This window comes from Ornithorhynchus anatinus, chromosome 9 (assembly GCF_004115215.2).
Source record: "Ornithorhynchus anatinus isolate Pmale09 chromosome 9, mOrnAna1.pri.v4, whole genome shotgun sequence".
Classification (NCBI taxonomy): Eukaryota; Metazoa; Chordata; class Mammalia; order Monotremata; family Ornithorhynchidae; genus Ornithorhynchus; species Ornithorhynchus anatinus.
In genome coordinates this window covers 19,021,472-19,165,650 of record NC_041736.1, presented here as the reverse complement: position 1 = coordinate 19,165,650, position 144,179 = coordinate 19,021,472, and positions in this window count along the sequence as shown.

The window sequence follows — 144,179 nt, the reverse complement described above, 5'->3', positions numbered from 1 at the left end:
TTTCAGATAAGCATTGTAGTAGTAATAGTATTAAGCTCTTTCTGTGTGCCAAGCACTGGACTGAGCATTGGGAGAAAATACACAGGTGGGAATTAAATATGGTCCTTCCCTCACGGGGTTACCCGCTTTCCGTCATTTCATATATCTTCTAAATGTATATATGTCCTGGAATGTTTCAGGAGGAGAATTTAAGGACATATTTGAGTCTGAAAAATACTTAGAAAATGATAAGCAAGAAAATGCAGTAGAAAAATAATCAGTTAATCAGTGGTATTTATCGGGTGCTTACCGTACTACGCGCTTGGTAGAGTACAGTACAGTACTTTTGTTAGACATGATCCTGGCCCTCAAGCTTACAATTCTCATTTTTTCACATCGCTGTGTAAATGAGAAGCAGCGTGCTGAGTGGAAAGCACACGGGGTTTCAGAGTCAGAGGAGTCAGAGTGCCTGAGTTCTCACCCCAGCTCTGCCACTTCTCCACTGCATGACCTTGGGTAAGGCTCTTAACTTCTCTGTGTCTCAGTTATCTCATCTGTAAAAGGGATTATGACTGTGAGCCCCATGTAGGACATGGACTGTGTCCAACCTGATTAACTTATGTTTTCCCCAGAGCTTAGTACAGTGCCTGCCATATCATATGTGCTCAACAAATAACCTGAAGGAAATTTCTTAACAAGTCTCGTTACTAAAGTGGATGGTTTAAGACTCCTAACCCTGCAGCAGTCACTGAATACTTATAAGGCACCCTCAAGGTGCTGGACACTGTATACCTAATACAATAGGCCCTGTTCATGTCCTCTGACAGCGAATGCTTCCCTGGATGGATTTCTTACTGTGGATTTATTAGCCTGGGTAATGAGCATTTACAAAATGCTGGCTTTATAGTCACTAATTACAACGTATATTCTTCATAATCCACCATGTTAGGAGGAAGGTCATATCTACATTTTAAGGCAAGAAAATTTAAGGGCAGAGAGGTTGTGACTGTCTCAGGATTCCAGAATTAGAGGCAAAGCTGGCATTAGAGCTAGGTTTCCTTGACTTTAATGATGAAGGCCATGATACTTCTGGCAGAACACGTTATGGAGATAATACCCCAAGACTGGGCACAATCTGGAAAAGTCAGATATCAGAGCATCCCTAGGGCTTTAGGGGGTGAGTTTATGGGAGAGAGAAAGGAAGGGTGGTTATCACCTCCAGTACTAAACGCAGGTGTGGGGAGGGTTATTTTCATTCCACTGATCAGTCCATTCCTTAATATGACCCTATCTGTCTCAAATAGTTCTCAATTTTTGAGTGTTCAAAAGAAGATGGAAGGGCAATTGAGTGCAATATGGATGTACTAATACTGGATTAATGCTACATGCAATCTTTGTTTTTAACAGGTTTATTGAACTGGTGTATTAGATTTCCTACTGTATGAGAAGGAAGATTATGGTGGCTTAGGTCTAAGTATACTTTTGGGAGACACTTTGTATTTTCTCTATAAATAGTCCTAAAATCACATGATTGCATGACTGTATTGCATTTTACATCTCTCAAAGTTTACTTGCAGGGCGTGGCGTGTGTTAAGCAGACGAACTGTCTTTATCAGTAGAAAATTTGAAGAATTACCATTTGTAATGTGCTTCTAAAATCTATTTTATTTATATTTTTTAAGAATAGGTTTTTCAATACCTTATAATTGTGTTTCTGCCCTGTCACCAAAACCCTGAATATATTTGTGTGTTCTGGCCTAAAAATGGCAATAGGATTGAAGCATTGATTCATTCATATATCAGTGATTCTGAAATGTATGGAAAATTGAAGTATTTTCCTCATATACCTTTTCCAGATGAGAGGGCTGATTAAGAGGACTTTTGTCCAGAATTCATCAAAGCTTATTTTTTTAAGCCAAATGATTCCTTAGCATTAATGGATCCAAATAAAATGAAATGAATCTTTTTAAATCTATATTTTTCAAGGAATCCTGCACGATCACTTGGCTGCTCAAGGCAGATGTAAGGCTTAAGGTTCTAAATGTGCCCAGGTTCCAAAAAGGGCTTCCACGCCACTCTTTCCCAAACGGAGCCTATGTAGAAATTGTGTTTCTTTGTGGGAGTAATTTAATGAGCAATTTCTTTACAATGTATAAGAAAAAGCCACAGGCCTATAGCACTATGAGACCCGCAGGGCCACTTAGTCTTCCATCCATGAATAGCCAGTTTCATTATGTTCAAAAATGTAACATGAGTGAAACGAATGGTGAACGCTGCTCCATCCAGTGAAATGAAAGATTATCATCTCCAAAGAGCAGAAATTAGATATATTGGGTCTACCCGTGACTCATTCCCAGCTTCAGATAGAACATGACGTATGGGTAATCTGCAATTTGCTCCGGGCATTGTTAGCATGCTCTGCCTCCAGGGTAGGATTTTAACCAGGCCTCCAGCAGATGCGTGCTCCACTATACAGGCACATTAGGTATACAGAACACCCCTGCTATTACCCTGGTGGAACTGGTGCCAAAGCCCCTGGTGACACAGAGGAGGTATTAGGTCAGATGAGTTACATTAAGTGGCAAGTGATAAATTCAAGATGACAATTCAAAACAGCAGTGTTTCTTCTAGTAATTAATTCCAGTGGTGCCTGAGGCAGTGCTTTCTGGCTGCCACCAGTGTGGCCAAAGCTGAGCGGCTAATGAGAAAACATTACAGCAAGGATTAGGAGCCTGTACATTCTGGCAGGCTGAGGTCACTATGATTAGGAAATATTAACACAGACTTACTGTGATAAACTCAGTACGCCCAGGAAACTTTATTTTTATTTTATTAATGTGAAAAACGGGATCCAGAGGGGGATTCTGGGAGTGGAGAAAGAGAGGCCCTCCTGAAAACGTTTCTCATTGGGTCTGGAGCGATGGCACTGAGGATGGCAGCTGCAGTTCATTGTGCCAACCCAGGTCCCGGCCAGGGAAACAGAGGTTGACGTCTGTAGGGATGTCATGGTCTGATGGTTCAGAGCCCTATCTCTCAGCAGGTGGGGCTTACTAAGAGTCAAAGAAAAGAAGCAGCAGCATGGCCTAGTGGGCAGAGTGTGGGCCTGGGAGCCAGAAGAACCTGGGTTCCAATCTCACTTGTCTGCTGTGTGACCTTGGACAAGTCACTTCACTTCTCTGTATCTGTTACCTCATTTGTAAAATGGGAATTAAGACTGTGAGCCCCATGTGGGACGTGGACTGTGTCCAACCCGATTACTTTGTATCTACCCCAGTGCTTAGAACTGTGCCTGGCACACAGTAAGTGCTTGACAAATACCATTAAAAAAAAAAGTTATTGTTATCCAGACAGTCTGCTCTTTGTAAAATTCTAATGAATAAGTACCAGGGTAAGGCTAACAAATGATGAAAGGCAATGTTGCTGTCATAGGAGAAGCAGGATAGCTTATTGGATAGACCGTGGGCCTGGGAGTCAGAAGGACCTGAGTTCTAATCCTGGCTCTGCCACTTGTCGGCTACGCGTGACCTTGGACAAGTCACTTCACTTCTCTGGGCTTCATTTACCTCATCTGTAAAATGGGGATTAAGAATCTGAGCCCCATGTGGATCAGGGACTGTGTCCAACCTGATTAGCTTGTATCTACCCCGGCACTTAGTAAAGTGCCCGGCACATAGTAAGTGCTTAACAAATACCATCCAAAAAATTCTGACTCCCCTTTCTCTCCTTCCCACTCTCAACCCTAAAATTTTCCCACTGCAGTAGACTCTTCACATATACAGCTCCCAAGAACATTACTACAGCAGAAGGCTTTTTCCTTTGGACAACTATAGCTGTTTCGTAGTGTAATGAATAACTATATTTGGGCCTGTAAATGCCCACCAAACATCTGTAGCCTTGGCACTGAAAAATGAACTTCTTTAGGTAAGACTTCCTAATCACTGCAGTAAATTGGCTTCTTGGTCTGATACCCAAATTCAGTACAAGAGGGGGTGGCGGGGAAATATGTGCATGAGACTAGGAAGATCCGATAAGGGCCGTTACCACAACTACCGCTGAAATTGTCTGTATACCCAAATGCTCATTACATTTATACCTTTATTTTCCCAGCTTATTAGTCTGTTTAGGAAGTTAGTCACTCTTCAGGAGAGAATAGAAAAACTATAAGTACACTGTTGTTGCTGGAGATTTTTTTGGCTTAAACACTTATGTGGAACAGACAATATTGATCTTACATTAGTAACAATGAGATTCAACTAGTTTCAATGTTTGGAGTAGTAAAATAATGAGAGGGCTTGTTTTTCAGCACAGGATAATGAAAGGCAGTAGATATGGTACTCTGTTTTTGGAGATCTCTATTAAGGTAATAATTAAAAACCACTTGTAATCAAGTCTGAATATTTCTCATGTGTGACATCTAGTCTTATTGCAACTGGTAGAGGTATGTAGAAATAGAGCAGAGAACCCACTATGAAGCAAATAAGCATCTACTTACTCTGTTCTATCTACACACTGTTGAGTTTGTAGAGAAAAAGCACACAGCTCTGACACAGAACTTTATTGCAACCCTGAAGCGAACTGAAATTTAGATGAAAAATACCTAATTGGCTATGAATAGGATAGATGTTTAAATGGCACGAACATTATCTCTGTTGAATAATAGGCAACAGCAAGGATAAATTTTAACTTGATAAATGATGTTTGTTTCCTTTTATTCCATGTTTTCATCTCACTCTGCTTTCTTTAAAAAAAGGAAAAAGAGACCTGCCATTTCACTTATTCATCTTTTACCACTTGGAAAGAACATAATTAGGATTTTTTTTAATCTGAAGGGCAAATATTACTTAGTTCAGTCTAAGGACAAAATGGAGGGAATTTTAAATGTGAATCGGAAGTCAGAATTTTGACTCTAATGGCATTTGTTAACGACTGAACTGTCCTCCATTTTAAACATACCCTTAAAATCTGTGCTTCCTTTTTAAGCACTTGGAATTACAACGTGTTCGACTCCCATCACACCGGTTAACATGACAAATTTCAACCTTGCAGGTTTATATTTAAAGCGTATAGATCTCCCCTCAGCTAAAAGAGTCCCTCTATTCAGTTAAGGAAGAAAGCAGTAGATCTGATTCCCAGCTTGGGTGCACTTTTTCTCCAGCACAGCCAAGAAGCAGACAGTGACATGTGTCTGATTCTATTCAGCTAGAGAATGTCTAAATCATTAAGCACAACACAGCATCTTAAATAGTTTATGATCTGGAGCAGTATCCACAATACCCTTGGCTCCTAAGGGGTCCATTATCTCCTTTCTTACATGTGTATAATTCTCATTAAGGTCAATGAAAGTGTCGTGGGCCCTATGGAGGTGAGAAAAGATCCCCAAAATGCCCAATTTAGGAAACATTTATAAACTTAAAATGGTGAGATGCTTTCATCTCATTTGATGGGAACATTTTCCCCTTTCATTTCAACCGTTGCTCGGCTTTGATGTCTGACCTACTTAAGAGGAGGATTATGGTACATAAGTGTCAAAATGGAACAATTACAGAAAATGATCACCCATTCTTTAGTTAGTTTCTTAGGGGTCTGTTCTCTTGTCACTATGCACATGTAACTCTCATTAACAATAATGGGAGTTGTGCATTCCCCATGAATGGTGCACCGACCCCTTTATTACTCACTATGGAAAGATGAAAAAAGGGCTTGCATGTCTGATGTTTGCCACTCTAATGCAGTCAGTACTATCCCTGTCACTCAGCAGGGATTTCTGACTTCTGACTGTATAAGTACCTCAGAAGTTACCTCAGAAAATCTGTCCCTTTACTACTGCTGTATTTTTTCCCTCTCATCACCCTTTCCTTTCTCCAGACTGACCTAAATGCAATTTCATGCCCACAAATCCCATTCCATAATCATGCAGAAGAGTAACCATTTAAGTGAGCCTTTTCCAAGAGCTTAACCTATTACTCCACCCACATACATGAGGGTGGAGAAACATATGTGCACTATAAAGTAACTGGGTGTGTGTTTATATGTAATATCTTTCCATTTGAATAGTGATTTTTCTTTTAAGAAGCCTGAGATTTTCTGAAGACAGTTCATTCCTTATTTATTTTACTCCATTGGTGCAACCATGGCTATAGGGTACAGGATATTTTTCCCCTTTTTTTCTAGAATGGAGACTTTATGTTAAGGACTGCCTGGTTCACCTTGGCTCATTCCTCTGGGAGAGAACAAACTGATAAGGTGAAGTTTAAGGTCAGTTAGGGATGGGTGTGTCACAGAAAATCACTCTTTCTGGAGAGAGGTTTATTTTTATTCCTAATTTTGAACTTGGCCTTGAAAACATGTTAAAAAAGGTAAAATATTATCTTTTTTTCGATTCATTTTTAGCCTTTTTACCATGTCTGGTTTGGATTTCTCAGGACCTGAAAGCATTAATAGCTGGGAATGGAAAGTGGCGAACATATAAACACTGAGAGATGACAGGTTTTTCTCTGCAGAAGGAAACTGGGGAATATATAATTACATCATTGTCTCTCATTCTGCTCCCACGTGGAGCTTGCTTAAATGTCATTTCGAAGTGCAGGTTCTCACTCCTTCTTTACTTGTAAGCCTTATTCAACCTGCACTCAGACATCATGATAGTAGTGCCTCGGCCCAGAATTTGAGGGCACCGCGGGGGAATTCATATTCAGGCATCACCGATCGTTGACCTGGCTATTGTTGTTTGTGATACTTACTGGTAAACTTTCCCAATCAATACCACATCAGCCTGCGTCGCTCCTGGGAATGGAAACCTGAAGCTATGCACTTAATCTTGAAGCCAGCTTGTGCTCCCTGCTCTGTTGCTAAACTGGGTAGTTGGCCTACCTGATGCGGCATTATTGTCGCAGAGGTCAGATGTGAGCTGGCTTGGCGTGTGCTGATGAATGGCTCTTAGTGATGAAGTACCTCTTCCGCCCAACAAGAGACATTTAATAATGATGGACCATAACTGCACACTCAAAAAACCTTGTAGCTTGTTTGTGAGGCTTTTTAGTTGGTGCCGGGGTAGGCAAAAAGTGACAAGGAAGAAATCTTTGAAGGGTGTTGCTTTTTGTGGCTTGAAAAAGACTGATAGAGAAGCCAAAGGAGATGCAGATGCATTGATATGTTTGAAATTAGTAGAAGAAAGTTTGAGTGTTTCACCCCCAGCAATCCCAATTCTCAGCCCACTTTCCTGCACGTTTTAATTTCTTTCTTCTCCCTTCAGCATGATTCGTCATCTATGTAGTGAGATGGGAAATCATTTTAATTTTTTTGAAATGGACTATTAATGTCATCATCATTCTGGGGATAATTATTCATTGTGCTAAGCATCACTTTGAAACTCTAATCTGAAGGCAGGAGAACTACTAAATAAACGGGGTGGGTGGCACTGAGAATTTTCTCCTTATTGTTTAGAATATCTATGGAAACAGCATTGTTCTAAAAATGGAAGCCTTGCAAAGAGACTCTGATGCATCATTTATCTAGCTATTTCCTGCTCAATCCAGTATCTACCTTAGTGATCAAAGCAAAAAATGAAAATGTTTGACATGACCTAAATATTCTGTCATAAATGAAGGCACACCTCTCTGTAAAATGTACAGGACTTCATTGTGTATGTTGTCAAAAATCAGTCAAATATTCCCAAACTGTGCTTTCGGTTGGGTTATAGTGGAGGGAATCCAACTAGCCATGATGTGAATTTATACCTAGTTGGAGAGGAAAAGTGAGAATTTGGTGTGAGTTTAGTTATTTTGCAGACTTCCAGGAAAGGGACATACTTGAGATTTGTCATGCCCTGTCACTTTAGCTACATATTTCAAAATTTTTGCATCTTCCTGATTTTCGAGATTTTGCTACACAAGAAGCTTCAAATCATCTTGATAGTCCCAGAAGAATTTCTCCAATCATTCAAGCTTTCTTTCAAAATTATATGTATGTGTCATCTTGCTCCAATTCCCCTCCATTTCTGATGCTCTCTAGAAGCTCAGGGAAGTTGTGAACCGTCCAAACGCTACAAGGAAGTAGGTTGAAAGTGGTGGAAGGAAATTCCTGAGGTCTGGTTATCCAATCTAATAGAAGACCACACTCAGTGAATCCAGAGACCAGCATAGTTGGTTAATTAAGTAAAGCATTATCTATTTATTTCTGCTGTCAATATGAGATGTATGCTGGAATTCACGCAAAACAGAAACTAGATAGAAGGTTTTCAGGTAGTTCATATCTGTATTCATTCATTTTAAAGGAAACTGCCATGAGTTAGTGCTTTTTTTTTTTCTTTGCATAAGTGGCAAATCCCAAAATATCACCACAAATCAATCTATGAGGTTCCAGAAACCTGGATCTAAGGATTATGTTGAAATGAGCATTGTGCCGTCATGCAAATGACTTGCAGTTAATAGCAGTAAAAGTTTTTATAAAGAATTAGAAGATAAATGTTTCAGGACTTTTCTTTAGTTGTTGGCTGTTAGGAAGCCAGACTTGGGAAAACAGCTCATTTAAAGACAACTCATTGTTTAAGTTTTCATTTGGTTGTATTTTGGGCTATGTGTCAGGTTCATCTGAGGAATGCATATGATTAATGGGGAGTAATATATTGGAGAATTCATAATGTTTTGCATTTATATTTCCTCTTCCATGCGGAGAACAGAAAGTTCTTTTAAAACTGAATTATTAGCAAGGTCATGATACAAGCCAACAAGGTTGACCATTTCTGTGTATTTTATTTGTGAGTCTACAGTGTCCTACAGGGTGGGGTTCCTTTATTTATTGAGTGCTTGTAGTGGGTTTGGATTTATGGTAGCTGCTTTGAGGATGTGTGAAACTAGACTGTAACCTCCTTATGTGTAGGGTTTATGTAGACAGACTCAGTTGTTCTCTCCCAAGTGCTTAGTACAACGCTCTGCACACAAGTGCAAAACAAATACCCTTGATTGATTGATTTTTTGTTGTACGGAAAAGACAGTGGTCTCACCCTGAAGGAGCATACCATCCATAATATATGAAACTCGTAAAAAGGAAAACGCACAGCCAAGATAAAATAAACAGGTGATGTGCAGAATATTTATGTCATGCCGGGGAGAACTGCATTGGTCAAACAGGATTTTGATGGACCTGAACCTTCTTTCTATCTGACTGCCTTTTGGTACAGGGGAAATAGGGTATTTATACTTGATTCTATACCCTCTCTTTGAATGAAAAGTTATTTGAACGAGATAATATTCAATTGTGAACCAAGTTAGTCTCATTAGCAATGGGAAATGAGTAGACAGAGTATGTAATCAATATATAATTGATTATGGTTAAATATAAAAAAGGCTTCTTATCTATGGTCTTGTAAATTGCTTGATGGAATTAAGGTTGGAGAAGACCTGCCCCCCACCCCCAATCACTCTGCTACTTAACTCAGCCCCACAATACTGATGTAAAAATTCTTCTACTGTACAATTTCCCTTGATCCCTAATCTCTCACAGTGTCTCCCCTTACTGATTGTAAGCTCCAAGTGGGCAGCGATCGTATCTACCAGCTCTGTTGTATGGTACTTTCCTCAGCATCTAGTATAGTGCTTTGCACACAGTAAGTGCTCAATAAATATGATTGAATGCTGTAGTGTTCTACAGTTGCCTTAACAGTTAGAGACAAGAAGAATGATGAGGCTCCCGGATATGATGCTGAATTATCCGAGATCTACAGAGAAGGGATATTTTGCAGCCATGCCTGCACAAGATTTTCTTCTAAATATGGGATATTAAGAAAATGCCTCAATTTCAAAAGTTGCCATCTTCGAAAAGAAAGGTGAAAAAGCTCTCTGGGGAAACTGTCATGGAAACTCACTTTTCAGTGCTGGCAAGATCCCAAAAATACTCCTGAAATGATTAGAGAAAAGCATTATTAACCTTGTACTTTCAGAATAGTAATGTAGCTTTAGTTAATAGATGGCCTAGTGGATGCTATTTTTGATGTAAATCAGGTGTAGAGAACAATATCAAGAGCTCCTTAAAGTTTTGAAGACAGTAGATTTGTGCTCCGTCCATTGGGAAACGTGTGGATGCTGAGATGCTTATCAACATTTGTTCGGTGTGCCAAAATTGAATGGGTCTTATCTGACCTCCTCCCCCTCACCAATTAACTCTAAAAATTATGAATCTTGTCCCATTATGTTCAACCTGTTCTACATAGTAATGCTTAAGGAAACAATAAAGAATCTGGTTTTAGAATCTTTCCTAGCCTCTGAGAAACGTAACTGAAAGTCCCTCAGTCATTCCAGTGGAGGTTGCTATGTCCTGATGACTGTGCCTTGTAAGTGCTAACACAAGAAGACATGCTATGCTTTGATCCCGAAGAAAACTAAAACCAGAATGTTGGGAGATTGTCATACAGATCCACCAGGTGAACAGAAGAAGCAGCTTGGCCAAGTGAGAGTCACAGGACCTGAGTTCTAATTCCGGTCATGCTTTTCTGCTGTGTGACCTTGGATAAATCACTTAAGTTCTCTGTGCCTGAGTTACCTCATTAGTGAAATGGGGATTAGGAGTGTGAGCCCTATGAAGGACATGGATTGTGTCCTGCCTGATTAGCTTGTGTCTATCTCAGTGTTCAATACAGTGCCTGGAACATAGTGTTTAACAAATAGAATTTTAAAAAAACACCCCAAAACCTTTATGACTGTAAGGCGTCAAATTACTTCTATGTGTTTCTGTCACCATTATCCAAGCACCATGCTTGAATCAAGTGGTAAGATCGGATCATAACACTGAGGTCTTGGCTAATTACTACCAAAATACTGCTTGCTACAATGTATCTTCTTTGGGTAAGATATGTGTAAGGCAGTTAGCAAATATCGTAAATATAGTTGTCCTTCTTTAGACGACATCACTAGCAGTGACCTTTATGTGTTGCCTCAAAGACCAAACTGGACTGAAAATCCTGACTAGACCCAGGACACACAAACATCTTCTTTATCATATTGTCTTCTGTTTTCAATAGCGCGCTGTTTCCATTTTGGCCTCTTAATCTGTCGATGCCATCCGATCAGTTGAAGTGAGTAGAGAAGTAGTAGTTTTCAAAACATAATGAAGCAAGATCTCAAATAATGTGGCAGAGTCGTGGAGATGTGGGCAGAGTTGTGGGGTTCTTGTTTTAGGACAATGTAGGACAGGTCATTGTGAAGAGCAGCAATTAAAATTGAGATGACTCTTCTAAAACAGAAGCTTTGAAGAAATGGTTCTATCAAGAGGCAAAATCAAAAATGATACCAGCCATTGTCAAGAGCAATTGCAACACCACAGGAAGGGATGATCTCTATGTAAACACGATGTGGAAGGGATTGTATTGTGTGAAGATTTTTTCAACAGCCATTGCTCACACGGTTAAAATCTCAATGGCTAGACTGTCATCTCCAGGTGTCTAAGAACAGCTGTAGCGACAATTTGTGTTTCAGGTTGCATGGTTCTTTCTACTTTTGGGGGGGGGGGGGTCCTCGAGTTTTTTATGTAAGTAACTTTTTTACCTTTTCCTGAACTTTCTGTAATACTACTGCATGTTTTTCCTTGGCTTTAAGTGTATCTGGCATCCACCCTAGCTGCAAATGTGATCAGTGATTTGATCAATGATCAAATGCTTGGGTTTTGTTTTTTTTCCTTTTCAGATTTTGTCAATCCAATAGAGAGTTGAATAGCGAAACTCATCTCTTTTGTGTTTCTCCCAAGGAATTTTATTGTTAATTTATTAACATGGTGTGTTTCCTGTAAAGTGCTACCTTAGTGCAGCTGACTCTTTATGTAAGTGCACTTTTTATTACAGTGTCTTCCATCTGGCTCATCATCTCAGCACAGGGTCTGTATACTCTAGTGGACAGTCATTAAAGTCTGCAGTAAAGAGAATCCCTGATTGTGACAGCAAGGGGGGAGGCAGTCTCCAACTCAGCTATTTCAACTGAGTAGTCTGTGGTATGAGCCGTCATATTTATTTTAATTGAACTGGAAAAATATGTAGCCGGGGATTTCACCAAAGAGGACAACTGACCCCTTCCAATGAGCAGGCATGTCTGAAGGGGTTAAAAATAAACAGAAGCCCTCTAAAGGAAGGAGAAACAGTAATGACAGTTTTGAAGTATCCAGTACCTGTTGTGACAGGAATAACAAATTAATTGGGACTATAACGGATTCTTTGTAAAGGTGAAGTAAACACACTTGACTGTATATTTTTCACCATCAGTTAAGTCTCAATTGGTTCTAAAAATAAGCAGAAGACATTGAACAGTTTTAATGGATTTTGACACCTAGGTATTATGCTGTCACTCCAATATAAATGAATCATAACTTTGGACTGCGCCAAGGAATTACTACACATTTGGAGAAAATTTATGGTGCACCAAGCTTTGAATCATGATGTGCTATCAAAACTCAAGTCGAAAAGGAAAAAATCCAGGCATAAATTATTTTTCTCAATCCCACATGTTCTCACTAGTGCAACAGGTGAAAGTTAAAGGATTTAGCTATATTGCTGGTAATTATTAGCAATAGGGAAATAAGTTTACCCTTTGAAATTGATCTGCAAATGGAAGTTAGGACAGCCTATATAGAGAGACAGGTTCTTAATTTTCTTTCTGCATAAATATATGCTTAACTCTGCCTTGCCTGCATCTTCTCATTGTACATTCTACTTTAAAAGTGGGTGCCCCCCCCCCCCCCCGATTTCTACTGTATTCATCACTTATATGGGAATGGATGGTAACATCTTCCGATATCCTTAGTGGGGGGTTTGTACAAATTTATTTTTAAATAGGTAGGCCCTGTTCCTTTGTCCTAGGATTCAGCATAAACAGTAGACACATCCATTTCTCATATAAAGACACTATCAGGTTCTTGCTAAACCCTGCACTGAGGAAAACTTGCATTATAGCACCAACTTTGTTCAGGGATGAATGCTCTCCAGTTTGCTAGCAATATTCTGGTCAAAATGCTTAGTGAAAAAATGCACTCCGCCGGGATTGAAGGAAAATGTATTTGTGGGGTTTAGGATCATATGCTTAATTGGAGTAGCATCCACCCTCTCTTCGAAAGTGACAGCGGCAACTGAGGCTTCAACCACTACTATGAATGTGTTTGAGAGAGAGATTTCTTCCCCACCTGTCCAATGAAAATACAGTTGTGTGCAGTTTCTGTCCTTTGGTCATTCAGGTAATGTTTAATTTTATACAGGATTTATTCTAAATGTCCCCCAAGGACTAATCATCCAAACTACAGAAGGATCTACAATGCTACTTAAAGTGACTCTTTTAGGACAAGCCCTCAACCTAGGGAGCTGGGGCAGTAACTCCTAAATGAATAGTAATGTTGGTATTTGTTAAGCGCTTACTATGTACAGAGCACCGTTCTAAGCGCTGGGGGGTGATACAGGGTCATCAGGTCGTCCCAGGTGAGGCTCAGGCTTCCACCAGAGAAACACGTGAACCTACCGACTCTAACCAAATTTCCTTAGCTTCTTCCAGCAAACTGAAAACTCCCATGATTCATGGAGGCACGTCAGTGGTATTTATTGAATGCTTACTATGTGCTGAACACTTTACTGAGCGCTTGGGAGAGTACAATGCGATGGTCTTCTAGACTGTAAGCCCGGGACGGGCAGGGATTGTCTCTCTCTCTTGCTGAGTTGTCCTTTCCAAGCGCTTAGTACAGTGCCCTGCACCCAGTAAGTGCTCAATAAATCCGAATTAATGAATTAGCTAGCACAGTTAGAAAAGCGGCATGACCTTGTGGATAAAGCATGGGCCTGGGAGTCAGAAGGGCCTGGGTTCGAATTCCAGCTCAGCCACTTGTCTGCCATATGACTTTGGGTGCTTAACTTCTTTGTGCCATAGTTCTTTCATCTGTAAAATGGGGACTAAGATTGTGAGCCCCATATGGGACATGGACTGTGTCCAACCTGATTAGCTCAGATCCACCCAAGTGCTTAGAGCAGTGCTTGATATGTAGTAAGTGTTTATCAAATACCATTTTTATTATTATTATTACCACCACCCCAGTGCTTAGTGTGCTTGGCACATAGTAAGTGCCTAACAAACACCAGGTTGAAGTTAGAATCAACAAGGCTAGGTAGTTCCAGAACCCTGGCTAATGGACAGAACATAGACAAACCAAATTGAGTTTGGGTCTGTCAGGTGAACCCCTCACTGCAAGAGCTGGAGTAGCATTTTTGTACATATTTCAGATCCCAAATCCATTTTTCTATCCCTCCACTTGGCCAAAAAGAGGTTTGAGGTTTAGCAGAGAGGAGAGGTTTCCCCACTCCGTCGGTGGAAATTTGGTTGGTTGGCTAATATGATCACCAGCAATCAACTTCTGTTAATGCCCAGGATGATGGGACAGTGAATTACTTCTGAGAAGGTGGTAATATAAAAATTTTACAAATGATATCTTTTGTTACTTTTATTGTTTTATTGATCAGCTACCTGGCTACTCTGAAACTTCTTCAGGCGCAAACAAGTTGTTGTCTGTTTCTGTCTCACACCCACACATACACATATGCATATATTATATACATATCTATGGAGATATATATACATATGGAGAAGCAGCATGGCTCAGTGGAAAGAGCATGGGCTTTGGAGTCAGGGCTCATGAGTTCGAATCCCAGCTCTGCCACTTGTCGGCTGTGTGACTGTGGGCGAGTCACTTCACTTCTCTGTGCCTCAGTTCCCTCATCTGTAAAATGGGGATTAAGACTGTGAGCCCCACTTGGGACAACCTGATTCCCCTATGTCTACCCCAGCGCTTAGAACAGTGCTCGGCACATAATAAGCGCTTAACAAATACCAACATTATTATTATTATTCAAATATGGTACTGATAGGAATTTTCTGTGTGCGCGAGACTGATAAGGCCAATGTCTGACCTACAATCTAAGCCAATTCAGGCACATGTAAAGATTGTCCCTTGATTTGACCTTGCTGTTCTGTCACCCTTGCTACACATAGTGCCTGACATTGTTCTGTTTCTCCCTTTTGGTGTCTTGATCATCTCAAAGTATCTGTCCCCAAAGAGTCACTCATTTCTATTGTTGTTTAACCAAGTTTTCTTCCGCATATGTCAAAGCTTATACCAAAATATAGCTTCTGGTTTACTATCTCTTACTTCAATTTGTTCTTCTGACATCCATTCTCACATGTCTCACCCAGGGAAGGTGTGATGTAACAAGTAGAATCAATCATCAATCCATGGTATTTATTGAGCGCTCATTGTGTGCAGAGCACTGTACACCAAGTGCTTGGGAGAGTACAATGTTTCAGAGTTGGTAGACACATTCCCTGCCCATAATGAGCTTATAGTCTCAAAGGGAGGCAGACATTAATATAAATAATGTATAGGTATGTATGTAGGTGTTACGGGGCTGAGAGTGGGTGATGAATACCAAATGCAGAACTCCGATGCCAGTGTTCCAGGAATTTGTGTGTGATCTTGTCTTGCCACTTGCTGTTAATCTTGTCTGATGACTTTATAATACTCTCCCAAGGGCTTAGTACAATGCTTTATACACATTTGATGTTCGATAACCACTTATGATTGAAGATAAGCAGGATTAATTGGAACTGTTCTATAATAATAATTAATATTGGTATTTAAGTGGTTTTTATGTGCTTAGCATTGTTCTAAGGGCAGTGTTAGAATCCAGGTTATGTGGTTGGACACAGTGTCAGATGGGATACAGGACTTTGGCTGGGTCTCATTTAGGTATTACAGTTACTCTAAAGACCAGTTTGAAACTTAATGTCCCACCAGCACTGTGTTCTTTTAGTATCCTGAAGGACATGCTTTATTTCTTAATTTTACAAGCCCTTTGTACATCCTTGCATTGCTGAATAGTACTGCCTAGGAAGCAGAATTCAGGGATACTATTTGACTCTCGATCACTGATACAGATCCATAGTTGGTCCTAGGGCTTACTGTTGGCAGGCCAATATCCAATCTTAATATTATCATTGTTATTATTATTACTATTACTGTGTTATAATAGTAATACTAGTAATACAATAAGTAATAATAATAGTATTTTGGCTTAAGTGCCTAGGGAAAAAGCAATCAGGTTGACCCAAAGTCTAAGTAGGAGGGAGAAGAGGTATCAAATCCCAGTTTTGCACATGAAGCGACTTTCCAAGGTCACACAGCCAGCACTTGGTGGAGTGGGGATTAGAACCCAGGTCTTCTAATTCCCAGACCCATTCTTTTTCCGCCAGGCCATGCTGTCTTTATCGAACTAAAAGTCCATAATACTTTGCTGATTCAAACGCTGTCCATGTCTTTTGTGTGTGTGTGTGTGTGTGTGTGTGCTTCTAGAACCGGTCATTGGCCTAAAAGAGCTCTAGAATTATTGATTTAAGGTCTTTCAACAATACTCTTAGCCCACTTGTCTTCCACCAGCCTTATCCTGTAATGGGCCAGATTCTGTGTGTTTCAACCTTTCCTCCTGGCTGCCACTTTGACACAAGCGGCTTGATGCTGTGAAGCCTCAGCCACTGTCATGATGTTCATTTTAGCTACTCCCGGGCTTACTTAATCCATCCCTGGTGTCTACTTGTGCAGTTTCCACCCTGATGCAAGCTTTCTGCATTGACCTTGCACAGTTATAAATGTTTTAATATCCATAAAAACAAAATGTGCGCTCACATAAAAGGGGCAACCGGCAGAAAACCTCAGAAACAATAAGTCGTACTGAGATCTAATTTCATCCGAACTGCCGTTTGTCTATATATCCTGGAGTTACTGTTGTTCTACTTGTTCTACTCTGTGTCCTTTTATTTAATCACTGGGGGGTACAGTCACTGCAGATTTTTTTATAGTACAGTACATTATTGTGACCGTTAATAAGTTTCAGCATAATATATCATTTCTGCTGGGAATGAGGCCATTACCTATCCTCCTTCAGAGGAGAAAAGCAGATTTGGGGACTCTTTAAATTCCATAAATACAATTGCTCACACTGGACCTGGAAAGAAGACTTCCCCACAAGGCTTGCCTTCACTAGTGAAAGTCAGGATTTTTGCAAGATTTTCTGCCACTGTGTTGTTTTTAAAATAAAAACTGTGGAGTGAAATCAAAGCTTTAAAGCGTCATCAAGTGTTGTGAGTTGTCTCTGCTTCTCAATATCGTAAGCACAGCTTCTGAAAAGCTTTGAGTGGAAGGGAAAGATCAATCAGATATGTAAAGGGCTTGAGAAACAGCGTGCCCTAGTGGAAAGACCACGGGCCTGGGAGTCAGAGGACCTGGCTTCAATCTGCCACTTGCCTGCTGAGTGACCTTGGGCAATCAATCAATCAGTCTTAGTTATTGAGCACTTACTGTGTGCAGAGCATTGTACTAAGTGTGGGAGAATGCAGTATAACAATATATCACGTTGGAGGTGGTGAACTTTCAGGAGAATGAACTTTCGGTATGTGCTCGACTCCCCCTGGGGATCCCTCGCAGGACCAGTGGTGGTGGTGGTCAAGCCCTTACTGGGTACCAATGATGATGGTGGTTCGTGGTTGTGGTGTTTGAGTGCTTACCAAACGCCAAACACTAGGCTATCTGTAAATTTGTTATATATATTAATGTCTGTCTCCCCATCTAGCCTTTAAGCTCACTGTGGGCAGGGAATATGCCTTTGTTATATTGTACTCTCCCAAGTGCTTAGTACAGTGCTTTGCGCACAGTAAATGCTCAATAAATACGAACCAAAAAGAAGTCTGTAAATACGGAGATGGCTGTTGTGAGTCAAATTTGGGAGAACATTCCATGCTGGAAGAATGGCATGAATGAAGGGATGGAGTTGAGAGCGATGTAGAGAGCACATTTGGGAATTGCCTTGACATTGAGTGGTATCATTCCATCAGTGGTATTTATTGTGTGCTTACTGTGTGCAACACACTGTACTAAGTGCCTGGGGGAGTCCAGTGTAACTGAGTTGGTAGACACGTTCGGCATCTGAGAAGCTAAGGGTTACAGGCCAGAAGAGAGTAATAGACTGATTCTCATGGTAACAGTGGTCTGTACTGAGTGCCCTCTGGGTGCAGTACACTGTTCTAAACATTTGGGAAAGCACAGCATAAGCATGAGACTCATTCCCTGGCCATAAGGATCTTCCACTCTAAAAAAAGGCAGTTCCACTTTCACATTAGCTGTTGCAACTCATTTTGAGTTGATTCTGGTGCTCATATCTGTTCAGTGTGCATTTCATAAGTGCTTACTATGTGTCAAATACTGTTCTAAACTCTGGGGTGGATACAGGTTTATTCAGCTCGGACAGCATCCGTGTCCCACGTGGGGCTTCCAGTCTTAAGTAGGAGGGAGATCGGGTATCGAATCCCCATTTTATAGATGAGAAAACTGAGGCACAGTTATTTGTCGAAGGTCACAGAGCAGGCAAGTGATGAAACTGGGATTAGAACCCAGGTCCTCTGACTCCCAGGCCCATGCCCTTTCCACTAGACTCTGTGCTCCTCCATGCTGCTCCTGGGTGTTCCATTTCACCAAATGGGGTACCTGCTTGTAGTTTCTATGAGATCCTGTTAGGTTTTGTCAACCTGCGAGCAAAATTCAGTGGCCATCAGGTATTATTGGACTTTAAAAGCATTCCTCTTTATCCAAAGTTTCCAATATATCCACTCTTTAAAGAAAACTCATGTTGAAGATTGCTTTTGTTCCAGGACTGAGCACTCACTTGCATACAAGTTACTTCTTCCAGTTCTCGCTAACTGAACGGGCTCTCGTTCGATGATCGTCCTCTAACGTCCTTACACTGATCCAGCCAAACATAGAGTTTTAAAAAAAATGTTTTATGGCAGAGCCTAGTGTAGTTTATATTATGTGCACGAAAACTCTGTAATGTTGTTAGATTTAATAATAGCATGGTCATTTGCTATTAGAATAAAAAATATTTTCTATCTACACTTAGTCATAAAAGATGCCGCTATTGGCTCAGTGAACTCTGGTATGACAATTGGCTGAGAGTTTGTCTATTTCACAGTAAGCATATTGTTTGCAGTTTTAATAATATTGGATTTTCTAGCAACCCAATAATAACCTTGTTCACAAAACATGGTTTGTTGAATCAGCAGAATTAAATTTCATTTTGATGGCCTTTGTATTTAATTTTCCATAAAATGAATGCAGTATCCTGTGTTTGTGTGCATATTCATATATCATATGCAGTGTAAATTTGGAAAATTATGTGAAGACAGAAGTTATTGAGATTATCTAATAGCTTAGTGTTGTGAGGTGATATATATATCATCTCTGCTTCTGAATCTTTAAAACAATGGCTGCACAGATTAAAAATTTTATTTGCAGTTGATGCTGCTAAAACCCACAAAATCTCAAACAGGTTTCTCATTTTTAAATCTATATTGCTGATCCTCCTAGAGAGTCCTAAAATTACTCGTCTGGTGTCCTACACCCTTCAAGATCTTTTGTTTTCATAAATTATGAAAGAAAAATGTCACAGGCTATCATCGTTTTTGTGCTCGGGCTTTGCTGACAGCTGTATGATGTTCATTCAGCGCAGCAGATTGGGAGCTGAGAGTTTCATCAATAAATATGACTCTGATGGCTTCATGTCAATGGTCAAGGTAATGGCATTTTATTATCCTGGAAACATGCGTGCTCCCACCAGCCACATGTGTTCTTTTGGTTGAAGTCTCGGTGTCTCTTCTATTATTCCTTCTGGTTGACAGAAAATCTACTTTTTTTTCTTTCCAACAATTCCCAATGATCTGTTTTTAATACACTCATTTTTTTTCCCTTTAACTGCAGCAAAATGCATTATATGGGCTATGGCAATAATAGGGAGATGAAGCTAGTATATGAAATCAAACCAAACTTTAAAATTATGAAATGGTTATGCTTGGGATAACTTGGTCCCAAAGACACTTGAATGTAGAGCTGAGAAAGAAGAAAAAACAGGGTCAGAGATTAGCAGATGAATTCAGAAGATGAAAACAAAGAAAATAACATATTCCAGGACCATTATTTGGGCTAAATATATTTGTGTATTTCACTATTAGAATGGATTGCAAAAATCACTGGGGTTAAGCTTGTCCATTTTTACCTATTTTTTTTTTCTAGCTACCTAGCTATCTTCTTCTTACCTATCTGTACTTCCAAGAAATCAGACTGAAGGACTGTATTCCTCCACAAACTGTTAGTTCTTGTTATGCTTCATTGTGATTTTCTTGCTTATTTTATTTTAGCGTCTCCGATTATTTGGTACTATTGACTATGTAACATGAAGAGTTAGAAAATACATTTTGTAAAGCATATAGTGTGAAAGTTCAGTGTAGTGGACATTTGCATTTACTAATATTTAATGTTGTTTTGAGGTTTTGATTTGCCTAGTTAAAAAAGCAATTTTCTCTCAAGTACAGCATAGTTTTCAATCTGCTCTCAAATTTGAAATAGAAACACAGCTATCAGCAGTTACCGAATTCCAGTATTTGCTACTGAACAAAATAACCCAAATAAAGTTAAGTGACTGCAAATAGATGATTATTTTATTAACAGTTTCTGCCATCTACTCACAGCGTTTTCAGGCATCCACCTTGACAATATTTTTTCATCAGAAAAAATAATGCTTTAATTTCCATTCATTTCTTTAAAATAGATAAGCCACAAAACACTGAGAGGCAGTAAATTCAGCATCTGGGAAACAAATAGCTCTAAGTAGGTTTACATGTTAGCGAAACTAATTGGAGATACAGTTTTTGACACATTAATATTAAGAACAAGACCTTTGCAGCTGTTATTTTCTCTTTTAAGTCATTTTAACCCTGACCACAGCCAAACTAGTATTAAGACATATCAAAAAGAATTTTCAGTAAAAAAAAAAAATTAACAAGGCCTATTTATGTATATGAAGATCAAGGAAGACAAACTAGTATTTTAAAAGCCCTTTACTCATAACAAGTTCTTGATCTCAATAAGACTCATTTTATGTCTGTTGTCCTTACTTCTCCTAATAAAAAGACTTTTTAAAACTCTAGTGCTCAGGATGAGTGGAGAAAATAAGGAATGTAATGCAAATTAATCACTGCTATATTTCTTCTGAAGATCAGGGAATGAATTTGGTCTAATTAATGCCAAGACTAAGCTTTGTTTGTGCAAAAATCTAACATGATTAGCAAAATCTTAGATCTGAATAAAAAGTAACTTTAGAGAAGTGCACATTTTGGGGCTGTTTATATTGCAGCAGTGTATTAGCAGCCTTGATTTCCTCAGTGGAGACAGTGCCTGAAATACTATCAATAAAATTAAATTACCTCAAATGTATTCTTGAGGCTTTAAAAGTGCACAACTTTACATTCCAATGCTTGCACACAAACTGACTTTTAAAAGCACAGATTTGAAGGAGATAAAGCAACATTTTGCCTAAAGTTCATTCATCAAATGGCTGCATATTTTGAAAAGGGTAAAAGTACTACTAAACCCATCAGGGATAAGTAAAGGCTATATACTATAGATTATTTTAATCCCCCAGCTAGATATAAAAGGGATAATTACATATTTGTGGTTGAAGCCATGTGGTGGAAAAATCAATACAACTTTTTTGTATGACACTTCATTAGTGTGAAAAATTTTAAAAGCTGAGGAGAAGTGTCTTGCAATTAAATGCCTCTGCTCCTTCAGCTCCAGTAATGGGTTTGTATTATTATCTAGTTTATTTGAAATAGTGGTTGCACTATAGCAGTAATTGGAAAACATTGATTATGCACTTGTATATGGAAAGCCTGGCAAATCATTACAGGGCACAGCAACAGTTAGTTAGCCTTACTAATGAAGCACTAATTGCTGTAAGTAGGTTAACATGTTAGTGAAACTATTGGGAGATAATACTTGGAGAATTTTGTAGGTGCTTGGCAAGGCATAGATTATCATTTTTACCATCCCAGAGAAGTTATTTTGAAATGTACTAGAAATGAGGTGCCCCTAAACATCTTATTAGGAGTGATTCTAGTCACATTTAGACTGTTCTTATTAACCCATCCACTTTTAGCAAGGGTAAATAAACTCCTAATGGCATGACCTTCTTCATGATATTTTTGTCCAGTCCAAGGCCCTCTCTCTCTGGTGACCTTTCCAGAGGGAAGGCAGAATCAGGGCTTCTAGGCAAGCTTACCATTTGGAGAGGGTAGCAAAAGAGGGTGACTGGAAAGCCTGCAGATACTTTGGTGTTTTTCCCCCCTCTCGATTAGTATGATAATGCAGTTTAACAGTGGGATGCAAGGAGGAAGAAAGTCTCTCTCCACCCCCTCAATCCCTTGCCCTTTTAAGAAATCTCAAAGGAATTATTGCTTTTCTTGGGAGAGGGGAAAAGCGTATTTTAAGTTGAATAAGCAGTTCTGCTTTATTTTACCGGAACTGTGTGTTAGAGGGCAAATATTGTCCTTTGTTATCCAAATGCAATTCTTCCCGCCATCCAGTTGTGAAATTCAGGCAAGAGTTTCCAGGACTGGAGATCAGTTCCTTTCCAGATATTTTTTGGGGGAAATGAAACATTTCACTGCACCTGAGATTTTCATGACTAAACCATAACCGCAAAAGTATCTTTCTTTTATGAAATAAGATGGGACAGTCCCTGTTAGTGAATAGGCAGTTTGCAAATAGCTTACCTTTGGGTAGCACATTGACCTTTTCAGGCTGTGTGGATGCCATTTAGGTCTTCACTGCCTCCCTAAAGTGAATGTTTCACCCAAAGCAGAGCCATCCGTTCCCTTCTTTTCACCATGGATAATCCAACACCACAAATAGGGAGAAGGCTGAGCAATGTATTGGATTCTGAACCTGCTGCTTAAATTGATTAATTCCAAGCCAATCCCCTCCCCCCTCAACTTCTCCCCCCCCCCCGATTCTTGGTCTGACATTACAGAGTACCAACTCCAAAAATGCAACACACTTTGACAAATGGAAAGGGTTAATTAAATGCCAATGGTAAGAATTCATGAATATTAGCCTAATGGTGGGATAGGCCTGACCGGTTTTGCCCCAATAAACTGCTGAAGTATTAATGAAAAAAGTGAGCAAGGTACTAAACTGAAATAGTGACTATTAATTGATTTTGATCACTGTTCTGTATTTTTTAACGTGGCATGCCGAAATTATTTGGACCATTGAAGCTGTTGCAAAAAAACTCACAAAACTTTTAAAGGGTCAAAGGTTAAAAATCTCTCTCTTTGACTTGTTGAAAAATGCCCAGAGGTGGGTTTCTCTTCTGTTATCAAGCCAGTCTGCTAAGTGGTTAGCATCTGGTCAACAACCAGAGCTGTTGAATGAAAGAAGTGTCAAATTCCTATTTTGGGCCCCCAGTTGCCCGAAAAGTAGACCTTGCCCTATCCTCAGAGGAAATCCTGGATCAATACTTTTAAATGTAGAGCGAACTAATAGTGGCATAAAACTTGGTGCTGAAAGAGGTTTGAGGTTTGAGGCGGTTTTTTAGATTGTTAGGAGGAAAAATTTTTTAAGAGGCTCCTGCTTCCGCCTCAAGCTATCCTAGTTTGATTCGTCTTCCCAAGGAACGTACCCATATTATGTAGTCGTCTTTGGTACAGAAATGACCCATCATTATAAGTACTGGTTAGGTTGTGACTGTTTCGGTAAAAAATGAACCTGCTGCTTCAGTTCTATTTTCTTTGGTCAGTAAATGATTTTCTTGGGTCAGAAATATTTCTGAACTGATGAAAATTCTCCAGCCCTCAGGCAATCTCACTTGATGATTCTGAAACTGTGGGGAATGGAGTTGAGAAACTACAAGTGTGTGGGGGGGTGAACATTATCTGCAAGGTCTTTCATGTTAAGGAAATCATGACACCTGCCAATCTTTCAACTTCCAAAGGGTAAAGAATGAGGTCTGTTAGGCTGTCATTGAACATGACAGGCTTAATGTCAAGTTTATAACAGAAAAAGGGCAATCTTATTGTGGTTTATTCAGTTTTATGCTTCTTGTTCAGTAGAAAAGCTCATTTTTTTTTTATCTAATTTATAACATTCGAAATACCAAACAGAATCTTTACATATCTCCTGAGCTCCCAGATCCTCTTGACTACCCCTAAGTCTTTCCTTTAGGGAACAGCCTTAAATCCTCCCAATTTAGCATCTCTGTGAAACCTGACAATTGTTTTACTTGAGCATTTCTTCAGTTGTTATAGAGCTGTTTCTAACTCCAAACATTTTAGTTTAATTACTGCTTAGAATATTTGCTTTCTTTTCATCTAACTTGCCTCTTGCTTGAGTCCATTGGGCTGAAGAAAGAATTACTCCCCACGCTGTTTCTTAGCCCTTCTTGTTCAGCTCTGTAATTGGCCCTGTGTTTTTGACTTTTTGCTAATAAGCAGCTTACTTTCTCTCCCCTTAGACTCAACCCACCACTTTTGTTTCATGAATTTTACAAAGGATTTTAATAGATGCTTTAGGCTATGCAAAATGTTATATGAAGGAAAGCATTAATGCTCCAGCCTTGACACAAAGGACGTGTGAATGGCTGCTTATCATTACCGTCAGGTTTCAAAATTTTCATTAGGAGTTCTGGAAGACAAAAGAGGCAAAAAGTGCAGCTATATGAAAGAATATTAACCTATACTATGTAACCAACTATAATTGCTTAGCATTTTACATTAACTCTCTTCAGACACTGCCTCTCATTATTTTTACACATACATAATAACTGCTTATTATAGTGGTACAGTTCACACCGATACATTGTAGATAAGATTGTGTCAGCACTTCCATTATAAACCCCACTTTCATGGGTTTAAAAGCAGCTGTAAAAATTTGCTCCAGACAAAAGATTCAGGTTTCTGCCCGAAGCCACTTCTTTTAAAGCCCATTTTTTAAAAGTTAGTTTGGCTGGCTTTCAGGTAAAGGAGTAAATAAAACAAATTAACAAGTTTAAAACACTTATTCTATTTCTAAAGTCAGAGGTTTCCCAAAACATAATCTGATCTTTGCTTCTGGCTGGGGGCGGGAAAGGAGACAAAATACCATTCTAACAACAAAAATGTTTCTTAAAATATTCAGGTTAAAAATGGATGAAAGTAGGTTATATTAGATGGTGATGAATCTGTGGATATTCCAACTGGATATAGAAGGCCTATTTTTCTTTCAAAATATTCAGTTTGGTATTAGCAGTAAAGGTGATTTTTAAAAGCAGTCATCAATATCTATGGTGTTCACTACATGAACTTCTGTTACCTCTAGCCTGCCACCTTTTGTTGTCCCTTTTAAGTAAAATTCCTTGTTTTAGGAAACGCCCTGAGCAAACTTAGTTTGTAGTAGGACAAAAAGCTTAAGGGCAACTTATTTTGAAATTTCAGGCATCCATTACTCAGGGAGCCAGCTCAGTCTAACTGTATTCTAGATTTTTGTAGTAGACCAGGTGTAATTGCAGTCAATACAGATGAGGGGCATTTTTCATAGATTTGTACTTCTAACCAGCCCAGTGTGCAACAGTGAAGAAAGAAGCTTCAAGAGGACTGAGAGAGCAAAGATGCAAACTTTAAGTAAGTCCAAGTCCTGCAAACACTGTGTCAACACAAAGAACAATTTTTGGTTTGTATGGGGTGGATACGATTGAGAGGCACACTGTGATCTTTTCTGTGACACATCCATAAATAAACTTCACTATCACAGGCATAGACTTCAAATAAGGACAAGTAGTGAGTGTTTGTGGGGACAGGGAGAGACGGAGGAAGAGGGACATGAAACCAAAACTGTTGGTTAAATGAGTAAATTTGATACATTTTCATTACAACTTAAAAAAATGCTCAGAAAAATGTTTTGAAAGTGATTTCAACCTAACTGGTTTATAAATAAATAGCTCAAAATTATATTGAAAGAGTGTGACACAACCAGGTCAAACTTGCAAAAGCAAAGACAAGGCTGGAATTCTGTCCTTAATTCATATTACTGTGGCTTTTTTCTCCTGACAGCCCATGAGTTCAGTAGTAAGTGTCAATCTTAGCTACATTTTCCTAGTCTTCATTGACTAGTGTCACAGCTTGAGCACTTTTTAAGAAAGCAGCTAAAGGATGTTTAATCTAAAAGTCTATGCTTGCTTGCAAGGCTATCATCTCTTTATAGAGGCACTCTTGTTTTCTTGCTATTGTTGGGAGTCATGGCTTCCAAAAATCAGGACGCTGGACTGGCCATAGTAGAAGCTGTGACATTATAGACATTATTGCATGTTTAATGTTTTTGGTGTAGCTTCATCCCTAGAGCATTGGAAATAGAATGGAAAGTATTATGTATTTCTAGTCATTTGAGGACTGTGACTATGCCAGTTAATCATGGGGCCAGAATTGTGAGGTGCAAGGTCACACTAATCAGGGATGATTATCTTTGTACACCATAAGATTATTCTATTGATATTGCATATCCTCTAAGACTGTCAACTCAGGTGTGAGCTGGGAAGGTGTCTACTGACTCGGTTTGATTGTACTCTCCCAAGCACATAGTACAGTACTGTGCACACAGTAAATGCTCAATAAATATCATTGATTCTTTGAGCTGATGGTTTTGTTCAATAAAGAAGAGCTATTGGATCTAAGATGTCAACTGCTGCTTCTAGTGAGCAGTCTCTTCTTCCAGTTGATAAGATAATAGGGTGAGATGAGATTTGGAGAACCCTTAATCATACCTGTCATGTTTGCGAAGCAGCTGCTCTTGCTAGCAGATGGTGGAGTGGGACTGGGAGAATGGAAGCAGAAATGAATTCAACCAGGACTTTATAAGGGAACTTGGTCTTGTGAAGAAAAATCTAGTCTTGAACCCTCGAAGTCTTTTAATTAGCTGCCTAGCTGGGGAGTATGTTTGAAGTCAGGAATGACCATGTCTTTTTTATTTCTATTGTATTTTCTCAAGCACTCAGTACTGCATTTTACATAAAGACGGTGCTCAATAAATACTGATACATTTGAATGCTGTGAGATAGAGCAGCATGGCTTAGTGGAAAGAGCACAGGCTTGGGAGTCAGAGGACGTGGGTTCTAATCCCGGCTTCACCACACTCTCTGCTATGTGACCTTGGGCAAGTCATTTAACTTCTCTGTGCCTCAGTCATCTCATCTGTAAAATGGGGATTAAAAGTGTGAGCCCTATGTGGGACAGGGACTATGTCTAACATGATTAACGTGTATCTACTCCAGTGTTTAGAACAGTGCTTGGCATATAGTAAGCGCTTAACAAATACCATAATGCTTCTTCTTCTTCTACTCCCTCTCCCTTCTGTGTTCACCCTCTACACTTGGATCTGTACCCTTTAAGCACTTGATATTCACCTCACCCTCACTCCCACAGTACTGATGTACATATTTGTAATTTCATTGTCTCCCCCTTTAGACGGCGAACTCCTTTTTGGTAGGGAACATGTCTACCACCTCTATTATATGGTGCTCTCATAAGCAGTTAGTACAGTGCTCAGCATCCACTAAGGTCTCAGTAAATACCCTTGATTGATTGGGAACCTCAGTTAGATCCTTACAAAATATTCTAGGCCTCTTCTAGTATAAAACAAATGTTTCTAGTAACTGGGTTCCCACACATGACCCTCGTACCTTTCTCACAATGAGCTTCGGGGAGCTTTGCCAATATTCCTACAACTCCAGTGATGAGGGTCTTCAGACTTTGACTCCGGCAGGAGTGGGGTGATCAGCAGAAGCCATTATACCACTGTTGGCTCCATTTGGGGACTGCTGGAGACCTCAAGGTATACCTGGAGTGGTCTCACTCCACCTGTCCAACAGTAGGGGAGGGTCCTTCAAGACCAGGCTGAGCAGAAGCTTGCGGTTGACTTATAGGGGATTGAATAGAAGGCTGGGCTGTTCATTATCAAGATCTAGCATCGCCTAGTGAGAAATAATGTGGCCTAGGGGAAAGGGCATGAGCTTGGGAGTCAGAGGCCTTGGGTTCTAATTCCAACCCAGCCATTCCCTGCTGTATGTTGCTGGGCAAATCACCTAATTTCTCTATGCCTCAGGTTCCTCAACTGTAGAATGGAGATTAAATATCTGGTCTCCTTCTTAGTTACACTTGTAGGCTCCATGTGGGACAGGAAGTCTGACCTGAATATCTTGTATCTACCCAGTGTTTAATACAGTGCAGGACACATAATAAGCTCTTTAATATTATAATAATAATAATATTATATTCTTACTACCACTAGGGCCTGGTGCAGTAAGGAACCCAAGTCCTGATACCTACCTGGGAATGCTCTTAATTTTTAATTCTTGAATTTTTAAAAAAGGTTCCCTTTGTGTATAATTTATTCTTGCTTCTATGGATCTATCTGCCTCTGTATAGCTATCAATTAATCAGTGGTATTAACTGAGCACTTATTGTGTACAGAACACTGTAGTAAATACTTGGAGATGATCACCTGTTATCTCTTATTTACCCCAGTACTTGGCACAGGAGAAGCACTTAAATTCCAAAGCTAATCAATTAACTCCTTGTTACAGTGTTTGTCTCTTGGCCATATTCAATGTGTTGGAATGATTAAGCAATTTAATAAAAGTTTATCTACTATTAGAAGCATTGAGACCCACGTGACAAGTGAAGGAAGGGTACTCTCTGCCACAGTTCTAATAGGGCACAATCTCTCAATCTCACATTTAGGAATTTGATCTAGTTGGCATGGAAAAAGAAAAATTATTCCAAGACTTAGTTTGGGAGTTGGGATTGGGCTTTATTTATTTCTACAGATGTGGAACATTGAATTTTCAGCAATTAAAATAAATGCTTTTTCATTTTAATTTGGATAATTTTACTAGATTGAAACAAAATTTTACTGATAGACCTAAAATGGTCTTGAAAAGACTACAAAGGACCATTGTAAGTTGTCTGATGTGGCTATGAGTGAACAAGTCTAATCAATACCTGATGGATTATTTTAACTAGGCAGGATTTTTCTGCTTCTCTTGATATGCTGGAGCAAAAAAAGAGGAAAAGATGTATGACTGATGAAATTAGAGAGAGAAATTGACCTTATCTTGCACTGGATACAGTAATATTATGTATGATCTGTATATAAACACAGTATTTACTAAAATCATGTATATACCCAATCTAGCTGGCATCTAAAGCTGACAATACTCCAGGAAAGGAATATATTAAAGGGGGATGGAGAAAATTTCTTAAAATGGAAGGGGAGACCAGAGAAAGTGCCCTGCATAGGGATATCCCTAATGCAAATTCCAGGGCAACTTTAAAAAAAAAAAGTTCATATGAGGTGGAAAGAAAATGTGAAAGTTCCTGATTATCCTTAAGAATGGGGTTGAAGATGTTTGCCTGAGCTCAGGTCCGTCCTGCAAATATGGGTCTTTGAAGGAATTCCAAATGGAGTCCAACTCTTCACAGTGCTGCCAGATTATGGCCTGATTCAACAGAGGGTTCCACCTTAAGAAAGGTCCAGTGAGTTAGATGGAAACCAAATACAGTGAAAGGAAGTTGGGAATGTGGGTGTCAGGTTGTCAGTAATCTGACAGCTATGGTAACTACCCTCTAATCCAGCCAGCTCCAGCCACGCTCTCAGCTGACACCGCAAGGACTGACTGACAGCTGAGGAGCGGGCACTTTTTACAGGCAGAAGTGACATCCAGTCTATTAAGCCTGACAAGCACAAAGCAGAGATTTGCCCTGAATGGTTTGGTACTGAAACCTAGTAAAGGGGTTATCTGAAAGGTCTTAGAGAAAGTGTCAGACTCAAGCTCAGATGATAACAATATTGTAATGATAGCACTGGACAATGAAGTGCTATCATTGCCCATACAGGCCGGGAAGATTGCCCGTGGATATTGAATGCCGTAAAGCGGTACACAGGAGCAGATTCTGAAAAGCAAATACACAATAGTTCCAAGAATTTCCTTTAACCATATGCTGATGATCTGGTTGGTTTTTGTTTTTTTGTTTTTTGTTCTAAGATGCCGCAGTTTTCATATAAAGTGAATTAAACTTAACGTTGAATTGCTGCCAGGTAGCTCGAGGAAAAGCTGACTCCTGAATGGTGCATAAATGAGAAAACGAACAAAAGGAACATTTGATTGCTTCTGGGGTCAGCCTCCAGTTCACCGAGAGACATTCCAAGCCCTTGAAAGAAATGTGTTGAAAGAAAGCAAAGGGGAGTTTTTCAGGCACAACTTTAAGTGTTAATTCTGGCTTGAAAAGATGTGAGGAGGTTTATCGGTGTGATTATTATGATCATTACCGATGATAATGTTGTGTCACCGCTATTTGATGTTATCAGGTTGGGAGCCCTGCTGTTGTCCCATGGAATAAGCACTGCTCTGGCAATCAGGAGGTTGGTTCTGGTCCTGGCCTTGCCTGAGATTCATTCATTCATTCAGTCCTCTGACTGCTTACTCTGTGCAGAGCACCATACTAAATGTTTGGGAGAGTACAATATAACAATAAACAAACAGTGAAGTTTAGGGATTACATAGCTGGGCTTCATTTATGCATGATTGAGCATTATCGGTAAGGAAATCAGGGAAAACATTACGGATTTCAAATATCTGATCTTTGCTTTTTAAAGGGTTATATGGCTTCTCGTGTTGTAGTCTTTTAAAAACATTATTTTTCCAAGTTAATTACTTAATGTTGGTATTTGTTAAGCGCTTCTTATGTGCAGAGCACTGTTCTAAGTGCTGGGGTAGATAGAGGGTAATCAGGTTGTCCCACGTGAGGCTCACAGTCTTCATCTCCATTTTCAGATGAGGTAACTGAGGCACAGAGAAGTTAAGTGACTTGCCCACAGTCACACAGCTGACAAGTGGCAGAGCTGCGATTCGAACCCATGACCTATCACTCCCAAGTCCGGGCTCTTTCCACTGAGCCACGCTGCTTCTCTGAATTAATCTCTCAGTGGTATTTTTTGATCATTCAGTGGATGCAGAGCACTGTTCTAAGAGTTTGGCAATGTACAATAGAATAGATGACATGGTCCCTGCCCTCCATGAATTTAGATTCTAGCAGATTGCAAGTTAATAAAGGCAAGTCCATAGACTGCCACTGGATTTTACTGTTTTACCTCACTTGTTAACTTTTGGCACATGCCACTTTGTTTTATTTTTGAAAAATGCCAAGATGTGTATTATGGCCTAGTGAAAAGAATTTGGGACTGGGAATTTAGTAGACCTGGGTTCTAGTCCTGGCGTCACCTCTTACCTCCCGAGTGACTTTGGGGAAGCCAACTTCTCCAACCTCAGTTTCCTCATCTGAAAAATGAGAATAAAATACCTGTTCTCCCCTTTAAACTGTGAGCCCCAGGAGGGATAGAGACTGGCTAATTTGACTATCCTGTTTTTCACCCAATGTTTAACAGATAGTAAGTGCTTAATCCCATAATTGTTATTATTTGTTGGGACAATATCGTGTAATTGTCCATCTCATTAGTTCCGCAGTTCCAAGGTTCTGTAACCACGAGGTAGGTTTGGATCCATCAGATTTGCCCAAATCCTTTTCATCTAATAACTGTAGTATTTGTTAACTGCTTACTTTGGGCCAAGCCCTTTACTATCTGCTGGGATTAATATAAGATTATCATGTCCCACATGGGGCTCACAGTCTAAATATGAAGGAGAACAGGTATTGAATCCCCATTTTGTAGATGAGGCAACTCGGGCCCAGATAAATTAAGTGACTTGCCCAAGCTAGGATTAGAACCCAGGTCCTCTGACTCCCATTAAGTGGTTTATCCACTAGGCCACACTACGTCTCTGACATCATTATACTTGTCCAGTTTGATTTCTTTCCATTCATCAAGCTCTTAGGCTTTCATATGAGGTCTGTTTTGATGTATTTTAGGCTGAACTTGAAATTCATGACCACAACGCAGTAGTTAGCATAGCTTTCAAAAGGGATGATTTCCCTAGTCGTCTTCCACTTTGAGGGAAGTACAGGGAAGAACTTGGCACTAAAACCCAACACCAATCAGTGATTCCTTTGGTTTCCATTCTTAATGCTGTTCCAGTTTCCATTTAGACCACCTAGGAAAATCCTAAAGGAGTTTGGAGCTCCTTCTGTGATAGCTGTTTATAAAAATAGAAAGTAAAATCCCAGACCATGTCATACAATATGGCCGTAGCATTGAGAATGATCATAATATTTCTATAGGCCAAAAAGGAAGAAAAATGCCTATGATGAATCACAAAAACAGGTGTCATTAACTGTTCAAAGAGAAGGATCTTGGAGTATTCTGAGAAATTCCAGTTGGCCCTTGTTTGATTCGTGCCCTAGTGTTTTATCTCACATATGAATTAAGGTAGAGTTATCATCTTTTTCTTGTTAGGGTTTCACATCGATTGAAACAGTATTCTCAAGTATAAAGTAGCTTTAGAGTGCAAAGAAGAGAAAAAGGGGACAGTGACCTGTAAGGATCTTTCAATTGAGAATGGCATTGTGAACGTGAATTTAGTCAGAGCTATTTGGTCAAACCTTGACTTTCTTTTTCATGGTTGCACTGTTGTTTAACAGGCACTTTAAAATAAGACCAGCATCCTGATTCTGGAGCAGCATGGCTTTTATTGGAAGTTTCTGCCACTCTTAAACATCTTAAATGCATTTAAAAAATAGAATTGTAAAAAGCTCTAACCAGACATCAAAGAAAAGACATGTTGGGCCAAAATTATGAAGCTGGTGATGGTTTTCACTGTTTATAAAGTTTGAGAGCCTCTTGAAATCTCTAGCATGACGACAGGTAACCCCTTTGCAAATAGTCCCAAGCACCTCAGGGTTTCTTAGATTGAATTGGATCAGAGCAGATACGTCAGGACTCCGAACCCCACAGGTAGATTAACTTATCCATGCCTGAACCATGAGGTAGAGCGGGTACAGCAACCATGATGATAAGCACATGCCTACAGTATATAAAGGAAGACTGGGTCTGAGAGAAACCAGGCAGGGGAATCTAGAAAAAATGACACATTCTTGGCCTCTCCTTTATATTCTAGGTCAGGGGTTGGCAGTGTATAACTTTCGAGTTGTAGCTGGGAGAGAAGGCGGTGGGACATCAAAGTCATGCCTTAAAAATACAGCTTGAGGCATGCTGCGTTAAAACAGCTTAATGAAACAACCCAGGGCCGAGGACACGCCAGCAGTTGGGAATTGGGCAAGGGAATCCTGGTGCCTTGCAGTCCTGTGGCTTCTACAAAGCTGCTGGAGGGGGCAGAGACGGCAACAGGGCAGACTAGTAGGCAATGAAAATAAAGCATTCATTCACTGTTGTATTTATTGAGCTCTTACTGTGTGCAGAGCACTGTACTAAGTGCTTGGGAAGGTGCACAACAACAATAAACAGTAAAATTTCCTGCCCACAACGATCTTACAGTCTAATAATAATTATGGTCATTGTTTAGCGCTTACTATGTGCCAAGCACTGTTCTAAGCACTAGGGGTAGATACAAGGTAATCAAGTTGTCCTACATGGGGCTTCCGGTCTTAATGTCCATTCTTACAGGTGAGGTAACTGAGGCACAGAGAAGTTAAGTGGCTTACCCAAGGTCACAGCAGACAAGTGGCAGAGCTGGGATTAGAACCCACGTCCTCTGACTCCTAAGCCTGTGCTCTTTCCACTAAGTCATGTTGCTTCTCTAGTAGCATTACCTTTGTCTCAGTGATCTGGCTCTGAGCTCATTGTGGACAGGGATTTTTACTCCTTATTGCTATATTGTACTTTCTCAAGCACTTAGTACAGTCCTCTGCACACAGTAAGTGCTTAATAAATATGATTGAATACTAATGGGTGATTCCACAAGGACGTTGGGGAAACTCCTGTGGTAGGCTAGATTTGTTTTTATGGGAGTTTTTAAAACATGTGATGATCCTGTTCCTATAGGTGACTTCAAAATCCAACACTCCTTAAATAATAATTAATTTTTTTTAATGTCATTTAAGTGCTTACTATGTGTCAAGCATCTAAGTACTGGGGTAGATACAAGTTAATCATGTTGGATGTAGTTCCATTCCCACAGGGGGCTCACAGTCTAAGCAGGAGAGAGAACAGGTATTGAATTCCCCTTTTACAGATGAGGAAACTGAGGCATAAAGAAGTTAAGTGATTTGCCCAAGATCACAGAGCAGAGAAGTGGCAGAGGTGGGATTCGAATCCAGGTCCTCTGACTCTCAGGCTTGTGCTGTTTCCACTAGGCCCTGCTGCTGCTTAGATTTCAGAATCTTACCAAATCCACTGGAAGTTAATCCAGATTCATCCTTTTTGTTACTTTGAGTATAATGGCTGTGTCTACGACAATTATCGTGTGACTCTCTGCGACCAATCCTGTCCCTTCCTCTCAACCCCCCGTGCCCTGGAGGCCAGGGAAAGATGATGTTACAGAGTCTCTCACTTCCCCACAGGAAATGGAAAGGATCACAGTCATCAATGTTTGGAGCAAGCTAAGTCCTGGGACCCAGCGTGAATCCCCAGAAAGGAAATTTAGATGGAGGTATGACACCAAATAGATGGAATGGGTATAGGGCTCAAAGTTCAAATAGCTAATCAAGATGTTTAAAGTTCTTCAGTTCTTTTGATTTGTTTTAAAATGCTATTTGTTAAGCGCTTACTATGTGTCAAGCCCCGTTCTAACACTAGGGTAGATACAGGTTAATCAGGGCAGACACAGTCCCTGTCCCACATGGGGCTCACAGTCTAAGCAGGAGAGAAAATAGTTATTGAATCCTTATTTTGTAGTGGAGGAAATTGAGGCACAGAGACTTGCCCAGCGTCACACATCAGGCAAGCGGTGAAGCCAGGATTAGAACCTAGGTCCTCTGGTTCTGGGGCCTGTGCTTTATTCACTAGGCCTTGCTGCATTGGTTGATTTCCTTTTAACTGAGCCACAGTATTTTAAAACTGGACGGCCACCATATTCCTCCCGACTGAAAGGTGACACTGCCTCCATCCTGGTTTATGCAGTTCTACCAAGTTTCTGATATTGCATCTTAAACTGGCACATCCACTATAGCAACTTCAGTGTTAGGTGATGCACCAGCACCAGCTGCCCCCACAATGAAAGCAAGCTGACGGTAGATCCGCTTTTGAAACAGCTGCCACAAATAGACTGCACATAGTAAGCGCTCAATAAATACTATTGAATGAATGAACTATTAGAAGGAACAATTCTTTTCCCAAAGCATCTTTGATTGTGATTTAGATGGAAAAAAAAAGACGATTTTCAAGGACCACGGTTCGTGAAGCTGGTGCGAAATGATGCTCTGTGAGTTCAGCTCCCGCCATAGTATACCTCACCACAGGGTTACTAACAGAAAGTAACCAACCCCCAAGCTATGCCGGCAAACTAAATCTGTATCCTTACTTCTTTTACAAATGGCTTTTTAAGTTCATGGTTATTACCATTTTTTTAGGTTACCCAGTATTGTCTCAGTTATTTCCACCCTTTCCATTTCTTACCCTGTCAGAGGAGAGTCCTTTTAAGCTGTCATGGTCTCTGAACAAAGTCGTGATAGAACACTCCTTCTCAGCCTGACTGATCTTCCCTGGAGATGCACAGTGGTAGTGTGAGTTACCACATGTGGGGACCTTTCTCATTAGCTCTAACTCCAACAAGTATTCTATCTTTGCTGTGCTAGACTTTAAGGAGGTAACCCAGAGATATATTACTAAGAATTACTTAGAAATGTGCAGGGTCTGACAATAAGTTTATTACCACGCTAAAATAGACCAACCTGTGAAAAGGGTATCTCTCCACTGGGATAGCCATGGAGAATAGTCACCAGAGAATTGACTAATTGAACACTTGATAGAGAAGCAGCATGATAGCGGTATCATTCAACCCGCCTGTATCTGAAAAGGTACCTACCACCCATTTATAAAGAAATTTAAAGATAGCAGCTGATGAATTTTGACAATGGTCAGGGTGTAGAATATTACTATAAAACACTTCCCTAAACTTCAGGTAAACATAATGGCCCCGATAAAGATTATGACCCATTGCAACAAGTGATATGGGCTGGGAGTCTGAAGACCCAATCTGTCTTCAGTCACCTACTCCCATTGTCTCAAGGGAACCGGCAAACCTTTTTAGGTATCAGTATCCCACACGAGTGAATTAAAGTTACTCATATCGCTCCCTAATCCTTGGTCTTTTCCCAACTAGATCACGGTGGCAAACTTCCTATTCTCAAGTGAAAGACTCCCTTTTTAAATTAGCTGTATTAATCTGGATAGTTTAGGATCTGAAATATATTTCAGATGGGAGAGAGTAATAGAGAGATGTGCATAAGTGCTACAAGGGACTGTGAGTTCCAAAGTGTTTAGGTGTTTATGTAAATGCTTAACAGAGACTAAACCCATTCTGATAGACTCGGGATTGGAAACGATGGTTGGTTATTAAAGTGATTACATGGTGACGTAAATGGATGCGCATTACAATTCAGAAGTAATTTTTGGAGGATTTTCAACCTATTACAATGAATTTAGTCTCATTTTGTCCATTAGAATGGATTTAGTCTATCACTAGCTAGAGCAAATTGTCCTCCAGTTCCCAGGACTGTGCTCTTTCCACTAGGCCATATTGCTTCTTGTCAACATAAAACTATACCTCTCAGTAATTTTACGTTTGATTTTTTCATTCATTCAATAGTATTTATTGAGCGCTTACTATGTGCAGAGCACTGTATTAAGCGCTTGGAATGTACAGTTCGGCAACAGATAGAGAAAATCCCTGCGCATTGACGGGTTTACAGTCTAATCCGGGGAGACAGACAAAAACAATAGCAATAAATAGAATCAAGGGGCTGTACATCACATTAACAAAATAAATAGGGTAATAAAAATATATACAAATAAGCAAATGAGCACAGTGCTGAGGGGAGGGTAAGGGAGAGGGGGAGGAGCAGAGGGAGGTGGGGGGAAAGGGGACTTAGCTGAGGGGAGGTGAAGGGGGCACAGAGAGGGAGCAGAGGGAAAAGGGGAAGCTCAGTCTGGGAAGGCCTCTTGGAGGAGGTGAGCTCTCAGTAGGGCTTTGAAGAGAGGAAGAGAATTAGTTTGGCGGAGGTGAGGAGGGAGGGCATTCCAGAACAGTGGGAGGATGTGGCCCAGGGGTCAGCGGTGGAATACACGAGAATGAGGTGGGCCGCAGAAGCTGGAGCGTACGGGGTGGGCAGTAGAAAGAGAGAAGGGAGGAGAGGTCGGAAGGGGCAAGGTGATGGAGAGCCTTGAAGCCTAGAGTTAGAAGTTTTTGTTTCGTGCGGAGGTTCATAGGCAACCACTGGAGGTTTTTAAGAAGGGGAGTGACATGCCCAGAACGTTTCTGCAGGAAGATGAGCCAGGCAGCGGAATGAAGAATAGACTGGAGCAGGGAGAGACAGGAGGAAGGGAGATCAGAGAGAAGGCTGACACAGTAATCCAACTGGGAAATTATGAGAGCCTGTAGCATTAAGATAGCCGTTTGGGTGGAGAGGAAAGGGTGGATCTTGGCAATATTATAAAGGTGAGACCGGCAGGTCTTGGTGACGGATTGGATGTGTGGGGTGAATGAGAGAGCTGAGTCAAGGATGACACCGAGGTTGCGAGCTTGAGAGACGGGAAGGATGGTTGTACCATCTACAGTGATAGGGAAGTCAGGAAGAGGACAGGGCTTGGGAGGGAAGATAAGGAGCTCAGTTTTGGACATGTTGAGTTTTAGGTGGCGGGCAGACATCCAGGTAGAGACTTCCCGGAGGCAGGAGGAGATACGAGCCTGAAGGGAGGGGGAGAGGAGAGGGGCAGAGATGTAGATCTGTGTGTCATCTGCATAGAGATGAAAGTTGAAGCCGTGAGAGCGAATGAGTTCACCAAGGAGGTGAGTGTAGATGGAGAACAGAAGAGGGCCAAGAACTGACCCTTGAAGAACTCCTACAGTTAGAGGATGGGAGGGGGAGGAGGAGCCCGCGAAGGAGACTGAGAATGAACGACCAGAAAGAAAAGAGGAGAACCAGGAGAGGACGGAGTCCATGAAGCCAAGGTGAGAAAAGGTTTGGAGGAGATGGGGATGGTCTACAGTGTCAAAGGCAGCTGAGAGGTCAAGGAAGATTAGGATAGAGTAGGAGCCATTAGATTTGGCAAGAGGGAGGTTATTTATCAGTTTTGTAGTTTCATCTTCCTTTTTGAAATTTTGAAACTTAATTGTATATAGTTGGCCCAAGAAATTGTAACCTGGAGAAATTGAATAGAATTGATGATTCAAGAATTATTTCACACTTGGGAAATCTATTGGCTGGTGGAGCTTCCCAGAATAAAGCAAAACTGATAAGAATTTGTACATTTTTTCCTCCTGTTGCTCCAACGGTATCTAAGTTGTTTTTGCTTGTATACTGGAGATCATTTCATTCCCTTTTGAGTCAACATTTCTCTGTGTAATGCTCTACTCTAATCGAGATAGATGGGTCAACTAAGTGAGAAAATTCCAAGTTCCAAAACTCTTTGAACAACACTTGAGCATTAATGTCCATTTCATTTCAGAAGAATGTGAGTAAAATTCTTTGTCTTGGAAAAGAGAGGAGAAGGAAGACCGAGATGGAAAAGGCAGTTTCCAGTAGATTTCAATATCAACATTATCAAATGTATTTATCCAATTACTATTTACAAAATTTTTTTAACATACTGTAATCCATTTTCAGTGAAATTGCCAGTGGGAAAGGATTGAAAGGAAATTATTTGCAAGAGACACGTTGCAAATAAGATAAGGGAGAGTTCGTTTCCCGATGCCTCGATCTTGATATAACCAGTGAAGCCCTAACTTTGCAGCTAGTTGCAAATTTGAATCTGTTATTGACATTCTGCCCTGAACTCTAAATTCATTTCTAGATTCCCTTTCTCTGTCCCTATCATACCTTTATGAGACATTATTAATTTTGAAGACCTTCTGCTTAAGATGGTAATATTCAGCCTCACAAAATTTCATGTTAGAGGGTGATCTTCTGTAAAAGTAAGGAAGAATACTCGCCTAGGTGTTACTGATTGTCATATTTCCAACTTATGAACTGAGGAGAAAGAAATGTTCGACTACCCTTGAACAAAGTCAGGCAAGGACAAAAGTCATCATTATCACCGGCACTTATTGAGTGTCTGTGTGTTCAGAACATTTTGTTGAGCACTCTGGGAACATAACAATAAGAGTCACATAGTTAGCCATTAACCCTGGGGACCTTACAGTGGAGTGGAATTGCTCACACACACTTAGCTAACTGCCCTCCACGTCCAAAGATGAGCTAATGATGACAAGATATTATCTATGAATGACTGAAAAGACTTTTGTGTATGGATGATACAATCCATACTCGGTTTCTGTAAAGATTTTTCACTGCTCCACTGGCACATTTGTCACTCTTTTTTTTAAAGCTACTGCTTGTTAATTATTTTGAAAGTGTATCGAGAGGGAGAAACTTGCTATTAAGGGTTGGACTGGTAAGTGAAAACTGGATTACTTCTTACACAATTCAAGGTACACTATAAGATTTCAGTTCTCTATGGCTTAAGCCCACTGAATTTTCCAGTTTGCCTTGCCAGTCTGTAGACTTCATAATGATTTTTAATTGGGTGTGTTCAGACTCCAAAACAAAAGAACATTAAAAGCAAAGTTCACGTGTTGATAGGAACTTGATATATAGATCTGTTCTCCTGTAGAATTAGTGCCATCCAGTATGGACCATTCTGATCCAGTATGATGGGTGTACATGAAATTAGAGGTTAGCCTCTGAAATTGAAGTTGTCACTGTGTTCTGGCCCCTCTAATTATCACTGACCATGTTCTGCAGGTTCCCAGACAAAATTCTCTCTGATAAATTTGGACCAACTGAAGTGTGCAGAACAGGAAATTTACTCTGCACATTTTAGCTCCTGTGGTGGAAAATGTCAGGTGGAAGCAGTGAAACTCTTGGGATTTGCTCAATAAAAACTTAAGCGGAAAACTTCAAATTCTAGTCCCTTTTAAAAAAAAATTCCTAGATAGTACTTTTGTTGACAGACCTCAAAATTTACACATTTATTGTTGGGGGTGGGAGGTAAGAAGAGCAGATAGTTTCCACAATTGAAAATCGTTTCTTAACCCCCAAAACTATGTGGCATAGAGGGGAATCTTTTTCTTTTGAAATGTCACGTTTAAATTTTTTTGAATCAGGAGTTGGAAAATTGAGCCAAAGAAAGAAATCTTCAGGATGTTGCCTAAAGAAGACCGGATTCAGTGATTAGTTCTTAATGGTTTTCTTCTGTCGATAACCTTCCTATCTTCCTTGTCCCAAAATGTTGCAACTTTGGTGTCATTCTGCACTTTTCAATGCCTTTTAGCTTTTACATTCAATTAATTGCTAAAATCTGATTTTTCCTCCAAAGCGTGTTTTTTTTGGCTCTGTTCCTTCTCCTCCTCCCCACCAGCCACCATTTTGTTCAGTCTCTCATCCAGCATTAGGCGCATGACCTAATGGGAAGAGCACAGTTCTGGGAATCAGAGGACCTGAGTCCTAATCCTGGCTCTGGCACTTGTCTACTGTGTTAAATTGGGCAGTCACTTAAATTTCTCTTGGCTTCAGTTTTCTCATCTGTAAAATTGGGATTAAATTCTACTCCTTCCTACCTAGACTTTGAACCTCATATGGGACAGGGACTGTGTCCAACCTGATTAATTTGTATCTACCTTAGCCTTTAGAACAGTGCTTGATACCTACTAAGCTCTTAACAAATACTGTAATATGTGATCATATGTATACATGTCCTCATTTATCCTGTGTGATGATGGGGAGGTGTTAGGTATAGACCAGATACATTGCCGCTGCTCTCCACCACTCTAGAAACTGCCAAAAATGCAGTTCACACATGGGACCCTGGGCAAATGCCCAAATGCCCGCTAGGAAGATTCAACTTTGAAGGAATCATGTAGCTGTTACAGAGCCCATGGGGAAGAACCAATTTCTTTCTCCATTGTAGAGGTGGATTTAGACTAGAGCAGAAGGAATTGACAGACCTAAAATTAAAATAGTCCTAATAATGTCAGCTTGTAAATACCTGAATTGTGTTTCTGAGGGAAATTTAAAAGGAGACACTTCTTCTCTGAAAATAGAACCCCAGCAGTCCACCATGGCAGAAGAAACTTGATTGCTGAAACTTGATTGCTGACATAGGGGAGGGCTCTGGTCTTAAGAAAAGCTTTATATCCCCATGATTGTTTGAGTGTCTAAATGCAAGTGGACTTTCACTTCAAATTTAGAATGTCAGAGCTTAACCCACCTGTGAACTGTAAATTCTCGTAAGCCTCATTTTAGGTTTGAAAGTGATTTCTGCAAATTTCAGCTGCCATTTTTTTGAGGCGGTAACAAGCTAATTAATTGATTTCTAAGGAAGGTACAGTAAATATAAGAAATCTAAGGATACCTTAAAACCACCGCTTGGTGAAAAACACTTTGTTCATAAGACTGGTTGGCAATTAGACCTAGTTAAAAGTCACACTACTGAAGTATCAGTGGACCCAGCTTGGCTGTTTTATAGCTAGAAATTTATAAATCATATGTTGAAAGGTATGAATTCTATGGAAAGGGGTCAAGGGGCCTAGTGAATTCAGCAAGCCACGAATAAAGGTAGAACTGGGAGATAGTCTTCCCATTTTACCCAGCTCTGGTTCTGGTTTGCTGCTAGATCTGAACTCTTTGAGCATTTGATATTAACCCCACCCTCAGCCCCACTTAGGTAGACATCTATAAATGATTGATTTATTTTGTTTGACTCCCTCTCTAGACTGTAAACTTGTTGTGGCCCAGTGAGTAAGCACTCAGTAAATACCTTTGATTGGTTAGAGCCTTGCTAAAGTGCTCAGTATGGGGTTCCAAACCTCAGAAAGGACATGAGTGGGGTGCCTAATAGAAGACACAGATCTTCTTTCTTGGAGGTCTAAGGATGCCTCCTCCTTCACTGCTACTTCTAGACCTGCCTCTGATTCTGTTTCTTATTTCTTTTGTGGTCAGTTTAGATGGAAAACCTGATTTGGAGGAGGAGGGATGTGGAATCTGGCAAATGAATGTTGCAGGAATAGTATCACTCAATCAGGCAATGATATTTATTGTGTGCAGAGCACTGTATTAAGCACTTGGGAGAGCGGAGTTGGTAGACGCAAGGAGCTTACAATTTACAGTTTACCAAGTGGTAAGCACTTTTTGCAAAGCATTCTACTAAATGCTGAGGAGGACTACACGGGTGAGAATTAGACATGGTCTCTGAACCGCACAATCTGAGAGCCTGAGGAGGAAGCTAGGGCTGATGACAGGCACATGAGAGGACACAATAAAAACACCAAAATAAATTGAAAGAAGGGTACAAATACAGACAATAAGAACCCAAAGCGATAGCCAACTGGGGCTAGGGGAGCAGAGCCTCAGCTTCACATGGCTGAGCCCAGAAATCAAAGTCACAGTCACTGCCACAGCTAAAGCCTTCCCAGTGGTCTATTGGCACACTCTGTTATATTGTACTCTCCTAAGAGCTTAGAACAGTGCTCCGCACACAGTAAGCATGCAGTAAATACATTAGGAAAAGCAGCGTGGCTCAGTGGAAAGAGCCCGGGCTTGGGAGTCAGAGATCATGGGTTCTAATCCCGGCTCTGTCGCTCGCCAGTTGTGTGACTTTGGGCAAGTCACTTAACTTCTCTGTGCCGCAGTTCCCTCACCTGTAAAATGAGGGTTAAAACTGTGAGCCCCACATGGAACAACCTGATCACCTTATATCCCCCCAGCGCTTAGAACAGTGCTTTGCACATAGTAAGCACTTAACAAATACTATTATTATTACTTGATTGCTTGTGTCTTCCTGTTGTAGTGGAGCTAGGCAGGATGGTAGCGCAGCCCCAAGATGACATGAAAGGGAACTGCAAAGCCTCTTGTGTCCTTCTGGCCGGCCAAGGTGATGTTCTCGTACACCAGTGCCTGGGGATCAGCAGGATCAGGTTTGGATGAGTTAGGTAGGTAATAATAGTAATTAATAATTGTGATATTTAAGCACTTACTGTGTACTAGGCTCTGTACTAAGTGCTGGGGTGGATACAAGCAAATCAGGTTGAAACGCAGTCCCTGTCCCATTTGGGCCATACAGTCTCAATCCCCATTTTATAGATGAGGTATAACTGAGGCAAGGAGAAGCGAAGTGCCTTGTCCAAGCTCACACAGCAGACAAATGGTGGAGCCGGGATTAGAAACTATGACCTTCTGACTCCCAGGCCCATGCCCTATCCACTGCGCCATGGTGCTTATAGAGGAGGATAAGAGGAGGCATTGGTAAATCTGGATGGGGCCTATGAGATCCACAGAATTTGGTGTTCTTAATGACATTTGAAAAACATTTTCCAGGCCAATTTAAACAGTCCGATGCCCCATCCAAGACATGTATGCAGAAACAACTGGACTGGGGAAGTTATGTGTCCATTTCAATGGCTCTAAAAAGCTATCCAGTCCTCTGGTTACAATCAATTACATCATGGCTTAATCACATTTTAATGAAGTATTAACCAAGATTTCAAGAGCAATTAGTTTGATGGGGTTTTGTGTCTCTTACCTCCCTTTTTGGGAGGGATGGAGGAAAGTGATTTTTAACTAGGTCAGTACCAACAAGACTGCTTAAATAGTCTTCTCTTGTTATTTCAAGAGGGAATTTTCAGTGTTTGGCTATTGGATGGGTGATAGTATGGTGTGTCCCATGCAGAGGTGATCTTTATCTTTTTTCCCCTTTGAAAATTAAAATTAAAAGGATTTACCTCTATCAATTGTTCCTCCCCCTTCTTGGGACTAGAAGAGATTTTGCATCGTGTAAGTACTTCCTTAGGGAGGGATATGAGGAGAGAGGGGGATAAAATAGCAGCTGTAAATAGTCTTTAGAGAATTGTTTAGAGCTGCTCTTTGGCACCCAGTTGTATTTGTCGACCCATAATTTCAATGTACAAAGTAGGAAATACATCCCTGAAACTCTAGTTTCCTTCAAAGCCCTCTTTACCATCTAAACAGGTAAAGGATAGCTATTCCAAAGCAGAGCCCACAGAAAATCCCATATTAGGAATGGTACCAAACTTAAGGATGTTGTAAAATGAGAATGGAAAAATGTACAAAATGAATTCCTGCCCATTTACATGCTTTCAGTCAGGCTACCAGATAACAAAGCCTCTGTCTTTGTGTTAACACTGCAGATTAGGTCAAGTTTTTACCCCTCTGAGCTCTTTTCCTGTAAATGACGGGTTTTGATGTGAAACAAGCAACATGTCAAAGCAAGTTGAAAGATGTAGGCATTTTATGCCATGTCACAATGACAGGCCGGTGAATATTTGGGCCATTAGGGGCTTATTAGTGAATAAATGACCAGATGGTTCAGTGATGCACAGAGATGGACAGAACTGGATGCTACTAATCAGCACTGTCTGTACTTGATGTCAAATCACATGACACAGTAACCCATGGATACCGAATAAAAGTTACCATTAGCAAGTCAATTTGATATCTGTGTGGTGTAAACAGACTTATAACAGCACTTCCGAGCTGCCTGGTTTTTAAGGAAAAAACAACAGTACCAATATTTAAATAAACTCACTCCGCTTTTATCAGGTTATGATCTGTGTAAATAGAATTTCCCTCTGATCCTCTTTTTATCCTGGAGAGGGGAGATTTGACTGTTTGCATATTAGGAGCACTTCAGAGAGAGGTAGATGAAGTGGAAAATGCATAGAAAATCAGTGGTACTGTTGGGCGCTTACTATGTGCAGAGCACTGTATTAAGCACTTGGGAGAGTACAATACAACAGCATTGTTAACCATGTTCCCTGCCCCCAGTGAACTTATAGTCTTGAGGGGGAGACAGACATTAATATGAATAAATTAAGGATAAAAGCAGACATTTAAAATTACTTTTTTATGCCTTAAGGGTCAGCGGTGAAAATACAGGGAAATATTTTGTCACTACATTTGATGTTGGAAAGAGTCACATGAATTTTTAAGTGCAGGATACTTTTCTTTAGGCAAAGGTGGTTTGCTCTCTGCACATGGTACCTATACACTTTAACTCTTTGACTGTAAAAGTGTTGGGATTCAGCTTTTCCCTTAGGAGCCTAAGAAAATGCTCCTTTCCTGGCAATGGTGGTGGATTCCTTTTCTCCCATCACCTGTAGTATCATCTAAAGGATAGAACGTGCTAGCCTGAAGGTACCCTAACATCCCCACCTATATCACACAACTACTCTTTGTCTTACAAGCCAATAATAAAATGTTCTGGCAATTAAAGATAATCCGAGTATGCCATCATATACCTCATGCTTTTGGAATATAAATCTAATCAGCAGTGGACCTTCACTGATCTGCTTAACTTGCTTTGAATGGGGAATGGTGGTCGTGACCACGTGACATGATAAGAATTGCTCATTCAGATGCAGCAAGTAGTCATTTTCAACACATCGGTCCCATACAGTCTCTCAGAATGGACTCTGATGCCCATCAGATTCTGGGAGACCTGGCCATTTTTTCTTGGATTTTAGTAGCCTTGCCCAAATAAAATTTTCAAATGACATCCTATTTGTTTTCATGTCCCCCATAGGCTGGTGAACACTGCCGTCTTGTTATACGGTAGGTCAAGAAACTTATTCAAGGTCATTCAGATGTATCTGCATGAAACAAAACAAACATTAACTGCAAAAAAAGAATCCAGTGGTGAAGGTTTCTTTACAGCACTGAGCTATCCTGAGTCCTTTTTGCTCTCAAAAAAAAGAGTACTTGGGTACATGGTGTGTGTTGTCGTGATTTAGGATCAGCTCAGGATGAGACTGAAAGTGCTTTTGTTCTTGTGACCAGAAGCCTGTCTCACCAACTGACTGCATTATCTATGTCTTGTCTCTGCAAAGAAATCTTGTAGAGTTTGAAACTTTTTTTGTTTCTATATCTGGAATGGAAGTGTTCCATTGCCCTTTCTGTCCATAGGGCAGCGTTTTTGACCTGTAGTTCTCAGACTGACAGTACTTATAGGATAGTTTACAATAGCAGGAGCATCCGGGAAGGGTGAACCCTGCACATTCTTCCTCTTGGGTTAACTTAAAGACTCATAATTCTCACAAAGGTGTAAACTGAATAATCTTTCCAATACCATCCTCTGGGTTCATAACTCCAACCTTAAGACGTTTAAAGTCACATCCCATCCTCACTCTCTTTCTCCCCCATTTTCTAGTAGTAATAATAATTGTGTTATTAAGCACTTACTATGTGCGAGGCACTGGGGTGGATACAGGCAAATCAGGTTGGATACAGTCCCTGTCCTACGTGGTGCTCACGGTTTCAATCTCCATTTTACAGATGAAGCAACTGAGGCCCGGAGAAGTGTAGTGACTTATCCATGGTCACACAATAGAAGGGGATTAGAACCCATGACCTTCTGACTCCCAGGCTCGTGCTCTATCCACTTCTCATCCTCATTCCCTCTTCCTTCTCCGTTTCTGAAAGAGAGAGGAAGGGAAAGATCCAAAATCAAAAGCCCCCCACCAAATATACCAAATTGGTCCCAGATATAAGATTGGTGGGTAAAACAAGGAAAGGTTCCACAGTGAAATAAGTGCAACCTTTTTGTAGCATATTCTCCCAAGGGCTTAATATAGGGTTCTGCACTCAGTAAATACCACCGATTGACCGATTGCAACCTGGCGATCCGATGACCACTCTGGTAGCTCTCTGGTCTGTAAGCAGGGACCAGGGCTGGGTCCAGGCTTAGACTGATTGGGTGCACCCGCTCCTACTAACAGCTGCTTCTGCCTCTGGCTCCCCCACTGTAGCTGCTGTTCTGGGATAGAGGTGGGAGCCCTGGGAGCCCCTATGTGTTCCCTTTGGATTTGGGTTGATGTACAGTGCAGCCCCCAAGCCATGAGAAAATAGGTCCTAAAATGATCCTGACAAGGACCCAGAATAGCGACAGTCAATGTTTTATTTTATGGTCTTAAAGTGAGTTGAACCAGCCACTTCATGTAGCTTACTAGGCATTCTGCAAACAGTCCCTAAGTCGCAGAAGACCAGTGTGTTGGGGGAAATAGTTCTAACTGTGCTCTTTCATTCATTCAGTCAGTCGTATTTATTGAGCGCTTACTGTGTGCAGAGCACTGTACTAAGCTCTTGGAAATTACAATTCAGCAGTAGAGACAATCCCTGCCCACACCGGGAAGGGAGACAGACTTCAAAACAAGTAAACAGGCATCAATAAAAATAAATAGAATTATAGATTTGTACATATATACACAAGTGCTATGAGAGCGGGGAGAGAGGGGTAGAGCAAAGGGAGTGAGTTGGGGGGACACAGAGGGGCGGGGGAGCTGAGGAAAAGAGGGGCTTAGTCTGGGAAGGCCTACTGAAGGAGGTGAGAGCCTTCAGGAGGGCTTTGATGGGGGTGGAGGGGAACATGATTGGCAGATTTGAGGAAGGAGGGGATTCCAGGACAGAGGAAGGATGTGGGCCAGGGGTCGACGGCGTGACAGGCGAGAATGAGGCACCGTGAGAAGGTTAGCACCGGAGGAGTGGAGTGTGGGGGCTGGGTAGAAGGAGAGAAGGGAAGTGAGGTAAGGGCAATGTGATGGAGAGCTTTGAAGCCAATAGTGAGGAGTTTTTGCTTGATAGCTTTCAAGTGCTTGGTACAGTGCTCTGCACAAAGTAAGCACTTGATAAGCGCTATTGGTGGATTAACCTGATTCCTCCGACTCTGATGTTAATTTCAAGTATTAAAACTTCCTGACCTGGAAGGGTTGGGGTTGAATGCGAAGTTGTTCCCTTTATTTATCTCCCATTCGTACATACTGGAGATTTCCTCTTTCCTATATATTTTTCAGCCAGCATGGACTTAACTAGTGCTGTTAAGGTGAACAGACTGCATCCAAAAGCTTTGCAGTATGGGGAACACAAGTGCTTCAGTGACATAGTAACATGTAAGAGCATTATTATTGACTTTGGGTAAAGCAACAACATATAGATGTCTGAGATGCTGCAAAGTGATCTATTGCCCCATTTTAGTGCTCACAATTCCACTCTTGAGGCATGAGATATTGTAAGAGTGCAACAGGAATGGATGAATAGTGCAAGAGGAGTGGGTGAGGAGTGCAATCAGATGACATACAGATTGTAAATTATTTCATTTGAAGAAAATGGCATTAGGAGTGGATTCAGTAAATGATGAGCTTGAGATGTGAAATACCATCGGCAAGGAAGTCAAGTGCTGCAGGTTTGCCTTTTAGAAATGGAGGGAAGTTTTGGGGTGGGTGTGGTAAGAGGGTCAGAAGCGGGGGACATAAGAGTGAGGTGCATTGAGAAGCAGCATAGCCTAGGGGAATCAGATGGCTTGGGCTCCAGTCCGAGTTCTACCACTTGCCTGCTGTGTGCAAGTCACTTAATTTCTCTGGGCCTCAGTTTCCTCATCTGTAAAATGGGGATTAAATACGTTTTCCCTCCTAGTGGGACTGTGAGCACCACATGGGACAGAGACTGTGTCTGACCTGATTATCTTATCCACTCCAGCGTTTAGAACGGTGTTTGAAACAGTGCTTCTCACAGAGTAAGTGCTTAACAATACCATAATAATAATAAGGCACAGTGAGTACATTAGCTTAAATGGAGAAGGCAGTGTTAGCTGGGGTGTTGGGTAATTGGGGTAAGTAGTTGGTGGGAGAGAGCTGTTCAGGAGTTTCCGCTTGATGCGGGAAGAGATGGGTAACCATTTAAGGTTTGTGAGGAGAGGGCCCAGTGAACAAAATCAATGTGCTTGATAACTCAGGAAAACAGCAATACATTTTGGGTACATACCAGGATGGGTAAGATTTTGTGGAGGGTTGAATTGAGGAGGAAAAGATTATCATTTAGAGACTGACAAGTCTTCATTTTGATCAAGGTGAAATTAATCAATTGGTCCATGAATCAAATTTCATCCCCGCCTACCTGATTTTGTTTAAAAATAGGTGACTTGAAATGGCCAGTGAGATAAGAGCCCACATTTGAAAAAAGAGATAAATAGTTCATTCTAGCAGCTGACAAGATCCAATCTGCCATGTTCCTCTTGTTCAGTTTTATCTTTTGCTTTTAGCTCTCTTCTGCAGTGATTTAGGGTTCCTCTTGTTCTTAAGCACTTTGAACGCTGAGTGCATCTGCCACAAATACTCCTTCGCTTCTCTGCATGAGCATGCTACTATTCTCAGTACTTTGAATTGCTTCAAACTGCAGACTGGAAAAACAAAGGTGAATTACATTTTTAAAGGAATCTTTCTTCCTATCAGAAATTTTACATGAAATGACTCTTAAATTCTGAAAAATCAGTAGACTGAGTTTTAGAACCAAGGGCACAAGCCTGGGAATCAGAAAGATCTGGGTTCTAATCCAGGCCCTGCCACTTATCTGCTTTGTGGCCTTGGGCAAGTCATTTAATTTCACTGTGTCTTGCTTACCTTATCTGTAAAATGGGGATTAAGACTGTGAACCCCGTGTGGGGCATGGACTGTGTGCAACCTGATTAGTCTCTATCTACCCCAGTGCTTGGTACAGTGTCTGACACGGAGTAAGCATTTAAGAAATACATAAAAGCCAAATGAAGCAAAAAAAAAAAAAACCAAACAAAAAACCCTCCTCTGGTTGGCATATTGAAATCCAGTTTAGAGGACTGAAACAGTCACCCGGTTTGCAGCCTTTGCCAATCTCTGGGAGTAAACTGAATTTGACTATGTCCTTTTTTTTCTCTGCTTATGTTGAAATAATCACTTCAATCCAGGTAAATGTATTCAGTTGAGATGTGAACTCCATCAATCATATTATGGAAGCTTGTATAGTTGAAAGCAATAATATTCAGTATAATTATGCTGTCTAGTATTTGTTTGAAACATGTCATACATTATCATATGCTAATTTCCATAATTAATGTCAAATATTCATGGTCCCAGGATCAACTAATGAGTTGTAAAGTAGAATGTATCCCCCCCAAAAAAACCTCCACACACGAAAATCCCCATAAAAACACGGTTTATCCTCTAAGGTGTGTTAAAAAGATTAGAAATGAAGCGACCATTTTGATATTAGAATGTATATTGTAAATAACAAGTGTAAAAATACAGTCATTTTATGTTCCCCAAGGAGCCTGGCAGTAATTCTTCCTCTTGTGAGAAGCATGGAAAAGATGCCACTGAAGAACTCTTAGCCCATATATTATGTTCAAAACAAATATGGGTACTAGAGAGTAGTGCCATAGATGAATTCTTAGTATAGATGAGAAATTCTCTTTTCACGTGTATTTGAAGAACATAGCAGGATATGCATCCAATTCATAAAATAAATGGTCAACTCATTGTGCAGGTTTATTTCCAATTTTGGTGAGCTTGGCAAAACTTGTCACTCTGAAAACGTGCTGTGAGGCCTGAGTAATACTTCTTATTTTGTTGGAGAGTTTTATTGAGGGTTAGAGAATCTCATAGATGCCAGGTGCTCAAAGTGCCTTACAAGTATGCCTCATTAGCCCTTACTGTATCTTTCACCCTTAAAGAAGTGAGTTTTACAGAAACCTGCATCATGGCATGCAAATCAAGCTAAGAAATACCTGTGACAAGTGGTGTGAAGAGCAGAAGTAACCCAACTCTGCCAGGAAACTAAGCAGAAGCAGCTAACGCCTAGAGCACGGGCCTGGGAGTCAAAGGGACCTGCGTTCTAGTCCCAGCACTCCCACTTGTCTTGTGTGTGACCTTGGGCAAGTCACTTGCCTTCTCTGTCCCTCAGTTACCTCATCTGTAAAATGGGGATTAATAATAATAATAATAATGGTATTTGTTAAGCGCTTACTCTGTGCCAAGCACTGTTCTAAGTGCCGGACTGTTCTAAGCACTAAGACTGTGAGCCCCATGTGGGACAGGGACTATGTCCAAAGTGATTAATTCAAATCTACCCCAGTACTTCATGTAGGGTCTGGCACGTAGTAAACGCTTAGCACATGCCATAAAAAAAAACTGGTCTCCTCTGCAAAAACCATTTGTGACAGTTTGCGTGTCCAAGGAATGACTGCAATTCGTTCACAGAAGTGGCAAGTGGTGATGCCGGGATGAAAGCCCAGGGCCTTCTGAATGCCAGACCCGTGCTCTATCCACTAGGCCATGCTCTTTCCCTGTTTATTGAGCACTTACTGAGGGGAGAGCAATGTACTGGTCTCTTGGGGAATTGACAATCAAAGTAAATGATGGACTGCCTGCCTGCAAGACTTGCAGTCTAAAGGATGGGCTAAGGAGACACAAACTGCCAAATAATCTCACAAGGTGAACCTTTAGGTGATCAATCAGTGGTGCTGCAGCTTTTGTGTTGTGGTTACTTTAGGAGAGGCATTTTGGAAGAGAATGGATATCTGGGTCAAAAGAATATTTCTCCACAAGACTCTGAAGTATGTCATGGTTTTATCTTGGGACAGCACATCTGCCAGGATATTTCCCACAGAGTTTGCCCATGATTTTACAGAAATTTATCATGACAAACTATTTCATATATGACATGACTTAAATACCATCAGACACTGGACCAACCAAGAGTTGCTTTTATTTCAGAGATAAAATAATTCTTCAGCCCCCAAGTCTTTCATTAGCCTTTTCCATCTACCCATCAGAGATGACAGTGAAGGCCCCTAGCCTGTGAAACCACTGCACAAGACAGTGAGTTATAGCTTAAACTTTGAACAGCTGGGCTGACCTAAACAGCTGCTTTCTTAAGCATGGCAATCTGAGAATTTGTGAACCCTCAATAAGACTGACTCTTGGGGAAAATGGATAGTGCCGTTTTAAGTTCAGCATTTTCGGCAACAGGCCTCCAGGGGACTGCAGAAGTTCATTTTTTTGGCATCTGGCTGGGAGCCCACAAAAAATGGCTAATAATGGCAGAGACTTGTGCAGCTTCTGTCACCCAGCCCTTCTGCCTCCGGTTTGACTTGGTTTCAGAAAGCTTACAGTTCAGAGAGGCCAGCAGGCTCGTACTAGTCACTGAAGCAGTGTAAGAGAAGCAGTGTGCCTTAGTGGAAAGGGCACGGGCTTGGGAGTCAAAGGTCATGGGTTTTTTTTTTATGGCATTTGTTAAGTGCTTACTATGTGCTGAGCACTGTTCTAAGCGCTGGGGTAGATACAGGGTATTCAGATTGTCCCATGTGGGGCTCACATTTTTTAATCCCCATTTTTTTACAGATGAGGTAACTGAGGCACAGAGAAGTTAAGTGACTTGCCCAAGGTCACACAGCAGACAAGTGGCGGAGTCGGGATTAGAACCATGACCTCTGACTCCCAAGCCCGGGTTCTTTCCACTAAGCCACCCTGCTTCTAGGGAGCTTCTAATCCCAACTCTGCCACTTGTCTGTTGGGTGACCTTGGGCAAGCCACTTTACTTCTCTGTGCCTCGGTTACCTCATCTGTTTACCTTGTATCTACCCCAGCTTTTAGAACAGTGCTTGGCATATAGTAAGCGCTTAACAAATATTATTATTATTATTGAAGGTGGGAAGGCAAATATGGGTGAGTCTGAAGAAACCACCATATTTGGTTCCCAGGAGTTTCAATTCGAAAACTGTTAGAGTGTATTGATGCCTGTAAATGGCAAGAACAGGCCCAGGTGGAAAGGTGTAAACTGAACAAAAGACAAAAATGTTTAGTCAGTCAACAATGTTTACCCATTATTGGAAGAAAACTAGTCTTCTTGCCTCGAGTAGCTTACAGATGAATTCACATTTTCTTTGCTCTGAAATCTGGGGAGGCTAGTAGTCACCAATGGCATGTTCATATATTCACTTGCATTCGATTTACATGTGACAGTAAGTAAGAGGTTTGGAGAAAAGCGAAAATGGCACTAGTTCTTTATGTATTGGGACAAGAAGGAATTCTTCATGGCTTTGGCAGAGAGTGGCCGAAAGGCCACTTGCTGGCATAACTCAGAATGATGGATAATAATAATAACTGAGGTATCTGTTAAGCACTTACTGTGAGCCTAGCACTGGGATAGCTATAAGGTAATCCGGGCCACATAGGGCTCACAATCTCAGCGGGAGGGAGAAGAGGTATTGAATCTTCATTTTGCAGATGAGATAACCGAGGCCCAGTGAAGTGACTTACCCAAGGTCACGCAGAGACAAGTGGAGGAGCCGGGACTCACACCCAGGTCCTCTGACTCCCAGATCTTTGCTCTTTCCGTTAGGCCGCACTGCTTCTCGTGGATCCCAAGAGACTTGACTCATAAAAACCAGGGCAAGCCTGAACTAGATGAGTTCCACCTCTGCTGTGGAATTACAATATTTAGGATACGGACCTTAACTGGAAAGGACAAAGGCCTCCGTTACGTAGGGGCAGTTCCAGAGCAATCCGCTGAGCTGCCTTACAGGAAGCGGAGCAGAGATCCAGCCGGGAGCGAGATATCTTTTTTCCCCTGGCTCCAGGAGTAAGGCAGAGTACTCCGTTTGAAAGTTCACACAAGGTGAACAGAAAGAAAAACCAAGAGTGGTTGCTTAGGTCAGCGAGGTGGTCAGGCAGTTAACATGTAGTCAGCAGTCTCCAGCTCAGTGATTTATGGGTCCAGGAATTTGGGCCTTAATGTGTGCTCTTGAATTATATTTTAGGCGCAGGCCTAGGTTTGAGGGTTTGTAACCGGATCATTCATTCCCCTCCACCCCCCACCTCCCGTCCCTCCCCCTCCCGTGTTTTAGAGACTTGTGCCGGAACTAGCAAGGCCGAAAGGGGCCATGGCAAGCCCCTGGATCTCTCTGAACTCTGGGTGGTAATGATCTGGGAACGGTTACATTTGTTGATCTTATAATTGGAATTTAAAGAGGGTTCACAGCTGCGAGGAATGGTTTTAACGGGGTGTCTCTGCCCTAGCGTTGCTGCCTCTCTGACTGACTCGGCCATCCTGCGAAGTGTTTACAGGCGGCCCGAAAGAAGTGTAAAGGAAACAAACCAAGAAGGAAATCGGCATTAATTGCTTGCAGTAGTACTCTGTGTCCTAGGGCAGGAGGATATGCCGATGGTGGCTCAGGATGCTCCTGTGGAAACCGAACATGTTCCGTTTCTTCAGAAATACCCCTGAGCTGATGGTTGAGAACACTCGGGTGGACGGTGGCAGTTTACACTAGTGTTTGGGGGCACCGAGAAGCAAACTTTAAACTGAAGAGACCCTCGGGTGGTATCGGGGGACCTTTTTTTAGTGGGTGAACTGCTGACATTTTGATATCATGGAACAGTGTGGCTGCTCTTCAGATTTTGTTGCCCAAACAGGCTCCTCATTCTGTCAAAACTCCTAGGCATTTCCGTGGAAGACTCTCGAAGCTTCTCTTTCCATTCTCTTTCCCATTTATTTATATAGTCACTCCATGCAGTCTTGCTGTTTATCTAAAGGCCCATCTGCTAGCCCAGTTAAATCAGCTTCTTATGCACTTGAATTTTGCAGAGAATCAATGGTCTCTTGGCCAAAATCAGAAGCCTTGCTGCTCCTGTAGAGTCTCCTGTTGATGAAAATCTCTCCATCTCCCTTTAGTTAGGAGGAGGAACTGTCAGAGCCCACTCCAGTTAGCTAAACGATTGCCTTTCTTGAATGGTGAAGCCCTGTTGTATGACGAGGGAAAGATGGAGTGTCTCTCCTCACTCTTAAGACCAAGAACCTTTCACAGAGAACCTGTATTCAGCTTTCTCCGTGTCTACGCATTTATAGTACTGGGCTAGACATTGTAGTGGAAATGAAACAATTATCCTTTCCCGGTAGGTTCTGTTAATGTGAACGGGCCACAGAAATGAACATAGAGATGTAGGTGCTAGCATAGATACCAATGAATAAACATTCTCTGGTTTGCTAAATCTAAAGCTGGGGTCTTGCAGAATTAGTGGCCAACAGGTCTCCTTGTAAACACATGCAAATTTGGGCTGGTCCCTGAATTATAGGACATTCGTTCGATCAGCCAGTTGTGGTATTTAGTAATCAATCAATCAATGGTATTGAGCGCTTACGAAGTGCAGAGCAGTGTTCTAAGTGCATAAGAGAGTATAATACAACAGAATTAGCAGTATGAGTTTACAGTCTAGAGGGGGAGACAGACATTAATATGAATAAATGAGTTATAATAATTTAACACCACATACATAAGTGGTGTGGGGTTGGGGGGTGGGAGGATTATCAAATGCCCAAAGTGCTTATTAAGCACTTACTCTGCTGAGCGTGGGGTTGGATGCCGAAGTCAGATCGGACAAAAACCCCATCCCACGCAGACCTCACGATCGAAATGATCGGAACAATCTATCGAGCCGAGACAGAGAGGAAGAAAACTGTTACCAGAGCTGGCCTGAGTCATCGAGGTGGGTTCCTGACCCCATGATGTTTTCGTGTTTATATAATTTGCTGCATGTTGCTAGCCGTGCAACTGAGAGGCTGTGCCAACCTTTGTCAGCCTGCACACAAAAAAGGTGATGCTAATTAGATCAGGCAAATAGCTGCTGCTGTTGATTCATTTGGAAACGGTGGTTCCAAGGCAGTGTGATGCTTACCCGGCAAGTCACGGCATTTGCTATTAGCGTGCTAAGCGTGCTGCCAGATTCGCAAGCCTCTAGTCGAATCCTAGGTTAGCAAAGGCTGCCAGGAACAGAGCTTCAGATATGGTACAGACAGAAGCTCTACGGAAGCCCTTCAGTGAAGGACAGTGAAAAATCTATCCGCAGATATACCCTCCCACCCGCCCATCCCCAACTACCACCCAGCAACTGACAACCACTGGACTGCCATCCCTTCCAACTGATAATGGGCTCCGTCGTATCGTTTCCTCAACAGAACCGGGACCTAAAGACCCCGGGGTAAATAGATACTGATCAGAAAAGATTGAACGCGGAGAAATTCCTGGGGCGTTAAAAAATGCCAACCAACGGTGGTGGAGGTTAGTCCGAGAAAGTTCCCGAAAACAAATTTGCATTCATTTTTATTGATTTCTTTTTAGCAGTTTCCACAGCAGGAATCCACTCTACATAAAAACAAGGTTATTATAATCCAACAACTTTGAAACGAATTTCACTGCCATTAAATAAAGTGCATGTTTGCCTTTCTGTCCTCTGTTTAAATTCTCCTTCCTCCTTGTGAAACTGTTAATATGCTAAAGCCCAGCTCTAAAATTGCCTCCCAACTCTTAAAACACAGTTAATTACAAGATAGACCAATTTAAACTTTACGACATTCTTGATACTGGAATGTATGGTAGATTGTTTGTGTTAATCAGCAGAAGTAACAAAATCTACAGTACATGCCTAAGTAAAAGGCATCCACAGATAATGTGGTGGAGGTCATTAACGGTGACTTAATCCTAAAAGGCAATTCTAATGATAACACCCGAGTGCAAATTTAGTGGAAAAGACCAAGATGGTTAGGGCCAAATTCTTGATTATTCAGGTTAAAGAGGGAAAGCCATTGTGAGAATTTCACCAAACCACTGATAATCAGTCAGTGGTATTTATTGAGCGCTTACTCTGTGTAGAGCACTGTACTAAGTGCTTGGGAGAGTACAGTACTACAGATTCAGTGGATATGTTCCCAACCCACAATGAGTTTACAGACTAGAAGGGGAGACAGAAATTAATATGAAGGCGAAAGTAATTTATATATGATTTAAAGCTATGTACATAAGTGCTGTGGGGTATGATCGTGGGGTGGATATCGAATGTCCAGACGTCACAGATCCAAGTGCATAGGTGACACAGAAGGGAGAGCGAGCCAGGGGAAAGAGAGCTTTATTGGGGAAGGTCTCTTGGAGGAGATGTGGCCTTAATAATGCTTTAAGGTGGAGAGGGTAGTGGTCTGGTATACATCTAGGGAGAGGGAGTTCCAGGCTAGAGGGAGGACATGGGAAAGGGGTCGGCGGCAAGATAGACAAGTTTGGGGCATAGTGAGTAAACTGGCTCTAGAGGAGTGGAGTGTGTAAACTGGTAATCCATGGAATGTATCAGTTATACATAGGCGTAGGATTTTTTTTTTTCTAATTTCCATTTAATGAATTAGGCAAACTCTGTATACACAGGGTTCTTCACTTACATAATTTATCTAGAAAGTGTACTGTCCAGAAGAAAGCACCTCAGTTAAAATTTAACCGATCTTCCTTTCTTGCTCCACTGACTCCAGGGATGTCTTTGGGGTCAGTGGGATGGTGTGACTGACACAGTGGATGAGGACTCAACACTGAAATTGATCAATGTGGGCTCAATTCTCTGCTCTGCCCCTGCCCTGTCTCTGGGCCAATATCTGCAGAGGGGGATGTGGCAGAAAGGTTAGCAGGGAAGGAAGCCCAGGGACAGCATGACCTAGTGCATGGGCCTAGGCATTAGAAGGACCTGGGCTCTACTCCTGACTCCACCACTTGTCTGCTGTGTGACCTTGGGCAAGTCATGTAATTTACCTGTGTCTGTTACCTCATCTCTAAAATAGGGATTAAAACTGAGCCCCATGTGAGACATCCGGTGAGTCCAACTTGATTAGCTTGTATCTACCCCAGCACTTAGCTCAGTGTCTGGAACATGCTACATGCTTAAATACCGTAAAAAAAAAAAAGACGCGGATAATCTACAAATTGGATCGTTCACATCTGAATAATTTAGAGATGACTCATGTTTATTTAAGACTGTTAAGTGCTTGATCTTCTCATAAAGTAAATCCCCAGAAGGTTCTGTTGAGGACCTCTACGTGAAATGGGTCCTAGAAACATTATTTCACTTTTTTTCCCTCCTAAAAGATTTAAAATCTACCATTAAACAAATCCATGTTATTTCATTGCAGAACTATAACACTTTTCAAATTTACAATAGCAATGAGTAGCGAGGGTGTAAAGCATTCTGCGTGTGGTGGTCATAGTAAGGCCAGGGGAATTTGTATCTCATATGTCAATCTCAGTGGTATCTTCAAACCATCATCCCCCCTAATTCATTCATTCCCATTGGATCAATGGTTAGAATCCAGTGAGAAGCAGTGTGATCTAGTGGAAAGAGCACAGGCTAACAGTTGCTTGCTCTGTGACCTTGGGTAAGTCACTTTACATCTCTGTGCCAGTTTCCTCAACTGTAAAATGGGGACTAAGTACCTATTCTCCCTCCTGCTAAGACTATGAGCTCCATGCGGGACAGGGACCGTGACCAACCTAATTTAACTTTACTACCTCAGTGTTAGAACAGTGTTTGCGCCTAGGAAGCTCTTAACAAATACCATAAAAAAGATTCTCCCATAACATAAAATTCCTCAAGAACAGTACTGTACATTATAAGAGAATTCCCTGTATTTAGGATGAGTTTTATAGAACCGGATTGGTTGAAGCATTGGCTATGTTCATATTAGTGTCTTAACTTCTCCTTAGATTGAGTAGTACCATATTTTAGTCATTTGCACTGACATTTTAGGGAGGATGTGAGAAACTGTAGGCTTTTCCTGACTTTTCCGGAGCTGGATTTGGTGTGACCATAATAGAACAGGAAGTTAGAACAAACAGCGCATCCTGTTTCAGCTTTATAACACACAGGTTTTAACTTTATAGCACTAGCCTCCTTTATGGCACTTGCTCCGGGGTAAGAGCAGGAGGGAGCTGCACGGAAGCCACGGGGAAATGAGGGAAACCATTTTGAAACCTGTGATGGGGGGACGATAAGGGTAAAGTTTAAATGCAGGGGCAGAGGGGAGGTCAGCCAGAATTTGGGAAGGGTGGGTTGCTTGCCCACCAGATGGCGGCCACCAAGGAGTCTCGACATCCATTTAATATCCGATGAAGTCAAAATGGGCTTCCTTATCGTAGAACCTTTCCAACTCAATGTAATACATTCAGGTATTAAACAGTCATATTTATTGGGCGCTTCACTGTGTGCAGAGCCCTGTACTGAGTGCTTGGGAGAGTACAGTAAAACAGAGTTGGTAGACGTTTTCTGCCCACAGTGAACCCATCCACCTCCGCAAAAAACAAAAAACTCCTCACCATTTGCTTTAAAGCACTCAATCACCTTGCCCCCTTCTACCTCACCTCACTACTCTCCTACTACAACCCAGCCCGCTCATCTAATGCCAATCCTCTCACTGTACCTCGATCTTGCCGCCCACCTCTCGCCTACATCCTGCCTCTTACCTGGAACACCTTCCCTCCTCAAATCCAATGGACAATTACTCTCCCCCACTTCAAAGCCTTATTGAAGGCACATTTCCTCCATGAGGCCTTCCCTGCCTAAGCCCTCCTTTCCTCTTCTCCCATTCCCTTCTGCGTCACCCTGATTGGCTCCCTTTTATTCATCCCTTCCCCCGCCTCCCAACCCCATAAGCACTTCTGTACATATCTGTCATTGATTTATATTCATGTCCGTCTCCCCCTCTAGACTATAAGCTCCTTATGGGCAGGGAATGTGTCTGCTTATAATAATGATGATGGTGGCGTTTAAGTGCTTACTATGTGCCATGCACTGTTGTAAGCGCTGGGGTAAATACACGGTTATCGGGCTGTCCCACTTGGGGCTCAGAGTCTTAATCCCCAGTTTACAGATGAGGTAACTGAGGCACAGAGAAGTTAAGGGACTTGCCCAAAGTCACACAGCTGACAAGTGGCAGAGCTGGAAGTGCACAAGGAGTTCGATGTGGTATTTATGGAGGGTCCATAATTCACACTGGTAAAGAAGCACCCGTGCCCTCTGACTCCCAAGCCTGTGCTCTTGCCACTAGGCCATGCTGCTGCTTTTACCCACCCTCACCAATCGATGATATTTATTGAGCAATTAGCAGGGGCAGAGCACTGTATTTAGTGATTGACTGGGGAAATGCAATACAGTAAAGTTGGTAGATATGATCCCTGCCTTCAGAGAGCAGACAATCTAATGGGAGGAGCTTAGCTTATCCTCATGGACAGTTTGGGGGAAGGGAATCCAAGCCAAAAGACTTCTGTACTTCTTACAGTCTGGGAAGGCATAATACAGGTTGCTAGGAGCAGGGAATGGGGAGGTGGAAGAGGTTCACAATTAATCAGTGGCATTGAGCACTTATTGCATGCAGAATTCTGTAATAAACTCCTGTGGGGGTACAGAAGAGTCAATAGTCATACACGATCCCTGTTCCCCAAAGAATTTACAATCTACCAAGGGAGGTAGGGCCTCAGTTAGCTCATCTGTAAAATGAGGATTGAGTGTGAGCTTCATGTGGAACAGGGAGTGTATCCAACCTTATTAATTTGTGTCTACCCCAGCGCTTAGAGCAGTGCTTAGCACACAGTGCTTGACAAGTACCATAATTATTATTATTATTATATTAAAATACTTTCTAGATGGGGATGGGCAGGCTCCCCACTGGATGGTCGTGGCCATGATTCCTTTGACATGGAGCATGGCCCAGAGTTAGTCCCCGGACTGACCAAGAGGGTGAGCACCCGGATTGCTGACGTCAGCTTGTTTCACCTCCTAAAATGATTCAAGATGGAGGGAGATGGGGAAACCGGGAAGAATTTTGGGAAGTGGCATAAGATCCCCAAACAAAATTAGAACAGATGAATCACTGAGAGCTAACTCTCTCTTCCCATCTGCAAAACCCAAGGGGGTAAAATCCCATTGTTTTCTGGAAAGTAATTTCCCTCTATCTCATAGCATTTAAACATGACACCAAAATAACTCATTTGGCTTTCCTTCATTTTAGGAATCTTTCCCAATTCATTTTGCTTTCCACCCTCAGAAGAGTGGATTGCTTCACTTGGGCTGGGTGGTACGGGTTTATTTCTGGAATTTACTTGGGCAAGTCGCTTTTATTCCGCGCTTCAATTTCCTCATCTTTAGTAATGGCAGGGGATGATACGAGCCATCTTCTTCCTCAAAGGGATCAATTAATGTCTGGAATATTCCTCTTGGAAGAAAAAGAAGGATTTTTATCATGGTTTTTAATGGCTATTAATAGCCGTCATAGTACCCCAAAACCAAAACGCGATCCACAATAATAACGAACAAATCTATCAGCTTCTATAAATAACTGGCATTGGGTAAGTAATCGAATGGAAATCCGTTCCCTCTTTGGCAGTGCAGGTCCGAGGATCTCTCCTTTCGAAGGAGTCGTTTGAAATTTGATTAAGAAAAAAAACAATTTATACAAATTTCATTCATTAGAACATTTTGGGGGCAAGCGATGCAGAGTTTGGTAAAATGGGGGCGTGCAAAGGAAATCTCACCTCAACCTCTCTGACACGCAAACCTATAATGGGGAGGTTGAATCTAATGACCCACTGTTCGGGGAGGTTTTAAGTCTGAGAGTGCAGTCATTTCTTAAATTCATTTCACTCTCCTTGATGCATCAGGCTTTTTAGCTGGAATAATTTGACAGCAGCCCGTGGTCTTGTCTGAGAGATTTTTTTTGTTGGTGTTGGTCGTCCACCTGCGTCTGTCCATACATTAAACCTTGACTGCAGGACTCTCGTCACAAATGAACTGTCAGATCATTACTACGTTTGATGCAGTATAATCTGTCTTGAAATTAGAATTGGTCCATCCAGGCTGGAATTTCAGTTGCTACGGAGGCTAATACGCTGTTTGAATATGCATTCATGGAGATGCGTGTCCATTTGGAATCCAGAGGGAGTACAAGTTAAGAGCAGATTTTCTGAATTAGCATGTCGAGAGGGAAGGGTCCTTCATTTAGACTGCTGCAGATGCTTCTCCCTCTTGTTCATTACAATTGCATTTCATCAGCTTTATGATGTCCACATGTCAATTGAGTGTGAGGATTTTGCACACAAAAGAGCCTCAGGGAAAACGACTTCACTAGCTAATCAGCTGATTATCATACCTCAAATGGGCTGCCGTGTGCCGCTCCCAATACTGTTATCAGCGAGAGTGGAATTGAAGATTAAGACAGCAAAAGGGAAGACTCGGCGACCAGTTTCGAGAGATTCGCAGGGATAGTGGCAGAGCGAGGAAGAAACAAATCCGGCCAGCCGAAAAGCCTTTGAAATGGCCTGGATCTTTGGAAACGAAATGACTAATGTTTTCCATCAAAAGAAGGGGCGGGGCGGGGGGGGGGAGGTGAAAGGTTAATTAGCGATATTATCTACCCGTTTATGCCCAGCTGTGTAAAGCTCTACCAGCTCCGGGACACCCCCTTTCCCCCTTACCCCACCCCGGTTTTCACACCGTCTCCAAGAATCCATTCCAGTGACCGGGAACAGCAGCGTCTTGAAATAATTGAATTCGGATTTGATCAGGCTGATTAAAAAAAAACAACAACAACCGTCTGTTGAGCTTTAGGATAGGCTTTCTGGGTATTGATCTGAAATGGACTGTAGAGCAATTGAGGAGAAATGATCAAATTGTGATAATCGTAGGAGAGGCACATTTAGATGGATGCATGGAGAAGAGCTATCAGCCGCGCAAAGCGGTCAATCTGACTTGTTGTTTGCTGTGGGGGGATCTAGTGGTTGGCGGGGGCACTTTTCTTTCTGTTCTTTCTTTTCTCCCTGAAATTTCCCTAAGTTTTCTCCCAGCTCCCCGGAGCCTCCCTGGGGTCCATCTAAAATGCAGTTAGAGCAGAGGCTGTCTTTTGCTTCACAGAGCGTCTGCCTTATGCTTTCATCAGAGTAGTCTAACTCACACAGATGCACTATTTAACAATGCCATCCCCCGCTTTCATCAGCGAGGGGAAGGTTGCGGAGTCGAGCCCCGAAGAATCAGGAGGGGGGGCACGTCCCTGGTGATTGGCGAAAGCTGAACATCGGTGCCAGTTTCCATCTGTCATGATAGCCTATCTCCGAACCTTCAATCTGTCAAAAGCTCGCTGCCTAGCTGAAGGTTCCGGGAGATTTGGTGCACTAAACACATTTGACAACAGCATTATCACTGCAAGGAGCCCAGCAAAATGCCATCAACGTGTTAATTGTAGCCGGCTATGTAAAGTGTCACTTCCCATATCATTTAACAGCAGCTTTACCTATTTTGCGGCCCCTGATTTTCTCCACTTTACAAACATATGGATTGCTCTTGGAACAACAATATGATCGTCTTTTGTGTCAACCCTGTCCTTTCAGCCGGGGCTTAATTTTCTTTGGCTCGGGTGCGGCCTTGTCACTGCCGCCTCAGACGCATTAGGGCTGGGGAGAGGGGATGGGGAGGGTAAGGGGCCTTCAGGAATCGATGCGATTTACATCAACTCCTCTCCGATTCCGAGGCCGCGTGGGGATCGTTTACTGGATCGATCGGCACACTCTTCGGGGTATACGACGACTCTCCCTCCCGGCCGGGATCCTTGCATCCCTGGGTTTTCGTCCAGAGGCCGTCCGAGCGCTTTCATGACGATGAACATCAGAGCCGAGCGGAAAGAAATGAAAAAATCCCCCTCGAAGATGCCGATGGGCTTTTTAGCACCCAAGTAGCTAATATTCCATTTCTGGTACAACCAGTGCCAGGTGTTAAATTTCTCTAGTTACTGTCACTAATGCAAATTAGATTCTTTTTCTGCTCATAAAAAATCAAATCCACATTAGAAATTAGCTATAAAATGTAATGACTTAAATGCTATAGTGTTTTACAAATCTCCCAACATTTCTATGGCAGATAATGCTATAAAATTGGGAGAGGATAATAAAATGTGGTGAAAAGTCGAGTTACTTAAAGGTCTTTTGTGACTGCTTACTTAGAAATTTGATGTATTATTTTGCTTTCCTCTCCCCGTCGGGGGGGAGGGGGGGGAGAGCACATTTACGATCCTAAACTCTTTATGAGGGGTAATCGAAATTCATTTTTTAAAGGGATGTTACCAGAGTTGTAAAGACGGTTTACATTATTGGAAAATATCATCTGGAGGAGTGCTTAATATGTTTGCAACTTTTAATCACTGGAATCGTAAATGCTCTTAGGAAAGTTGATGTGGCCCTGTGAAGAGGGAGCATTTTGGACTCTTTTTCCATCAACAATTTAGCCGAATTTACTAGTTTGCCGAATTTACTTGGAAATGTACTCTCCACAAGATGTGCAAAGATTTCCGAAAGCAAGTTGGGAAAAAAAAACCCCTCAAAACATTAAAAGAAGCCAGTCCAATTTAACTCCACACTATCTTAGAGCATTTAAAAGCACCGCTTTCAGGTAGTACATAGTGGAATCAAATTTAACACAGGAACATAAATGCCAGGCATTTGTCAAAATTTTAATCCTACCGCTATTCCATTGGCCCAGCTGCATATTTGAGACCATTCCTGCCAAGTATCCAATTTCGGGCATTCAGTGAAAATCTTAATGAAACTTTAGACCCCCGATGAATAGGCTACTTCCTGCAGAGTAAAGAAAGTTATGATAAAAATGAGCGTTTCTGAGCTACGTTGTTTTTAGGATGCGCCTTTCACTTCCTTCACTATGTGGTGAGAGAGAGCACAAGTGTGACAGGAGCCTGAAAAAAAGCTCAAATGGACCTGCAGGTTTGTCTGGAAATGGTGATGGGTCAAGGATTGTACTACAGAGGCACTGCAACTAACCCATCGATCTCCAGTATTTATTGTGCAAAGCACTGTACTAAGCACTTTGGAAGGAATAATAGAGTTACCAGCAGCATGACAAAGTAGATTGAGCACGGGCCTGGGAGTCGGGAGGTCATGGGTTCTAATCCCGGCGCGGCCACTTGTCTGCTGTGCGACCTTGGGCGAGTCACTTTGTTTCTCTGGGCCTCAATAACCTATTCTATAAAATGGGGATTGAGACTATTAGCCCTTTGTGGGACAGTGTGGCCCTTTTGGCCAATCAGGTCAGACTCTAGTTGTGGATTAACAAAGTGGTACAGGGGATCCTCATTTTAAGAAGTTTTGAGCTATGATGAGTGGCTGTAACAACGTTTCCAAGTTGACAACCGTTTCAGCTTTACAGCACGACAGTTGTGACTTTACAGCACTAGGCTGAAGCAGCAAGGCCTAGTGGAAAGAGCAAGAGAAGGACCTGGGTTCTAATCTCAGCCCCAGCACTTCCCTGCATTGTGACCTTGGGCAAGTCACTTCTCTGGGCTTGTTTCCTCATGACAAAAATGGGGATTCAAACCCTGTTCTCTCTCCTCCTCCTCAGTCTGTGAGCCCCTCTTTGAAAAGGGACTGTGACCAATCTGCATATACTCCATCTCCAGTGCTTAGTCGGTGCTTGGCACATAGTAGGTGCTTAACAAATGCCACAATTATGATTATTAGCTCCTTTCTGGCACAACTTTAGAAACCCAGAGGCAGGGGTGGCTATGGAAGCTGTGGGAAAATGGGGAAATAATTTCGAAAGCTTCAATGGGGAGGCTAAAAGGGGAAACTTTATGTAGGGGGACGGAGAGACACAGAGTAGAAGCTCCCCTGCCACCAGGAAGAGGGCGGGGAGGTGGGGCTGCATGGAGGCTTGATTGAGCACTTACTGGGTGCAGAGCACTGTATTAAGCAGAGTACTTAAGAGGTACAGGCACAAGTATATTGGTGACCCAGGAAAGAGGATTTAGGCAGGAAAGTGAGGGCTTAGTCAGGGAAAGCCTCTTGGAGATGTGATTTTGGCAGGGCTTTGAAGGTGGGGAGACTGGCAGTCTGTCAGACGTGAAGGAGAGTGGGAGTTCCCGGACAGCTGGAGATTGAGGGCAGGGGGTCGCCGGCGAGGAGATGCGGACTGAGGGGTTTTTTTTTGAAAAACAGTCTGGGTAGCAGAGTGAAATATGGACTGGAGAGGGTAGAGGCAGGAGGCAGGCAGGTCACTGGGGAGGCTGATGGGAAAGTCTGGGAGAGAACAGGGTTTGGATCAGTTATCTTCAACATCTATTTCCATAAATTGGCTACCCTATGAGGGAACTTTCCTGACTTGATATAAATACTTTATTTTGCATCACTTATCACTTGAAAGTGATGATTTTAAAGGACTTTCTAAAAACCGTTAGTTTAAGAAGCAGAAAAAGATTTGGGGGTCAGAGTGGACCACCAGCTCAAAATAGCCTTACTTGCCCAAGAAAAGCAATCGTTCCCTTTTAAAAATTGTCCAAAACTTCACATTTGATAAAGTCCCAGCCATGCCCAGTTTTCTGTATGTACAAGGCAAGGGGTTTGGCACACTGTAAATTTTATGGAAATAATTTGGGATCGGGCTGGAAGCCATTCACATTGGGTTCTTTGGCAGTATGAGGGCTCCCTCCCACATTGCTCCCATTTGGTCCTAGTGACAGCTGCTACCGAGGAGAGGTGGGCCTTCTGCACCGGTCTTCTCTCCCCACTGCCAATCTGTTTGAAGGATTGGCGTGAGGCTCTCCGAGAGGGCATTCGGTGGGGGCTCAGAGTTGGAGGGTGATAAAGCCGGAAATTGGATCCGATGATTTATAGGCCCTCTGAACTATCAGGGCCCCAGCCAGAACTGTGGGACAGGCAGCTTTCAGAGACAAGATTCCCCCCTGTCTGGACAGCCAGTCAACTCCCAAACATTGGTTTGGCACCGAGGGGCAGATTTAGCGTGTGGAGATTTGGGTCGCGAAAGGAGTTTTCCACTAGAGAATTTCTGATAAAAGTATGTCCGTGCATAAGCAGTACAAGGAGCACAAAATCTTATCGGGATGTAGTAATAGGAATGTGGCATGCCGAGCCAAGAAGAAATCCCTCTAATATACTTGGAGGCCCCGGTTGGAGTTTCTGGGGCCAGTTTTGGACACCACACTTTAAGAAGGATGAAGGGAAACTGGAGAACATCCCAAGAAAAGTAATGGAAATGGAGACCATCTTTCCTAAGAATAATAATAATTATGGAACCTGTTAATAAGTATGGTACTTGTTGATAGCTTACTATTACTTAATATAACTATATAGCTATAACTAACTTAATAACTACCCCAGATACAAGTCAATCTTGGACACAGTCCCTGTCCCACATGGAGCTCACACTCTTAATCTCCAGTTTTACAGATGAGATAACTGAGGCCCAAGGAAGCAAAGTGACTTGCCCGAGGTCACACGGCAGCCACGAGGCGGAGCCGGGAATAGAATCCAGGTCCTTCTGACTCCCAGGCCTGTGTTCTATCCACTAAGTCCCGCTGCTTCTCTTGAGGGCAGGAATTGGTTCTGTTAACTTTATTCTGTTCTCCCAAGTGCTCAAAACAGTGCTCTCTTCAGAGTAAGTGGTCAGTAAGTACTATCTTTTAAAATTGTATTTAAGCACTTACTAAGCACAGGGGTAAATACAAAATAATAAGGCTGGACACAGTCTGTGTCCCATATAGGCCTCACAGTCCTAATCCCCATTTTACACGGTCTTAATTCCCATTTTACAGAGGAGTTAAATGACTTGCCCAAGGTCACACAGCAGACTATTGATTGAATTGGGGCAGTTGGAGAGAAGCCTAAGGAGTGACAGTAAGCTGTTTCCCCATGCAGACTGTAAGCTCCTTGAGGGCTGGGGTCGTGTCTGCCAACTCGTGTTTCCCAAGTGCTTAGTACAGTGCTCTGCACACAGTATTGATTGGTTGTTCTCAGGGGCCAGTATCAACTTTCCGCAAGAGAGCGCGTGGTTAGCACAAAAAAGAATGTTATGAACTGGTGAAGAGACCTTGGAGCAGGTTACCAAACCAGACAACAGAGTCCCCAGTTCTGTCCCTGTGCTTTCGCGGTCTCTCTGCATGTTTACTCCCAGCCACCTGTGTGACCCTTCTCTACATGCTAACTTGCATGCTCTGTTTAAGCACTTACTCATCCACATACCCATCTTTCCATTCCCTTCTTTATATCTGCAGTTTTGTTGCCTCTAACGCAAACATAGCCTCCCAAGCGCTTAGTACAGTGCTCTAAATACAGTAGGTGCTCAATAAATTTGTTTAAGGATTTGTTAAGCACTTACTATGTTTCAGGTACTGTACTAAACGCTGGGGTAGATGCAAGTTAATACCTGTTCCACATTTGGGGGACTCTGTCTTAATCCCCATTTTTCAGGTGAGGAAACTGAGGCATAGAGAAGTTAAGTGACTTGTCCAAGGTTACACAGACAAGCCGTGGATCCAGGATTAGAACCCAGGTCCTTCTGACTCCCAAGCCCAAGCGTGACGAGCACTAGGCCATGCTGCTGCTCAAATACTCCCAATTGATTGTAGATCATTTAAAAGTAGACCTCTACTCAGGAAGGTGTTTAGTACAGTGCTTGGCACACAACAAGTGCCCGGTAAATACCATTGATTGATTGATTGGCCCAGCCATCTTCTTGCCTAGCAGTAGGGAACTAGCCCATGTGACCCGACAGGGTCACATCCAACACTGTGATTTTGTAGGGAAAATATCAAAAACGTTCACTGCCTTGAGTATTTGCAATAATTGTTGGGCTTTGGGCAAGTTTTCCAAGTATTTCAAGGTTAGCCAAGTAAAGAACCGTATTTAAAATCACAAACAGCTTTAAAAATATGCTTCTTTTGTTAATTGGCTCAGTGTATAACACTGAAACCCTGCTGCTAAAATGGACTTATGAATTTTAAACAAAGGAGAGCTTACAATTACGTTCTCTATGAAATAGTGTTTCCTCAAAATGAATGTGATGCATGATGTGAAAATAAATTGATTGGCCTCATTTTCTGGCCCACATAGGCAGTTGAATTGGGCCAAATATTTTTATAGTAATAATGATCGTCTATCAATATGGGCGTGCTCTTCCCGAAGCTTGAGGACTTATTCCCTCACTCGTTTTCCTTCGTTTCCTTTCTCTCCTGCTCTCCCAAATGCTTCCCTCCCTTACCGCAGAGGTCCCTGGAACTTTGAGTGCCAAAGGGATGAGCCAATGTACACAGTGAGGGTGTGGTGAGAGATGGGATTAGGCCTTTGATGAGCCAAAATGTTATTTCTGCAGCTCTGGCTTTAGGCCTAAAGGCCGCTGCCATAGGTCTGCCTAGTCAGTAGAGCTAATAGCACATAGTCAGTCGGTCAGTCGTATTTCTTGAGGGCTTACTGTGTGCAGAGTAGGTGGGAGAGTTATTTCAATCATTGAAATTTGATGCCTCCAGTGGCTGTTCCCCCTGTGAGTAGTGCATTCTCTCTTTGAAGAGTCTAAATCCCAACTAGAGTGAGTCCACCATTTCAGGAGCCTCAGAAGCCTCTCTAGTCCTCCCACTCCCCAACTGGATAAGCAGTGTTTGGTTGCATAGAATTTGTGGACCTTCTCTCCCCACCCTCCACCCCCGTAGAGCAACTGGAGAAGGAGAAGCAGCGTGGCTTAGTGGAAAGAGCATGGGCCTGGAAGTCAGAGGACCTGGGTCCTAATCCAGATTCCACCACTTATTCATTCATTCAATAGTATTGAGCGCTTACTATGTGCAGAGCACTGTACTAAGCGCTTGGAATGAACAACTCGGCAACAGATAGAGACAGTCCCTGCCATTTGACGGGCTTACGGTCTAATCGGGGGAGACGGACAGACAAGAGCAATGGCGATAAATAGAGTCAAGGGGAAGAACATCTCGTAAAAACAATGGCAATTAAATAGAATCGAGGCGATGTACATTTCATTAACAAAATAAATAGGGTAATGAAAATATATACAGTTGAGCGGACGAGTACAGTGCTGAGGGGATGGGAAGGGAGAGGGGGAGGAGCAGAGGGAAATGGGGGGAAAAGAGGGCTAAGCTGCGGAGAGGTGAAGGGGGGTGGTAGAGGGAGTAGAGGGAGAAGAGGAGCTCAGTCTGGGAAGGCCTCTTGGAGGAGGTGAGTTTTAAGTAGGGTTTTGAAGAGGGGAAGAGAATCAGTTTGGCGGAGGTGAGGAGGGAGGGCGTTCCAGGACCGCGGGAGGACGTGGCCCAGGGGTCAACGGCGGGATAGGCGAGACCAGGGCACGGTGAGGAGGTGGGCGGCAGAGGAGCGGAGTGTGCGGGGTGGGTGGTAGAAAGACAGAAGGGAGGAGAGGTAGGAAGGGGCAAGGTGATGTAGAGCCTTGAAGCCTAGAGTGAGGAGTTTTTGTTTGGAGCGGAGGTTGATAGGCAACCACTGGAGGTGTTTAAGAAGGGGAGTGACATGCCCAGATCGTTTCTGCAGTAAGATAAGCCAGGCAGCGGAGTGAAGAATCGACTGGAACGGGGCGAGAGAGGAGGAAGGGAGATCAGAGAGAAGGCTGACACAGTAGTCTAGCCAGGATATAACGAGAGCCCGTAGCAGTAAGGTAGCCGTTTGGGTGGAGAGGAAAGGGCGGATCTTATCTGCTGTGTGACCTAAGGCACGTCACTTCTCTGTGCCTCGGTTCCCTCACCTGCAAAATGGGGATACAATTCCTCTTCTCCCTAGTATTTAGTCATTAAATCCCATGTGGGGTCTGATTATTATTAATAATAATGTTGGTATTTGTTAAGCGTTTACTATGTGCAGAGCACTGTTCTAAGTACTGGGGTAGATACAGAGTAATCAGTTTGTCCCACAGAGGCTCACAGTCTTAATCCCTATTATGCAGATGAGAGAACTGAGGCACAGAGAAGTTGTGACCTGCCCACAGTCACACAGCTGACAAGTGGCAGAGCCGGAATTCGAACCCACGACCTCTGACTCCCAAGCTTGTGCTCTTTCCAATGAGCCACGCTGCTCCTCTAATAATAACTGTGGTATTTGTAAAGCATTTACTATGTGCCAGGCACTGTTCTAAGTGCTGGGGAGGATACAAGCTAATTGGGATGGACAGATGGGGCTCACAGTCTTAATCCCCATTTTACCCATGAGGTAATGGAGGCACAGAGAAGTTTAGTGACTCTGTGGACTTTATCTTGTCTACTCCAGCGTTTAGTACATTGCTTGGCACATAGACGGTGAGCTCATTGTGGGCAGGGAATGTTTTCTGTTCCGCCGTACTCTCCCAAGTGCGCAGTACAGTGCTTTGCACACGGTAAGCACTCGACAAATAGGATTGAGTGAATAAGCATAGTAAGCACTTAACAAATACCACAGTCACTGTTTATCGTTATCATCATCATTAGCAGAGGTTCTTTGGCAGTCAGCTGGCCGGCCCCGGGGCAGGGGAGTGTTAAACCAGGATCATGGGCTTGCCTTGGGGCTCCAACTTGGAGTCGTGGGTGGGCAGCTAGAGCCACTCTGCCCCGGGACTATGGTTGGGCGTGAAGAGCAGAGCCATCTCCGAAATCGTAGCACTGTCCGTGACTCGGCTTGCGTCACCACAGGCATCGAGGGCACAGTGCAAAGCACTGAGGTTTGAAATGAAAAAAAAAAATTAAGAAACGATAGTCCACTCTGTATTTTCCCACAAAATCCTTCCTTTGTTATGAAAATCTAGAACAAAGAATTACTTGGTTGATACTGAATATTTAGGACATCTGAAGCCAGCCAAAGCACTCTGATATCTTTCTCCACTAGGTCAGGGTGATTTGCAGACAGTGTTTCAAAAGAAATCTCCGTTTTAGTCATGATGTCCCCACGGAGAAGCAGCGTGGCCTACAGGATAGAGCATGGGCCTGGGAGTCAGAAGGACCTTGGTTCTAATCCTGGCTCTGCCACTGGTCTGCTGGGTGACCTTGGGCAAGTCAGTGACCTTCTCTGTGCCTCAGTTACCTCATCTGTAAAACGGGGATTAAGACTGTGAGCCTCATGTGGGACATGGACTATGTCCAAACTGATTAGGTTGTATCTACCGTGGTGCTTAGTACAGTGCCTGGCATGTAGTAAGCACTTAACAAACACCACAAAGAAGTAGGATGAAAAAAAAAAGCTTGATTTACATTGCATTCAAAATGTCCATAGTGGCGTGCCTGTGAAGAGGGAGCATACTGAGAAATAGTAGTGCCTCTTCAGGGTTCACTTGAAACCCCACTGTGGGTAGGATACCACACCTTCCAACTCTGCTGTATTGTACACTCCCAGGTGCTTAGTACAGTGCTCTGCACACCTTAAACTCTCAATAAGTACCATTGATTGATTGATTTCAACACATCAGTCTCTTTAAAGCTTAGCGTTGGCAGAGCCTGGCTATGAAAATCGAAGGCAGAACTAAAATTGAGGAACTGGAGGGAAAATAGGAAGCCAATTTTACAGCACCTACTACTTAGAAACTACATTTCCCAGAGTCCTCAGGAAATGAGCCAATCTGCAATTTAGGCCGAGCCTTCAAATTCAGGAAATTCTTCAAATTCCGTCTTTCAGATTGCTGGCTGAAACATTGTGGTAGTTTTGCCAGCTCTTCAGTTCCTCATGCTGATCTGTGCTTCAGTATATATGCTCCGATTTAAGACTTGTGGTATTTTTTTGTGTGTCGAGGCCCATATATCAAAGGATTTGTAAGCATTTGGATTTGATAGAGATTTTTCCCTCTACTTGCACATCAAGCTAACTTCGGCATTTTGGTGCCTAAGAAACGTTTAGAGCGAGGGTCAGCAACCCATGGCACTCTACCATATATTCTTGGAGCCAAAGGAGATTTTTGAGCGGGACCTTGGGCTAAGGGTAGTGGGGGCTCCTCACTAAATACCCCACAAGGCGCAGGATATGGCAGCGCAGCTACGACCTACCGCAATGTCACGATGGAGCGTGGGATCACTGAGCTCCATCCAACCATTGATTAATTAATAGATACTGCTTGGGATAGGGGAGGGTGGGGAAAGGGAGGAAGAGTAGGGGTATCAGCAGCAGGCAGGCTCCTGAAGGGCCTGTCTGGCAGGCAGCCCCATCAGTCTTCAATAGGCAGCCTCCCCCCCCTCCCCCCCCCAGAGCGTATGTGTGTGGCAGGCAGCTCCCTCGGAACACCTGTCCTCAGTAGGCAGCCCCCTGCAGAGCCCGTGTCTGTGGCAGGGAGTAGGCGCCCCTCCCCCTGTCCCCACCACAGAGCACCTGTCCATGGGAGCCAACCCCCCCACCCCCAGAGTGCTCGTACAGAGTCTGCAGCCCCCCGCCCACCCACCCAGCAACAGAGCCCTCATGTGTAGCAGGCAGCCCCAGAGTGCCTGTCTGTGGCAGGCGACATCCCTCAGAGTGCCTTTCCGTTGCAGGCAGCCCCCCTCGAGAACTCCTGTCTGTGGCGGGCAACCCCCCAGAGTGCCTGTCCACTGCAAGCGGCCCCCCAAAGCACCCATCCACGGCAGGCAGCCCTCTCAGAGTGCCTTTCTGGGGCAGGCCACCCCCCCAGAGCACCTGTCCACAGCAGGCAGCCCGCCTGGGGTCTTCCTCTAGGTGAGGTTGGTGTGGGCCCAACCTCTAGAAAGCCAGAGACCCGATCTTCCCATCACAAGGTCCGCAGGAGAGCTGGGGAAACCTGGAGGACTCTGGGCCTCGGTGGGCAGCCCCAGATGGAGCCGGACCCCCTCCAGTTCCAACCACCCGCTTTTGGGCTGTTTGGCCTGGTTCTCCCACCCAGTTTTATCCAGAGAGGGAGCCTGTGCCTCTTCGTGGAGGTGAACCTCCACTTACCCCAGTAGTTCCTGTGGACTCATTAGCTTTTGGAGGCGGGGGAAGAAGCAGCGTGGCTTAGCGGAAAGATCACGGGCCTGGGAGTCAGAGGATGTGAGTTCTAATCCTGGCTCCGCCGCTTGTCTGCTGTGTGAACTTGGGTAAGCCACTTCACTTCTTCTCTGTTCCTCAGGTCCCTCATTTGTAAAATGGGAATTAAGACTGTGAGCCCCACGTGGGAAAACCTGATTGCCTTGTATCTACCCCAGCGCTTAGAACAGTGCTTGGTGCATAGTAAGCGCTTAACAAATACCATCGTTATTACTATTATTAAGGAAGGCAGGGTCAGGGGCAAGAGCAGTGCTAGAAGCAGTACTTGGCCCCAGGGAGTCCTCCCCAGTCAATCAATCAATGGTAGTTACTGAGCGTTTACTGTGTACAGAGCACTGTACAAAGTGCTTGGGAGAGTGGATTGTGAGGACCCCCAAGGAAAAGGGACCGTGTCTGATTCCCATCTGTATTCTTTCCCAGAATCTAGCGCATTGCTCACCACGCAGTGAGTGCTTAATAAATACTATTACTACTGTTACAATAGAGTTAGTAGACAGAGCCATTTTGCTCCAGCAACACCACCAAAACCCATCGCAGGCTACAGGCTGGGGAAGGGTTGTGATCTGCTCTGAGCCGAGGAGAGAAGGTTCTGGATGCAGCCGTATGAGATGGGGAGTGGCTTCTGTTCGGTGGGAGTCCGGAAGGTGAGGAAGAGTCCATAATAACAATAATAATAACGGTACTTGCTCAGAGCTTACTATATGCCAAGCACTGTTCTAAGTGCTGGGGTGGATACAAGTTAGGTTGGACACAGTCATGTCGACCGGTTGGTGCTTCTTTTCTAGATTCTTCTGATAAAATTTCCAACCGATCCTAAGAGAGCAATCATCATTTGATGTAATTACTCCAGTACCTCATTTGACAATGACTCCAAGTTAACCAGTGCTAACGCCATACAATGCCAGCATTACAATCTAGCTCTGTTGTCAGAAAGAAAAGCTAATCTAGGATGAACACAGAAATAAAAATCTGGTTTGTTTTTTTCTCCTTTATTACAAAAGTAATAGGGAGAGGAGCAGGAGATTAGAAGCCACAACAAATTGCAACCCAGTGGACCAACACAGATTTTCTCTCCAGAAAATCCAGTCTGCATTTCCCTCTAAACTCATCCTTTGTTTTGCTTTTCCTGTCCTCTACCCTCTACTCCCAAGTCCATTATGCTGCATCTCCTGGCCTACCGTATCTCCTGCTAACAGTGGGTGAACAATCTATCTGGATTGCGCTCTTTGCATCAGAGAAATGAAGGCGGGCCGTTCCAGAATAACAGCGAATAGCTCTGTTAGTCTGGTAATTAAGACAGGAGTGACATTCAAATATAGCCTGGACAGGATGTGGCAAATTACTGGATTCTTTGTGTGAAAAGCTGTTCCCACTCTGCTTTGTCTGCCCTCCTGGGAACTCATCATCGTCACTAAAAGTCAAAATGGGATTTTGTACCCTCTATTCCCTTACCTTTTTTCCTTCTAATATATATCTGCTTTATGGGAGCTATGTTTGTCAAAACGGGCTAATTTATGGAATTGTGGGAAAAAATGAAACTGCTCTCGATCCATATTCTTTTAGGCAGCTGTATTTAATGTCGCCTACCGGTGCTGTTGCCGGCCCCCCCTCTATTTCAGGGGAAGGTAGGTGCTAAATACAATGTAGTCTTTATTTCTTGCAAAATAGGAGGCGGGCAAATGGCCACTCATCATCCCCTCTTTTTTTTTTCAAGTATGCTGTACATACAATTCTCTCTCAGCTAATAGCTCCTTCCATTGTCCATAATTTATCACTGTCAAGGCTCTTTTACATTGTATTTCCTCCTTATCTGTTTCCTTCCAAATGTATGCTCTTTCTATCTGGTCCTGGCTCTCATTAGCATATACCATCCAAATATTCCATAACACACTAAGACACATAGTCTTAGTCTTTGCTAAGAATGGGATATGACTTTTCCGGGTACGTTTTTCCTCCCCGTCTCTTTTATCTCTTCTAAACCATTATAAAGTAAGTACCAAAGGTATCCTGGGTAATTAGCCATTACAGTACTGTCACAGAGGGTTCCGCAGTCAATATAGAGATAATTTGGGCAATGGTGAATGACAGTGCTGCCCAGACTTTTGGGATAATCAAGGACACATCCAGCTGTACCAGACATCTGTCAGACCCATGAATCATTTCAACTAGCTTTCCAATAGCCAGGCAACCCAAGCAAAGATAAACATTACAACAGCACACAATCGCAGACATCAATACTGCTTTCATAAAACCTGCCTCATGCTGTAGGACTGTAATGCGATGCAGAAGAGGCGCTGTGCAGATTTTTCACATAGGAAAAAAAATTAAGTGTTCAGAAAGGGGAAAAAAAAAGCCCGTTTAATGCCATCTATGGAAAAGTCTTGCTTTTCCTAGTATTGCTTAGTCCACAAATTGTTCAGGACACCTGAGTGATATTCTAAAATTATAAAGGCGATTAACGGTGTTTTGGAACAGATGCGACACTGTCATCTCCCTCCTCCTCCTTTGGTCCTCTTTCGTGGCCCTCACCTGCCTCTCCAAGTCGCTTGGTTTGAGAACTTTCCATTTTTAAAGGAAAAATGATTTTGATGGTTACTTCTCTGAGGGCTGTCGGTGAGTAGTATTTGTGTGCCTGTGTGCTGTGGACTAAGGCAGAGTTGGAAATTGAAATGGTCCAATCATATCCTGCATTATAGTTTAACTGTGATGGAGGAAAAAGGAACAAGCCCCCCACCCTCAAAGGAAAAAAAAATTGAACTTGAATGGGTGAAAAGAGGGGACCGCCTCAAATTTAGGAGAAACTACTGCTCCTTAAAAATGCTATGGAGTTTCCACACCCACATATAGGTAGGATCTCTGATTTCAAATTCTTAATAACTTTCTGCCACACTCTCATTTGCCATTGACATGACAGCTCTAGAAAATCCAGAAACTGGTATTTCCAGAATTTAAGCAGCCACTAATGGACTCTTCCTGGTAGAACGCCCTGACAAGAAACTTTCCAGTCTTCTGTTCTGACCTGTGTACCACAGGTGGCCTCTCAAGAGAAGCCATATTTTTTTAAAAATCCACTATGAATTATTTAATGTAGGAAATTCATTACTGGACCCATAAATGTCAGGTGTATGAATACACGGTAAACTGTATTGGGCCGACCTTCGGAAGGATAGAGATAAGATATGGCCTATGGACTCATCAAAGTTTAACTTCACACAGTGGTGAGAAATAGTGGCTCCTTCTGAACCATGGATGTGGGCAGACTCTTAGTGTGAAAGACAGAACCGCAAGAAACTACAGATTCTGTGGTTTGTGAAACTGCATACCAAAAGCCCAGGCTTTATGGGTGGTGTATCTTTCGCTGGGTGAAAGGTTCAGCCCATGTTCTCCACCCTCAAGCATCCCTTCCGCAGTCATCAAAGGGACCTGTTATGGCCAACTAGGCAGTCCCCAATATCCTGCTGGGGACCTGCAGTGCCTTGGTCAGATGTGACTGTTTCGAGGTAGGGACACCTCAGAAAGCAAAGGTGATCTTTGTCTTAGAGAGCCTCCTGAAACAATGTGGCATAGTGTGGCCTAGTACGGTGCTCAATAAATATGCTTGATTCATTGATTAATATAATGATTTTTTTAAGCGCTTACAGTGTGCCAAGCACTGTTCTAAGCATTGGATACACCTAGTACTGTCTGAGCGCTGGGGTATTTACAAGATAATCAGATTGGATGGAACCCCTGTTCCACATGGGACTCACAGTGTAAGGGGAAGGGAGAACAGGTATTGAATCCCCATTTCACAGATGAGAAATCTGAAGCCCAGAGCAGTTAAGTGATCTTCCTAAGGTGTCACAGCTGGCAAGCAGCATGGCCTAGTGGAAAGAGCATGGACCTGGGAGTGAGAAGGACCTGGGTTCTAATCCCACTTATCTGCTGGGTGACCTTGGGCCTCAGTTACCTCATCTGTGAAATAGGGATTAAGACTGTGAGCCCTATGTGGGACAGGGACTGTGTCCAACCGCGCTTAGTTCAGTGTTCAGTTAGTTTCAGTTCAGTGTACAGCACGTAGTAAGCACCTAACGAATACCATTTCTACGATGATGAAGTGGCAGAGCCGGGATAAGAGGCTAGGACCCCTGACTTGCAGGTCTGTGCTCTTTCCACTAGGCCACACTGCTTCTCCAAAGTACGGTCAATTGAAACCCTCACACTACTAGACATGATAGACCTTGAACTTTCTTGAGTTTCCCTCTAGTCACATTCCCGCTCTGGAAAAAGAAAAAAGTGTAAGATTATCCTCTGCCTAGTAGGCAGATAAACCACATCTGTCAGAGCTTGTTCTAAGCCAGTGGTGGGCAGTGGTTTGGGTTGAAGGGCCACCTGTGGATTTTGGAATCATATAGAGAAGGCCATTTGAAAAGTTTGGGAAGGGTCTGGCAGTTAGAAGACCTGAGTTCTAATGCGGACTTTGGCACTTATCTGCTGTGTGACTTTGGGTAACTAACTTTCCTGAGCCTTAGTTTCCTCATCTGTAAAATGGGGATGAAATGTCTGTTTTCCCTTCTCCTTGGATTGGGGGATAGGGACTGGGTCTGATCCGGTTGCACTGGATTGATACCAGTGCTTAGTACAGGGTTTGCCAGATAGTAAGTGCTTTTTTATTGTGTTTAAATGCTTACTGTGTGTTAAGCACTGTTCTAAGCACAGGGGTGGATACAAGTTAATCTGGTTTGACGCAGTCTTCATCTCACATGGAACTCACAGCCTAAGTAGAAGGGAGAACAGTTATAAATGCTCAACAAATACCACACTTATTTTTTATTATTCTTAGTTTTCCTGGCCACTAGGGTTAGAGTGATTGAGGGAGGGAGGGAAAAGAATCAAGTGCTTATAGACAAAGAATATGTGGTACTTTGCCAAGGCTTAGCACAATGCTTCACACTTGGTGGGTACTCAATAAATGCCACTGCTTAATTGACTGATTAAGCTGCAGAAGTGCAGCCACTTCTGCCCACAGCATTTTTGATGTAAATATTTTATTGCTTTTTTTGTGGCTTGAGTTCCTCCTATCAGTTTATTTGACAACTTAAGCCAAGTGCTATATTATTAATGAGAATGCTTATTGAAACAAAACCAATAAAGATCCAATTCTTCAAGCTCCAATTGGAGGTCCTGGGATGTGCAAATTGGTGATTTAAGCAATCATATCCCCAATCAATCTTCCTGTTTCCAGACTGTAGAGTCGGGATCTTTCCAGGCTGTCCTGAGATGGAGAATTCTCTAATCACAGTTATCCTGGTCACCCTTCTCTGATACTTTTCCAACTTCTTTATGTTTGGGAAGCAATTGGATCATTCACTGGTATTTATGGAGCTCTTACTATGTGCGGAGCACTGTTCTAGGTGTTTGAGGAAGTACAATACAAGAGAAATTAACAGACACATTCTCTGCCCCTAATGAGCTTACACTCTAGGGGGGAGACAGACATTAATATGAATGTTATGTATAACAGATAATTTAAATATGTACAGAAGAGCTGTGGGGTTCAGAGGAAGGGTGAATATCATATGTTCAAATCCTCAACAGCTTCTAGTTTCTCAGATACTTGGAAAATCCTGAAAATTTTATTTTTACAAACCAAATATTCACCTGGAAAGGCCCTCCAGCAATTTGAGACTGAATAATTCAACTGGCCAGTAACTTGCTCTTTTCTTAGTTCTTTCACTGTCCTGCAAACTTTTAGGAACTGGATGATAACTCAGTGTTGAAGCAAGTTCACTCAATAAATCAATGGGATTTATAGAGTCCTGACTGTACAGAGCACTAGACTAAATAGTTGGAAGAGTTCAATAGAGTTAATAACGATTGTGGTATTTCTTAAGCGCTTCCTATGTTCCAGGCACTGTACTAAGTGTTAGAGTGAGTACAAGTAAATTAGGATGAACACAACTCATGTCCCAGATGGGGTTTGTGTTCTTAATTCCCATTTTACAGATGAGGTAAGTGAGGCACCAAGAAGTTAAGTGACTTGCCCAAGGTCACACCACAGACGAGCGGCGGAGCTGGGATTTGAACCCAGGTCCTTCTGACACCCTGGCCTGTGCTCTACCTACTAGGCCTTGCTGTTAATAAAGAAAATGCGTTTCTTCCTGGTTTTGAACCGGGGACCTTTCTTGCGTTAGGCAAACATGAAAATCACTAATAATAAGAGTAATAATGTTATTTGTTAAGCACTTACCGTGATAATGATGGTATTTGTTAAGTGCATACTATGTGCCAAGCACTGTTTTAAGCGCTGGGGTAGATACAGGGTAATCAGGTTGTCCCACGTGGAGCTCACAGTCTTAACCCCCATTTTACAGATGAGGTAACTCAGGCACAGAGAAGTAAAGTGGCTCGCCAAGGTAATAATAATGTTGGTATTTGTTAAGCGCTTACTATGTGCCGAGCACTGTTCTAAGCGCTGGGGTAGACACAGGGGAATCAGGATGTCCCACGTGGGGCTCACAGTCTTCATCCCCATTTTACAGATGAGGTAACTGAGGCACCGAGAAGTTAAGTGACTTGCCCACAGTCACACAGCTGACAAGTGGCAGAGCCGGGATTCGAACTCATGACCTCTGACTCCAAAGCCTGTGCTCTTTCCACTGAGCCACGCTGCTTGTCTAACACAGCCGATAAGCGTCGGAACCGGGATTAGTCCCCACATCCTCTGACTCCCAAACCTGTGCTCTTTCCACTGAGCCACACATGGAAACCACCCCTTTGTTGGTTGATAGAATTAATCCTTATCCACAAGGAGCCTACATTCTAGAGAGGGATAAAGGCGTCAGAATAGATTGCTGATAAGGGAAATGGGACAACATAAAGATTTGTACACAAGGGCTGAGGTTGGGGTGAATAATCAAGTGCTCCAGGGATACAGATCCAAGTGCATAGGCTGTGCAGGAGGGAGGGCCAGTAGGGGAAATGAGGGCTTAGTCGGGGAAGGAGGCCATTTGTAGGAGATGTGATTTTAGGGGAGTGGGAGTCTATCAGATATGAAGAGGGAGGGAGTTCGAGGCCAGAGGGAGGACATGGGCAAGGAGGTCGATGGTGAGATAGATAATATCAAGGAACAGTGAGCGGTTGGCGTTAGAGGAGTGAAGCGTGTGGGTTGGGTTGAAGTAGGAGATGAGTCAAGTAAGGTTGGAGGGGGAGACCTGATTGGGTGCCTTAAAGCTGATGGTTCTCTTATTTCAAATTCTCAGATTTCGTGACGAAGATGGAGACCTCACCTCTGTATTAATTTGATAGATTTGTCCCAATTCAGGATTCCTCTGTTGTCTACAGGTGCTAGAAGAAAATAGGAAGGATACAAGTTTTTTTTCATATATACGACGCTACCATTACTTGAATCCTTTGTTCTTGAATCTTTTGTGATACAAATGCAGCATGAATGTATATACTGTGGAGATTTTATTCTACTCTAATGGGGACTGTATTAGGTTTTGCTGTAGTTTTTTATTTGTACCATAAGAATGTATAGTTAGGGAAGAGTGGATTTTAAGAAGAAGGAAGTAAAAATGTATACATCAGTTTTCTCTTTGGAACCTGTTTTCCTAATTAATACATATTACAGCCAATTCCTTTATGAATTGTTTGTTCGCAGAAGATGACAAAATTTAGGTTATTTCAGTGGGCTGTTCATGCAAAAACATTTTCACAATAGCTTCCACATTCTGGATAATGGAAATATTATGTTAATATTCTGCTCTATGTACAGTGTATATTAGAGCTGCGTTTTGTAGAATACACAGAGTCACATTTGACTGGGGATTTTTACAGTAGATTTTCACTTGAACAGTTCTAGTGACATTATATCAGGCTGAAGGGATTGCAACAGGCCTGTCCTGAAAAAGCCAGGTCAGATTCAAAGTAAAGGGGGGGAAGTAGAGCATAGTAGAGCTGATAGACTGGGTGTAAGGCGATCTGGGTTTGATTTTGATTCCATCCCTAGCCCTCAGGCAATTTCTAATCTTCTCTGTGCCTGGGGAGTTTCCTTATACATGCAGTGAAGATGATCACACCCGCCCTCAACCTCACCAGAATGGTATGGGAATTATTGAGCTCTTTAAAACTCATTTTTATAAACCCACTAATTTGGACTAACTTGCTCCCTTTCCCCACTCTACTGCTGCCAGTCTCAATGGGAAAAAGTCTTGAATTGTAGGAGTCATTTTTAAATGGATTTTCTACTGTATTATGCATCAACCAGAGGGGAGGAGGCTATCTATTTGTGCTAAGTTTAAGCACAGTCTAAACCTACTGCCATGGCCTTCGAGACTGAAAGCTCCTTGAGGGCAGGGATCATGTCTACTTACTGTACTTTCCCATGTGCTTAGTACAGTGATCTGCATACAGTAGGCACTCAATAAAGACTCTTGATTGGTATTTCTCCCCATTACATCCAGTCCGTCCACTTTGCTCATCTAACAACAACTTGCCTGTACCTCCCTTGCCCTTCATTTCTCTGACAGACTGCCTCTCTCCCCATCTCCAAAGCTCTACTAAAATCATCTCTCCTCCAGGAAGTCCTCCCTGATTAACTTCTCAACTCCCAGCCCTGTTTTCCCTCCCTTCTACAATGCGTATGCACTTAGGTCTGTACCCCCTAGGTAGTTTCGTACTCATCACCACCCCCACTTCTGTACATATCCCTCTACTGCTTTCCCTATCTTTAGTTCATTCTAACGTCTTTCTCCCCGCCCTACGTTGTAAACTCCTTATGACAGGGATCATGTCTACCAACTCTCTTGAACTTTCCCAAGTGCTTAGCACAGTGCTCTGTTCACTGTAAATGCTCAACAGATACATTGGTGATGGACTGATTGATTGGTTTGTCTTGCTTGCTCTCTGACTGTCTCTTCAAATATGCCTAAAGCAGCAGGAGATTGAAGTGCTCTGACTCCCTGCTGCCTCTGCATATCTCCTTTCATTTGCATCTTGATGAGGCTTTGTTAATTACAGTGTAGGCTTTGTAAATTACAGGCTTTGTTAATTACAGTAATTACAGTGCTTTGTTAATTACAGTCTTCCTTTTGGCAGCAGTAGAGAGGGTAAAAGGAGCAAACAGGGAGAAAACACCATTCTGAATTATCACAAATTATGGTTTATTGAGTCTGAATTACTGATGTTTTCCTATTTAACAAATGATGTGAAAAGGGGAAAAGGGGAGTGGGCAGTGAACTTGATATATTTTCGAAAAACACTTTTATTTCTGGGTGCTAAAATGTGGTACAACTCAAGAATACATTGCAGGAGAAGAGGAGAACAGCTAAGCACACATGTAAAATAGGGCAGCCAGAGGAAGACAATCACATGAACTACAATTACCTGATGGGGGCCTCTGAACAAATCAGCCAGGATTCAGGGAGGAGATCTCAGAGTCATCCTATGTTGTACTTGCAATTTATACTCTTCATTTTCCCCAGCTCAGCTTCTGATTAGGCCTTATTATTGTTATTACTAATAATAAATCAGTGGTATTTATTGAGTGATTACTGTGTGCAGAGCATTACACTAAGCATTTGGAAAGGTGCAATAGAGTTAATAATAATAATAGTTATTATTATACTGTTCATCAAGCATTTACAGTATGCCAAGCACTGTACAATGCAGCCTGGGAAAAATACAAGCTAATCCAATTGAACAAGGTCCGTATCCCCTACTGGGCTCACAGTCTTAATCTCTGTTTTTAAGATGAGGTAACTGAAGCCCAGAGAAATTAAGTGATTTGCTGAATGTCACAAAGCAGCTTTGTGGTAGAGGCAGGATTAGAACCCAGGTCCTCTGGCTCCCAGGACCGTGCTCTTTCCACTAGGCCGTGCTGCTTCTCTCCAAGACTCCTTCTTGAGTCTCCCACCTCTGGCCCCTCCCTCATGCCCTACCTCCTCTCAGGAGCTTCCTCCCCCTTCACATCTTCCAGACCACAGCCCTCCCCATTTTCCAAGACCCTCCCCATTTTCCAAGATCTCCTGAAAGCCCACCTCCTCCAGGATTACACTCCACCTCTCCAAGTTATAGCCATTCAAAAGTCACCTTGAGAATTAGTGTTTTTACTCCTTAGCCCCAGTGCAAATTTCTCATTTATATTTACAGTTATTTATTTGTCAGTTTTCCCTTCCATCCCGCTGTGGAAAGCTTTAGCATTGTGTGAATGGCTGTGTCTGTCGGTCTCCACCTGTAGATAGTAGGGTTCTTGAGAGCAACGATTACGTATCTCCATTGTCCTCTCCCAGAGGCTTAAGAAAATGCAAACAGGGGCTGCTCAATAGTTTGATACTGTCTCCCAACCCCTTTGTACTCTCCCAAGTGCTTAGTACAGTGCTCTGCACACAGTAAGCACTTAATAAATTCCATTGATGATGATGATTGATAGATGGATTGATCCTTTAAATGATTTGTTCAGTGTACAGAGACACCCACAAAGTCCAACTAAGTACATACATATAATTTTGCCATGATAGAAAATCACGGTATGTCCTCTCTTGTATTTCTGTGGGCAAATTTGATCGAATCTTAGAAAGTACATAATAGAGCGGAAGATGAATTAGAAAAGGACAACCAAGATTATCAGGGGAACAGAGAAGTTTATGCTTGAGGATAGACTAGAAAGATTAGGACTCCGGTCTAGAAAGACAAAAGCTGAACGGGAACATGATTGAAGCTTTCAAAATTCTGAAGGGTATAGACAATCCGTACACAGAATTGTTATTCACTAAATCCCACATCACCAGAACAAGAGGCAGTGAAGCTTTGAGGTGGTAAGTTCAAAACAAAGGGAAGGAAAAACTCTCACCCAGTAGATGTAAGCATTTGGACTGTAAGCTCCTTGAGGCCGGGGATCGTGTCTACTAACTCTATATCATCATCATCACTGTCAGTGGTATTTATTGAGTGCTTACTATTTGAGGAGCACTGTATTTAAGTGCTTGGGAGAGGACAATACAACAGAATTGGTAGACACGTTCCCTGCCTACAGTGAGTTTACAGTCAAAAGGGAGTTTACAGTCTAGAGCATAGTAGTCTACACTCTATAGTAAATACTCTCCCAAGCACTTAATACTGTGCTCTGCACACAGTAAGCGCTCAATAAATACGATTGAATGAGTGAAATAAATGCCATTGTAATTGGAATGCATTATTACAAGAAGCTTTGAAAAGTTGAAAATATCAGTAGGTTCAAGGGTCCTTGATGAGGAGGTTTGGGCGCACCCAGTTAGGAGATAAATAGAAGAGAATTGAATAGATGAATAGTTAAGCAGCATGGTGCAGTGGATAGAGCACGGGCATAGGAATCAGAAAGTCATGGGTTCTATTCCCGGCTCCACTACTTGTCTGCTCTGTGACTTTGGGCAAGTCACTTCTCTTCTCTGTGCCTCAGTTTTCTCATCTGTAAAATGGGGATTATCCCACATGGGACCGGGACTGTGTCCAACTCAATTTGCTTGTATCCACCCCCAGTGCTTAGTACAATGCTTGGCACACAGTAAGTACTTAAAACCCATCATCATCATCATTTTTATTAGAAGAGCCCCTCAGAGAGGCAAATAAAACAAAGATGGAGAAGCCCGGCCCAGACCCCATTCTAATTATATGGGGTTAGTATCATTCTGGGTGGGTGCTCTCAGGGAGTCTGAGGGTAGGGAGCAGGGGGAGAGGGATGCTGCTCAATTCCATGGTGTTGGCAATGATGTTTTGCTGGGCTCTCTTCAGCCTCCTGGCTAAGACATGCTGAAGTGTTCACACTTCTAGAAACCCAGCAAGGCTGGCACTTCTGCTTCGGGCTTACCTTTAAGCAGTGTCACCCTTTAGCCTAAGGCCATTATAGAAGCAGCATGGCTCAGTGGAAAGAGCCTGGGCTTTGGAGTCAGAGGTCATGAGTTCAAATCCAGGCTCTGCCACTTGTCAGCTGTGTGACTTTGGGCAAGTCACTTAACTTCTCGGTGCCTCAGTTACCTCATCTGTAAAATGGGGATTAAGACTGTGAACCCCACGTGGACAACCTGATTCCCCTGTGTCTACCCCAGCGCTTAGAACAGTGCTCGGCACATAGTAAGCGCTTAACAAATACCAACATTATTATTATTATTAGGAAAGCAGTGTCCAAATATCGTTTCGTCCTGTCAGTTTAAGCCTGTGACATCTGAGCAAAATGTCTTGTATTTAATAATAGCCAATGTAGGATCATTAAAAAGCGTGTGCACACTGCAAGATGTACACTGTGAGCTTATGGAGGATGTTAACTTTCCACAATCAAAAAGTCCCAAAGCAGGGGAGGAACACTGGTCCTCCTCAAGTGGCCAACAGGTATCAAGCATCAGCCGCTTAGCAAGTGTGAAATCAGCAATTCCACCCTATTAGGCATTTGGGGGCAAAACCCCCAATTGGTGCTGGTGTGTGTGGAGATGATTCCAGCAGATTTTCTGGTTTTAGCTCAACACCCAGACGGTCACCCATATAGACATCCCTGATGACAGTCACGGCATGGGTTGGATTGCGGTCTTTCAGGGAGATGTTACTCGGCAGTGTTTCTACCTTTGGGTTACATCTCTGTGCTTACATCAGTCAGAGGGCACCAGCCAATTAATCAGTGGTATTTCTTGAACTCTCACTATGTGCAGAGCACTGTACTGAGCACTTAATAATAAGCGCTCAATACAGTACTCAGCACACAGTAAGCGCTCAATAAATACGATTGAATGAATGAATAATCGTGGTATTTGTTAAGTACTTACTACATGCCAGGCACTGTACTAAACACTGGGATGGATACATGCAAATTGGGTTGGACACAGTCCTTGTCGCACATGGGGCTCAAAGTTTTAATCCCCACTTTACAGATAAGGTAACTAATAGGCGCAGAGAACAATAATAATAATAATAATGGTATTTAAGTGCTTACTATGTGCCAAGCATTGTTCTAGACACTGGGGCGGGGGGATACAAGGTGATCAGGTTGTCCCACGTGGGGCTCACAGTCTTAATCCCCATTTTACAGATGAGGTAACTGAGGCACCGAGAAGTTAAGTGACTTGCCCAAAGTCACACAGCTGACGAGTGGCGGAGTCGGGATTAGAACCCACGACCTCTGATTCCCAGGCCTGGCTCTTTTCACCGAGCCACGCTGAGTCAGAAAGTGCTATCCATTTTTGCATGGAAATTATCCTCAACTAAGTTTGAAACGCCAAGAGGCCTTCCCTGACTAGTGAAATATGTACTATATGTTATCACTTACAGAGCACTAAAATCAATAGCATTTGGAAAACATACGTACTTGCTCCTTGAATAAAGTGTGACTGATTCAGACATTCATAAACGGATGATACAACAAGCTAAGTGACTTGCACAAGGTCACACGGCAGGCAAGTGGCAGACAAGCGCTGGGAAGGGTACAATACAATGGAATTAGCGGTCATGTTTCCTGCCCATAATGAGCTTCCAGTCCGGAGGGGGAGACAGGCGTTAATAGAATTTATAATGGATAAAGACATGTACATAAGAGGATGCAAGCGCACCCTGCCCTACCTCCCTTCTCTGGCATGGCAGGTTCACCGAGTGACTGAGCCCTCTGGGTGATGTAAAAGTTGGTGCCCGAAATGCAATCGGGCTAGAGTCTATATGTTTAACTTAGCGCTTGTAGCCCATTTTATTTTCAGCCGGTGTATAATTAGAGAGCCTGTCATGGAAATGAGCTGTTTTGTTTATTTATTATGTAAGTATGCCTTTTATTAAAACTACTTTGTGAAAATCTAATTGCCACTACAGTAATATAGCATAACAGTCTCTTACATAAATACATGATTATTATGTACAGTCACTTATCTGTGAACGAGTTCGGCTCCTATTTTCCTTAATTAAGGATACAAAGGGCTCCTTCATCTTTGCATATTCCCCTGCTAGGACATTGATACTCATTATTTCCTCAGTCCAAACACTGAAACTGTGTCAAGAATGCATCCATCACTAGATGGGTACTTATAGTCAGCGGAATTTTTAACTGCGTCAGCAAATTCCGCAATTTGCAATTTCTGTCTGTCTGACATGTGTTTTTATTGGTGAAGATCACTTTCAAATACCAAGATCATGAGAATGATTCCTCGGTTAGTCTCCTCAGCAGGCTAATGTAATGACAGTAATTAACAGCCAGTGATTAGCAGCCACTCCAGAAAGTGTTTGAATGTTAATTTGCTTCAACTAATATGCGCCACTTCTGTGTAATGAGAGCCGTGCTATAGGTTCACAGTGAAAGCAAATTATTTTCCAGCATTTAATCATACAAACGATTCTTCGTTAATCACTCGAACACTAAACCTCAATGTTCTAATAAGTGACATTTGTTTTTCTGTCATTCAATTTATTATGGTATAGGCGAGAGCAGTGTTATTTTTCAAAAGGGTCACGCTTCCTATTGCCAGTGGATTCTGTCCAGTAATGAGGGCTCAGAATCTGGAAGGGGAGGACAGGGTCTTGGGTTAACCCAGAAGTGGGAAAGACTAACAACATGAATGTTCTGGCCCCTGACCGTTAAAAAAAAAACAACCCACTGTTCTTCTGTTCACCCGTCTATGTAATAGGCATAACCTAGAGGAAAGAGCGTGGGCCGGTAGTCAAAGGAGCTGGGTTTTAATCTCGGTTCCTCCAAGTAATTGCTGTGTGACCTTGGGTAGGTCATTTAACTTCCATACGCCTCATTTCCCTAGTCTGCAGAATGGGGATTTAGTACTTGTTCTCCCTCCTACTTAGAATGAACTCCATGTGGAGCGTGATTATCTTGTATCGACCCCAGCACTTAGTACAGTGCTTGGCACATAGTAAGTGCTTAACAGATACCACAGTCATTAGAGGGATAATGGACTTTTCCTGTTTTACAGGGGAATTAAGTAATTAAGTAATAAAGAAACACCATAATTGGGTCAGACCCAGGGGCCATCCCTCCCTGTATTCTGTCTCCAACTGTGGCATCTAAGAATCCCACCTGGAGGGATGGGATAAAGACTGCCTTCCTAAAAATCCATTCTCATGGTTAGGGATGTACCTTTGAACATTCCCAACGCTTCCCTCTGTTGTGTTGTACACTCTGAAGTGCTCAGTACCATGGTCTGCACACAGTAAGTGCTCAATAAATACCATTGAATGATTGGCAGAACTTTGCTTTGTATTTCAATTTCTGTGTTCTTCCTGATGATGCCTAGCACTTGGTTAGATAAGTGGTAACCACAATGGCTATTTGAGACTTCTTGGGTCTGAGGGCTGTTCACGGGGACGAGAAGATTCTCCCAAGGGAGGAAGGGCCCAGTGAACAGCCACAGTGGCTTCATCTGGGCCTCAGTTTCCAGCACGTTTTCTCCCAGATGTTGTAACCCCTCATGTGTTTCTCTGGCTATATTCTAAGAAAACATCTGAAGAGCTGACGGGTTGATCCTATCAACATGGAACAATATTTGCTGCCATTGACCCGTGTACACTCTGCGTATAGGAAGATGGAACATCTAGCTACTACTAGACAGTCCCCCTTCTCCACTGGTGTGGCTTGATTGTTTCATGCTTAGCCCGCACCGTGGCTCTGCGTCCAAAGTGTGGTTTGAAGATAGTGCTGTGCTATCACTCAGATTCCCCTGGCAAGGTGGTGGGAGACTGAGAGGAGCGAGCAGGACATATTTGGAGTGATGAAAGGGCAGTAGGGAAATGTGCTATGTATGCTGCAAAGTGCACTGATTTAGGGGCAGAGGTGTCCACGGGGATTTTCTCAGGCTCGACTTCCAAGTGCATATTGTAGGTAAGAGGGTCCATTAGCATGCATTTTGCATATGTGCTGATTTGCGTGTTGGTGGGTTTGCATATGTGTGTGTTTACATGTGTTTTGCATTGGATTTGCAATGGGCAATTTCAATTTAAAATGTCGCAGAGTGTAATGATTTGAGCTCGGTCTTCTAAGTTCTTTCCCAGTCACCCACTCCTTATCCAGATCCCTCCTGTAAGAGGTTAATCCTGGAGACAATAATGTTGGTAATAATGTTGGTATTTGTTAAGCGCTTACTATGTGCCGAGCACCGTTCTAAGCGCTGGGGTAGACACAGGGGAATCAGGATGTCCCACGTGGGGCTCACAGTCTTAATCCCCATTTTACAGATGAGGTAACTGAGGCACAGAGAAGTTAAGTGACTTGCCCACAGTCACATAGCTGACAAGTGGCAGAGCCGGGATTCGAACTCATGACCTCTGACTCCAAAGCCCGTGCTCTTTCCACTGAGCCACGCTGCTTCTCTAGCGTCCCGTGAGACGGGACACGGAGAGCCAGGCCGCGTGTTCAGAAATTAAAAGACCCCTTTTGCCCAACCGATTTGGAAGGCGGGGGCCTAGATAGAGGCTTTCATTCTAGGCCGGACCTTGGAGCCCAAAATGTCCTTGGATCGCTTTGCATTTAGCTCCCTTTCCATTGTCATGTGGCGGCCCCTACTCCTCCACACATGATCTCGAGCTATGCAGCTCTTGTGCCTGAAAGCTGGAGGAGCCCGTGTTGAAGCAACAGTGATTCTCACCCTCCCCTCTGACTTTCCTCCCACCCTGTATCCCTGGTAACATCCCTGGCATTATGATGTGGTACTTAGCGCTGACTAGCAGTAGGGTTGGCTGTGGTCCATGGAAGTGAAATGCTGGAGCAGGCAGTGACCATCATCCTTCTCCATTCCCACAATCTAGGGTCACTGAACCGCATGACTTGCAGAACGGCTGCCAAGATGGTCAGACCTGGTCCTAGCTGTGTTCCCTTGTCCTCTCTCCTGGCACAGGAACTTTGTAGCCTGCCTTGTTCCCTTTTTTTTTTTTAATAGTATGTGTAAAGTGCTTACTGTCAGCCATTGCTCTAAGCGCTGGAGGAGATTCAAGCCAGTCAGGTTGAACATAGTCCAGGTCCCATATTGGGCTCTGTCTTAATTCCCATTTTACAGATGAGATAACTGAAGGACAGAGAAGTTAAGTGACTTGCCCGAGGTCACACAGCAGTAGAGTTGGAGCTGGGATTAGAATCCCGGTCCTTCCGACTCCCAGGGTTGTGCTCTATCTGCTAAGCCACGCTGTTCCTTGTATGACTTGCGTGGGCTCCTGCAGGGACTTGTTCTTAGTTGTCCCTAGGCCAACTGCTACCTCTCCAAGATGACAGGATTGGTGTGGAGAATCTGTCTCTTGCTTCGGCCAGCTCCCTGGGAGGCAGGGCGGGGCCGTTTCTCAGGCTGCCTAGCATTTGGCTCATTGCAAGAGCAGCAGACCCAGGCAGGGCCGCCAGAGCTGACGGCGAGAGTGAGGGGTCAAGCTGAATGTGGCGGGGCAGGATGAGGCAACAGAGATTGTAAAGGCCGATGTTGGAGGAAAGAAGATGAGGAGAGGACGTCTGCTCAGTTTTTATCCAGGAAGCTCAGGTTACCCCATCAGCACTTGAGGTAATACCAAACCAAGTGTCTAAGGACACAATGGAAACTCCCGTGTGGCGATCAGGGCCTTCTTCTCTCTGTTGAGCCTTTCCAGCCACACAACAAGAAGTTTGTGTGTGTGTGTGTGTGTGTGTGTAATTCTAATAACTGTGGTATTTAAGACTTTACTATGTGTCAAGCACTGTCCTAAGTAGGTTGACCTCAGTCTCTGTCCCACATGGGGCTTACACTCTTAATCCCTGTTTTACAGATGAGGTAACTGAGACCCAGAGAAGTCAAGTGACTTGCCCAAGGCCACACAGCAGACAGGTGGCATAGCTGGGATTAGAACCCAGGTCCTTCCAACTCACAGGTCTGAGCTGTATCCACTAGGCCATGCTGCTGTTGTGTGTATGTGGGGGGGGGGGAGGGGGGCAGGACTGTAGTTACCACTTTGGCCTTACTGTCCCAAATGCCCTCATGGTGACATCGTGGAATATGAAAGGCAATAACTCTCCTGCCCAGCCTTGGCTCTTCCCATTCTTTCCTAGAATGGTGCACGGTAGACATGGTCTGTCCTCGGGAACAATGATGCACTTACTCTCACACTGCATCTCAGCGGCGACTCTTTAAGCCCATCATAGAAAGCCAAGACATCCAGAAGAAAGACCGAAGGACCGGACATGTAGGAACAGGTTCCGTGGCACCCCCACTCTGCTTGTCCCCTCTGCCCGTCCTTTCTGTGCATCAACCACTTTTGTGTGGTGTGTGCTCTCTCGCTCTAGGAGCTGACTGGCAAGATGAACGCTCAGGCTCAATTCAGCAAATTGAAGCCTGCCAATTGGGATAGATTTCTATCTTTTTTTAGACCCAATCACCCAGTAAGGCCCAAGTCAAGAAGGTGACAATCTTTAAAGTCAGCATTCTGGCCGACAGGTAAAATGAAGGGGAATGGATTGTAATCTAATTGTAAATGTATTGGTTTTGAGAACGCACCCTGTCAGTGGAAGCAGCTTGTGCCTCCGGGGAGCAGACTGCGGTTGCAGGAGGCCCCACAGAGGTGGTTCCTGGCTCTCCCTGGCGATCGCGATTCCTTTTTATATCACTGGGCCCAATGAGGGGAAATAGCAAGTCTCCTTGGATAAAGGAAAAGGATCATGTTCATTTTGAGAGCTGATGGGGCAGAACCCCTCCATTTGGCTTGTGAGAGGGGAAAGAGGATCCCACCTTACTGTAGATCTGGCCTGCTCCTGCTTTGACCTGTGGGTAGGGAATGTGTCTGTGTATTGTTATATTGCACTCTCCCAGTTGCTTAGTACAGTGCCCTGCATACAGTAAGCACTCAGTAAGCACATTTGAATGAAAGAATAGGGGAAGTCTCCAAGTGGGCCTCAATTTTCCAGCCAAACGTGTCTGATTAATAGTCTGTTGAGCAATTTTCTGTTGTCATGATTCCACTTCTTCACCTGAGTCATAAGTCTCTCCCACCTGAAACACACCTTCCTTACACCTTTTTAAAGACGATAAACCGCCTGGGCAGCTACTAACTAGGCCCTAAACTCATCTTTAATCTAAATGACAGGGGGAAAATCTCAAGCCTGTAGTTTTACTGAACAGCTCCCCTGTGATTCCTGACCTCATCCTTTCTAAAAGTTCTTTTTGACTAGTAAACTCAGGTCCGATCTTATTACCAGGTTGCTCACTGTCCACTTGTAACAGTTCTGACACTACCCTGAGAATCACTAGTGATGTTTGGTAAATGCCAGCCCACACCTATCTGCAAGAACATCTGCTCAGCAGTGCAAAACTGATGTAATTACCGACCATCATCCTTTATCCTCCTGCTGGGGCAACTGCTCCAAAGCGTGACTTTTTGCCCTGAGCTAACAAGATCCAGAAACTCACTGTTAGGAACAAAACCTGCCACTGAAAACCCATGGAGCTTAAACACAAATTATAACAGTCTTTCAAGTGCAAGGGGCAACAACTATCCAGGGCCATGGAGTCTCAGGAATCTTTTCCCAAACCCCATGATTCCTGTTTTCCTCCTGTGCCTTTGTCCCTGGAAAATGTTCCTCTAAAGACCCCGAAAGAGAAGAAATTGATTTTTCAAAGGGAATGCCAGTGATACTGTCTGTCGATGCCTTTAGATGATAAGCACCTAAAGGGCAGAAACCTCCTCTTTAATTCAATCCACCTATAATTCAATCCATCATACAATTGTATTTATTGAGCCACTTTCTGTGTGCAGAGTGCTGTACTAAGCACTTGGGAAGGTACAATATAACCGAGTTGTAATACTTCTATGTTCTCCCAAGGGGCTAGAACAGTGCCCTGGACTGATTGATTAAATGCTTGATAAATACCATTGAATAAATGGATTGGCACCATAAAAATAAATGATAAAATGAAAAATCCTAAGTAGGATTATCATCAACAGTATAAACTCTCATTGGCTTTCAGGGGGTTTCTGGGACATGTCACTTTCCTTTTTCTGTAAATAACTTTGGTCTGACTCCCTCATTAGATTAGAATTTTCAACAGAATGATCTGCCCCCCTGCATTTGGAAGCAGCAGCTTCTAGTTGTCCTTTCTCGAGAAATTTGTCCACATGGACCAGTGAGTGCCCCCTATTAAAACATAATTGACTAACCAGTAAGAAATGACTAACTGGTCTTCTGAAAATGAAGAGAAAGGAAATAAGGAAATAGAAATAAGGATGATGGAAGAAGAGCACAGGGCAAAACGGGATTTATTTAGCAAGATTCAGTTCTGTCTTTTAATGAGCTCTCAATGTGTGCTGGGGACGACTGGGGCTTTAGGCTAGATAGAACCCTGGAACCTGCTCTGGAACCTCAGAACCTTTAGATAACCTTGGGACCTTTCAGCTCCAGGGGAGCTGCTGTATCCATGGAGAAATGGGAGCCCAGGAAGTTAATAAGGAGCCCTGGAAAATCCCACCTCCTCTAGTTAGCTTTCTCTGATTAACTCCCAACACCCCAAGTTGTATCTACCTAAGAGTTACCCTTAACACCTCTGTTGTGGAGGTAATGGTGTTTGCTGAGCACCCACTGGATGCTTATGCGTGGGAAAATACAATAGAAACATACATTCATCCACAGTCCCAGCACTTATGTATATATGTATATTCAATGCTACATTGGTACTTATTCAGATTTATTCTAAATTGCATCTTGATTTATTTGTTCTACTCCCATCTGATTTTTGTTCCTCCTTTTGCTCCCACCAAATTTAGAGATTATGTATAGCCATCTCCTCCAGTAGAACCTAAGCTCGTTGAGGGCAGGGAACCTGTCTTTTGCTTCTGTCACACTTTCCCAAGCACTTGCCTTGCACTCAGTAGGCACCCACCAGAGTCTGAAACTACATTAATACTCCCGAGTTTGGGACCGAGGATCTGGATTTTAGTTCCAGGTCAGCTTCTGTACTGTGTGACTTCAGACAGGTTGCTTTCCTCATCAAGACCTCATTTTTCTCAGCCACAAAATGAGGATCATGGTGCTTCTCCCTTCCTCAAAAGTGATATTGTGAGGATATAATGAGATAAGCACATACCCTTCTCCCCCCCCCCCCGCCCCCTCCAAGCCCCACAGTACTTAGGTGCATTTTTTATATACTTTACTTCTTTCCTCTTCTGTAATTTTAGTTTCTCTCTCCCCTGTTAGATTTGTAAGCTTCTTGAGGGCAGGGATCATGTCTACTAATTCTATTCATTTTAATTCTGTTACTAACTCACCCCAGCATTAATACAGTACTTTATACACAATAAATACTCAATAAATATTACGGATTGATTGAAATTAAAGGATAGAACCAAAGAAACCGCAAGGGCAAGGCAGCTGGAAATAGCTATGCTTTCCCTCCTCAAATCCCCCATATTCCACTCTGAAGCCTCCAGGCAAGTGAGTGATCTGTTACTAGGAAAAATGCCAGCTTGCCCATTTCTTCCTTTCCAGACCCTCACTAGAGCTGGTCTCGATTAACCAAGAGTATCAAATGCTTCCCAAATGCAGAACCCTGGACTTCACAGAACAAGTGATTTTCTCAATCAGTCCATCAATAATAGGATTTAGTGAGCCCATGCTCTGTGCAAGGCAGAGTGCAGGGCAGTTGGGAGAGTACAGTAGAGTAAGTAGACACGATGATCCCGGCCTCCAAGGAGCTTACAGCCTAGCAGGAAGCCCTTCTAATGCTTACTTAGAGATCTAGTCTTATAGTTTTCAAAAGAAAATGACTGAGAGAAAATAAAGTGTTCATCTAACAATCAGATGATGGGAATTGCAAGCTTTTTTTTGGAGATGGGAACCCTACAAGTCTTTGAGAACTGCACAGTTCTTGCTGAAGGTGGCACCTACCCATGCACAGTGGCTCACAGATGGCTCATCTCCAACAGTTCTTTTATTATGGTATTTTTTAGTGCTTAATCTGTGCCAGGCACTCTTCTAAATGCTGGAGTAGCTAATCAGGGTGGACACAATCCATGTCCCACATGGGGCTCCAGTCCTAATCCCCATTTTACAGAAGAAGTAACAGAGGCTCAGATGCGTTCAGTGACTTGCCCAAAGTCATACAACAGACAAGTGGTGGAACAGGGACTAGAACCTGAGTGGGGATTAGAACCCAGGTCCTTATTATTACTGTGGTATTTGTTGAGTGCTTACTATATGCCAGGCATTGTACTAAGGGCTGGGTTAGATATAAGCAAATCAGGTTGGAAACGGTCCCGGTACTTTATGGCGCAATCTTAATCCCCATTTTCCAGATGAGGTAACTGAGGCACAGAGAAGTGAAGTGACTTGCCCGAGGTCACACAGCAGATAAGTGTTGGAACTGAGATTAGAACCCAGGTCCTTCTGACTCTCAGGCCTATGCTCTATCCACTAGGCCATGCTGTTTCAGGTCCTTTCCTGAACCGCTGTTACAGATGATGCCAGATACCGGTGAACATGTTACACAACTCATGCCCATGACAGCAGCTTTATGGTCCTGTTGCTTCTGCGGCTCCCACAAATGAATGACTTCTGTCATATTTCCTCAGTCTCTTAGTAAGCCACCATTAAACTCTTGATGTCTCTCTTTCAGTTCGTTGACCACCGTATCGGATTGTCTATTTTTTAAAAATAAGTGGCGGCTGTGTATTTCTCAATTCTGTGCATTTTTGACATGATGGAGAAAAAAGATGGTGAAATTACCCCGAAGTATTGCTACTGACATGCAATCAACTGTTTGGCCAGGGACCCACCTATCCCTTCTGATGGGAAAACGATACCTTAGACTCATTCGAGGTCACAGATAAAACCAAAGGAATAGTCTTTGCAAGGGAACAAATTTGTCAAGGCATTCAGGTTTGCTGCTGTCATTAAGTTGGCTTAAAACAAGAGTAGCCACATCAGTATCTTTGTTCTTCCTTGAGGCGGGGGCAACTAGAAAATATTTTGTTTTCTTGCTTATGCGTTCTGTCTTTTGTCCACATCACAGTCGCATTCTTTCTTCTCCCTTCACCCCAATTTCCTCTCCTATTTTCATTAAGGTGCTTTTCCCACTTGTCTAGGATAAACAGGACTATCATACCACCAAGAATCTCCACTTCCATCCTGGTGGTAAGGTGAACAAGAGCAAAAATCTCTGAGTTTAAGCTCCTTGTGGGCAGGGAACATGTCACATTCTTCTGTTGTACCTTCCCAAGTGCTTATTCTAATCTATGCACTTGGAAGATGCTCAATAAATACCTTTATTACTATTCCAGCTATAGGACTAAGAGAAAGCCAGGGTGGTTAACACTTTCCTTTTCTCATGCCACAGGGCTATGGACTCAGTCCTCTACAGAAGCCCTGTAGACCTTTGTTTTTCTGGCCTGCACCTTTTTCTGTATTGTCCAAATTGCATTTAAAGAATCGGATCCACTGTTCTTCAGCATTCCCTTACAGTTGCCACCTTTCCCTCTCTGGAGTGTCTGAAATGGTTAGATGTCTTGAACGTAGCATACCTTGTATTCATCGAATGAAACACAAATCGTTAGCGAGAGTGCAAATTTGCATTCACCTCTAGCTTTCCATTATGATCGTGAGAGATGGCATATCTTTTTTACTGTCAGTGTCCATCCTTGCTTCCTTATCCTTACTTTTTTTTTTTTGACCCTCCAGCCCGCATTTCCTCCCACCTCACCAGAATAGCTCATTAATGCCTGTCCCAACATGATGCCACTGCGGTATTGGCCCCATTTTCAGGGATAATAAAACTCAGGGGTAAACCTTGGAGGTAAGCTACAAATTTATTTGGCCTGAATGGCTTCCCGGGGTCAGGGGATTCTGTGTGACCTTGGCTAAACTGCGGCTACAGAGTGCAGCTTAATTCCGCAAGTGCCCGCCACGGCAGCCAAGTGCTTCCTGGAATGCAATCCCGTCTCTGTGACAAGTGAGAGGGGTGCTGCTGTCAGTGTGCCAACCGGTGGTATGAATCTCTTTCTTTCTCTCTCCCCCTTCAAGGTTTGCTTGCATGGTTTATATTCAGGCTAGAATGCCCCTGAGTTACACACAGGCGGTCATTGGCTAACTTGCCTAACTTGTCCTATCCTTCCTTACAGAGCTGTGGTCAGGATAAATGTTGTAGGGGATCCAGTTCCTTTCTTTGTTCTGAATTCCCAAGAGAGGAAGAGAATGAAGCATCTTAATATTAATGACGAGCATTATTATTATAACATTTCAAACCGTTTTCAGTGTGCTAAGCACTGGGAGAGATACAAGGTCATGAGATCAAACGGAGCCCCTGTCTCTCACATGGGGCTTCCGAACTATCTCCACCCCATTTTACAGACAGGTTACGTGACTTGCCCAAGATTACGCAGTAGGCCGGTGGCTGGGATTCAAATCCACATCTCCACAGAATCTTATCAGTAGACCACATTGCTTTCTGCACGCCGGTAAAGGGTAGCATCTGCTGGCTGTGCCCAGAGAAGTGCCCCAAGCTGCCCTGAAACAGCCAACTGAAGGAATTTCTCTGTACTCCCATAGAGGGCATTAATCAGGGGAGAGGGCCAAACATTTTTTCCTGAAGGTGTTCATTCATTCATTCATTCATTCATTCATTCAACTGTATTAGGCACTTACTGTGTGCAGAGCACTGTACAAAATGCTTGGGAAATACAATACAACAATAAACAGTGATATTCTCTGCCCACAAAAAGCTCACAGTCTAGCGGGAGACAGACATCAAGACAAATAAATCAAATTACAGATACATACAGAAGTGCTGTGGGGCTGGGGTGGTGGGAAAGAGCAAAGGGAGCAAGTTACGATGACGCAGAAGGGAGTGGGAGATGAGAAAGAGTGGGGCTTAGTCTGGGAAGGCCTCTTGGAGAAGATGTGCCTTTGAAGCAGGGGGGAGAGTCATTGTCGGGTTTGAGGAGGGAAGGCATTCCAGGCCAGAGGCAGGACGTGGACCAGGGGTCGGCGGTGAGATGGAGACACTGTGAGAAGCCTTAGCTCCTGCAAGGGGCAGGACTTGGGAAGACTGTGGTTGAAAGATACTTGCCCAAGACCCTTCTCTCTGCTGCCTCCTTCCAAAGCCCCTTTGAGGCATTAAGACAAAGGGTTGGGCTCAAGGAGTGTGCTCCGCTCATGCACCCCCTTTTCCTTTAGTTGTCCAGAGGTGAATGCCTGAAATTCAGACTCACGTGAGTCCCTAGAACCACTAATCTTGAAAGCTTGTGGGAACTCTTCATGGATGTTTGGTCGAAGGAATGAACAAACAAAAGCCAATTTGATTCAGCCAGGAAGGGAAGGTCCACTCCAAATTTGAACCCAATTGAACTCACCCATTTTTTGGTGTCCACGATTTGGTTTGTTTCATTTGGGCTTGCACTGTCACCTGCATCTGGCTTCCTTATTTTAACAAGATTAAGATGTTAGTTTACAAGAAGAGGTAAATAATCGAGTCTGGTGGCCAGAGCTCAGGAGAGGCAAGTTGTGTCTTTGACCCTCACGCTCTCTCTGGAATTAGAAATTCCACTTAACCTCCCTAAGCCTCGGATTTCTTCTCAGTAGCGTTTATTACCCTTTGCAGTTGTGGTAGAGAAATATTTGTCGGTTAGGCTATTTATAGCCCCGGAAATCACACAAGCTACCCTGTCCTTGCAGTTAGTTCTTGGCGAATCTAACTCTGAGACAATTACCTGTATTTAACCCCTCCTGCTTTGCAGCTATAACGTCCACTAGTTGGTTATGTCTGGTGAACGGCTCAAAGTTAATGAAAGAGAATGCATTCCATTAAAAATCTATGCACTGATTAGATTTATAGGACATAATTCAATAATATTTTACAAAGCAATAAAAGCACATGCCAAGTCTCATGAAAAACAACCATATGTTTTGGTTTTAATAATGAAAATGTTTTATAAATAAGCCCCAATTATGAACCATATTATTTTAATAACCAAGAGTCTTTTCCTCTTGCAGGTATAATCTCTCTAATGCTTCAGCTTCTCTAAATCATTTACATATTTTCCAATTTACTTGCTTTTCCCAGCCTCAGACAGTTTTGATTTCCAAAATGTCATTAGAAAGGGCACTTGCACTGTTAGACCTCTAATGCCAATTATAATAAGGCTTCACCCTTATCTAGAACCTTTCAGCACAAGAGCTCAAAGCTCTTCACAGCCATATTGGCATTAATTCACATCTTATCCAACTCTGAGATTCATTTCCTTCCTGAGATTCTTTTCTTCTATTTCTGTGATATCTTTGAGGAGCGATCCCACGTGTGAGACCCCAGGGAGGCTAAAACGATCCAATACAGCCTCGAGATTTCTGACAAACCTGGGTGCCTTGGGTTGTGAAATCCCAGCTCAGACCCAAAGAGAGATGCCCAGAGGATCAGTTGCTCCCCTCAAATATGCAGACACCTTTGTCACCCGAGTGCCCAGTCTAGACCCCTGGGCACCGAATTCCGGACACCAAAAAATGGGTGAGTTCAGTTGGGTTCAAATTTGGAGTGGTCTTTCCCTTCCCGGCTGAATCAAATTGGCTTCTGTTTGTTCATTCCTTCCACCAAACATCCATGAAGAGTTCCCACAGGCTTTCAAGATTAATGGTTCTAGGGACTCAGAAAAACAGCATGGCCTAGTGGAAAGAGCACAATTCTGGGAATCAGAAGACCCGGGCTCTAGTCCCAGATCTGCCACTTGTCTGCTGTGTGACCTTGGGCAGGTCACATAACTTCTCTGTGCCTCAGTTCCTTCATCTGTAAAATGGAGAATAAGACTGTGAGCTCTGTTAGACAGGGACTGTGGCCAATCTGATTACCTTGATGCCTGCCATATAGTATAGCACCTGACATATAGTAGGCATTTAAACAAATACCATTTTAAAAAAATTCATCATCATCAGCGAGGGTCCTGAGCACTTACTATGTGCAGAGCATTATACTAAGCATTTGGGATAGTACAATTCGAGTTGGTAGGCACATCCCCTGCCCACAACAAAAGTGTAGTCTAGAGGCACGTGCAAGGCACATGAAGGGGAAACTGGTGAGACAAGTTTGTCAGTTCCCTGACCCTGCCTCCCTGTGACACAGTAAGCCTCTTTGCATTAATAAAGAACCTTATTATGGAAATCCCAGGGGAGCAGCACTGCCTAGTGGAAAGAGCACAAGCCTGGTAGTCAGCATGGGTCCTAATCCCAGCCCTTCCACTGGCCTGCTGTGTGACCTTGGGCAAGGCAGTTAACTTCTCTGTGCCTCAGTTTCCTTTATCTGTAAAGTGAGGATTCAAAACCTATTCTGCATGAGCCCCACATGGGACAAGGACAATATATAACCTGATTATCTTTATCTACCCCAATACTTGGCACATAGCAAATGCTTAACAAATGCCACTATAAAGAAAATAAAGGGACAAAGTGTGTTTTTAATCTGGGTCTACCTAGCCATTTCAGACTTGTGAAACCTCCTGGATTTTCGCTTTCTGTCATCAATTCGTGACAATGATCGAATTCTGGTCACCGCTGATTGGGTTGTAGCTTAGAGAAGCCAATCTCAGTGCACCAATAAGCCATTAAATCATTGCTAGAAGGTATTTTTTTCCTCTGAGGAAGGTAAGGGAAGGGAGACGAAGCACGGAAACAGTTTTCATGGGTTCTGAGCAAGGAAGAAACTCTCTAGGAGAAGCAATATGGCGTAGCGGATGGAGCACAGGCCTGAGAGTCAGAAAGTCATGGGTCCTAATTCCAGCTCTGCCGCTTACCTGTTGTGGGATCTTGGGCAAGTCACTTAATTTCTCTGGGCCTCATCTGTAAAATGGGGATTGAAAGTGTGAGCCTCATATGCGACATGGACTGTCCAAACCAATTTGCTTGTGTCCACCCCAACACTTAGTACAACGCCTAGCTTACCAAATACCACAATTATTATGATTATCGCAGTGACATAGGGACTTCTTGGACTTGGCTGAGCATGGATGATGGCTCCTTCTTCAGAGTTGGCCTCGGGTGGGTAAAGTAGGCGGCTCCCAGGACCACCATCTTGAGGGGGGAGTCTCCTTTCAGGTCTGGCCTATTCACATGAGCTCCAGGGTTCCTGAGACTTTGAGGGAAGCTCCTTATTTCCCAACCTCCCCACTGGCCCAATGTTAGGCTGCCCCGAGCGAGTTGGCCCTCATATCCCTGGGAAAGGAGCTGGGGGAGGCAGACTAAAGATGGAACTTTCTGCCACTGTGGATGTTCTGCTGCTTAAACCAGGGCCTCCCTCTCAGTATTTCTCCCAGGATAGCAATCTCCTGGGTTCAGTCCTAGAAATGAGGTGTTAGGAACACAACCTCGCTCTGACCAGAAGTTCTGTTCTTTAATCACACTCCCTTCCCTCCCACACTCCCCCTTCACCCAGGACCATGGGCCTAGCCCAAGCCCTCCTGTAGCATCCATGGTTGTGCTGTCATTAGTTCTTGGGAAATTATCTGCTGCCTTCTCCTTGTGCCTTCCAAAATAATAGGAATCCAAGTAAAAACACTGTAGATCTGATATTCCGAACAATTTACCTAACCCAGTGCCCCACCAAACTGGGGCATCTGCAAATCATATTTATTGAGCGCTTACTCAAAGCACTGTACTCATCACTTAGGAGAATACAATAAAACAATAGACACATTCTCTGCCCACAAGGAGCTTAACTGAAACCATTATCTTGGGCCTTCTGATGCAAGAGACGGCTGGCCTCCAGAATGAAACCACACTAGCCAACACACCACAATCCCAAAATACTCTCCAGTAAATTTCAGTATGGTCAACCACAGGGCAACAAAGCCTTGGACAGAAAGGAGTCACAGTCTGTCAGTAAAGGAAAAGACAAAGGCAGTGACGGGAGAGACTTAATGGGTCTTTTTTTATGTTTCACCGAGAACAATTTTGATCTCGATTTTGTACAATTCTTGAACCATAGCGAGAAAATGTAGTCAATTAAGGCTCTTCTCTCACTCCATTTTTTCCCCTCCAAGGGCCCTACACAAATTAATCAGGACAGCTGGGGACCCAGACACTCCCTGAGTGTCTTTCTTGGGACTTGCTTGAGTCAGGAGATGTGGGTTCTAGTCCCAGTTCTGCCCCTGGCCTGCTGTATGATCTTGGGCAACTCACTGAGAAGTTCTTGGGAAATTAACTGCAGCCCCAACCAAGCTAGACCCTTCTCCTTGTGTCTTCCAAAACAAAAATCTTCCCAAACCCACCGGCACCAAGTAAAAACACTGCAGATTTGATATTGTGTAAAATGGGGACAGGGACTGTGTCCAACATGATTTTCTTGTATTTACCCCAGCGCTTAGTGCTTAACAATTACAATAAAAAAAACAACAAAAACTTAAACTCTTTGGGCCTCAGTTTCCTTTTCTGTAAAATGAGGAAAGGTAAGATTGTGAGCCCTCAGAGTGACAGGGATTGGGTCCTATCTTCATTCATTCAATGGAATTTATTAAGCGCTTACTCTGTGCAAAGTACTATACAAGAATAAACAGTTATCTGACAGCTTGTCTGTACCCCAGCACTTACCACATGGTAATGCTAAAATTATTATTATTATTATTAGTGTTATAAAAGCCAGAATAGCTCATTGTCTATAAGCTAACCTGGCCACAGTCTGAGCCCAGGGCAAGAACCCTTTTCCTGGGAACTCTCTTGGCCAAGGACCCAGTATTTATTGAGTGCTTACTGTGTGCAGAGCACTGTACTAACCACTTGGGAGAGTACAATATAACAATAAACAGACACATTCCCTGGCCTAAATGAGCTTACAGCCTAGAGGGGGAGAAAAACTCAGCCCCTCTCGCACCCAAAATGAGAGGAATACCCCTAGACCGAGACCTACGAGCCGCCCTGCAGTTGAAGGACAGGAAGCCTGAGGCGGCTCTGTTCCTCAGGGTGACCAGTGGCTCTAACTGTCCTGAGCAAGTATGGGTGAAGGGAGTCAGAGGATTTTCTGGGGGGTGGGAGGCGAGAGGAGGGCAGAGGAGAAAAATGGGGTGTTTAAAGTTTCAAATGCCTTGTCAATTATTTACTTCAATCTCCTGGCAGGACGTTCCTCCGTAAACGTTAGCACCAAACACTAGAGCACAAATAAAAGCCGGTTTTATGGAAGCCATTTAAACAGCGGCTGAAACCCGTCCCAGGAAGCCAGCCTGGCAGCCTCAGGTGGACCCAACCTCGTCTTCAAAGTCGAGTTAGTGCACCAGGCACTCTTGTTCTGTCAAGAAAATATCAAAACGGCCCATTTAATATTCCTATGAGTAAAAGGGCCAATAAATACATTAACATTTTACAACCGTAAAAGTCTCCAGCCCGTCTTTGGGAAACCCTGCTTGCATGTCAGATGCCCAGTTAAGAGTCAGACCTCCGGCTCCCCCCGAACCCTGTTCCAAAACTGCCCACGAGTTTGGAAATGTGGCTTTCGGGACTTCAGACTAATTAGAGCGGTGCCCAGTAGCACTGCATGGGCTCTGTCAGCGTTTCCACTATAAAATCTCCTTTTCTGGGGTTTATAACTTGACTGTAAAAATTAGCTTCAGGCTGGAATGTGCCATGCCTAGGTTCACCCCGGGAGCATTATTTGAAAAAAGAAAAAAAAAATCATTAAGTACCAGTTTAGCTGGTACTTGTAAGATTTCAGCAACAAAAATATGCTGCTTTGGTTAATTCTGCTCACCGCTTTGCACAGAGGGGAAAGGGTGAAGAAATGTACTTTGCAGGCGTGAGGGCCGGAGCCTTCGAGGGCGGGGGTTTTAGTTCAAATGCCTGAGTCGTCGGTGCCTGGAAGCTAACACCCGCTTTCTTTTGAACTCGGCCCAGCATTGACTTTGGACGTTATTGGCTGTACAATGGAGAGTTAATAGTGTTTCGTGTTTAGCATCTGCCAACACGTATATCCATATTGTGAACCGACGCTATCTCAGGTCCAAAAGATGCTTCCTGGAGCTGCTTTCTGTGGGCACTTCCACACCCAGGCTGAGTGTGGGATAGCAGAGCTTGCTCATGATTTGATTTCAGGTCCTGCCGCAAGGTGAGGACTTCCTGGGCCAAAGATTTAATACTAATAATTAGGGTATTTGTTAAGCACTTATGTGCCAGGTACCGTACTAAGTACGAGGGTGGATTCAAGCAAATACGGTTAGTTGCAGTCCCTGCCCCACATGAGACTCACAGGCTAAATCCCCCTTTTACAGATGGGGTAATTGAGGCACAGAGAAGTGAAGTGACTTGCCCAAGCAGTCATACAGCAGACAAGTGGCAGAACCGTGTTCGTTAGAACCCATTTTAAGGTTCTGTGGACCTTTGAACAGGCACTGAACTTAATTAACTTCTCACCCATCCATCCCCAAGTCTTTGAGTTCTTTGCTCCCCTCTCTGCATTTTTCTCTTCTGCAGTAGCTCCAAATAATGAAGGTGAAGCGGCCTGAATTTCTCCATACTTTAAGAAGACAAAAGATCATAGGCACACAGAATAATGCTACTTTAAGTGGCCCTTATGCTTGTGAAAGAGGTCTGTTGGTGATGGGTGACAACAGAGCAGATTTGTTCCAGTTTGAATAAAGTGGGGAGGCCTGCACCGCGTCATCCTCGCTCTAGCTTCTCCAAAGACACCCTTAATGGGTTAGGAATCCAAGGTGGGGAAGAGGGGTGTAACAAAAACAAGGAGGGAGAAAGAGAGGAAAGAGAAAAGCTCTTCAGAGAAAATTGAGGAAGAAGACCCAGAAAGAATAGAGGAATGCAGAGATGCAGAGGGGAAAAAAATAAGGCCTCTCCTCCCTTCTCTCTTTCTACCACCCACCCCGCACGCTCCGCTCCTCTGCTGCCCACCTCCTCACCGTCCCTCGGTCTCGCCTATCCCGCCGTCGACCCCCGGGCCACGTCCTCCCGCGGTCCCGGAACGCCCTCCCTCCTCACCTCCGCCAAACTGATTCTCTTCCCCTCTTCAAAACCCTACTTAAAACTCACCTCCTCCAAGAGGCTTTCCCAGACTGAGCTCCTCTTCTCCCTCTACTCCCTCTGCCACCCCCCCTTTACCTCTCCGCAGCTAAACCCTCTTTTTCCCCTTTTCCCTCTGCTCCTCCACCTCTCCCTTCCCATCCCCACAGCACTGTACTCGTCCGCTCAACTGTATATATTTTCATTACCCTATTTATTTTGTTAATGAATTGTACATCGCCTCGATTCTATTTAGTTGCCATTGTTTTTACGAGATGTTCTTCCCCTTGACCCTATTTATTGCCATTGTTCTTGTCTGTCCATCTCCCCCGATTAGACTGTAAGCCCGTCAAATGGCAGGGACTGTCTCTATCTGTTGCCGACTTGTTCATCCCAAGTGCTTAGTACAGTGCTCTGCACATAGTAAGCGCTCAATAAATAAATACTATTGAATGAGGACTGATGGGCTAAGCTGGGTAAAGGAGCACAATAAGAGGAGGGGATACTCTGCACTGTCCGTGGCAGCAATCCACCCTCACCCCGAGGACCTGGGATGGCACTTTCCCCAGAGGCAGAAATATCTAGTTATATCCTAGTAATTCCTGCTTAGACTGTGAGCCCCATGCAGGGCAGGGACCTAATTCACTCGTACCTCCCCCAGCGCTTAGAAAAGTTAATGACATGTAGTAAACTCTTAGCAAATACCTTAAAAAAATGGAGCCCCAGAATGAGAGCCAGTGGTTTTGCTGAGCTTACCCAGGGTCCAGACCCTGACTCCCTTGCCGGAGCTGTGACCAACCTGCGGCAGGGTAAGCCCCATCGAGGCTGGTGTTTCAGCAGGGATCTTGGGACGTGGTTCTTTCTGACTTCCCTTGCTCAAATGTAGGGACAGCTTATAACGGGCCACAGCACGCTCTAGTCTGCGTAGTATGGCTACTGTACTTCCACCCAATGGTTATTGTTGGTGTAGTGGATAGAGCAAGGGCCCGGGAGTCAGAAGGTTGTGGGTTCTAATCATGGTTCCACCACTTGTCTGCTGTTTGACTTTGGGCAAGTGACTTCACTTCTCCCTCTCTCAGTTCTCTCATCTGGAAAATGGAGATTAAGACTGTGGAGAGGAGACTTTTTTAATGGTATTTGTTAATTGACCGATAAATCGTATTTATTGTTTAGTGTGTGCAGAACACTGTACGTAACGCTTGGGAGAGTACAGTATAACAGAGTTGGTAGACATGGTCCCTGCCCACAGTGAGCTTACAATCTAGTAGTTACTATGCGCCAGGCACTACCCTCAGCACTGGGCTAGATACAAGCTAATCAGGTTGGATACAGTCCATGTGCCCACATGGAGTTCACAGACTTAACCCCCATTTTACAGATGAGGTAACTGAGACAAAGAGAGGTGAAGTTACTTGTCCAAGGTCACACAGCAGAGAAGTAGTGGAGTCAGAATTAGAACCCAGGTGTTTTGACTCCTAGGCCCATGGTCTATCCACTAAACTCTGCTGCTTCTCTTCCAACTGCCAGTCGTGCGTGCTTTCCACTGAACCAAGCTGCCTCCAACCTTGCCTACACCATTCCATGATAACCCAACACAGCAATTTCCAGTTTACTCCCTCTCATTTTGCCTTCAGTTCCCAGATTATCAGGATATGGGCCCCAGCTACATTGCATATTGCCAAATAAGTCTCAGGCCCACTTATAATTAAAGGTCTTGCTTAGAGCATCACAAACATAGCCGGACTCCCACCCATCACGGCCTTGAAAATTCCAGAGAAGGTTTCCAAATTCAGACCTTCCTTCTTTCCATGTCACCCACCAGTCTACAATCCACATTTTTTGGAAAGTTGATGCTTCACTTTCTTGTCTTTACTGGGTGAAGAGGTTGCCAAAAAAAAGTGGAAAAATACCTGGAGAAGTTGCAAGGGCACCCACTAGTAAGCGAGGGAAGAAGGAGTAAAATAATACAATAGTTTTGAAAAATACTTTTTTGATTTTGGTTTTACTGGAAAATGGCTTGAAAGTTCCTCTTTTTTTACTAGTTGCACTCTGTTTTCTTTCCACCTACATTCATCAGTAAAAAGTATCACATATAGCCATTGCAATAAAAGCAAATGACAGTATGTTATCCTATGCCATCGAGGCCGAGTGAATGTAGCTATATGTGTGTGTGTGGAGGGGGGTCCGTGCATATGTGCACACGTGTAGGCAACATATAAACATACCCTCCTCTCCTTTCAAAAGTATTTAAAATCTCTTTTCCAATGTCTCATGGAGGTCTGCTTTGTTTCTTGCTCATTTATTCCTAAGCCATAGATAAATAGATGGGTAGGTGAGCGCGGGGGAGGGACAGACAGACCTATAGATGACAGATCTGTATAGAGCGTTGTTAGCATGCCAGATCTTATTACAGAACAGCGGGAGGTCATGTTCGCTACATCCCCACTCTATGGGGACCACCACATTTAAAACGAGATGAAAAAAACGTGATGTGAAAAAAAAAAAAACCCTCATGGGCAGCCTTCAAAGGCAGAGACAGGTTCTGACTGGATTAACATTTATTGACTGTTTAAGCCTGCTTTTTTGCTTTCGGGACAGAGATACACGAGTGTAATTGCAGAGGCTGTTCTGCCAACTGATCACCAGAGTGGCAACCAAAGCTTAACTAATCGGCCCTTCATTAGAGAAAAGTCTCTATTACAAAACAAATTAAGCATGCTCTGATCCTAACCTACAGGTCCAATGGCATTACAGCAAAGTTTAAGCTGTTAGAGCACTGAAAAACTTATTAAGGGTTAGCGCTGAGATAGCACTTTGGTATTGATTTTACAATACACAGGTATTATGATTTATGGAGTGCTTGTGTCACTCTAACAAGCTGAAGGACACACAATATCATCTCCAGCATCATTAAAATTCAGAAGCCTCTAGAACTAACTCATCAACCACTGTACATTGTCACAGACTATAGAGCTATACTGAGTTGCAAAATGCCTTACTTAAGCTTTGGGGCGGTCATTTCCTCGCAGAGTTGAAATCGAATAGTGTTGAGCCAACCCCTCTGGATCCGTTAAAGTTTGGAAATTAATGGTACAAGTTTATTACACGTCGAGGCGTCAGATTCATTCTATTATGTATCCAGAGTGTTAATAAAAATGGACTGTTCCCTTGCGTATTAAATATAGATAGAGCGAGATGATGTAACACTGGAGCCGAAGGTCTCCCAAGCTAGATCATCCCTCCGCCGGGCTTCGCCAAAACCGACAGGAAGCATATTTGAAGAGTATTCCCTCTCCCTTCTGCGTCGCCTCTGCTCTTGGATCTGGACCCTTTAAGCATTTTGATACTCACCCCACCCCCAGCACTTATGTACAAATCTTTATACTCTGCTGCTTCCCCTATCTGTATTTTATTTTAATGTCTGTCACGCCGCTAGACTGTAAGCTCCTAGAGGGCAGGGATCATGTCTGCCAACTCTATTTGAGAGAAGCAGCATGGCCTATTGGCAAGAGCATGGGCTTGGGAGTCAGAGGCCTTATGTTCTAATCCTGGCTCCTCCACTTGTCTGCTTTGTGACCTTGGGCAAACAACTTCACTTCTCTGTGCCTCAGTTACCTCATCTGTCAAATGGGGATTGAGACCGTGAGCCCCACGTGGGACAACCTCATTACCTTGTATCTGCCCCAGTGCTTAGAACAGTGCTTGGCACATAGTAAGCGCTAACAAATACCATCATTATTAGTATTATCATTACTCTCCCAAGCACTTAGCTCAGTGCTGTGCACAAAGTAAGTGCTCAATAAATACCAGTGATTGATAGAAAAGTTTGCTCAAGCTCTCAGTTCCCTCATCTGTAAAATGGGGATTAAATCCTACTCCCTCCTACCTGGACTGTGTCCAACCTGATTATCTTCTACCTACCCCAATGCTTAGAACGGTGCTTGGCATATAGTAAGCAATCCACAGATATTATTCTCATTAATAAAGCTATCCCATAACAAAAAGTTCATCCTTTGTGTTAATCTGAATCCTTCTTGATTTTACTTATGCCCAAATCTGTTTGCTTTTCCCTGCGTTGAGGAGGGAAAACATCTGGTCATTTTTGTCCTCGTAACTCTTCATATCCTCGAAAAACCATAGTTAAATCACTCTTTGGCCCTTTCCAGATTCAATCATTCCAACCTGGAGTGTTCTTCCCCACAGGATCTAATTTTTGCTCAATCATTTTTGATACTGCTGCTGTTCTTCACCTTTAGTGGAATGTGGGAAAACAGTAGATAGTCAGCTCTATGGGACTGCATGGAGCAAAGATGTAATAAAGACATGCAAGTCACCACAACATTTTCTATCACAGTTCTTCTATCCAGCTCAAGTCTGTGATCTTGTGCCCCTTCAGAATCCTAGAAGAATTGAATTCAAAATTTCTGAATTTTAATAAGGTTCAGTGGTGTGCTTTTGCCCTTGTATACTGATGAGCTCCAAGTTAGGCTCGGTATTCTAAAAAGGCCCATATATGTAGTGAATGCTTTCACATCATTTCATTTGCTAGTCACATCATCTCTGAGAAGTAGGACAGGACTATTGTTATTGTCCCCATTTTACAGAGGAGGAAACTGAGGACACTAGAAATTTACATGGCTGATGGGGCTGGATCCAGAACTGGAACCCAGGTTTCTGGTTTCCTACCTAGGATTCTCTCCCTAGATTCCACTGTCTCAAGAATACCACCTTGGCTTTTCTTATGATTCTAAACTGCATTGTAGTAGCAGATTCACAATTAAAGGCACTAGTAATTCCAGATTTTTGTTTTTTCATACACTGTGAAACTAGCCTTTTTCTACCTTGTATTTATGTGGTTTGTTTTTCCTTTCTAAGGTAATAACCTGAATTTGTCCATTTTTGAGTTCTATCCCATTTGTTGACCATCATATCATTAATTTACCAAGTTGTTTCTTTTCCAAACTTTCTCATCATGGCCAATGAAACCACTCCGTTTCAGAAAGCTTGGGGTCATTTTTGACTCTCCTGTCTTTCACCTCATTTTCAGACTGTCCCCTGTCCTTCCACAATATTTCCCAAGTCTCCTCCTTCGTCTCCAGCATTAGGGTCTGCCACCAGCCATCCTTAACACTCATGCTATTTCAGTTAATTCAAATTATCTATTCATTTGTTGCTTCTTTTCAGTGTTATTGGGTGTGTCTATGTTTTTTATCCTTGTTCCCATTGTGTGTATATAAATTATGTCTGCCAGTCTCCTCCATTAGATTGCAAGCTTCTTGAAGACTGGGAGTGTGTCCTCCAGACTATAAACTTGGTGTGGGCAGGAGATGTGTCTTCCAACTCTGTTATATTGTTATAATGAACTCTCCCAAGCACTTAGTACAGTGCTCTGCACAGAGTATATGCTCAATACACTTGATTGATTGATGGATTCTCTTTTTATTGCATGCTCCCAAGTGTGATTCAGAGCTCATCACAAATGAAGGAGTTACTAGATTCTGATCATGATGTTGATGGCTGTTTGAATTCTAATCCTGTAGTCCAAGACATTAATTTTCCTTCCTAGTTGGGTGTAATCTAGTAAACTCTACAAACTCTCCATCTGTTTACTGAAGATCACCCGATTCCTTTCAGATCACCCAATTCCTGTCCTGTTGAATGCAGGTTGGAAAAAAAAGTTAATTGATTCTACCTGTTTCTTATGGTGCAACATGAGCTGATGTGTAAGCCAACTAAATGAAAGAATGTGACATTTGGCCCCTTTTGTTGCAATTCAGTCATAGAATCAGCTCAAGAAAAAATGGTGCTCACTAAAAAGGCTGCCACATGCGTGTCCTCTTTATGGCCTACTGAAAGCTGCTCACAGAAATGTTGGAGGTGCTACACCTCTCTCCTTATCGTGTTGCCACCTTCTAGAGGTGAGGGGACAGGACTAGGGGAGAGAAACCAACTCTCTTGTATTATACTTTCCCAAGTGCTTAGTACAGTGCTTTGCACTCAGGAAGCACTCAATGAATACAATTGACTGATTCAGGTTTTCCCACGCTGGACCCTATGATGAGATCATTGGCTATTGGCTCTGATGCTATTTTCCCCAAAATGTGTGATGCATCCCTATAAATGTTGATCTGACACAGAAATAGATTTTCAGCACTTAGGAGAGTACAGCATAACAGAGTTTTCCCCTAGAAAAATCCCTTCTAAAATGGCAGTAGCAAAAATGGAACTGCCCAGATCATTGAATTAAATTCTACCAATAAGTGAGTTGAAGGGAAAGGCGGTTAGAAACGTCTGAGAGCTATATGAACTCTTTCAGGACACTAGAATATTTTCCTGGTTTTATCCCTGAGGATACGAACTAGTCCTTTATCTAGTCATAAAAGAATGGTTCTTTCTTTCTCTCTCTCTCTCTCTCTCTTTCTCTCCTCCACTCCTTCCCCCCCCCCCCCCCAGTTTGCTACATTTTGTGGTTATTTCCAACTGAGTGTCAGGACTTTATGTCATGCCTTTCCCCAAAGCTGAGGGTCATTCTGCCACCACTCGAAGTGGGCAGGGAACATGTCTATCAATTGTTATATTTTACTCTCCCAAGCGCTTAGTACAGTGCTCTGCATACAGTAAGCTCTCAATAAATCCGACTTATTGATAGAAAAGGGTAGCAGGCCACGAAGATGCCAGGCAAGTGAAGAGAGTGGTTCATCCCAGGGTCGCATTGGAGCCAAGTCTTTTGAAGTTTGAAGTTGGTTTTCTCGAAATTCACTGCCTTTACAAGCTACTCCTCTGCCTTTTACTTACAGTGGCTCTAGGCCACTTTCAGCCACATTGTCTTTCACCTTAAACTCTTTACTCCTCTCCCTGCCCCTGGAGAGCTACCCACTTAGTCTCCTTCTAGCTCAGCTTCCTAACCACACTCCCCCAAGAACCGGTTAAAATTTAGGAGGTTCTGTTTTATCTGTTTTCATTATATTGCCAGAAGAGAGGTTGATAAGGAAGGTTGGCAGTGGATGAAATGATGCGTGCCATTCCCACACTTAATATTATGAATTTCTTCTTGTACATCTGTGGAGGTAAACTGCTCTCACTCAGGTGAGACCCCCGCCAAGGGCTGTATCCTTCACTGAGATTTTTCCTGTTTTAAAAAAAGATGATTTTTCCATACCTGAGCTTGCAGTAAAAATCAATGACCTTATGTCAAGAACTTCCCCGGGGAATGTTTTGTTGACATTAAGTTTGTACAATTAAGGTAGAAGTCAGTGTCACCCCAACCTAATCATGACTCTGCTGTACCTCTCCGCATATGACTACGGATGGCATCTTTTCACTCCTGCAATAAATCCGAAAGCGTCTCTGTGCCCCTTATGAGTTTCCTCCCTTGCTTGCTGCCTTCTCTGGGTCTCTCTGGGTCTCTCTCCCTCCCCCAGGCCCCTGCATGTACAGTGTACTGTAAATAATCATGACTCAATGGTGGAAATACTTCTGTGATGCATTGGAGACCCCTATTGGTCGGGCTCAGACAGTGTACACAGAACATACACAGCTCAATGATGTGAAACTTCAGCTGCTACTGCTTTGCTCCTCTGGGCTCTAGTAAAACAGAAAGCCACATCATTTGACAATTGTGGGATACAGCTTATAATCGGCTTGGAAACTAGAATGGAAGCATTTAGACAGTAATCACTATTACAGCCAAGAAGGAAAAGCAAATGACAACAACAGTTCGTGAACCTCTCTCACTTCGGAGCCGTTCGGTTAGCGTAAATGACGGCGATTAGTCACCAACAAATACCAAGGGTTGAGCTCCCTGAATAATAACAGTAATGATGTTAATGCTATTTAAAAATAATAATAATAATGTTGGTATTTGTTAAACGCTTACTATGTGCAGAGCACTGTTCTAAGCGCTGGAGTAGACACAGAGTAATCAGCTTGTCCCACGTGAGGCTCACAGTCTTAATCCCCATTTTACAAATGAGGTAACTGAGGCCCAGAGAAGTGAAGTGACTTGCTCACAGTCACACAGCTGACAAGTGGCAGAGCTGGGATTCAAACCCATGACCTATGCCTCCTAAGCCCAGGCTCTTTCCACTGAGCCACGCTGCTTGCTTACTGCGTGCCGAGCACTGTACTAAGTGCTGGGGCTAGACACAAGATAATCAGGTAGGACAGAGACAGTCTCTGTTCACATGGGGTTCACATCTAAATAGGAGGGAGTAAAGTGAATTCTAGTAAAGTGGAGATATCACGACCTCCCGAGCATTCAGATTGTAAAATGCAGATCAACCAAATGTCACTGCAAGACATATTTCAACTCTGATGAGAAGGAACTTCTCCTATCTTGGTAGAAGATACCTGCTTCATTGTTTTCTCTAATATTCGAATTTTAAGTTTTGTCATTCCATATAGGTACCAAAATGAGTAGAACACCTTAAGATAGCTATCGTCACCATAATGTAAAGGGATAATGCCATTTTATTTCCTTTAATGCTAAATGTACCGCAGATCTCTCCTTGAGGTGAAGCGAGGTTGCAGGATGTAGTCATATAAAAGTGAACCAACATGTGGTATTTTCATTTTTAAGAGAATGCACATCTTTCAAAGGAAAGCGGTCACATAAATAATAACGGTAGAGTAAAATGATCTAGCTTACATGATTACAACCCCCACGCTGTTTTGAAAGAGAAACTCTGTTCTTCCTGCCAAAATCTGCAATTTCTCGCTTCTCTCTAGGTCCATGAAAATAAAATATTCACTCCTTCAAAATAAACTCTGGCAGTTTTCACTGAAACCCATGGCAGAAATGCCAAAAAAAGGCAAAGAAATTAGAAAAGGATTAGAGTTCCAGGTCTGTTCACATTGAGGCGGCTCACCAATTATCAGTGATTTATGATGATGTCTTGATTTCTTCTACAATTTCTTTTACTTTTCAATATTATCAGGATACATTTACAACCCTATCACCCTCCTGCTTACAGATCTTCCAGGAACGGAGCTCTCTTTTTCCACAGAGAATTTGGGAGAGAGAGTGACTGGGGAGTGAGGGAGACTGAGAATTTGGTCACTGATATTGAAAGGCGAATGTCACTTGCTGCCCACATCCTGTGTTCAGTGATTACAGCTTATTTATTTATTACTTTACAAACATTATCTGGCAGCCAGGTGTAATTTATCGGTGAGGAACTATTCAGATTATTTGAAATTCAAAAAGAATATTTTATGATAAGTTATGTGGGCAGGGAATGTGTCTGTTTATTGTTGTATTGTACTCTTCCAAGTGCCTAGTACTTTGCATATAGTAAGTGCTCAGTAAATTCCATTGAATGAGTGAAGTGTTGTTTACAGCTGTAAGACTTGGATCTGAATCTCAAGATGAAAGGAAGTTATTTGTGTAAGGGGTGGGATGCATCCCTGTGAGGACTTAATTCTGGGATGAGTTCTAAAATATAAAGTATTTCATATTAATTGGGAATTAAGACTTTGAGCTCCATGTGGGACATGGACTGTGTCCAGCCCGATTACCTTGTATCTACCCCAGTGCTTAGAATAGTGCCTAGCCCATATTAAGCGTTTAACAAATACCACTGAAAACAAACAAAAAAATCCAAATGATAGAATGGGTCCCGTTCTATTGAAACGGTTCTTCTCAGAAGAAGTTGTTAAATGTACGACCCGAATATGGTGATTTCTGAAAGGAGGGTGGCCTAGAGTTTGTCAGCAGGAGAGAAGAAGAGCTTTGGGTTCTAATCCTGGCATGCTACTTGCTCTGCCTTACTGTTTAATTGATGAATCAATCATATTTATAGAGGGCTTTCCGTGTGCAGAGCACAGTACTAAGCACTTGGGAGAGTACAGTATAAGAGAGTTTGTAGACACGTTCCCTGTCCAAAACAAGCATTTGATCTCAGGCAGTTCTCAACTTGCTCAGGCCTCAGGTTCATGATCTATAAAATGGGTAAAATCATAATGATATGTAGAAGGACTGAGTGACTGATTATTAATGACTTTCAAGCGCTGCTTTTGAATTTTGTAATTTCCAGCACTGTCCACCAATTAATTCAATGTGCCTCACAAGCAGGCACTGTGGAGAGGAGACATGAAGTTCTTTAGATCATGCGTCACTATCTAACCCCGCAATCAATCAATCAGTTGTATTTAAGAGCTCTGAGCGTAGAACGCTGTACTAAGCATTTGGGAGAGTACACCTTAACAGAGTTAGTAGACATCTTCCCTATCCACAACGAGCTTACAACCTAGAGAGAGAGACAGACATTAAAATATATTACAGATATGTACATAAATTCTGTGGAGCTGAAGGTGAGGTAAATAAAGAGTACAGATCCAAGTGCCAGGGTAACGCAGAAGGGAGAGGGAGTAGTGGAAATCGGGCCTTAGTCAGGGAAAGCCTCTTGAAGGAGATGTGATTTTAATAAGGCTTTAAAGGTGGGGAGAGTGGTGGTCGGTCAGATATGAAGGGGGAGGGAGTTCCAGGCCAGAGTCGGGACCAACTCAAATGTGGGTTGAGGACTAACGTATCGAACGTTACCCTGAATTCTGGCCTCTCCTTGCCTTTGGGCAGCATCTGTGAAAGTCAGTAAGCCACACCAGAAGACACCTGGAAAGATCCGGCAAGATCCAGAACCCCTGCCCTCCGACTACCCTCTGACTTCTTGGCTTTGATGAAGTGGGTTTTTTAAGGGCAGAATCTCATTTTCCGGCTTTTGTCGAAACTCCCACCGACTCATTGCTATTAGTAAAATCTACTCTTTCAGTGGGAGTTTGGCCTGCCGACAGGACATTAAAGTGGCATAAATATCCATTTTCCCATAGTGTGGAGGTTGACTAAAACAGCTGAAGCACTGTACCTCATTCCACTTTGAAAAAAAAAAAGGAAAACAAGGTAAACCAATATTACTTTTGAGCCAAAAAAAAAAAATCTCCTGGACCCTTCCCAGGAAAACCTCACCACTAAATTCAATCTAGTGTAATATTACAGCCAGGAGGAAGGGTCAGCACAGACGCAGACTTGTTATTGGTCAGCATTAAGAAGGTATTGATAGAAAATGTAATGCAATATATTTTACTCTGTCACCCATTTTGGTAGAATAGCGATCTGCCCACTAGCTAACCACCTCAGCATAAACCCGGGAATGCTCCTGCTGAGTCTTGGAAAGCCCGCTCTTCTGAAAGTGCAGAATATCTGAGGAAAATCGCCATAAAGCTCAATGCCACAGTTGACTACAAACAGTCCTCAGGTCCTGCTGTGACTTGGCATGCCCCGCCGGGCAGCTGGAAGCTGAGAGGAAAGGCGCTCTTGCCAGTAACCACATTACAAGAGATTTTCAACACAAAGTTTTCTGGAAGCCCAGCCTCTCCGGCTCGGATGTTTAGCTAGAAGACACTGCTGTGAAATACATAGAGCTATATTACTGAGCAGTGTGCTCGGTGATATTTATATCTGATATGATATACAATAAAACAGCCCAGTGCCTTGCCAATGCCATGTGTAAGCTCAGGCGATGAAAAGGGGGAATACAATTTACCACGGCCTTATGTTATGGCTAATATAATTTTGAAAATCAGACATCGCCCCAAACAACATTTTATTGCACGTATCAAAAAGATTTAGCTTGCTAAGGGTTGCACAAGTGTGCTCTGAATGTGCTTCCCAGCAACACTGCACAACGGATAGATTGCACACAGTAATTCTTCTTTCTCCTCCCTCCCTCCTCCTCCCCCCACCCCCAGCCCCACAATCCACTCGCAATGAAGTGCTACCAGAGATCATTAAAAATAGGATTGCTCATTTTATGTGGCTCCAATATGTAAAATGGTAGTTATCTCAATTCCAGGAGCAAGACTGCTTCGAAGACAATGCCAAGAGATAAACAAAAGTGAGTTAAATCAGAAAGCATGCTCTATGGCAATTAGTCTAATGTAATATCATTTTTAATGTAAAGAAGCTACATTTTCTAATTCTCCCTAAAAGCCCTCGGTGCTGAATGTGTAATAGTAAATTCATGCAATAAAAAACAGGTACACTTATCTCATAAAGCCGCCTATTAAGCAGACTGCTGGTGCTGCAGAAATCTAGTGTACAGTGAACAATACTTTTTTCCGTTAGAAAAATGATGCATAGTTTACTCTTTTTTACCGTGCCGCACTTGGGGAGTACATTCATTTACCAAAATAATGCCAAATTAGTACTGTAAATATTGAAATCAGACCTTTCAGACTAACCAGTGGCCTAATTTTCTCTTCAATCTGCTCTTAATCTCAATTCATCAATAACACCACCTTATTATAGGACTTTGACAGCAAGCTAAGGCTTTTGATAAATTATACATCTCAAGCCAGATTTAAAATTTGAAGCTCAAGTGCTAATTATCTGTACAGGCCTAGTTAATAACGAGATTTCTTGTTAAGTATCTGATCACAGCATGGGCATCATTTGTCAAGAACTTCAAGTCTACCTTGGAGACCGGCTCTTCGAATTCTCCCTTGCCTACCATATGTAAAATGGGGGATCTTTGTTTCTATAATAACCTTTTATTAGGAAGCTGACATAATGATTAAGTTCACTGTAGACACACACAATGAATTAGACAATTACCCTTGCTGCTTTAAACTACTCGGGCTCCTAGCAAGACAAAATAATTAATATTGAATTTTAATTTGATGTGTTCCACATTTAAACCCCAATTTGCAAAGTACACCTGGAAAGCTGCCGCTGTTTCCTTGCAGTTTGTGCTGATGAAATAAAGGCTCCCGCCGTTTGAATGTAAAGGCACAGAAGGCACGATGCACCACGATCACTTCTCAATGGAGCACAGAATTTTCTAGCATTAATGGGAAAGGTAATTACCTAGGTCTAACTTTATAGCCTTTTCTCTAATGAAACTATAATCTCCCAAGCCTACACGCTTTAAGCATTTACATGATTTTAACGATTTCAATGCCGTGACTTGTTAGATGCAGTCATTGTGAGAGGAGATGTCTTTAAAACAAAGACCCTAATTATATTTCCATAGTAGTCTTCCTGGCCTAGAGCAGGCTGAGCTGAATGAAGGCATTAGAATAAAGGAGCACAGAGCTTGGTTTCACATGGGCTTCAAGTGCAAAAATCTCCCCCTCCCAAAAAGCAAAAAAAACCCTGGATTACAAAGGTATTTGGCCTGAAGTTCCTCTGGTTTTGCAGCTAAGCCCAGAAACCATCCAGGCTAGCTTTTTGAATAATAACTAATAACTGATAGTCGCCTGGCTCTTGAGCCGAAGGAGGCATTATGGTTGTGTAATCGATGTAATTGTAGCCTGATTAAACCTCGTATTTGGGAGGACCAGCAGGCACCTGTTGGGCCTGGATCGCAAGTCAGGCTACAGCGGAAGTAGTTTGATGCCTTCCCAGAAGCCTCAGCTATGGGTCTCTGCCAAGAGCAGGATGCCAGTCTGGATGGCGCTACCCCCATTTGGATCTATCACAGACATCGTGTCCTTGAAGGAGAGAACTAAAATTCCCAGTCCATTTGTAATGATGGTAGGAGCCTGTTACAAACTGGATTAGTGTGTAGGGCAATGGCCAAGTTCACAGACTCCGGGCTCTCGTCTCTTCTGCAAGTTAGAGGGCCCAGGAGAAGAAGCCTCCCGCTGGCTTAGACCCATGTTGTCTTCCTCAGAAAAGTCCCAGATGTGCAGTACTGAGAAAAGGATCCCAGCTCTGCCCTTTTCCAAGGTTCTTAGGGGGCCCACGTTGTGTGGGCCACTGAACTAAGTGCTTGGGACACCATCAGTGGCATTTGTTGAGCACTGTACAGAGCACTGTAGTAAGTGCTTATTAAGCACAGTACTGAGCTGGGGACATTCAAAAGTAAGAACTTCCAGCTTCCAACCTAATAGTTCCTTTCCTAGCGATCATTTTGGAATTTATTAAGTAGACTGATCGATTGTGTGTCAAGGTCATCACATACAGTACTTGTAACCCCCCACGGCTCACCATCTGTGAGGTAGGGAAAGCAGATAGTTTATCCCCACATCTAGGTGAGGAAACTCGGGTACAGAGATGTTGCCCAATATCTCACAGTTGGGCCAGTGGCAGATCTGGGACTAGAATCTGCATCTCTTGATTCTTATTCCTTCCCGTGCCCTTTGCACCAAGCCACACAACCTCATCGTCTCAGGGTTTACTCTCCTGCACTTAGTTGATTGACATTTTTGAGTAATTGCTAGGTTCTTATCATGGCCCTCATTAGCAAAGGTACCAGAACTCTATTCTGATGCAAACCTACAGGAAAAAAAAAACCTCCATCCTGAGATGCACAAAAGTCCTGCCTTACTCTCTACCAATCCTCTTTTCTCCCTTCTCTGCGAAGGCCCAAGCTGTGAGCTAATTCAGGGGACAGATCCCAGTATTAAAATCAGCCCAGAAAGGACTCTGCAAGAACTGCCCACTCTAAAATGTGGGCAGGAACGCATCTGTTTGTAGTTATATTGTCTTCTCCCAAGTGCTTAGTACAGTGCTTTGCACACAATAAGTCCTCAATAAATACAATTGAATGAATGAAACAATAAAAGCTGGTTTGCTTTCAATCAATCACTCAGTCAGTGGTATTCATTGAGTGCTTACTGTATGCTGTTCTAAGTGCTGGGGTAGATACAAGATAATCGTATTAGACATAGTTCATGTCCCACATAGGGCTCACAATCTTAATCCCCATTTTACAGATGAGGGAATTGAGACACAGAGAAGTTAAGTATCTGTCCTAAGATCACACAGCAGACAAATGGCATAGCTGGGATTAGAACCTGGGTCCTTCCAACTCTCAGTCCCTTGCTCTATCCATTAGGCCACACTGCTTCTCACTGTACTAAGTTCTTAGGGGAGTACACCGCAGCAGAGTTGGTAGACACATTCCTTGCCCACAAGGAGCTCACAGTCTAGAGGGTGGGACTTGGTGTGGAGGCAGGGGCGTGGAGAGATTTGTGTGTATGTGTGTGTAATGTATTCTGTGTCCTAGTCACTCCTTGCCCCTTCGTCCCAGCAGGCACAAAGGGAGATTCAAAGAAAGTAGTGCTCCTATCAGAGGAGAAGACAACCCTTTTGATTTAAACTATTTTGATTAGTTATAGGCTGAAATGAGGAAGGATATAGTTAAAATTACTTAAATGTATTAGATATATTCACATTTCTAGGATATGGGGATTTCTGAACTAAGGCCGTTAAGAGACTGGCTGATGTTTACCACACAGTCAGTAACAGTAACCCTAGAAAGCCAATTGAGACCACGGATAGTTTAGATCATCAAAAGTCCAGGTAGTTAAACAAATCTGAGTGTGGCTATCGCAGACAGGTGGTGTCAAATAATAATAATAAGGTTGGTATTTGTTAAGCGCTTACTATGTGCAGAGCACTGTTCTAAGCACTGGGGTAGACATAGGGTAATCAGGTTGTCCCACATGAGGCTCACAGTCTTAGTCCCCATTTTACAGATGAGGTAACTGAGCTGACGAGTGGCAGAGCTGGGATTCGAACCCATGACCTCCGACTCCCAAGCCCGTGCTCTTTCCACTGAGCCATGCTGCTTCTCTTCTCAAACTTTGCTTATAATTTCCAAAAGATAGTGCAAATAACTGGGTCTATTATCTGTAAAGAGAGAAAAAAAAGTTCTGGTTGCGAAAGGGGAATAGAGGGAGAGGAGAGAGCAGTGGTAGGACTAGGTCGGGTGGAGGTACTTGATTTTAGTCAGGAAAATCCTCAAGGAAGAAGCATTGTTTCCCATGATTTCAGTCTCAGGGAGTTTTTCGCTAAGCACCAGATGGTAGAGAATCATTATAAACCCCAAGTAGCTGCTGACCTTCCGTGCAATCAAACACAACAGGATGCAACCAAAACTAATGCTTGGAAGCTGACAACTTGGTTAGCTTTTCAGTTCAGCTCTGGGTTGGAGTCCTAAAGACACTGATATTCACTCACCTTCTGTGAGGGAAGCCAATGACCATGGCCTCTCGGAAATACCAGATAGGGAGGCGCATGTGATGGCCCATGCGTTGCGTCAGGCGCGTAGCGAGAGGTAATGACATCGCAAGCTTCATTTTGAGGAAATACACCAAATTCGCCTGAACCTCCCACTGACTTCAAAGCCTTTGCCATGCCCCTCTGAACACTGGCACCCCTGCTGAGCCAGGCTGAACTTAGTGGCAGAGACCATGGCAGCAGGAGGCTGGATGCATGTAAAATGAAAAGTGCCATAGGCAGAACCAAACCAGAGACAGACAACTGAGGAAGCAGAGTGGCTTAGTGACTAGAGCACAGGTCGGGGAGTCAGAAGAACATGGGTTCTAATCCCGGCTCCGCCACTTGTCTGGCGTGTGACCTTCGGTAAATCACTTAACTTCTCTGGGCTTCAGTTACCTCATCTGTACAATGGGGATTAAGAGTGTGAGGCCCCATGTGGGACAGGGACCGTGTCCAACCTAACTGACTTGTAACTACTGCAGCACTTAGAACAGAACTTCACGCATAGTAAGCACTTAACAAGTACCAGAATTATTACTATTAATGGAAAACTGGAGATTTCTTGATTAAAAAAACTGGTATTTACAAATACCATAAAAAAGTGAGAGTGCTCACTTCCCTTGTGAGGTGGTTGACAACTAATTCTTGAGACAGGGAGCAGAGATTTAGAAGTAGGAATGTTCCAATGAGCTCCCTGTGATTAAGACTGTGAGCCCCACGTGGGACAACCTGATTCCCCTATGTCTACCCCAGCGCTTAGAACAGTGCTCGGCACATAGTAAGCGCTTAACAAATACCAACATTATTAACAGTCATCATTGGGCATATGCCACTTCTCAATTATCCAGTCTGTGGATGATCCAGGCGCCTCATTTCTGCTGTGTCTCTTGCCTTCTGCCTACCTGCTAACAATCTCATCCCAACACCCTAGAGGATCCATCTTTAGAAGGGCCCATTGCTTACCTCTTCCCCAGCACTGAGAGAAGAATCAGGCTGATTTCATAATGGACCCTAGCCCACTGACAAAGAGAGCAATTCCCAAGAGTTGAATTAGTGAGCAAGTGGGGAGGATTGGTGCTGCATTTTCTCAGACCCCCTGAGACTGTTAAAGGTGCTGTAGTGTCTTCCGTATCGATAGTGGAGAACTCTTCAGACGCACCATTTTTGGTTCTTACCACCAGATATAATCCTGTGTATCGGTAGATTAATCAATTGTATCTCTTCATTCAGCCACCTGAGAACTTACTGTATGCAGACCACTGTACTAAGCACTTTGGAGAGTGCGATATAATAAAGTTGGTTGACATGTTCCCTTCCCACAGGGAGCTTATAGTCGAGAGAGGGAGACAGACATTAAAATAAATCCGTACATAAGTGCTGTGGGGCTGAGGGTGGGGTGAATAAAAAGTTAAGATCCAAGTGCGAGGGTGACGCAAAAGGAAGAGGGGAGTAGGGGAAATGAGGATTTAGTTGGGGAAGGCCTCTTGGAGGAGATATGATTTTAATAAGGCTTTGAAGGCGGGAAGCTTTATTGTATTTCTTGAGCAGTTACTGTATGCAGAGCTAAGCACTTGGGAGGATACAATATACCAGGGTACCCACTCTAGTAGAGTTGGAAGATTACAAGGATTATTATCTCAGTTTTTGGAGAGACATCTCAAGGTAGGAAAAGGCTAAGTAGCTTGCCCTGGATCACACAAGAAGCCAAAATAGAAGCAGTATAAAGGCCAGCTCTTCTGACTCCTGCTTAGATCAGGCTGCCTCCCTAATGCATTGTAAGATCCTTTTAACACCTTTTTCATTGTTCTCACATAACACCAGAATAATGCCAGGATCACATTTCTACTCTTCACACAAGAAAGCAGGTAAGTCGACTTAGTAACTGGTGCAGTAATTAATCTTCTGCAGGGGAAAAGGCAGAGCATTAAATTGGAGCTTAGGTTATAGAGCTAAAATCATGTGAACAAGTTCAGTGTCCTTATATCTTAACACTTACTCACGGAGCTGTCCAGGTACATCAAAAGATTTAATTAATTTTGATCTCCTTTTATCAGCTAAAAAAAGGGCATAATTCAGGGATATGGCAAAAGAGTCCTAATCAGATTGACCTATTCTTTGATTCCAAAATTATCCATATCTTAGTACAAAAAAAGATGGTGATATTCATCAAACTGAGGCCAATTTACAGCACCATAGGATTTATAGTCTTCCTGGTAGTAAGACTTACTCTTTATTCTTATTCATTATCCAGCATCTTTCATCTAAGGAGACCTGAGAACTTTCCAAATATTCCATTTATCCTCCCTACATCTCTGGGCAGGCATGTATAATCATGCCCATTTTCCTCTAGAAGGAATTGAGGCCGAATTTTCCTATGGTTAGTCAACTGCACAGTTTCTTCTCAACTATGGGTGCTTTGAGATTTATCCCAAATTAGTGGCTGTACTTCCTGGGACCCCAAATCCGTGGCTGGGAAGCTTGCTCTGGGATATAGGGTGCTGTTACCCCACCGTGTATTTCTGCTGAAGCCATGATACTGAGATCCTTATAAACAACATACCTCAACTCATTCCCTTGAAGTGACTTATTCTTCCGATCACACCAGGCAGCTACAACCCCATATGTAGCTGTGTAAGTCACCGCGAAGGTTTTCCCGCCTAAAGTAGATGAGATTTGGACTAACTCCACTCAGCATTCTAGTCAAAAATCTCATGACTGCTAACATGCCAGAAGGGAAGTGGCATGGTCTAGTGGATAGAGCACAGGCCAGGGAGTCTGAAGGACTTGGGTCCTAATCCCAGCTGCACCATTTGTCTGCTGGGTGACCTTGGGCAAATCACTTCTTTGCACATCAGGTACCTGATCTGTAAAATGGGAATTCAGACTGAGAATCCCATGAGGGACAGGGACTGTGTCCAATCTGATTACGTTGTATCTACCCCAGTGCTTAGAGCATTATCTGGTGCTTAAAAAACACCATAAAAGAGCAGGGTGGGGCATCTGGAAAGTAATACTGTTTGGGTAAGGACTTTCATTGGTCAGTGTTTCCAGAGGCTGGTCACAGCCCACTTGATGATGGTGCGAGGCAGGATGGAGGACAGAGGAGGGGCTTCTCGAGATGAAGGTAACATTGGCAGAAGCCCAACTGCCCCTGCCCCACATCTATGGGCAGTCCAGACCCTTGAATCATCTGGCCCCACGGAATTTCCACTGTCCATTTAAAATCCTTTGGAAGAAGGAGCTATTTGAGTCATGCGTATTCTTACTATTGTAAATGGGAGGATGGACGAATTCATTTCGCGCCGAGTTGGGAGACATTTTTGCAGTTCCAATCTTTGCAAACAGTTTGCCATAATTAAAAAATCAGCATGACACATTACAGCTAATGAAAGATCAATAGGTCTCATTCAGGTCCAGGTCCTTATAGAGAGAGGGAAAGAGAGAGAGAGAGAGAGAGGCCTCCCTCCTGCATGTCACTGGGAGGAGGGTCAGGAGTAGGAGGTGAGACAATCTATTCACATTTCATTTTGTTTCTCCAAATATCCCACTTCTAATTTGGAATCTAATTCGGATTCCTCTTTAACCTTCAGAGGTTTCATTTTTCTTCAATCAAATTTCAGAGATAATTTTCACTAATTTACTTTTAACTTTGCTTAATGATCTCTAGCACATGACTTATAAATCAGGCACAAATTAAAAGAAAAATTCCCTTTCAGATGTTTCAGGCCTCATTCATGACAGGCTTTAAGTCATTCTGCTTTTTGCAAACTACACATATGATACCATTTATTTAACCCCAATTTAATATATACCGTGGGTGCAAGCATATTCCCCTAAAAGTCGTGGCATATTCTTTCTCCACTGAAGCAAAGACGTGGAAGCTTGAAGGCTTGCTCATCAGACAGCATAGAGGCGCTAATGCTCCCACTGGGAGGTCAGAGTGGTGTGACTTTAGGCCCAATACTTTCTTCTCCAGAAGTAAAATAATCGGGTCAAATCTCTCGGGCACTTCTGCCAGGTGAAGAGATAATCCCACCCCCTGACTTTTCCCACTCTGGTCTCCCCTTATTCTTCCCCTAGACCCTCCTTATCTTCCAATGTGGCCCAGTAGAAAGAACATGGGCCTGGGAGTCAGGAGACCAGAATTCTAATTCTGGCTCTATCACTTGTCTGCAGAGTGGCCTTGGGAAAGTCATTTAACTTCTCTGGGCCTCAGTTTCCTCATCTTTTAAATTGGAATGAAATACCTATTCTCCTTCTCTCTTGACTGGAGGACAGGGACTGCATCTGCCTGATTATCTCATATCCATCTCTTCAACTAATTTCATGCAGCAGCCATGGAGGGGACCGGGACCAAACTGGGGTTGAATGGGGCAGAAGGGTGGCAAGCAGTTCCCTCCCAGGTCAACAGAAAGCAATTAACAAGCCTAGCAAAAACCAGGTGGTGGAGAGCTGACGGATTAGTGCATTAAATGTTTCTTCCTATTGCGTTGGTGTTTGGCTTATAGGCAGACCTGTGTTCTGGGAAGTCTCATTCATTCATTCAATCATATTTATTGAATACTTACTGTGTGCAGAGCACTGTGCCCAGTTCTTGGGACAGTGCTTGGCACATAGTAAGTGCTTAACAAATGCCATCATCATTACTAAGTGCTTGGAAAGTACAGTTCAGCAAAAGAGACGATCCCTGCCCACAACGGGCTTGCTGCTTGTAGGGTTATTTCAGGAGAACAAAGAGGGCCATAATGGTTAAGTCAAGGGAAGAGAATGGAGTGGATATTATTTTGATAATTTTTAAGTGCTCTTTAGTAAGCGCTGGGGTAGATTCAGGGTAATCGGGTTTGACCCAGTCCCTGTCCCACGTGGGGCTCACAATCTAAGTAGGAAGGCGAATGTGTGTTTAAACCCCATTTTACAGATGAGGAAACAAGTCCAGAAAAGTGAAGTGACTTGACGAAACTGAAGTCCAGAAAAGTGAAGTGACTTGACCAGGGTCATACAGCAGGTAGGTGGCAGAGTCAGAATTAGAAGCAGCATGGCTCAGTGGAAAGAGCCTGGGCTTGGGAGTCAGAGGTCATGGGTTCGAATGCCGGATCTGCCACTTGTCAGCTGTGTGAGTCTGGGCAAGTCACTTAACTTCTCTGTGCCTCAGTTACCTCATCTGTAAAATGGGGATTAACTGTGAGCCTAACATGGGACAACCCGATTACCCTGTATCTACCCCAGGACTTAGAACAGTGCTCTGCACATAGTAAGGGCTTAACAAATACCAACATCATCATTATTATTATTATTAAGTCCTCTTGACTCCCAGGCCTGTGCCCTTTCCGGACTTGGAGAAACCCACTGTGGGAAGCCCGGGAGAATTTTTTTGCAGGGCTAATTATTTCTGGAAACCACTTGCAAAGCTGAAGGACATGGGAAAAGGGGGGGTTCTTTTCTCTAAGGATGAAATGGACACCTCCATCTCTGACGTCTTCCTGGGGAGGCAACTTGCCATCATGCTTGGAGCAGAAAGCTGCTCCTTGAGTTTCCCGAGCTCTTCTAGAATAGCACTGAGGTACAGAAGAGGCAGAGAGACCACACCCAGATCCTGTCTTTATTTTTCAACTTTTAAATGCTGTAATAGTATTCATGCCCTTCTAACGGATAACTAGAATTGGTCAGACCCTGCAGCCCATCATAGGGATCTTTGTCTAATCTGAGATGAGTGTTACATTACTCATTGGTTGGGGACCTCTTTGATCCAGGAACATTTGCTTCTTTTATCCTCTTGTAGTTCCTCCATTAGTGCATTAAATGTTTCTTTGGCTCGTTGTCTTTCAGATGCTTCCAGAGATAATTTATTTGGGGAAGTAGATGGCAATACGATTCGAGCTTAATTCCGTTTTGCCCTGCTGGTATTTGATTTATTGGCTTTGGTGTCACTACAGTTATACTTTGTTTTTCAGAAATCTTAATTTTTTTCCTTAATGGTTTTTGGTATGATGATTTCAGGTGATTTCAGTGATTACGGGAAAAGGGGGAGAGGAGTTGCATTATTCCCATGAGTTGAAGAGCATAAACGAGTATAATTCATATACATAAGAACTAAGGAAAGAAAGTGAACAGGCTTTCAAATAAGTACATCCATGGAAGAGATAAGGCTTTATGGTGATCATATTAATCGGAGATGGAAAAGACCTTTAAAATTCAGTAGGCTGGCAGGGACTCATGAACCATGGCTTCCTCGTTCACTTTCAAATAGCCAGGACCCTCTTCTGCATTCACGATCATCGTTAATTATGGTATTTGGTCAGCACTCACTACGTGCCGAGCACAAGCACTGTACTAAGTGCTGGGGTAGGTCCAAGATAATCAGACCAGACAAAGTCCCTGTCCCACCTGGGGCTCAGAGGGTAAGTCATGCCTCTGTTTTATAGGGTAGTAGATGTCTGAATTTCAGGTTGGCCCAAGTCACACCTGCAAACTCCCGAGGTGTCCCAACTTTCTAAAAGATACTCTCCTTTGGTCACCTGATCAGGATTTAGGATAAAAAAAATTTGAAAAACTTTATTATTATTATTATTGATAATAATGTAAAGGTTTTCAGATTATCATCTTTAATAATAAAGTTTTTTAGAATTTTTTATTCTAATAATAATAATCACATTTGTTAAGCGCTTACTATGTGCCAGGCACTGTACTAAGCGCTGGGTTGGGTACAAGCAAATTAGGCTGGACACGGTCTTTGTCCCATTTGGGGCTCATAGCCTTAATCCCCATTTTACAGATGAGGTAACTGAGGCACAGAGAAGTGAAGTGACTTGCCCAAGGTCACACAGCAAACACTTGTTAGAACCCAGGTCCTTCTGACTCCCAGGCCCGTGCTCTATCCTCTAGGCCATGCTGCTTCTCTGCCCCCATGAATCCTCCTGCCTGTTTCCTGCCCCTGAGCCTCCCACGTTTCTGGTGTTACAAAGGTGCAATATTCCAAACGGGAATCCTACCAGGCTTACATACGGTACCCCTAGCTATTTTCCCAATGAAATATTGCCAGACTGACATACTTCCTTCCAGATAAAACCATGCAAACCATCCCTCAATCGGTGGTGATTTATTTAATTGATCAATTGTATTTATGAAGCACTTACTGTGCACACAGCGCTGAACTAAGCACTTAGATAAATGCAGTACAACAGATTTGGTAGACACGATCCCTGTCCACAAAGAGCTTTCCCGTTTCCAATGGGAGACAGATATGAAAATAGAGTGGGAGTGGGGGAATAGTGTAGAAGACCATTTTTTAATGGTATTTGTTAAGCGCTTACAATGTGCCTGGCACTGTACTAAGTGCTGGGGTAGATACGAGTTAATCAGCTTGGTCATAGTCATTGCCCCCCATGGGGCTCACAGTCTTAATCCCCATTTCACAGATGAGGTAACTGGGCACAGAGAAGTTAAGTGACTTGCCCAAAGTCACAGAGCAGACACAACAGAGATGAAATTTGAACCCAGGTCCTTCTGAATTCCAGGCCTGTGCTCTATTCACTAGGCCACTCTGGTTCTCAGTACTTTACTTAAGTATTGTGGGGTAGGGTTGAGTATCAAACCTAGTAGGTAGGGGAATATCTCCGAGCAAATATTCCTTATGTTCTCTTCAATATAGTTTTACATTCATCATCAAAAGGCAACTTTCTGGTTATTCGATTTCACCATTTCTCTTGTACCACTAAACAGTACGTTGCTTGAGGGCAGGGAATATGTCTACTATTTCTATTATAGCCTCATCAACACTTAGTACAGTGCTCTGAGCACGGTAAGCACTCAAAAAAAATTCATTGATATGATAAATCCATGTCCTAGTAAAACTCACTCACTTGCCATGATCTTTCCCCCTTGCAAATAATCCTTTAATAATCCTTACATGATTTTATCTCATTCTCAGTAATTCCCATCTTTCCTGTAAAATCATGTGATTTGAAAACTACCTCTCCATCCCCCTGCCTGTTGGTAGTGTCCACATTAAACCATCTTAGACCAAACAGTATCCATCCCATCTTTATAACTAACTGCCACTATAATGTAGCATTTTACAACCCTGTACTAATAATTCTTTATATCTGAAATCCCACCTCCTCCTAAAGGCCTTCCCTGAGTAATATTTCATCTCCCCACCTCAGCAGCTAGGCATTTAGCATTTTGTACAAATTGGTTTATGCGCCCTATTTAAGCACATAATAAAATATTATTAAGTACATATCTGTAGACATTATTAGACATCTCCCCCCCAAACAGTATGATCATCGTGGGCGGGGAACATGTCTACCAATTCTATTGTATTCTCTCAAGTGCTTATTATAGTGCTCTGCATACAGTGAGCGCTCAATAAATACCATTGATGGATTGATTGATAGTATTCATCGCCATTCATTTTTCTACTCTTAATCAATAATTTAGTGTCTATTTCCCCATTAAATTATAAGCTTCTTGAGGGCAGGGATCATGTCTTTTACCATTTTGTACTCTCCCACACACTTAGAACAGTGTTCTGTATACAGTAGGAATTAAATACATACTACTGATTGATTGATTTCCTCTTCATTGATCTTATTTGTCATACTTCATTCAATCGTATTTATTGAGTGCTTACTGTGTGCAGAGCACTGTACTAAGCACTTGGAAAGTACAATTCAGCAACATAAAGAGACAGTCCCACCCAACAATGGGCTCACAATCTATATCAACTTAGAGATATTACCTATTTTCAGCACTGCAACCATTTTTGTAGTAAATTTTTGACCAATTTTTGGAGATACCCCTAATCACTGTTAATGTGTCATTATCCACAAGTGGCTCTGCCACTTGTCAGCTGTGTGACCTTGGGCAAGTCACTTCTCTGTGCCTCAGTGACCTCATCTGTAAAATGGGGATGAAGACTGTGAACCCCACGTGGGACAACCTGATTACCTTGTATTTACCCCAGCGCTTAGAACAGTGCTTGGCCCATAGTAAGCACTTAACAAATACCAACATATTATTATTATCATTAAAATCACATATTGAGCATCAAGCTCAAAACATAGCTGTGGTTACCTCTGTCCCTGCCAGGGTCCAAAGAGGGTCCTCTAAGCAGAGACACAGAATGGTGTCGAGCCTGCTTCTCCTTGTCCATTTTGGGTGCTCAGTCCGGGCACTCAAAAGGAAAGTTGGCATTCTAGCTAAATACGCCTGTGGATCCCTGGAGAATTGAGGGCATCCATGTCAACAGCCTTTCCCTGATCAGGGATCAAAGAGTCAGTGGAAGCTACTGAGCACCTACTGAATTTGAGACGAGCCAAGAGAACTCTTAAGCGCTTAGTACAGTGCTCTGCCCACAGTAAGTGCTCAATAAATTCAGATTGAATGAATGAACTCCACTTGGGTTACTGCTGGGAATGATGGGAGAGTTGAAGAGGGGGCAGAGGAGGGTGGAGGGACAGGAGAGGAGCAGGGGAGATTTTAGAGAGATCACACCTGGTGGTTTCAGGTTGATCAATCAAGTGGTCAGGTCAGTAGAGGCAAGAGATGGTGAAGAGAGGACGATAGGAAAGATGGGGGCACAGCCGGTAGAAAGACTTGAAGCCAATAGTCAGGTGTTTTGGCTAGATGCAGAGATGAGGGGGGTAGCCACTGAAGGATATTCTTTTCCCGGGTCATTCTACTCCCAGGAGAGAAGACTAAAGCTTCCAACTAATTTCCAAGTTTTCTAAAGCAAAGTAAGGATGTCGTCCTGAATATAAAACCTTAATAAATGAAAAAAAAAACCCTTCATAGCTATGTAGAATAAAAGTTACGATCTGTACTCCTTATTAAATCCCTCTAATTCTTCAAATCCCATAAGAATAATTAAGTAGAAAGCAGAAAAATAGAGAAAAGAGAAATTTGGATGGAGTAAATCCATTTAAATAGATCTGGTAAGGACAATAATTTTGGATTAAGGGAAAACATGATTTCTATTATAGAACTTCATGATTTTCTGAGCGGATCCCATTTGTGATAAATTATTATTATTGTGGAACAGATGGATGAATCTCAATCATTATCCTATAATGGAAGATTAAACATTTTCTTAAGTTCTATTCATCAAATTAAGTCTTTATTCTCACAACAAAAGACAATGCATCAATGTTATTAGTTTTTATAACTTGAGTATGGAACATCATAAAGGATGATTAATTCAGTGACAGAAGGGTATGAAAAAGCAAAACAAGTTTACTTTGATTTGGCTTTCACAGTTGCACAATTTCTAGATTCAGAGTTCCAATCTGCTTAGTTATTCTCTTATATACATTTCTTCATTTTGAACACTTCTAATGCTCTGCTTCGATCCCACTTGTTGCTACATTTTCTCTTCTGTGAACCTAAATCTTCCTTTTGTCTCAATTTCCCAAATGTTAATACCTAAGGGGTATGCTGGAATGATAGACCCTAGTTCTATTCTTGCCTGTCTTAACCTTCCCTCGATGATTGAATCGTAACGATTACTACTGACCAGTTACTTTAAGTATCAGGTGAAAGTTGCATTCAGACCCCGTATTTTATACAGTGCCCTGCACATAGTAAGCACTCAATAAATGCCACTGACTGACTGATTTAATTCATAATGGAATTGTATAGAAAATGTAAAAGCAGAGAAGCAGCATGGCCTAGTGGATGGAGCGAGGGAACTGGGTTTTAATCTCAGCTCCACCACGAGTCTGCTGTGTGACCTGGGGCGAGTCACTTTAGTTCCCTGTGCCTCAGTTACTTCCTCTTTAAAATGGGGATTAAGACTGTGAGCCCAGTGTGGGACAGGGACTGTGTCCAGCCCATTTACCTTGTATCTACCCCAGGGCTTAGTACTGTCTGGTACATAGTAAGAGGTTAACAAATACCATTATTATTATTTCTTTAATTGACTGTGAGTGCCACTTGGGACATAGACTGTCCAACCTGATTAGATTAGCTGTATCTAAACCAGCACTTAGTACGGTGCCTGGCACATAGTAAGCCCTTAACAAATGCCATTAAAAAAAAATTAAAATAACAGCAAGGATGGAATGCTGGGTGCCCCTCTCCTGGTGCAGACTCTCAGGAATCTTGGAGGCTCTGGACTGGGGTGAATGTTAAATTTTTCTGGATTTTCAGAAGCCCCACATTGGCAGCTCCTTCTTTCATTTTATTTGGCCACCGAGATGTAATAGGACTACAATAAATGTCGTTTGGGGCTACCATCTGGTTTTAGTGTATGGTGTGATTTTTTTTTCTGAACCTATCTGAAGCAGAATAGGTCTCCCAATCATCCTTCTTTGTCATAATGGCATCGACCCATCTTTGGCGAAGCCTTCATGGATCTTCCATTCCTACCCAAGGCTCATTTCCCAGAAAAGGGTCTCACAGGTGATGTGTATGGGCAGCAGTGAGTGAAGGAAGGAGGCTCCATGTTCAAAAACAATAGATGGGGTCTTCCCTCAGGAATGCTGGTATAAGGAAGCAGGAAAACTCTGTGATTCTCTGGCAAATGTAATATACTATGGGCTAGAAAACTGCCAAAATGGAAAAGCTGGCTCATGGAAATATACAGCCGCTCCCCAGAGAAGCAAATCTGAAATCTGAATCATGGTCATTGAAAATGAATTCGACCCCATTAGAAAAACCATAAAAACCAAAATTAAAGCCTCTCCCTTCTTCCACTAATTTTGACAAAGTAATAAACTGCCTCAACTACCTTTAGCTCTGAGTAAATAATCCATTCTCTAATGCTTTAAGTATCGATGTATACACTTTACTGTTAAAGATTGGGCTGAAAAGGCCCTTAGCCCACTTTACAAAGGCAAATGCTCAGTATGGCCTCCAGAAAGGGGAATTAAAAACCCCGTAATTCTTTCTGTTTGGATGAGAAGCAACGAGCGGGTCTGGAACTTGTTGAATTTGTCACTTTCAATTAGATGCAGCTCCACATGGATTTCCCAAATACTCATTAACATGGTAGAAAAACATAAACTTATCGTCCACCGGCAATGTTCTCATTTTCTTAACTCATCCTGGAAACTCTCAAGGACCTGCCACAAAGAGGAGCAAGCAACTAAGATCTGACAAATCCCCATGTTTCGCTTTGGTTATTCTGCTACTTTTTTTTTCCAAACAAGGCAGCACTCCCTCCTATTTTTCAAACTTTAAATTCCTTTTACTTTATTTGTAAAATTCAGGCTGATTAAAGTCATTTGCAAAGATGAAATTGACATCATAAGCCATTTTTTTAAAATGGTATTTATGCAGCACTTACTATGTGGCAGGCACTGTTCTAAGCGCTGGGGATCCCAAGATTTACAGAGATGAACTGGTCAGAAACAGTCATGCACGTTTAAATGAAAAAAAGAATTCAGAAAATAGGATATCAATAAAGTAGCCCTCCTTCTCTTCATTTTCCAGGAAAATGAGTGACCTCTCCTGTCACTCTATCACCTATTTATTCACAAGGTACCCAATATATTTTGCAGAATCATCCCACCACCTCTAAACGCTGCTCCCTCTGGAGTCTACACACATCAGTTAGAGAAGCAGCGTGGCTCTGGAAAGAGCCCGGGCTTGGGAGTCAGAGGTCGGGTTCGAATCCCGACTCTGCCATTTGTCAGCTGTGTGACTGTGGGCAAGTCACTTCACTTCTCTGCGCCTCAGTTCCCTCATCTGACAAATGGGGATTAACTCAGAGCCTCACGTGGGAAAACCTGATGACCCTGTATCTACCCCAGCGCTTAGACCAGTGCTCTCCACATAGTACGCACTTAAATACCAACATTCTTCTTCTTCTTATTATTATTACGATCAGTCGAGTAGCCGTAACACACCACGCAATTCAGACAAATATTCCCGCAAAGGGCAAGTAGGGAACCCAAATTCCATTTGATTCTGACAGATGACTGATTCTATCTTAGTCTTTTCTCAACGCCATCTCCATTCTCTCGTAAAGTAAAACCACCGCAACAAGAGCAGCAAAAAGAAATGTAAAAAAGGGAATAAAAGGCCGTCGGCCAGGCTCATCCTGAGAGATTTTTCTCTGCCTACTTCAAGGGAACATTTCTCCAGCTCCTGGCCAGGGCCTTAGTGTGGCATGAAGTCAGAGGGAGCACTGCCACCTACTGGTTCCCCAGTAACACTTCATTCAGCCTGGCTCAGTGGCGAGAGCCCGGGCTTGGGAGGCAGAGGTCAGGGGTTCGAATTCCCACTCTGCCACTTGGCAGCTGTGTGCCTGGGGGCAAGTCACTTCATTTCTCTGTGACTCAGTTACCTCATCTGAAAATGGGGACTGAGACTGTGAGCCCCAAATGGGACCCCTTGATTACCCTTTATCTACCCCAGCGCTTAGAACAGTGCTCTGCACATAGTAAGCACTCAACAAATACCAACGTTATTATTTTTCAGCCCCTCTGGGGGCTTTCTCCTCTGTCAGTCAATCAATCAGTGGTATTTATTAGTCTCTTCCTATATGTAGAGCACTATATTAAGCTCTTGGGAGAATGCACTTCAGCAGTGTTTTAGCAGGCACGTTCCCTGCCCATGATGAGCTTACAGTTTAGAAGAGGAGACGGACATTAGGAAAAAATAATGGATAATATATAATAATAAGAATGTTGGTATTTGTTAAGGGCTTACTATGTGCAGAACGCTGTCCTAAGCGCTGAGGTAGATACAAGGTAATCAGGTTGTCCCACGTGAGGCTCACAGTCTTCATCCCCATTTTAAAGATGAGGGAACTGAGGCACAGAGAAGTGAAGTGACTTGCCCACAGTCGCACAGCTGACAAGTGGCGGAGCCGGGATTCGAACCCATGACCGCGGAATCCCAAGCCTGGGCTCTTTCCACTGAGCCACGCTGCGCTCAAGTGCTGTGGAGTTGATGGTGGGGTGGGAGAATTGGCAGAACCACAACCTCACCCAAAGTGGCAGCTGAAGGAACATTTGAGAGCCGAAGTAGCAATCAGTCGTGGCAAAATCCTGCACATTTGGAAGAAGCATTTTCTCTTGGGCATCAGAGTCACCTGCTTATTCCAGCCGTGGATACGTGGGTGAGGGAGGAGGGAATGCAGACTGGGAGCAGGAGGGAATCCTCCCTCATCTTAAAAGGACATTTCTTCCACCAACGGTGAAGTGCTTTAATTGCCCAGTGAGTGCACCTAACTGCTCCCTCACCAGTCAGAATCCTGCCCGGGCTCCCTGTCTTTGACCCTGAAAATACTTCAAAAAGTCAGTATATCGATTAACCTTCCTCAGATGTACCTGTGATTTGATTGATGCTCACTGTGGGCAAGGAACGTGTCTACCGACTCTGTTATATTGCTATACTTTACTCTCCCAAGTCCTTGGTACAGTGCTCGGCACACAGTAAGCGCCAATATATACGATTGATTGATTTGCATAATATGGGTAGCATCTCTGTCCTCCCCAGCTGAAAGTAGCCCTTCTGGAAATCCTCCTGGTGATTCATTCGCATTTTCTGGTTGAGAAGCAGCATTGTCTACTTGATACAGCATGATCCTGAGAGTCAGAAGGACCTGGGTTCTAATGTCTCCTCCACCAGTTGTCTGCTGTATGACCTTGGGCAAGTCACTTAACTTCTCTGTGCCTCAGTTTCCTCATCTGCAAAGTGGGGATTAAATAATGTGAGCCCCATGTGGGACACGGACTGTGTCCAAGATGATTAGATTGTATCTACCCCAGTGCTTATTACCGTGCACATAGGAAGTGCTTAACAAATACCTTGACAAAGAGTAAAGTGCCAAATTCATGCTAACCTGTACTACAGTTAAAATGCTGTTTATTAAACCAAGATTTTAGAGCATCTGCCCATCTCAGAGCTAACTTTCTTTTACTCCCCGTTAAGAGAAGCAACATTACTTTCCAAGTTGATAGTGATTCAGGAGGAAGCATTATTCTGATTCTTTTCCCTTTTGAATTTCCTTTCAGCATGTTTGCTGATTACTTAATTACTTCATTGTGCTTTGGAACTTGTATGTTACAAACGGGTAATCGTTCAAGTTATTATGTGCCTATTTTCCCATTAAGAATAATCATAGTTCTTACCATCACTGCCCATCTACTTAAGTCCTGCAGATCTGGGCATACTAAAGTAATAATCTTTGGAAAATGATGTGGATGGGCCAGTTGTTTTGGATACAATGAGAAAATGGCTAGCGAGAAGAGGAGATTTCAGTAATACCTGCTATGACATTTACGTTTCTTGATTCGGGGCGCCGTTGTAAGGGAGTTGGGGTAATTCAAGACTTAGTGAAAAGAAAATTAGTCATGCCACTTAGAGCATAGAGTCGGGCATTAGGGAGTCTAAATTCTTTTCGTAACTCTGAGCCTGACTAGAGTTAGCAATAATAATAATTCTACTTGGTACTTGGTACTTGTTAAGCTATGTGGCAAGCACTGTTCTAAGCACGGGTGTAGGTACATGCTGATCAGGTTGGGCTCAGTTCCTCCTTGCCATTAGGGAGTTTGCAAATTATTATTTAAGGTTGTATACATGCAGTTTTGAAAAAAAAAAATAGATATACGGAGCAACACAATGTGTCTAGCTCACGAGGCCTTGTCCGACAAAGCCCCGAGCTGTTGAGGTTAGCCTGACTCGCAGAGTAGCGGGGATTTATTAGTTTGTTTGTGGGCATTGCCATGTTCTACTCAAAGGGCAGGTCAGGCTTGACTAAGCAATTTTAGGGGAATAAGTAATGAATTTCCTCCCAAATCTCACCTGACCATTTGTGTGGCTGCCTAGACTGTAAGCTCGTTGTGGACAGGGAATCTGTCTGTTGTTGCATTGTACTCTCCCAAGTGCCTAGTACAGTGCTGTGCACACAGTAAGTGCTCAATAAATGCAATTGAATGAATGAATGAATGAACAGCAAGAGAAGCTGCATGGCCTAGTGGATAGACCATGAACCTGGGATCGGAAGGACCTGGGTTCTAATTCCAGGTCCACCACATGTGAAGTCACTTTACTTCTCTGTGCCTCAATTACCTCATCTGTAAAATGGGATTAAGACCGAGCCCATGTGAGACATGGTTGATTAGTTTGAACCTGCCCCGGCGCTTAGTACAGTGTCTGGCTCATCATAAGCACTTAACAAATACCATAGAAATTTTTTTTTTTTAATTCAAAAGCAGCTCTTGGCAATAAAGAACAAGCTCTGAAGCTGTCAAGGGTGTGAAGGGGCTTTGTTACACTCCTCCCAGCCAAAGATCAGCCAGACTAGGGTGGAGGCCCCCTGTAAACTCTACTGAATAATAATATTAATTATTATTATGGTATTTGTTAAGCACTTTCTGTGCTGTTCTGTGCTGTTCTTAGAACACTTTTTGTTCTAAGCACTGGGATAGATACAAGGTAATCAGATTGTCCCACGTGGGGCTCACAGTCTTAATCCCCATTTTATAGATGAGGCAACTGTGGTGAGGTAACTGAGGCAAAGAGAAGTTAAGTGACTTGCCGAAAGTCATACAGCTGCTAAGTGGCAGAGCAGGGATTAGAATCCATGTCCTCTGATTCCAAAACCCGTGCTCTTTCCACTAACCCACACTGCTACTGAGAAGAGGGGGGGGCAAAGGAGATTTCAGAGGTTGGGAATTTGGGGGGCAAATGGCTTGTTTTTTGGTCCTCTCTCTCATCCACTCTACTCTCCTAGGTCAGATGTGACCCCTAGAGGGGTTTGCAGTTTCTGCCCAGTGAACACAGGCACAATAATCCAATGAGGCCTGGGATTGCTTTGCTATCTTTACAAAATGAAGTAATTAGCATGTAATTTACCTAACAATTGCCTCCTTATATTCCCCAAAAGAGTGATGGAAAAGCTTAGAGGCAGTAGAAACTCTGCTTCCAGATCCTGCAGTGTTGTTAGCCCAGGGGAGCTTTAATAGCTTTAACAGCCTGCACCGTTATTTAGGAGAGCAAGATGGCAGCCCGAGCCTGGCTGGCTGGCTGGCTGGCTGGCTGGCTGGCTGGCTGGCTGCCATAAGGGCACCGCTCTGACCACTTTTTGCTTGGTAAGGGAGAGCCCCGAGAACAATGAAACCGGAACAGCTGCCCCAGCAATCAATCAGAACTATTTATTGAGCGCTTACTTTGTTCTCAGCAAGCTTAAGGTAGAGTTAGCAGACAGGATTCCCGCCCTCAAGTGTTTACAGTCCAGCCCCACCTGTCTAGTTGCTCCACTGGCTCTCACTTGGACTGGGATTTAATTAATCAATCAGTGGTATTCATTGATCAATTAGTCGTATTGCGTACTTACTGTGCGCAGAGCACTGGCCTCAGTGTTTGGGAGAGTACGATACAACAGAGTTGGTAGACGCCTTCCCTGCCTAAGACAGGTTTACAGTCTAGAGCACTTACTTTGCACTATCACCTGGAACACTCTTGGAGAAAGAACGTCAAGTGAAGGTACCAGATCTTTCATTTCCGCTATTATCAAAAAGATAATGCATTGGCATTATCCATTGAGCAAGTTTTACATTAGGTACCATCCTGAATGGCACTGCATTGGCAAATCTCTCCAGGATACAAGGAACAACTTCACTGCCATATGCAATCTGTCTTGCTAATATTAAAGCTGATGTTCATGGCCCTTTAGGGCTTGTAGGCATTTTAATTATAGTACATTCACTTTGTAATTTCAAATGCTCTTATTGTGTAAACATTCTTAATGTATCATCATTAATATACTAAGGAAATAAATCTATTTCTGCCAACAGATAGGAAATAAATCTTCACTATCTCTTTGGTCCACTAGTTTACATTTAGAACATCACACCTTCTGAAAAGCTGTTGGAGACATATGTTCCCATTATTATCTCACAGTGATTTATCACTAACTCTAAAACAAACAGTATATCCAACTTACCTGCTAACTAGTGTCCTATTCCAATTAACATTAATTAACTCGAAGTATGTAACAGTTACACCAAGAATAAACTTGTTTGGACTAGTTTATTCTCTTCCACCTCTCTTCCACTTAGAGATACTAAAACACACCTACAGACCCGGACTTAATAGATATGACGAGTTGAGCCAAAATCGCATTTTTTACATGGGAGTCTTTGTAAGAGTTATTGTGGCATATTAGAGTGGGCCCAAGGCTGCAAACCCATGGAGTTCTAATACCAGTTGTCAGTCAATCAGTGATATTTACTGAGCGCTTTCTATGTGCAGAGCATTGCACTGAGCACCTGGGAGAGTACAATACAACAGAATTAGTGGCTGTGATGCCTGCCCAAAACAAGCTTACAGTCTAGATGCTATATAACTCTGTGTGACCCAACAAGAAGCCCTTTCTCCCCTTGCTCACACCCTCACCCCTGCATGGAACTTCCTCCCCATATGTATCTGTCAGACCACCACTCTCTTCATCTTCAAAGCCAGCGTGGCTCAGTGGAAAGAGCACGGGCTTGGGAGTCAGAGGCCATGGGTTCTAATCCCGACTCCTCCACTTGTCAGCTGTGTGACCTTGGGCAAGTCACTTAACTTCTCTGTGCCTCAGTTACCTCATCCGTAAAATGGGGATGAAGACTGTGAGCCCCACCTGGGACAACCTATAATTACTCTGTATCTACCCCAGGGCTCAGAAGAGTGTTTGGCACATAGTAAGTGTTTAACAAATACCAACATTATTATTATCATTATTATTAAAGTCACATATCCTCCAGTAAGCCTTCCCTGATTTTAACTCTCACCTCCCCATCCTATTCTCTCTCCCTACTGCATCACCTGTGCAATTGAGTCTGTACCCCGTAGGCGTGTAGGTAACTCACCCCACCCCAACCCCCACAGAATTTATGTACATATCCTTATATTAACTGTGGAATTCATTAAACGCTTATTGTGTGCCAAGAACTGTACTAAGTGCTGAGGTGGATATAAGCTAATTAGGTAGGACACAGTCCCTGTCCCACATGGGGTTCACAGTCTCAGTTCCCATTTTACAGCTCAGTTAACTGATGTGCAGAGAAGTGAAATGACTTTCCTGAGGTCACCCAGCAGATAAGTGGCAAAGCCAGGATTAGAGCCCAGGTCCTTCTGACTTCCAGTCATTCACTCATTCATTCATCAGTATTTATTGAGCGCTTACTATGTGCAGAGCACTGTACTAAGCGCTTGGAATGTACAATTTGGCAACAGATAGAGACAATCCCTGCCCACTGACGGGCTTACAGTCTAATCTGGGGAGACAGACAAAAACATTAGCAATAAATAGAATCAAGGGGATGTACACCTCATTAACAAAATAAATAGGGTAATAAAAATATATACAAATGAGCAAATGAGCACAGTGCTGAGGGCAGGGGAAGGGAGAGGGGAAGGAGCAGAGGGAAGGGGGGGGAAAGGGGGCTTAGCTGAGGGGAGGTGAAGGGGAGGCAGAGAGGGAGCAGAGGGAAAAGGGGAAGCTCAGTCTGGGAAGGGCTCTTGGAGGAGGTGAGCTCTCAGTAGGGCTTTGAAGAGAGGAATAGAGTTAGTTTGGCAGAGGTGAGGAGGGAGGGCGTTCCAGGACAGCGGGAGGACGTGGGCCGGGGGTCGACGGCGGGATAGGCGAGAACGGGGAACGGTGAGGAGGTGGGCGGCAGAGGAGTGGAGCGTGCGGGGAGGACGGTAGAAAGCGAGAAGGGAGGAGAGGTAGGAGGGGGCAAGGTGATGGAGAGCCTTGAAGCTCAGAGTGAGAAGTTTTTGTTTCGTGCGGAGGTCGATAGGCAACCACTGGAGGTTTTTAAGGAGGGGAGTGACATGCCCAGAGTTATAAGCCCTTTGGAGGAAGGGATCAGATGTCTACTGTATTCACCCAAGGGCTCAGTTCAGTTCTCTGCACAGAGTAAGTACTAAATAAATACCATTGCTTGATTAATGATACTTGGCCTTCAGCACTTTTCTAAGTGCTGGGGTAGATATGAGGTAATCAAGTTGGACACAATCCATGACCCAGATGAGGCCCACAGTCTGAGTCCCCATTTTACAGATGAGGGACCTGAGGGACAGAGAGATTAAGTGACTTGCCCAAGGTCACAAGGCAGACATGTGGCAGAGATGGGATTAGAATCCAGGTCCTTCTCATTCCCAGGCCCGTGCGCTAACCACCAAGTACTGCTTGTTCTGATTTTTTAATTTAGAAAGTGGTCTGATCTACTTTTAATTAGATGTTCCTTTTGTAGCCGGGGAAACTAATGCTCAGTCCCATTAGATAAATGAGGAAAAAACATTCAGTGCTATTTATTGAGCTCTTTCTGCGTGAAGAGCACTGTCCTAAGCGTTTGGGACAGTACGGTACATTGCCGTTGGTAGACACGATTCCTTCCCACAAAGAGCTTATTTATAGTCCACAGCCTGCATTGCCAACCCAATAACATTATAATAATGATAATAGTGCTCAAGTCTCCCATATTTTAAAGGGTCTGCAAAATCAGGTGCATAGGAATAGATGAAGCAAAGGGGATCCCTAAAATGGGAACCAAGTTCTAATTTCCATGCATTTTCGATACTTCTACCCCTTGCATTTCCACCGAGCTTGGCTCTCATGCCCCCATGTAGACGAGAATGTGCTCAGAAAATAGCAACAGCTGAAACCACGCTGAAATAGCTCTCGGAGGGTCACACCATATCAAAAATGGGACCTCAACCGAGGTCAGAGTGTGCTCCATTAAAGCTTAGTGATGGAGGAGTGACAAGACATCTTCAGTTGGAGGCTTTACTTGATACAGTATTATCATGGTCCATTAACTAAAGTTACTAAAATCTGTGCATCAAACAAATTCAGTTTCCAAATTGATCCAGTCCCATTCCAGACACCTACCCTCCTTTGCTTAATCTTCCAAGGAAAGGCCATCCAGGTAGATTTGTCAGGCCTATAATATTCCCCTTTTACAGAAAGCTGGTACTGATACATTACAAACTTGTCATCTCCCACCTAGCTGACTATCTGGCCCCTAATGAGAAAAAACAAATTGCTCCTACTTTCTATGTAAGACATTTGCATTTTTTTAAAAAAAATTGGCTCTTAAAAGGTTTATGAGGCTTCCACTCCAACCATTCTACCTGCATTTTTCACCTAAAAGGGTCTTTATGAAATCTTACAGTAAATTTAATAACCCTGTTCAATAAACATGAGCTTTTATAAGCGTGACAGATCCAAATAGGCTCAATGGCCTGGGAATCAAATGTGCATCAGTAATGTTTTCACTACTGTAATATCCTCCATAAAGAAGCTACGGACGGGGCCGCCGGCTGCAGGAGAAAAAAATTAGCATCCTCTTGTCGAATAGCAACTGCCCAATGAACACCTGGGCGACTTGCTAAATTAACCCACCGCTCCAGTGTCGGTTGCCTGACATTCCTCTGCATAATATCGAGGCATCAGCATCCGTCATTTTCCTCCATTTCTTGGCAAATGCACATTATAGGAATAACTTTAGAAATGGCCGTCAGTAATCGTTCACACTGGGCTTTCCTCGTTGCAAACGCCTCTGAAGGGGCCTTCCGCACAGATGAAGTCGTTGATGTGGGCCCTGTCAGTAGCAGTTTCTCTCCCCAGTCAAACCACCAAATTAGGCATGCTAGTGGGGTGCTCATTTTCTCCACTGCTGGGGTACATCAATAAGGAGGACAAGGAGAGGCCAGCGAATTTTCATCGTCATTACCCAACAGCGAAATGGAATAGCAGAGCCCAGCTGCCTCCATCTTCCTTTGCTCCAAGAGAGAAGCCACGAAATGTCATCGGGGGCAGAGGAGGGTGGGTGTGAGACAACTGGAGGTTTTGGGGGTGGGTGGGAAGGAAAATACACCCCCTGTCCAGACCAACTTCCCTCACCTACCAAGCACAGCGATGGATGGTATATCGTTAGAAGGAACACTGTTGCCCACAGAGAACTAATTCCCAAGATCATGCCAAAGACCATTCTGTGGGAAATAATAATTGTGGTATTTGTTAAGTGCTTTCTATATGCCAGGCGGTGTACTAACTTCTGGGGTAGATACAAGCAAATGGGGTTGGACAACGGTCTCCGTCCCACATGGAACTCACAGTCTTAAACCCAATTTTACAGATGAGGTCACTGAGGCACAGAAAAGTGAAGTAATTTGCCCAAGATCACAAGGCAGACAAGTGGCAGAGCTGGGATTAGAACCCAGGCCCTTCTGACTCCCAGGCCCATGCTGTATCCATTGGCCAGAGCTCCCTCCCTATGCCAGCCCTCACCTTCTGTTCCATTTTTCTCCAAGCCACGCAGTGAAACCCACTGCTCTTGAATGCTCCAGATACAGGGAATGAACTGATGATGTGGAGAAAAGAAAACATTTAAGGATCATTAGCACAGAGCTTTATTCCACCTAGAAAAAAGGTCAGTAAATTTAGCACGTGGATAATGGTATTCAGGAATCGAACCCAAGCGAATCCTCACCAAGCCAGAATGTAATACGGTTTAACCTTCTCATCTTGGGTTTCCTTAAATATTTACAAAATAACTCCTCTCAATAGAAATGGCACACATGACCTGGAATTCATTCCGAGCTTCAGAGCCCGGGGTTTGAGATTTGGATCCTTGCTGTGCATCCGATGCTGAATTCGTGTGTTTTTCTGAGAAAGGAGCCAGTGGGATATCTTGTGTCAAATCCCAAGGAACTTCTGTTTTTAAACTTAATTTGTGTCATGGGTAAAAATGTCATAAGTAATTTCAAAGGATACCCTGTAGTGATTACTTCCAAGTTGGCTCTTGAACCACGTCACAACCTAAGTGATTATGGGGCTTGGACTAAATTGGACTCAATTGCCTGATTTGGCTCTATTTGTTCTGTGCTTTTGTG